This window comes from Mytilus galloprovincialis, chromosome 1 (assembly GCF_965363235.1).
Source record: "Mytilus galloprovincialis chromosome 1, xbMytGall1.hap1.1, whole genome shotgun sequence".
NCBI lineage: Eukaryota > Metazoa > Mollusca > Bivalvia > Mytilida > Mytilidae > Mytilus > Mytilus galloprovincialis.
In genome coordinates, this window is record NC_134838.1 from 35994984 (window position 1) to 36116879 (window position 121896).

Genomic DNA, 121896 nt, shown 5'->3' on the forward strand with positions numbered 1-121896 from the left:
GTAACCCGTGAGAATACTTTCTATACAATAGATATTTGTGAATAAAGAGAATTTTCTTTATTTTTAAATATCGGTTAAACGATTATGTCAGTTCTGGACATATTCTCATAAGTCAAACAAGCATCGTAGGTGTTTAAGACCTTTGATAGGTTATGTCACGGAAATTCAACTTCCCAACCCGTGTCAAATTATATGTATGACATGGTAAATGCAAAGGGACACAACGCTCATAGAATTTAAAGAAGGCATAAGACTGTACTTTGACCTATAATGGCTTGTCTTTTACAAGTTGTGACTTGGATGGAGAGTTGTCTCATTGGCACTCATACCACATCTTCTTATATCTATAAAATCTGACACCGATTGTAAAGATTGAAGCGAAAATCAAAATGTTTCCCGATTCATTCTTAAACAAAACTCAAATGAATGATAGTAACAAAGGATAACAACCTTTAAAGTTCTTCAATAAGAAATATGTTTTTTATGATTTTATAAATTTTAGTATTCATTATCAATTCTTTTTCATAAAACTAGCGTTGATGTTTTATGTTCGCCTACATCCATCCTTTATCCATCTTTCATATTCTTTTGGTTTTCCTCATTCCTCTAAATAGTTATCTTAATGGCCCTTTCTCATCAAATTGATTAGGTTTCATTGATCTAGATTGCGTTCATATTGTCGTAAAAAGAGACGTTTAACCTTAGATTTAATAACAGTATCAACATTATTTATGTATATACAGTAACTAAGTTTTAACAATTACGTCCTGAAGAAAACTGATTTGATGTATGATAACAATGACAGCAACACGTTATTGCATAACATTGCTACTAGCAAACAAACCCGCTTTACAGACAGACAAAAATTAAAACAATTGAAGATTAGATGTAATGTATAACAAATCTTACAAAAAAAACCAACATCATCTGAATTATTTCAGTTTGATTTAGTGTTTGTTTATAGTAACGATAAGTATATCTACACGTCCTAGTATATATCTACAAAACACTGTGTTTCAGTCAAAATAAACAAACTATTATATAATTGCACGCATTGTAGTATTGTCTTCTTGTATTAATCGGTATGAATCAGTTTAAAGCTATCTAGTGCACCGTTTTTTTTCTGCGTAGTACTGATCTACCGAAAAGAAGGAACTCTATCAAAATTTTGGCAGCTAAAAGTATCAATAAACTAGACGCTTTCATGAATTTAGCATTGTACAATGTAGTTAAGTTTCGACTAATGGATTTGAATGGCCCGTTTGGTATCGTTTGCCTTTCTTTATTTGTAATATCAGCTAACAAATAATTCGGATTTCAAATTCATGCCACTGAGATATGGTGGCACAAAATCACCTTACACTGTCTGCAGCGCTAAACCACTCTTTCTTCTTTAATCTTTAATTCAATCAGTGTATTCTTATCTCCGAAGATGGGTTATAGTTTAAGCATACACAATGTTATAAAGAATAATATAAAAGTTGTAACGTATGCTTTTATCATCATTAGCTTTTTAACAATAATCTAGAAGAACAGATGGTTCACATATTGTTTAATAAGTTAGAACGTGAAACATTTCCAGGCAAATGTTTGCTTCAAAACTATTATTGCCTAAACAATCATGATAAATCGCCCTGCCTTTATCTTTTGGTGACCTGTTTCTCAAAAGAAATGTATAGTGTTTAAATCATCCATGACAGTAAAAGTACTTCTAAGATGATTATGTATATTCGGTCAATGTATACTGACAACAATTATCGAAAAAGTTTTGTATATTGAATGCTAACCATTCATGGTACACTTCCAGCAAATGAGGTTTTGGACTTCAAATATTCGGATTTGAGTGTTTCTAGTGAAGGTAAATCAATAAAAGCGTGTCTCCTGCATGACATTTATATCGTGGTGCGTTCAATTTTTACATTCAATATAAAAAAAGATGTGGTATGATTACCAATGAGACAACTGTCAACAAGAGACAAAAATGACACAGAAATTAACAACTACAGATTACCGTGCGGCCTTCAACAATGAGCAAAACCAGTCCGCATAGTCAGCTATAAAGGCCCCAAAATGACAATGTAAAACAATTCAAACGAGAAAACTAACGGCTTATTTATGTACAAAAAAATGAACGAAAAGCAAATATGTAATACATAAACCATCGACAACCACCGAATTACAGGCTTCTGACTTGGAACAGAACAATTAGTGTTTTTTAGTATTTTTGTATATTGTATCAGCAATTTCCTTTTGAAATAATTTTCTTTTTTATTGTATCAATACAGTTCTTCCTTGCGAAACGAGTGTAAAACATTCAGTTTTTCTTGCAGTTACGACATAGCCGGAAATAGATTATATACTTGTTAAAATGAGAATGAATTGTTATCAAGTCGAAGAATTAGTTTGTTGTGAGTTTTCTTTTACTTCTCCTCAAAATTTTGAAAATTGAGTCTTTGGTTTAAGAAACATATGTTTTGAAGGCTTTTTGTGTTCATTAATTATACATTTGCTCCTATGAGATGAAATGCGCAAAATTGCATGAAAATGTTTAGGGAAATAATTAACGCTTAATGAGTAACTTTATTCTTATCATAGCTCTACTTAAGTTCTTACTTTGCAACTAATTTGATTTGATTCTGAATTTTGTCTTTAAATTCCTTAGAGTGTCCTGCAAATGTGACAAAAACTTCACAGTTACAGATCTAATTATTCATCTTACTGTGTTCCAGATTTTCCTTGAAAACAACAGCTTATTGCAATTGATATGTTAAAAATCCTTGAAGATAGACTGCCTTTTGGGTTGACATGTGTGACCAATATATATATATATTTTTTTTTTCAAAGTAAACTTCAAAATAATTAAGTTTATTTCTAAGCAGTGTTTGTTAATCCAGTGTTGTTACCTGCATTTGGTTTTGTTGGTTATGTATTAATTTTGTTAATTGTTTTGTTGGTTATATATTAATTTTGCTAATTGTTTTGTAGATATGGATTAAATTTAAAAAATAACAGACACCTACAAAAAAAATAACGATATATTGAGAAACACCTTGAAAGAAATGTGAAAGATATCGAGAGGACATACAAGCAAAGAAATGTGAAAGATATCGAGAGGACATAGAAGCAAAGAAATGTGAAAGATATCGAGAGGACATACAAGCAAAGAAATGTGAAAGATATCGAGAGGACATACAAGCAAAGAAATGTGAAAGATATCGAGAGGCCATACAAGCTTATAAATGAAAAACAAACTGACAGTACCATGAAAAAAAACAACAAACAGAACTTTGAGATCATCCCTAGTTTTTGGTGGAGTTCGTGTTGTTTATTCTTTAGTTTGTTTTCTATGTTGTCTCATGTGTAATATTGTTTGTCCGTTTGTCTTTTTTTTCATTTTTAGCCATGGCGTTGTAAGTTTATTTTATATTTATGAGTTTGACTGTCCCTGGTATCTTTCGTCCCTCTTTTGGATACAAATGACAACTTGTGAAGCCTTTATAAACAAATGTTCTAGTTGCAGACCTTACCAGTTTGAATGTTTCCTCACGTAATTTATTTACAAGCCAACCATGTTTCATGCACTAGGGACATATGTTAGATTTTACTTTAATGAAACATCGTATTTAAATAAATACACGTTTGAGCTTCCTAAAAAGCTTAGGACTGCTTCGCTCTATCCTAATTTAAGGTAATATGTGTTTGTTGATTTAGTATTGCAAATGTGGTATTATAAGTTATTGATTGATATTGATCGAATTTACTAAAAAGTGTGCGTTAAACATACATGCTTTTAAAAAAATTGTTCACTTTACTCGTTTAAAAGTAAAAAAATTACAAATAGTCACGAATCTGGAGGTGTGCTTCTCTTGAGGTGTGCCTAGATTTGCAGAAGAAATCAAATACAGATATTGCATTTTTGTAAACAATGTTTAGTAAAACAAATGTTGAATATTTCAGATTACCAAAACAAATAAACACGTATTAATAATGTATTTTTCAATATTGAATTTCAGTGTGCAATTTATGCATTGTAAAATGAACATGAATTAATGACAGTTGATCGGAACTGTAATACACATCATTAATTTCCCGACATTTAATGTCTTATCCTGAGATGTTTTAGTCTGTAATTCTTTATCTCAGTTAAGCCAAAAGCCTTTGTCTCAGCATTTTCTGTACATAAATAAGGCCGTTAGTTTTCTTGCTTGAATTGTTTTACATTGTCATTTCGGGGCCTTTTATAGCTGACTGTGCGGTATGGGCTTTGCTCATTGTTGAAGGCCGTACGGTGACCTGTAGTTGTTAATTTCTGTGTCCTTTTGGTCTCTTGTTGAGAGTTGTCTCATTGGCAATCATACCACATTATCTTTTTTTTATTTATAAGAAGGTGTACAATTTCCAGGGTAATATTGCTTCAGAACCTTTATTGCCTAAACAATCTTAAATCGTCTTGACTTTAACTTTTTTGAGACTTGCTTTCCAAAAGAAACTTATAGTGTTTTAAATCACACATGAAAAAAAGGAAGAATACTCTTAGATAATTATGTATATTTGGTCTATGTAATGACAATAGTTACAGAAAAAAAACAAGTTTTACAAACGCATGTTTACCATTCATGGTATAATTCCACCAGATGAGATTTTTTTACCTACCTTCTGGTAATTATCACTTTGAAATATTTGGCTGTGAGCATATTGATAAAGATAAATCAAACTAAGCGCATCGGATTCAAGCCATGTGATCAACAGTGTGTTAAGCATATTGTGTTGGATTTTCCCCCTCTTTTATTTTGACTGTCCTCATATACTTCGAACAGCGGGATTTCCTTCTAAAAGATTTGGTTTGTAAAAAAAAAATGTTTGAATAAATGACACTATTAATTTGATGTTGATTTCAGACCTTTGGTATTCTATTAAATCGAAACTTTATATCGTCGCAGTGTCGAACTCACCGCTATCTTGGTATGTATTAAAGGAGATACGGGTATACAAGCAATTTTCTACGAAATATAATTAAGACAGTTAAGTTCAACATAAGGTTTTCAATACTAGACAGAATAAATTGATGTCCATACAATATGTCAATTTCATTTTCTCTCCTGAGTGTTTGAAAGTTCTTAATATATTTTTCAGAGACTGTCCTTCACGAAACCTATTTTCCCTAAAGGACAAAGAGAAATAAAAATACGACAAATGGCAATCAATGTCGAGACTGGTTCAGGGTAATGATCTTTATATGTATGAATAGATATAGGAAGATGTGGTGTGAGTGCCAATGAGACAACTCTCCATTCAAATAACAATTTTAAAAAAAGTAAACCATTATAGGTCAATGTACGGCCTTCAACACGGAGCCTTGGCTCACACCGAACAACAAGCTATAAAGGGCCCCAAAATTACTTGTGTAAAACCATTTAAACGGGAAAACCAACGGTCTAATCTATATAAAATAAAAAAACGAGAAACGAGAAACACGTATAAATTACATAAACAAACGACAACTACTGTACATCAGATTCCTGACTTAGGACAGGTGCAAACATATGCAGCGGGATTAAACGTTTTAATGGATCCAAACCGTCTCCCTTTTTCTGAAACAATAGCATAACATCACAACATAGAAAAACATACATTAAAATATCAATTGGCAGGCTTAACTCAATCAAAAAACGTACATTAATACACTATAAACGAATAAATTCGATCTGCGATATCTGAATTTAAATGCACAGTTAAGAAAATATTAGGGAAAAATATTCAAGGCCAAAAAGCAAACAAACAAGTCCAAACAAAGCCATGGCAAGTCGAAGTCTATCTTTGGACTAAATTCAAGTACAACAGAATCCGATAGATAGCATGTGCACGTGGGTGTTTAATTTATTTAGATACGATGTTTCATAAGTAAAATATAACATACATCCCTAGTGCATGAAACATGGCCGACTTGTAAATAGATTTCTAAGAGAAACATTCATTCTGGTAAAGTCTACAGCTAGATCTTTTGTTTATAAAGGCGTGACATGCTGTCATTTGCATCCAAATGAACAATGCTCTTTTTGTTGGTTTTCGTGTTTTGCCATAGTTCTATCAGTTTGTTTTCAATTCTCGATATCTTTCGCATCTTTTTCACGGTGTTTCTCAAGAAAACTTTTGTTCTTTTTGTATGTTTCTGTTATTATTTTTGGATGGCGATTACACATACATACTGATTATTCATATCTTATCATGAGGAAGTAAGATGTAAAACTAAATGAATTCAACATGATATACACAGACTATTTTCTCACATGAATTTCACGTGAAAAATTCCATGTCAGATTCACCTCAAACAAGCTTATGCATGAAATTTGGTTGAAATGGTCATGTGAATTTTACGCGAATTTGATTCACGTGGATTTCACGTTAGCTTAACAAACAAACATAAATGTTATTTTTCATGACTATAATTAAATTTGAAAATTAAGAAGATATTTGAATTACTCTATTTAAAAAATTCACGCGAATTTTACGTGAGTTTCACGTATAAGCTCGTTTGAGGTGAAATTCACTTGAAATTGATGTGAGTAAAATTTGTCTGTGTATACTTAACTACAGAAGTATAGGACAGGTTCATTTCCTTCTCATCTTCCATCAACAAAGATTTGTAAGTGGTCATTCATCATATTGAGTATAAACATTTAACACATATAAAAACAAACGGACAAGAAGGCCATTTTAATCACCTGTCTTGTGAGGGCATATAAAACGACACTAAATCTATAGATTTTTACCCAAAAATTAGTTCTGTTTAAGTATTTAAAGGGATAACTCACGAGTTTTCACTTTTCATCTTATTATGTTCATAATACCATAAAAACATATTCACCAAGTTTTATTTTGATATGTAAACCAATAAAGAAGAAAATTGGGAGTTATTTATTTTATTTCTTCAAACTTCCTGACTTATGTGACGTAATTTAAGTCTTTTTGCATGCCGGGAGTAAAATTAATCTCATTTAAGTCTTGTTCGTTAACCATTTAATAACGCGATTTAAAGCCCATCGACGACTTTTGTTGTAGCTATTAACCAACAAAAAATAAGTGATAGCCATGCAACTTTTAAAATTAGATTGTAAGATTTATGTGTGGATTTTTTATACGAATTTTAGTAATAAAAGTAAATCATACAATAGAACATTTTTATGATTTTTTGTCTACAAATACTTTAAACAAACATATGAAACTGACATGATCGATAGTGTATAAAAATACATGTTTGTATTCTGACCTTTTTGCTTCAGTCCAGCAAACATTTTCTGCTTGTACTGTGGAAATAAAATGTGTATGGTTTTGTGACACTTAGTGAATGTTGAATGCGTAGTTAAACTCAAGGTAATTGAAAGATTAGCATTATGTAATTCTAATCTTTTGATCTTCATTCAGTGAAATTAAGGAGTCCCGGTTCACCGTTTCAGGTGTGAACAACATTTCGTATGAATGATAAACGGGAGTCCGTGATAGTTTTAGACACAGAAATGTAAAAAAAGAATTTAAAATTATTTACGGGAGTAATAAGGTCGCACAATAACTGGATAGCTGTTGTATATTTTTATATTTTGCATAAGCTCACTTTTAAATAAATTATGACTTCTGATTACTTTTGTAACGATAAAATACTGAATTATTTTAATTGAATAAATTTATAAATTTGTACTATTTTGAATTAGAATCGGCAACCTTTTTTATTTCAAACGGAGCACTTAACAATTGCAATTATATAATTTAGTCCATCCAAAGCGATCTTTAGTTACGTATTTAGGAATGAATGTTCTCATAAAAAAAATTAAATCTCACAACGCATGAATACTTCAGCTATTTGAAAAAAAGATGTTTAAAAAATAGACAGGAAATTTAAGGATCTTCTTCGAATGGAATCGAAAAATTACTAACAGATATTTTTTTCAAGTGTGAAAAACATCAACAAAATTTATACATAATCGGGAATGTCCGCATTAAATAATCTTCGTCTCACAAAGTATAAAATTTTAGCTATTTGACCAACGATGTTTAAAAAAAAATACAGAACGAATTTAATTTCATCTTTCCCTATTTTTGAATGTATTTATAAGTCTGTTTTAACTGTCAAGAATACCCCTAAAGCGGACAATCAGTTTATTCTTTAAATTGCTGTCTTTAAATATCAAGAAAGAAGATAAATCCCGAAATTGTCACATCCCTTGGGGATTATTAGTGTACGTCCTCCAATTGCATATATATTACATGCATGTCGGAACAATTGTGATGATGACGAATTTCTTCCTTTATTTGAGAACAATCTAATTGATATATAAATCTGCGTTTTTACTAAGTCCATAACTTCGATAAACCAAAGCAAGTTATATATCGACCTGTATTTAAATCAAATTGGTTCTCTTTTTCTTCTTCTTCTTTTGGTATACAATAGTCTATCGACATTCGATGATTACATACTGTTGGCATACGTGGACTAGTCTTTTTACAAAACTTTTACCCCAATTTATACAAAATGTATGTTTCATTCTTATGTTCATATATGTATATATTTTAAATTGCGCTATAGTTCCGTAACTTTCTATCAAGGCGTATAAACGAATGGTCGACAAGTGCGTACATTTTTTTAAATTAATATTTCTGGTATGTTCCAATCTGTCCGTCACTATTTTCCCAAATTTACTCTTGGAAAAAATATGTAAATAGATTTTTATTTCATCAAATCTTTTTTTTTTTTTTTTGGTATTATTTAATTTTTTATAAATAATATTCTTGACACCAGAAATGTTATTTATAAACAAGCGCATGCGTTTAGTAATGACTAGTATATTATATCACTTTCGGACACGCAAGACAGAGATATTATACACCTGATAGTTAAAAATGGAAAGTTAAAAGTAATCGGCCGTGTACACTGATCAATACCCTCAGAAGTGAAACGATGCATGAACTTGCAAGCCCGACAGGAAATCGCTTGAATACCTGGACGTGTTATCTCACACCCCTCACAATACCTTTGAGAGTAATACCTTTAGCCGTGCTGGTGATCAGATAAGGGAAGATCCAAATATATTGAAATAAAGTTTATTACATAAAAGAATTATGAACAAATTAGATTTTCGAAAACAATTTTCACGTAACACTTATTTCTGATTTATACTTTGACCTTTTAACTATTTCCAATATTAACAGTTTAAAATAACAGACCATGGTTATTTGAAAAAAATAAGAACATTTTTCGTATCAGTTAGTTAGTCGGATAAAACAACCGAACGATTCACAAGATATCGACACACAGTTACGACTAGATCAGGTTATTGTAGTTTTTGCCCTTTGTGGGTTATAGACATATCACGGTTTCTAACCGGAGAATATGACAAAATGGTCGAACGCAGAGAATTGATACTCTAAATTTAAAATCGATGGTGATCTCTTACCTAGCAGAATAAAACTTTAATATCTATGGATCTGAGCATTTTCATACAGTCATAATATTAAGTCTTGATTTTTTTTTGCGAAGTTTCCCTTTTAAGATGGGTTACTTTACGTCACAGTGTCCAAATAGCACCGACTACCCAAATTGCACCTGTTGAACAAATATAGCTGCGGAAATCTTAAGAGTTTTATTTGAGACTAAAATATTTGTCTGAATGAATTTACATTATACACTTATTTAAGCATACATGTAAGTAAATTTATTTAAATATGAACAAAACGTTCACAGTTTATCTTAACAGATAAAGTATTTACTGTAAAGTAAAATCTAATGAAACGTTGTCATGCGACGTTCAGAAAAAATTTACAAATAAAACATGTTACAAACATCCATTTCTTAAAAAAGAAAAAATAGTTTGCATGGACTAATGTTAAATTGTTCTAAGTATTTGAAGAATAAGAACAAAACATCTGTTATTCGATTTTCAAGGATGTGAATTTAAGCATGGATGCAATTTTGGTACTCCCCATTACAGAATCATGGATCGTTTTGAGGTCAATTTAGACCCATTTTTGTATGATTCAATATGGATTCAAAATTAAATCGGTGTAATTATATATTAAATTAGGATACACCTCTACAAAATAAACCCAGAATGGGAACTTTTGTTTGGAGCACAAAAAACGTCTGTGAAAAAACTGTCAACATAGTTGAATTTGAATACCCTCAAGTTATACATCTTTAATGAATTGAATTCAAATCTGCAAAACAAGGCCAAGTACTGAAAAGTATATTCATAAAAATCCTGAACTCCGAAGAAAATTCAAAACGGAAAATCCCTTATCACATGTAACGCAAAAACAACAAATTCATTAATCAACGTTAAACTAACAAACACGAGATAAACTAAATGATTTTGTAGCTTACTTTGCTGGAAATATGATAGTATTGATATAAAAGGCATAAAAGACAAATCTTTAAATTAATCAAAGTTCCATTTATGTTCAAGGATTTTTAACATATCGATTGCAATTAGCTGTTGTTGGTTTTGTTTAGGCAAATCTGGAACATAGAAAGATGAATAATTCGAACTGTTACTGTGAAGACATTGTCACGTTAACAGGACACTCTGGGGACTTTTAAACAGCAAATTTAGAAAACTTATCAAATCAGTTGCAAAGTAAGAATTTAAGTAGAGAGCTATTATGAGAATAAGTTTAATCAAAACCGTTAATTATTCCCCTCAACATGTTCATGCAATTTGTGGATTACATCTCATAGGAGCAAAATGTATAAACACTAAAAGCCTTAAAAACATATGTTTCTAAAAACAAAAAATCAGTTCTCCAAATTTGCAGTTAAAGTAAAAAACATATCACCCAAAAAAAAATCGATTTTGAGACAATTCATTAATTTTAAGAAGTAAATATTCCAGCAATGTCTTAAACTGCCATAATACTTAATGTTTTGCGCTTTTCGTTGAGGATAATTGGACGTATGAATAATCCACTAATAAGAAGAAAAAAATAATTTTACAATAAAACTGCTGATACATTATACCAAATACTATAAATACTATAATTGTTTATTTTTTTTAAATATGGGCCTTTAAAATAAATAGCATAACACGCCAATGATGTAAAAGAAATAAAGAAAAATAGTGACATATCGGCAATATAGATAACATAGATCTGGGTTTTAAAAAGTAATCAGATTCAAGCATCACTGAAGATTCATTAATTGCCAAATGCACGTCTGGTGCATAAACTAATGTAATCGTTTATGTTATTTCTGTATAGTATCTGCATTTTCTCATTTATTAATCTGATATTTATAATTGATAAGGAACTACATTATAACAAATTCAGATAAATTTAACTCATTATTAAGATCAATTTTGTTAATCTGGTGATCTGTCTATTTGGCAATCGTCAATGTCAGTCAACAGAGTTTTATGTTTTCGATTGAGACTTGTTCATATTTTTCATTTGGTCTTGTATTATATTTGCCTTCGGGTTTATATGATCTGTTCATACTATTTCGACTCAAATTCAAGAGTCTATCCTTAATTGAGGTAAATAATATGGCCTTCCAAATACCGTTTCGATTCCTAACATCATTGAAGAGTCATTAATTGTCGAAATCTGGATTTGGTGTACAATTTTTGCACCTCACAATTGCGGTATACCATCTGCTTTGGTAATTAATCAATATTAAGATTCATTTTGTTACATCTTGTGATCCGTTTGTTTGTCAATCGCCAGTAGTGTTTCACAACATCAGTTCGACCTGCTAGTCAATTGCTTTTTGTTAAAATACTGCGGATTCATTATTATTCGTCGGATACCAATTTTCGTGGTTTTCGTGTGAACCATGAATTAAAATGTTCAACGAATTACAGTTTTTTTTTAAAGGCTTTGTGTGGAGAGATTGTCAAAATCACGAAATTAAATACCCCCAAATTTGAAAGACTTGTTCAATCCGCGAAAATTGAAATCCACGAAAATAAGTGAATCCACAGTATACTTTTAACTTTTTTGGTCTTTTTGAAAATGTTGTTTGTTCTATATTTAGACTTCTCAACTAAGACATTTGTTTTGCATGCACACGTATAAAAAAAAAGCGGTTTTTATCCGACACATCAAAGGTTTAGACGTTTTGGCAAATTTAGACCTGTTTATATTTATTTCGTTTGGGCTTGTATTATATTTTCCATCTGGTTTATATAATCCGTTCATCCTATTTCGAATCTTTAAATTCAAGAATATATCCTAAATTGAGGTAAATTATATGTCCTTCCAAATACTGTTTACATCCCTAACATCAGAAAAGAGACATTGATTGTCGAAATTGTCGATTGTAAAAAAAAATAGCACCTCATGTTTGTGGTTTAACATTTTCGCCGCAAGTTTATTGTTTTTGTTTGGTATCCCTTTGTTTAATTTTGAGATCAATTTATTCGGCAATCGTCAAAGGCTCTCAGAAGAGTTTAAGAACATCAGTTGTTCCATCTGTTAGGCAAATGCGATTCGTTAGATTATACTTTTTCACGTTTTGGGTCTTTTGGAAAATGTGGTTTGTGTTGTATTTAGAACCTTCTTCAACGGAATTTGTTTTACAGGCATACGTATAAAAATTGTGGTTTTTATCCAGCGTCATCATAGGTTTGAACGTAGTTTTCAATTTAGACTTGTTTATATACATAGATAGGATTATTTTTAAAGTTTTATGTTAGTAAAATTCTTCCTTAATCCATCTGTAGTGTTGCTTTTGATTTGCCTCATTCATCTAAAAGAATGATTTTAATACCCCCTTTTCATCAATTTGATTAGGTTTCATAGATCTGTCAGTAAGATTGTTTGTCTTTTAAATCTTGTTGATGTTGTCATAAAAAGAGACATTTAACCGTAGATTTAATAAATGTATCTACATTATTTATGTAAACACAGTAAATCAGTTTTAACAGTTGCGTCCTGAATAAAACTGATTTCATGCATTATCATGATGATATCAATGAAAGTAACACGTAATTACATAACGTAGCTACTTGGAAGCAAACCCGCCGCAAAAACATAAAATAAACCAGTTAAAGATTATATGTAAATTATCACAAATCTTCAAGAAGTATAACATCATTTGATTTTTTTCAATTTGATTTAGTGTTAAATTATATCTACACTTCCTGTTATTTAGCCACAAAATAAAAAGACGTCAGAGGCTATATGAGCGTATTTCAAACTAACTGTGAACTGTAAAATCTGAAATTATTGCGATGTTTTTATTATTGCGAAAAATGCTACAGGGTTATTATCGCAATAATTTAAATAAACTCATCATAGATACGAGGATTGAAATTTTATATTCACGTCAGACGCGCGTTTCGTCTACAAAAGACTCATCAGTGATGATCGAATCAAAAAAATGTTAAAATTCCAAACAAAGTACGAAGTTAGAGAGCATTGAGGACCAAAAATTCCTAGAGGTTTTGCCAAATACAGCTAAGGTGATCTATTACTGAGGTAGAAAAGCCTTAGTATTTCAAAAATTCAAAAATTTTGTTAACAGCTAATTTATAATTATGAACATATCAATAATTACTCAAGTCAACACAGAAGTGTTGAAATAAATGAATAAAACAGGATTTTCCTCAATATTGCAAAAATTAAAATTGCATTTTAGTCTGAAATGACAAAATAGCAATATTTAAGGCAAGCAATAATTTCTGAATGTACATATATAATTGTGTTGCCGTTTTGAAATTGATTTGGATGGAGAGTTGTGTCTTTGGCACTCATACCACATCTTATTATTTCTATAAAATCATCTGGTCTTTATCTTTATGGGACTCTCTTCAAGTTCTAGTGTTTTAAATCACCAATGACAGTTCACAGAAGAGTTAAGGTAGCACAATACAACGATTTTTTTTAACTCTGATCTCCAATCTTTAAAATGCTGTTACTTTCATATGATTGAATGTAAATTAATAAAAGAGGTACATGTATATATAGATAGACAAAAAATTAATCTTTTAAATAAATGCAGTATTTTTTTTTTGTTATGTAATTAATAATAATAAATTATTATGCAATTAAATGGCAAAGTCTTGATCAGATCACTCGAATGAATTTAGCTCTATCACCTCTATAACTTTACCAAAAATCTTAATCAACACAGCTGGAGCTACAAAAATCTGTAATTAGTTTAAACATCCTTTTCACATAGAAGTAGATAAGTGTTAAATTTGATCTATACATTCTATCCGAAATCTGAGACATCCTTAAGTAGATAATGGCTCTAGGAACAACATATGATAAAATAAACCTTCTCGGGGTTTCCATGAAGAAGACAATTTTAATTGAAAGTGCAAATTTTGTAGACACAGTTAACATTATAATTGATTACATAATTGTTGTATAATACTAACATTGTATTTTTTTTGAAAGAGTAATCTGTTAGCTATCCATAAATACCACTTTCATAAATTTTCAAGCATTGTAAAGAAAGTTACAGCATTTAAAAACTGGGGATTTGGAGGTATAAAATCTTTGTATTGTGCTACCTTAAGAGTGACCATAAAAATTATATATATATTCACATATATATAAACACACATAAAATATAAAACATACAACATAATAAAAATATGCAATTTCAGAATTTATATGGGATTACAAGACAAATATCCAATCAAAATTCCTTTTGATTTCAAGGATTTTTAACATATCAATTGCAATTAGCTGTTGTTGTTTTTTCAGGCAAATCTGGAACATAGTTAGATGAATAATTAGAACTGTGTCTGTGAAGTCATTGTCACGTTAACATGTCACTGTAAGGAATTGAAAAAGAAAATTCGGAAAACAAATCAAATTAGTTACAAAGTAAGAATTTGAGAAGAGCTATAATAAGAACAAAGTTACTCATTTAACGTTAATTATTTCCCTAAACACTTTCATGCAATTTGTGGATTTCATCTCATAGGAACAAAGTGTTTAGTTAATGAACACTAAAAGCCTTCGTAACATATGTTTCTAAAACCAAAGACTCAATTTTTCAAATTCGCAGTTAAAATAAAATAAAATTCACTAATTTTAAAAGGAACTTATTGATACAATATACTAAACAGTTTAAGACTGAAACATTAATTTGGTACCTTTGATAACTATTAAGATATGAGAAATGCGAAGTTGACAATGTTATAGCTGCAACTATCAGATTTATCATTTCTTGTAATTCAAGTCGTCTCTTATTGAGCCAAAATCAAGAAGGGGTTTCAAGTATGATGCTTCACTTTTAGATTCAGTGGTTTTCAAGCTCACTTAAATATATAAAATGCAAACTGTCATTGGAACGCGGGTTATTAAGTGACATGTCATCATAAATGTAAAATGAAATTAAAGATGCGATTTTTTATTTTTGTTGTTTGGGGAGGGTTATTTGTTGTTGTTTTCTCTTAGATTTTAATTAAGTGCGGTGGCTACTATTATCTAAGCAGTACTGCTTTTAAATAAAAACAAAACCCCTACACAAAACACAAAAATACAAACAATCGTCCATAAAAAAAATAACGTAGGAAACTACAGATTGTGCTAGTCGAACTGCACCAAAAAACTAGGGTTTAAAGTTGTGTTTCCGAGTGGTAGGCAGACCATGATGGCGTCCAAAATTATCCAACGTTTACATTACGAAATTGTGTTTAGATAGGCAAAGGATGAGGCTCGTGCGAAAATAAAACTTGTTTCACTTCATCGTTTGCACGACTGTTTCGATAACAACAACCGAAATGGTGCGTTATTAAAATATTTAGAAGTCTATTTGATAAGATAAATTGTTTTCGTAAGGCAACAACAGTGAAGGGGAAGTAACTACAAGAATGTTTGCAAATCGTTTGTTTGTTAATATTGTTACCATTGTTAATGGTGCTGAAGTGTGGGGTTACAAAAACAATGAATTATTGAATCTTTGCATATAGAATTTTGCAGGTATATTTTGAAGATTAAAAAATGTACACCAAATTGTATTGTTTATGGAGAGCTTGGTAGAGTATCTATGTCTATTTATATTAAAGCCAGCAACGTATTTTATATGATATGTTATATAGACTTGACGAAGGTGATGTTTATCACTCTAAATGGTTATCGTGTATGGAAGATTTGAAATTTTACTTGAATGTGGTTATAATCATTGTGTGGAAGACACAAGTTGCCAATTGAGGCTGGTAGATTTTTTTCTATTTTTATAGATCTGAAAGAATTTGTGATATTTGTGATAAGGAACAACTAGGTGATGAGTTTCATTACATATTTAATTGTAACTTTTTTATTGCTGGAAGACATAAATTTCAACCTGTTCATATATATAGCAACAATAACAGTGTTAGTCTGTCTGTGTTAATAAATATTCATGATAAATATACACTTATAGGCTTGGCAAAATTTAGCAAACTTGTTATTTCTGTATTCTAATAATCTTATTTGTAATGTTCAACTTCCAGTTGCAATTACATCAACTTCATATGTATATATGTTTGTTCGTGTATTAATTATGTTTGTTGTTAAATTTACTGTACTAGAATGCCTCAGGTGAGGTTGACTGTCCCTTTGGTATCTTTCGTCCCTCTTTTAGTGAAATAAAAAGTTTCAAGTTTCAAAGTTTCAAAGTAAAATCTGCACTATTTCATGCGTATTGACTTCACAAAAGAATAATTATGTATGATAATCTAAATGTCATTTATATTATGTACTTCCAACACATTTAACCATATATATCAAATGAGAGACGAAAGATTACCAAACCGATATTCAAACTCCTACAACCAAGATAAATTGCCAATGCCATGACAAAAAACGAAAAACGACGAAATACAAGATATAGCATATCATTATGTTAAGGTACGGTGATGTTGTTTATCGAATCTTTTTGAGTCAATAATGAATCATAGAAAAATGTGTTTTAACACACCTCCAAACCATCCAGAATTGCTTATTCTGTAAAGAGTAGTACATAAATTGAATCAATTCACATCCTTGAAAATCGAATAAAAGATGTTTTGTTTAGTTTTTCAAATATTTGAACAATTTTAGATAAGTCCATGCTTACTAATATTTTTTTAAGAAATGTATGCTTGTGACATATTTTATTTGCTCATTTTTAAAAGATGACTTTTTGTGAACGTAAATAAAGGCAACAGTAGTATACCGCTGTTCAAAACTCGTAAATCTATGGACAAAAAACAAAATCGGGGTAACAAACTAAAACTGAGGGAAACGCATTAAATATAAGAGAACAACGACACAACATTAAAATGTAACACACACAGCAACGGACTAAGCATTAGACAAAATCCGATGAGAATAACCAATATAACATCAAAACCAAATACATGAATTTGGGATAGAAAAGTACCGTGACACGTCTTATAGTAATGTGAATTCACACTCAAATATAGGAGAAAACAAACGACACAACGGAAACACAACGGAAAAATGTTACACACATCGTTGAATGTCGATGTTCTGTAGATTTTACTGTTTCTGTTGATATATACTGTAAACGTTTTGTGTATATGCTACCTAGTTGAAAGACGTGTATAATGTCAAATCATAATGATACCAATTGTTAAGTCTTAAAAACATTTGTTGATTTCCGATGCTTTTATCGATGAATAGGTCTAATTTGGGTACTCTTGATGTAATAGACTTAGACTTAGGCTTGTCATGTTTATGTATTTTTAACTCTCGTAACAACTGCCTGAACATGTTTCCTTATGTCACTGTGTACAATATGTTATTATTTTAAAGTCGATTTGAAAAATATGTAGAGCGAATGATTGTATATTGAAGTATATGACACCAATAAATGCTTTGTCTCTATCTAGAAGTTGATTTTGCTATCTGATTTCAGTGTTGTAACAAAACTGAGGTGTTAAGTTCTAATCTTGCACTCGACTAAAATAAAATTGACTATAATATAGGGTTGTAAGTTTTCCTAGCAAAGGTCGGTTGTGATCTCCTAGCATTCAGGCTCTCTCCACAAATAAACACTGACCACCACTAAATAGCACAATAGTGTTGAAAGAGGGTGAAACACTAATCAATTAATCAATAAATGTAACAAATCTGCGCCCCATCCTGATACTTGTAGATTTTGCTAAAATGGATTTCTTTATAAAATATATCTATTAAGGATAAGCAATCTTTTTCATTTCATATATCAACTTAAGCCACTTCTTTGTAAGACTTAAGAAAGAAAAGAAATGCCTTTAAATTACATTGGCGTTTTACAATTTTGCAATAATTTGTTAACTACTAATCGATTTTGTAATAAAGTCATTGCATGGCATAAATATATTACCATTCATCCTTTTCCTGGTGTTAATTAAATTTATTTTAATGAGAACCCACATATATATGACAAATAATGAATGAAATATTCAGTTTTTGCAACAAATTAAAGCTTCTGCAAGATAATTTACGTATAACTGATTAAATATTTTTTTAGGTGTTAAAAGAAAAAATCTTGTTTTGCTTTTAGATGTGTTTCTAGCGACTTAATCAAATCCATCTCAAATTTTACAAATTGTTATCCATAAAAAATAATGTAATTACAGTAGTATGATGAAATGAATGTCTCAAAATATTACTATTTGATATATGAAGGCAACAGACGAATGTTTTATATATGAAAATAATATGTGGTATTATTGCCAATGCCAATGACACTAAAGATCAAACGATATGTATTTTAACTACAAACATCAATAATGTTTTTCGTCAAGACTATATGGGTAGTATCTTTATCCAACACATGGTTTTATAATAAATGTGTTTGTTATACAGTTTGTAAATTGTTAGTAGTGAATACAGATTAATTGTATATGTAATATGGTCATAGACAGTTAATAGTGCTCTTTCAGCTATCCGTGATGATATCGATAACCGTCACGGTTACAAAGGCTTTATGACACCTTTAATCTGAATGACGTCATGTCATTGATGTCAGTCACTGTTACAAAGGCTTTATCAAACCACTAATCTGTATCACTATGACGTAATGCCACATAATGTATATGATATGACTTTTTCAATATCTCACAGAGTGTCAACCCTCAGTCAATATAATCAGTCGAGTAGAGCTCTTGGGATTATATTGGTGTCTCGGGTAGATACGAATGTGATTTTGAAAAACCATATGACATTCTCTATTTATTTCCGATGCAAAGAACACTACCAAAATATGCTATCTTTAATGACCTGACAACTGTATCGTTAAACTATATCCTTTTTGAAAAGAGGGGAATGCCAACATGTTTGTGCTTTTTAAAGAATATTACCATAAAGGATCTGTTGACTGTTCATAAAACCTAAAGAAGTAAAGTAAAGAATGAAATCGACTTATGTAAAACAAAAATGACAGCCTCTTGCTTGACCAAGTTTTTGACAACAATATATTTAAGAGAGGGACGAAAGATACCAAAGGGACAGTCAAACTCATAAATCTAAAACAACTGACAACGCCATGGCTAAAAATGAAAAAGACAAACAACAGCACACACAACACAACATAGAAAACTAAAGAATAAACAACACGAACCCCACCAAAAAACTAGGGGTGATCTCAGGTGCTCCGGAAGGGTAAGCAGATCCTGCTCCACATGTGGCACCCGTCGTGTTGTTTATGTGATAACAAATCCGGTAAATAGTCTTATTCGGTAGGTCACATTCATGAAAGGGAAGGGGATTGTAGTTACGACGTAAGGAACATATCAGATATCATTTGTGAAATAAGGCTCAACCAACGCCCTTGAGGCACTGACCCGACCTTGTGAGGACTTTATTACCGGTCAATATAAAAAAGAAGATGTGGTATGATTGCCAATGACACAACTATCCACAAAAGACCAAAATGACACAGACATCAACAACTATAGGTTACCGTACGGCCTTCAACAATGAGCAAAGCCCATACCGCATAGTCAGCTATTAAAGGCCCCGATGAAACAATGTAAAACAATTCTAACGAGAAGAGAAAACTAACGGCCTTATTTATGTAAAAAAAAATGAACGAAAAACAAAGATGTAACACATAGACAAACGACAATCACTGAATTACAGGCTCCTGACTTGGGACAGGCACATACATAAATAATGTTGCGGGGTTAAACGTGTTAGTGGGATCCCAACCCTCCTCCTGACCTGGGACAGTGGTATAACAGTACAACATAAGAACGAACAATAAAAATCAATTGAGAAAGGCTTAACTCATCAGATGGACAAAAATACAAGTGGACGTGGCCCGGTAGTTATACATCCCGACACAAAAAGTTGTTTAACACTATCGTACTACTTGATTTATTTCACTTGACTGGGCGGGGTTTAACCGTTTCGCTTATTTAAGACCAGTCCATCTATAGACAGGTGTTTTGGGATAAAGTCATCAATGAAGTGTTCAGTTATTCGTCCCTTATTATACACTCAGTTCATTTGTATATCAGTTTGGTGACACTGATAGGTGATTAGAAATCAATTATAATTATAACAGCCATCATCCTTATTACACATATCTTCAAATAGACTGTGCTTATGCAAATTAAAACGAAACTCCGCCTAATCAATTGAAATAACATTGGTAATAGTAGTAGTACACATAAGTCAATATGACTATAATCGCTAAACAACTCGTTACAGTCTTAGAATAATAACCTTTTTAAATAACGATTTCACCAAATGTTGGGTTTTATGCTATTATCGTGAAAGCTTTGAAAAATAGAGAGTAATTTTTGAAAGCCAAATTATCAAAAAGGAAAAATCTTAAATTAAACAGTCAATTTGCCACAATTGTTAAAAATGGCTATCAACTTAAAAACTATAATAGATAGAAATTTACAATAAAAGCAATAATGATCCGCAAAAGTACTGGAAGACGACTCTTTATAGGAGTTATCACTTTTAATTGACATTTTTAATAAATGGTTTACGTTTTTTTTTTTTTTTTTTTCTATTATCTTTAAGAGAACTATAGTATCAACTATCAATAAGACAAGATCTACAAGTAAGTCAGTTTAATGAATTTAATTCCCTGAAACTGCGATGTTTACTCTTTTTTGTTTTGGTTATACTATTGAGAGTATTATTTGTAGTCTTTTTGAAGAACTATTGACCTTCTATGACAATTTTTACCAATACATTTACAAGTTTATATGTAATGACCCCATTACGATCGTAAAACGTTTCCTTCTGCATGAATCCGTTTTTCTTATATTCCTATGAAAGAATAATTTTCATAACAGCGTGGACAACCGCATTACGTGTGTTGGTAATAATACTGAACAACTTGTTTGTCACCGGCTAGCGATAACAGTGGTTTTACGCTCACACAGTCTATCAGAGGCTTTCCAATGGGGGTTCAAATAGAATAAAAGTGTAAAGTACATGCAGGTGCACGATGAGAAAAAGAGAAAGTTTAAGTATTCAACATTTAAATCAACACACAAGGTTTAGTCATCTGCTATTTATTCGTATTATTAGATTGCGGCGTTTACAATCTTTGGCGACCCAACTGTTTAAATGTTTGTAACACGTACGATATGACAAGCAGGATTCACAGACATCTGAACCAGTCAATTGATAAACTTAGCGCGCTAAGAAATGGTCTTGTCCATACTGTTATGAAAAATGATTCTATTATAAACTTAATTTTGAAATGATTTTTTTTTTTTATTGTATGTTTTTCCATTTGTACTTTTTTACCACAACAATGCGACTTAAAAATATTTCAAAAGAATGACAGGATTTGGCCTTCAAGTTTCATAGAGGTTATAAACCAGGGACCGTGTCAACGAAGCTGTCCTAGGACTAGGACATGTCTTAGGATGGTCTTAGGATACGTCTTAGTCCTAAGTCAGGTTAACGAAAGTGTCCTAAAATAAGATATGTCCTAAATTTGGTCCTAAAGTTAGGATATACAAATAGGTGTCTTATGATAGTCCTAAAAGTTACAATGTCCTAAAAGGTAATAAAAACAAAATATATGGCATAAACTCAAATACTAAAAATACTAATACTATATTAAACTATCATACTGTTATTAGAATTAGATTAATAAAACAAAATATTTTTCTATTTTGTTAAAGATTCAATTCTATTACATTAAATTATTTCGTGCTGCCTTTTTTTAAGCCTACAAAATACTACATGTATCATCATAAGCAATATTTTTTGCGAATAACCAAAATGGTGCAATATTAATTTAAATATGGGAAAATATTACCTCTTTTTTTTAACTAATCCTGATTCGATATATGTAATGAAATCGAGAGGACCTAACGACAAAACTAGTTCATGTACTAAAATTGCAGCACGGATATTGCATTTAACAATGTTTTGTGACTATTTACTTTTGTTTTCGTATTAGATTCTTTTATATCTTTTATCATAGTCAATAACGTATTTATTAGTATTACTTTAAATCTTTTAATTTTATTTTGCGTCAATTGTTTTCCATATAAGAGGCGTCCTCTCTCTCTTTACATATAGATACTAAAATACAATAAAATCTATGTCATAGAAATCTCTACCTTTTTTCCAATTGAATTAATGTGTTAGGATGGTCCTAGGACCATCATAATTAGGAATGTCCTATACACTATAAGACAGCTTTGTTTTACATCCTAAGAAATGTCTGAACCACGTCCTAAGACAATCCTAAATAATGTCCTAAGACATGTCTTAGGACATATCCTACGATACTTTTATTGACACGGCCCCAGATTGTAAATAAGTCTAATCAATGTTGATATACATATGAAATTGATGACCTATTCAGCTTTTCTCTAACTGGATGTTTTTATTGCATTATATATCATATAAAATATAAATGTGTGGTATGATTGCTAATGAAAAAAAAATTGTAAGGGTTCCGCGGAACCCAGTGTCTCGCCTACTTTTGCTGTAAATCGCAGGCTTAACAAAAATGAGGGGAAAAAATCAATAAAAACATTCCTCTTGATGCTATCTTTAGATTGTAAGAAGCTTCTTTCCAAGTTTGGTAAAAGTCCAGGATAGTTTATGAATCTAATAAATGTTTTAAAAACTTTAACTGCAGACTGTATGTTATGTTAACTGGAAGAAAAACTAAGTCCATTTATAAGTAAAATACAGATACACAGGTACAAAATATTAACAAAATTTCCTTCTAGATACTAGCTTTTGATCTTAAACAAGCTTCTGTCCAAGTTTGGTACACATTTAAAATAGTATAAGAAATTAAGTTATTATTATTTTTTTTAATTTAACCACAGAGTCCATGAATGTGTTGTTTCCTGGCAAAAAATCTAAGTCCATATAAAAGTAAAATACGGAAAAAATGGCTTTATTTTTTTACAAAATTTACTTCTGGATACTATCTTATGATCATAAACAAGCTTCTGTCCAAGTTTGGATAGTTTGAGAAAGTTATTAAAATTTAAAAAACTTTAACCACAGAGTGAATGTACTGTTTCCCCGCAGAAAAAAATAAGTCCATTTATAAGTAAAATACAGAAAAAAGGAATTTTAGTTTTGCAAACTTTACTTCTGGATACTATCTTATGATCATAAACAAACATCTGTCCAAGTTTGGTAGAAATCCAGTATAGTTTAAGAAAGTTGTTAAAATTTCAAAACCTTTAACCACAGAGTGAATATTTGTGGACACCGACGATGACGGAATGTAGGATCGCTTAGTCTCGCTTTTTCGACTTAAGTCGAAGGTTTGACAAAAACACTCCACCTGAGATCAAATGACGTGAAAATAATCAACTGACCATTAATCCGACGAAGCGGAATATATTCCGACATCTTGAATATATATTACGTACCTCTCACCTTAAACAATGATAAAAACCTGTCCCGAGTAGAATTTTATATTGCACGAGCTTGAGAGTGCAATATATGTTCTACGAGGGACAATATTCCCCAATATTCATGCAATAACGATCCCTGCCAAGTGTTTGAATTTTATTTAAAAAATACCGAGCACGCAAAATAAGACTTTGAAAATCACGATGCACGTAAAATTAAATAAGCAGAACACGTTGAACGAGGCACGACTGAACGTGAAATAAAAAAGTAAAAACACGTTGAACGTGAAATAAAAAGCGGCGATCACGTTGCACGAAAATAACCCTTTACCACATCTTCAAGTCACTCTGATCTGTGCCGATTACCAGCGTATAAACATATGTGCAGTTACCCCAACGTATAAACAAATTACTTCCGAGACCGATTCTTTGTACTTTAAACAGTTTTGTAGAATTATTATGGTGAATAGAAATTCTTGCAAGCATTTATGTTGGTCAGCTAGTTAACCCAACTCAATCACTCTCAGACTCCGACCATCACGACATGCCAAGTTACTGTCATTTTCATGGGAGGGAAGCACTGTTTAACTGTTACAAGATATTTCATTTTACATACTTCAATTTTTTTTACATTTTGGTGAGATGCATTCAATTCTCTTCCACCAAACTGACCATTAATCCGACGAAGCGGAATATATTCCGGCATCTTGAATATATATTTTCTGGTGTACGGGAGATAACTCCCATAGCAACAAACGTCGATTTTCCCGTTTTCCGCTAGAAGCGTTCATTTACGTACCTCTTACCTTAAACAATGATAAAAACCTTTATTTCTTATGCAGCAAAAATACTGCAATCTGATTGGTTAATTACCCCGGTGTAAATAACACCCCACCCTGGTTCACCCCGGGATAAATAAAATTTTGCCAAAAATTTCAGAATTTTTTACTTTTTTTGCCAAGAAAAATTTTTTTTTAAAAAATAAAAAAAAAAAAAAAATAATAATCAAAATAAAATGTTAAAAATTTAAAAAAAAAAAAAAAAAAAAAATTCAAAAAATTTTAAATAAAAAATATTTAAAAAAAAATTTTTTCCGGAAAACTCAAAGAACACAAAATTTTTCTGATTTTTTCCAAAAATTAAGTAAAAAATATTTTACAATGCGCAGCAACATAGACATTGAAAAAAATGTTACACTGTAAATTTTTCATTACCATTTTTTCAATTTTACATCCTGGTTTCAAAATGAGTTAAGGAAATGTTCATAAGAAATAAATTCGTTATCTTGGTGTAATCAGGGGTGTACGGAATTTTACACCGTTGTTGAAAATTCATACACCCATTCGGCTGCGCCTCAGGGTGTATGAATTTTCAACAACGGTGTAAAATTCTGTACACCCCTGATTACACCAAGATAACTAATAGTCCCGAGTAGAATTTTATATTGCACCAGCTTGAGAGTGCAATATATGTTCTACGAGGGACAATATTCCCCAATATTCATGCAATAACCCTTTTATTGTATAGCAATATAATATTTAAAAGTAAAAATTGGTTTAAACTAAGATTTTATCGTTGATGACGTCATGAAGTTTGAAGATTTATTGCACTAGTGCAATATTAGAATTTATTGCACGCTAACTTTTGGTTACTTTCTGTGGGAAATATTATATTGCTATACAATAAAAACCAATATTACATAGTATTACAAGCATGTAGAACCCCGAAATGACTAATGTAAAACTATTTTTTTAAAATAAATCGGTCTTTGGCTAGAAAATGAGTAAATTTAAGAAAATAGCATAATGGAATACGCATATATTAACAAAACAGGAGGATGATATATATTAATGCGTTTCATTATTTATTTGTTTCATTTTGCGGTATGATTGCCAAATCAAATAAGAATAGTGTCTTTGATTCATGAGCACGTATAGATACCTGTTCACTTAGAGTCTCTGATTAAAGTGCTGAGGACTTCAAAAGTCTTTGAAATACATTATTGATTCGTTAGAAGATACCAATTGAAGAAATAGATAACATCAAAAAAATTTAGCATAAGTAAACTTGTACCAATATCTAGAACAAAGACGAAAAAGAAGGTTCGGTTTAATTTTTGTGAATAGTGTATACGTTTTTTTCCTTCTAAGTGAATCGATTCAGAGTTTGATAACTGTTTCCAGCATGGAAAGATGAAAGTTACTGATTGACTTCCTTGATACGATCTGGTATCCTAGTACTTTTACCTTTATAAAAAGTAAGCCTTAAGGCAAAAAGGTAGATCGCTTCATGAATTGTTGAAAAGCAAATGTTTGCATTATAAATCAATCATTGAGTTGCATTTGTCATCATGCATCGATTTAATGGTAAAGGTAATCTAAAAAGATTGCAGTGACTATATAGCCGTTGGTACTGTTTTATGTAGTTATTATTAGGTTTCAAAAGCTTTTTAATGCCACAAAATATAACGGCAGCATGCAGTTTTGTATATCTCCAACTGACAGATGTTAAAAATACAAATTGTAATCAAAACTTAACATTCTGAAATATACTTGTAATCAATGGTTTTTAATTGGATCTTTTTTTCCAAAGAACATAAAATTTTCGTGTCATTGCATTTTCTTTGAAAAATTACACTGTACAACTCTCGATGATTTTGATCAATCAAGTACAGAAAATTAGATAGCTGGTTCATCATTGATTTACCTGTTACAAATATATACGTAGTCGATCAATTAAAACTAGACTAGACATTCAATAGGTTTTTCTGCCCAAAGAAAAAAAAATTGGGGATTAAAGATAGAATTATTACAACCGTTCAGTTTTATCTAGAATTCCTGTGGTTTAAAAATGTTTCATAAAAGATGAAGCGAAATGACGATAATACATGTGACTGTGTGATAATATTACAGTTTTTCATTCTAGATGTTAATGATAAGATTATATACCTCGTTCTTATTGCAATGTAGGCGTTTGTCATGAAAGCTGGTATTTCTGTACACAAATAAATAAAAGTAAACTATGTTAGCACATGATATCCTATGCCATCTCAAACGTAGAAACAGTAATGGATGAATTACTATGGATATATCTTAAAATCTCAAAATATGTTTTACCATATGAAGGCTAGAGCAAAAAATAAATATCATTACACGAAAAAAAATCCAAAGTAAACGACGACTTTAAGATATTTTTTTTTAGAGATTAATAGAATTGTTTCATATTTTCAAGTGGGGACGTTTGTTAGCCGACCATACCAACACAGTATGGTTTTGTTTTTTTTTTTTTTTTTTTTATCATTGTTAAGGCTTGATGGTTACCTATTATTGCTAACATCCAATTCATTTGAACTTTGGGTGATTGTTGTCTCATTGGCAATCATACAACTTTTCCTTATTTTTATACTGTTGACAATTATTTGTTCCTAATTTTCGGGAGAGCAGTACTCCCGTTTATAAACAGCTTTGTAAAATGAAATGACGCAAATGACGAGAGATATAGCGATATATAATCAGGGTTTGTTATCGGTTAGTCAACACGTTTCTTAATTTTCTTACTTTATTCTATATTTTAATTCTTTTAATCTGAGATCAGAGCAACTGAGACCAACTCCAGTTTTTGGTGGAGTTCGTGTTGCTGAGTCTTTATAGTTTTCGATGCTGTGTCTTGTGTACTATAGTTTGTGTTTGTCTTTTTCTTTTTCAGCCATGGCGTTGTGAATTTATTTTCGACCTATGAGTTTGACTGTCCTTTGGTATCTTTCGCCCCTTTGTTGTAGACATCATGTAACAGGCTTTTGACGTAGTGTATGAAATGACGTTCTTTTTCTTTATAGGAGACATGATTTATAAATATGGAATGATATATTTTTTCATGATTGGTATGCGGTAGAGGTCAGGCAACACCATTAGAGAATGACACCTGCTAATAACCTCTATAAAAGTTCCTTAACTTCTAATTAGTATCCCCTCTGCGCCTTCAGAAATAATCACTCAATATTGTTAATGTCTGCTTATTCTGGTGAAACAAATCACTTTCTGATATCATTTCTACCCCGATATTATGGCATCAATATCAATAGAAAATCAATAAATTTTACCTTATGTAAAACAAATCTCCGTTCCCATTACTTAGAAATCACATAAACAGGTGCAAGACTTCATTTTAATGTGTTCAAACGATGGAAAAAAATTAATAGGAAATTTACGTATAATGTGAAATAATTATGATATAGGTTTGATTTGGATGAATTATTTAAACATCCGAGGACAGACACCCGAGAACAGACAGTCTTTTCCAACCAGATTGATATTGATGTCTTCATAATATATAAGTACTGAGAAATATGAAATGTGAATGACGTTAATTTCTCTTCAAGGATTTTGGAAATGTATTTTAAGGTTTACATGGAAAGGAAGTTTAGGGTATGTACTGATAAGTCGATTTGTTTTTCTAAAGCAGACAGCTAAATCAATGTTTACACACTGAATTAGTATTAATTCAATCATTCTTTTACAAATCCAGATACATATTGAACAAGGAAGCTTATTTATATTTATTGAAGTAGAAAATATAATAATATTCTGTCCAGTCTTTGTAACCTCCCATTTGAAAGGAGGGACTGATATACTACAATAAACTATTATAAGTATTTAACAAAGTTGCGTTATGATTACGCAGCATACGATATTGAGTGTGTATTCGTTAAAAAACGAAACGACTCCATCATTTAGTCTACTTGTATAACAGGGGAACAGAATATTTCTTTTATTTATCATTTAACTCCTTTTTTTTACGTTAAATTCAAACTTCAACAAAGTAAAATAAGCCCATCAAATAATTATGATAATTATGGTCATAGCGAAATGTGTTAGTGGTGCGGGGTTCAAATTGTCTTATAACCAAAAAGCTCTGGGTGAGTAAATCTTTCTTTTTTATTCGTCATATTGACAAAACATATACAATAATAGATAAAACGAGGTAACCAGCATGCACATAAATTGAACTCATTTGATTCATGTGGATTCATTTATTTTCGTGGGTACCAATTTTCGTGGATTGAGCAAAATTTGCATGTTCGTGGATATCTAATTTCGTGGTTTTACCGAATTCTACATACAAGCATATATGGAAAATTTATTATTCGTTGGACATTTAAATTCGTGGTTCACCTGTACCCACGAAATCCACGTAAATTGGTATTGAACGAATAATAATAAATCCGTAGTATTTAAAAAACGGCAAAACAATACTCTAGACAATAGTCTGGCATATATATATTTGTATATTGCTAACCCTAAAAGCATATATATACGAAGCACTTAGACATATATAACAAAAGAATAATTATAAAAATTTGCAGCTATAAAATTTCAGTAAATGATTTCAAGGAAATGAAAATTTAAACTGGAATATAAGCTTTTTACTTAGCATAAAGATGCATGAAAAAGGTATCCAAGATTACCTGCAGATCGATCCACTTAAAAACTAAACAAGACCTCAAAAAAAGGGTATTTCCAAATTGTGACTTTATCTTAAAGAATATTTAGTGCGTTTAATGTACTTTCTTAAAAACTTGTGGACATTATAATACATGGGGAAACATAAAACACCAGAACAGAGAGACAACTCTATTTGATTAGGACACAAAAACAGAGGAATCGTCGACCATGTTTCTCCTTCTTTGGTTTGGATCAAACGTAGCACGCCCGAAAACTTTGATTAAAAAAAATGTTATTATTTGGTACATAAGGGAGAAAGGTCAATTGAACCTAATGGTAAAATCCCACTGCGTATAGCATTGCCAAAATTAGATTATGACAAATGATAGTAATTGGTGGAAGTGATTTTATTCTTAGGAATGTAGATGGCAGCTAAGGCGACTTCCATTTGATTTTCTTGTTGCTACCAAGGCAGGAGAATTTTGAAAATGTGTATCGTCGCCAACATTAACAGGGGGATGCGTATCAACAGATGAAAATGATAATAAAATCTGCAAAATCATTCTTACCCTCCGAGAACATCAAATCATTGTCCGTGACATTAATGTGTTGTAAGAAGGCCCAATTCTTTTTACAATCTCTACATCTGAATGGGTGCTTCAACCATGAGGCAAACACATTTGAATAATTTCATAAATAGTTATCAAAGGTACAAGGATTATAATTTTGTACGCCAGACGCGCGTTTCGTCTTCATAAGACTCATCAGTGACGCTCATATCAAAATATTTATAAAGCCAAACAAGTACAAAGTTGCAGATCAAAAACACAGTTAATGCTATGTTTTATGCTCTAAAACTTTTTTGAGAATGCAATCTCGTTGAAAAAAATATCTTTATCCTTTGTATAACTATTTCTATTTTTGTCTATTTTCATGTTGAACTACTTTTTCTTTAATAATTTAATTTTCGTTCTAGAAAACATTGATAAAAGTGTCTGGTTTCATGTTCTTTAAACAAGGACTGTTTGTATTCGGAAGTTGATTATTAAAATCATTGCTTAATATTTGTACATTGTGCGTTCTTTGGATTTTGTTTGAGTTATCTCAGTTCCTTGACATATATCTTATTACATGGGTACGTTTAATAATATTGGGAGGGGTGCAAAATTATTGAATATGAGCATTAAAACCAGGAATAAAAGAAATATTCGTTTTAACGACAGATTTTTAAGTTACTGAAAGGTTAGGGGGTTTAGAACATTTCTATTCTGACTTCTTACATAAGTAATTATGATTAGATATGTTGATTTGTAAATTAACTAGAATTGAAGTCGTACCAATTCTATTATGTACTATAATATTATATGCGAATTTAAATCAGACTATAGTAGAAACACCGGTTCCTAAGGTGGTACCTAACACTACAGGGAGATAACTCTGTAAAATCAGCTTAACGTTTTAATTACGTTGTGTTGTTAAGGGAATATTAAGCTTCTCAATGATCAAAATAAGTGTTTGTCAAACTGCTATATAACCAGTATAATTTTTCTGATAAAACGGTTGGTTCAAATTTTTTGAAATTTTTATATTTTTGTAAAGGGGTTAAAGTAAATACTTTGTCAAATATTAAGAAAATTAAACGAGCCAAATTAATTTTAGTTAAAGTGTTGGGTACCACCTTAACTGAAGGTTTGGGAGGTCATTGTCCAAATGTTCTAGTGGAAGCGACTATATATATCAAAATTAAATATTTGTATACAGGTTGGGTTTTTTTTTCCAAGTCGATATATGAAAAGCATTTGTCACCTACATACATGTAATAATGAAAGGACATATTGCATACAAATCTGACCAACAAAAGAACTTTATTATTTGATATCATAATAGGAAAGAGTCTGAATGGAAACGGGAAATGTAGACAACAACCCGAATAAAGTGCAGAAAGGTAAAACGGTTTATATATTGAATAATGTTGAATATAACGCGGTAGGCATATTTGAATTTTTTCCATCTGTTTCTATGGCCATTTAAAATGTATTAATGCAGCTGTAAAAATACATTGTTGAACATAATTAACTTATTTAAACGCAAATTACAATATACAGCTAGATTTTTAAATAGGGTAAAAAAAAACATAAAAACAAGTGAATTCAGTAGGTGCAAATCATTTTAGATCTTGAAGTTGCATGTTCATAGATTCCAATGAAGAATATTCATGGAATGATAGATATCAGGCATTGATGTGTCTCTCTATCTACCCAACAGAAATCCTGAAAATAATCTTATTTGATTTTGCTATTATATTTTTGTCCCTATTTGGTAATATATAACTCTGCGACTGTTTTGCTTCTTATACATCCTTGACTTTTTAAATATTTGGCGTTGAGCGTTCTGGATGAAGGTAAATCGAGAAAAGCGTTTCGGACGCATGCATTTTTGGGAGCGAAATTGATAATGTCGCTTTATAAACAAACTATTTTATATACCTTAACGCCTAATGATAATATAATGGTAATTAGAATTCGCATTACTAGTAAACAAAATATATGGACAAAATGAAATGTCTTGAATTAAGACATCAAGTGTTCTCTGAGTGACAGCCATTAAAATTTCCACCTAAACCCGTGGCGACAGATTTTTTTATTTTTATCTTAAAACCGCACAAGTTTTAAAAAAAAATCAAGTAGGGATCGTAAAAGATCCAATGTGAATTAAATTAACGGGTATCAGAACTACCATGACAGTAAGTCGTTTCTTCAATGGTCTCGCTGTTCTCAACTGCAAAAATAAATAATGGGCAATACATTTACACGTAATACGGAGATAATTCTGACGACGTAGACTAGACATCGGCCTGTTACAACTAAAATAAATAAATAAATAATCTTTATTTCAAGAGGATGATCCCATTAGTTAAAACTAATCTTCCTGAGGGTCCTCAAAATAATAATAACATATTTATAAGTACATAGAGTATTATAAAGTTATATTATACACAAGATACAATTGTATTTAAATAATAATGAAAAAGCATATTAATTTGCACAATTGATTAAAAATTTGTAACATTTTGTTTTAAAAGATACAAGTGTATTACTCATTTTTATTTCATTTGGTAAACTGTTCCATATTTGAGAACCTGAATATGTAAATGTTTTCTTTAAAAAATTTGTTTTTGGTTTTGGAAGATTTAATAGTTTTTCATCAGCTGAACGTAAGTTATAATTTTGATTATCAGTAAAATGAAAATTTTCTTGTAAATAGTTAGGAACCATACCATTTAATGATTTAAATACAAGTATTGCCTTTTGGTATTGAATGCGTTTTTCTACATTTAGCCAGTGTAAACTGTTAAACAATAAACTGGATGATGTCATTATGTCAGCTTCTACTATAACCCTAGCAGATTTCTTTAATGACTTATTAAGTTTATTTATTCCACTTTCACAACAGTTTCCCCATATATTGCAACAATAATCAAATAATGGCAGAATATAAGCATTAAAATAGATAATACGTATATGCATAGGTAAATATTTTCTTATCTTTCGTAATAAATTGATTCTGTTTGATATAGTACATGACATTTTATCTATCTGCTGATTCCAATTTAGGTTTTAGGTTTTTACAACTGAAGGACTATAGGAAAATTTTAATATATATAACGTTAGAAGAGGGTGGTAAAGAATTATTTTCGTGCAACTTGTTTTGTCATTTATATTTCACGTGCAGCCGTGAAAAGGGTTCGTTATTCACCGTGTTTTGTGAAATCGGCAAAAATATCAACGTGCAAGACATTTTTAATTGTTCGTTCATCGTGAAATGGTCATTTTATTTCGCGTTCTTCCTTACAGATCCCCCCTTTAAGCCCCTATCAGAAGCATAGAAAATTCTCTTGTATTCAAACAAATACACTGATATACAGAAATGTATGTATCTTTGAGATGACCCACCTTAAACCAATGAGTGCGTTTTAACGGCATCAAACTGTAGGCTTCATATCTTAAACGGACTTTTTCAATCGCAAGTATTCGGGTCGTTTATGTACATGACAAAAACACTACACTACAAAAGAATCATCGAACAATACTAAATCCAGTACGGAGACTAAATGGTCCAGAAGATTTAGCATCACTGGATCATATTTGGCACTTTATAAACAAAACAGTAAAAAACAAGAATGTGTCCATAGTACACGGATGCCCCACTCGCACTATCATTTTCCATGTTCAGTGGACCGTTAAATTGGGATCAAAACTTTTAATTTGGCATTGAAATTAGAAAGAGCATAGCATAGGTCACATGTGTACTAAGTTTCAAGTTGATTGGACTTCAACTTCATCAAAAACTACCGTGACCAAAAATTGTAACCAAAAAATTTAACCAAAACTTTGCACTATCATTTCCTGTGTTCAGTGGACCGTGAAATTGGGGTAAAATCTTTAATTTGGCATTAAAATTAAAAAGTTCATATCATGGGGAACATATGTACTTGAGTCAAGTTGATTTGACTTCAACTTCATCAAAAACTACCTTGACCAAAAACTTTAACCTAAAACAGGACAGACGTACGAACGGATGCACAGACCAGAAAACATAATGCCCCTCTTCTATCGTAGGTGGGGCATAAAAAATAAGGAGCTCAACAATTAAAATTGTAAGTATGTCAGCGAAAATCTTATTGATTAATGAACTGCTTAGATTTGTACCAAACTCAAGCTGGCAGTCTTTTCAGAATGGAGTAGACGACAACACACCAAGTCATTTTCTCAATCTTGAAAGGATAGATTATTCTGCTGATCAAAAGCAAACGTTCTTTTGTTGCTGGAATGAAATAAGCACTAATTGCTCCCACTTAATTATAAGTCAATAGCAGACGTGTTCTTGTATCATTCATTATTAATCAAAGTCTATTGCTTAACTCAGTAAGGATCCGTCAAAATTCGATTCAGTAGAGAAATATAACACTTACGATGACCATGATGGGATTTTTGCTTTAATTAATCAAGAATTCCCTTTTTGATAAAGCTAATATTATAATAAACAACCATCACTGACCATCTTTGTCATTTGATCTCTAGTGGAGACTTGTCATACCACATCTTTATAATTTTATATTTTCTATATTTTGATATTTATTAGTTCACACAAGAGACTGCATTTTAAAAAAAATTATATCATAGATGATTTTTCGTTTCGTTCCGTTTCGTTTCGTTTCGTATTTTGATTTTTTTTTTTTTTAAGACGGCGATCTTTCTTTGGTTCTTTCTTATTGTATGTGGACATGTATATTTTAAGAATTTTAAGTGACAATTAGGTATATATATATATGTTTCTCTTCATTACATGTTTTTCTTGATACAACTTTCCGATATCTTTTCTGCATTGAAAAGCCAATGCAATTAAGGGTTACACTATATTAATTTATATATTTTACGTCTTGATCTAAGCCCAACAAAATTTGCATACATACACGTAGAAAGTACAGATAATGCAACAATTACACATCACTTCAAAGGCGATGATGGAAGTATTTAACGAGCTTGACTGGCTATACAACCTTAGCTAGGTCGAAGGTGTTGGATCATACATGTATTTATTCTTCCTTGATTTTGAATTTATGCATCCCATGTGTGTTGTTAGGAGAAAGTACATGCCAACTTGTATCTATAAAGATGTGGGATGTGTAAATGTGCAGGATGAATAAATATACAGACACGAGACGTTTACACTAGTTATATAGAGCTGTAATAACTTTGGTATTATATAATATAAAGTTGAAATTAAAGATCTCTTCTACTTCAAGACTAAGATAATCTATTGCCAATTAATCCAATGTAAATATTTTAGAGTGATTTTCTAGAGGGTGCAACAGTTCATGTATGTGGTCTGGACATTTCCTTTTTTGGAGGGTATTTTTGTGCATAGTTGATAGATTGTATTCTATTGATTTATTCTCTAAGAAGGTTAAGCCTTTTCTCCTTAGTTTTATTGGTATTAAATTTGTATGACTTAAGATTACAGAAAGAGAAGTGATCGATGTTTGCTTTATATTAATATGACGGTTCAAGATTTGTCATTTTACATCGGACATTTGATATTTAAGAAGTATGTTTCGTAAAGTTTTAATCATTTTATCATATACCTAAGCGATCCAAGTTGTCCAGTCGATCAACATGGAAATTTATAATTTATTTAAATATCTTTAATGAAGTTTGTTTCTGAATTATTTTTAACTTTTTTTTTCTTATTTAGGAAGAACAAAAGCCAATGTAAATTTAAAGCTAAATTACAAAACGGAAAATAATTGTTTCACATAAGGTACCGTGCACGAACTTTGTAGCATTTTTCAATATAATAAGTTGTCGTGTCTGAACTTTTGGACACCGTAAATAGTTAAATGATGGATAAACAGTTTCATTACACTAATCAAAGAAACCGTCATTGTCTTTTATAGAATTGATCTTTCTGGAATTTGACATTTAAATCCTATTTTACTGAGGAAATAGTGTACTTATCTTTTCAATGGATCAAATTCTAAGATTTTTTTCGTTTAAAGAATTGATACTAGGAATTTAAAACTTTGTCTACAAAAAATCTTTCAATTCTTTATGTTTGCATGAGAAAATGTAACAAAAAGCGAAATTTTTATCAATGATGCCATAACGTCAATGACATAATTTGGCATTTGATATTTTAATCCGAATTCGTAGATTTATTGTGGTAGGAAAAAATGATTGCTAATTATTTGTACAATTTCTTAAACATCATTGACATCATTTGACAAGGATAATTATTTTTTTTCATTTATCGACAAGAAAGGATATAGCAAAGACCTGATTAAATTTTCCCCAGTCAAATTAAGTTTCGTGGTTACTGACACATGAAAACATACTACCATTCAGTTCTGAATAACTTTTATAACGTTAATTAAGACATTTCTGTTATCAAACCATCTATCGTTATTTCCGTCTAACAAAATGGTCAACTAGTATAAAAGCGGAGGTTCTAACATTACCTGTTTCATCCATAATAGATAAACGTAGTTTTGCTTCAAACCGATCAGAAGAAATCGTTACTTCGTATATTTATTTAGTAACTTCTAATTGATATTTTGTTAGCAACAGCTGATATCGGTTTGTCTTAATAGATAATAACGACAAGTTAATGAGTCATTATTGTTAATCAATAATAAACAATCACGTCAAGTAGAACAGGTATACGGGTTTCTTGGCATTTTTTTTTTTAAGAAGTCAAGGAGACACTGCATGACATTGGGTCTTTAAGTATGAACTATTTTGTATGTGTCAGTAAAATTGTCCTTTTTAAAGAGTATGTGTAGTGTACTTTTAATATGGCCCCGCAACGAGGTTGTCGGTGCCATATAGTTTAACCCTTGTCCGTAATTCCGTAATTCCGTCATTCAGTCATTCTGTCATTCCGTCATTCCGCAACAAACCATTATACGGAGGTTTTTTTCTAAACGCCTTCAGATATTGGGTTGATTTTCGGTATGTGAGTTAACCATGATGAGTTACAGATCAAGTTTAAGTTTCGTTCCTCTCCGCTAATTTTTGCCGAAATTACCGGCTTTTGACTTTTTTAAATTGTTGGAAATCACATTTATACAGACTTTTTTTCTAAACGCTTTCAGATATTGGGATAAATTTTGGCATGTGAGATAACCAATATGAGTTACAGATCAATTTAAAGTTTTGTTCTGCTTGGCTAATTTTTGTCGAAATTACGGACTATGGACATCAACTTGAAACTTAGTACACATGTTCCCTATAATATGATATTTTTAATTTTAATTCCAAATTAAAGTTTAGACCCCAATTTCACGGTCCACTGAACATAGAAAATGAAAGTGCGAGTGGGCATCCGTGTACTATGGACACATTCTTGTTTCTAAATGCTTTCAGATATTGGGCTGATTTTTGGTATGTGAGTTACTCATGATGAGTTACAGATCAAGTTTAAGTTTCGTTCCGCTCTGCTAATTTATGCTGTAATTAAGGGCTTTGGACTTGGATACATGTTTGAAAATCACGGTTATACAAACCTTTTTTCTAAATGCTTTCAGATATTGGGCTGATTTTTGGTATGTGAGCTAACCATGATAAATTACACAGATCAAGTTTAAGTTTCGTTCGACTCGGCTAATTTTTGCTGTAATTTAGGGCTTTGGACTTGGATAATTTTGTGAAAATCACGGTTATACAAACTTTTTTATACGCCTCCAGATTTTGAGCTGATTTTTGATAGGTGAGACTACCATCATGTTTGTTTCCACATGTGTTATTGAAATTGCAGATTTTTCTACTTTTTGAGACGGGGCCATGCGTGTCGCTTTGACACATCTAGTTTTTAAATGTTATCGTGTGACTGTGAATGTCGTCGATACTTGGAACGTCAGTCTGGTCTTCTTTCAAGATTCGTAACGGGTATCGATAATAGAGCAAGACCTGTCGACCCTTCCAGAGCACAGAGTTCATCCCCGATTTTTGCTCGGGTTCGTTTGGATCAATGTTTGGTTTTCTGATCGTCTTTTTCCTTTGGTCTTGGTCCTTTTAACAGCCCCTTTGAAATATCCCCCTTTTTTTATTTACAGTGATTTACTCTCTTTCAGATCGATAACTCACATTATCCTGACCAAATATAAAACCTAATTATATCAGTTGAAATTTATTTATGAACTGAAAGAAGGTATCTTCGAAAGAGAAAAGACGTAGGATAAAATTTACTCTTCAAAGATAACGTGACTGTACACAAGTACAGCACAGACTGCGAATATATAAGAGTATAGAACAAATGATTTAATCATAAAAATATCACTAATAAGTGAGAAATGATATATTGTGTCAATTATATATACATTGTATCACTCGTCATTTGTAAATCAATTTCAATGACATGATAGAATTTCAGGCTTAGTGTGATTGTAAATTCTATATATTAGTAATTCTCAACGATATACATGCATATTATCTTTTATTGATTTAAAGTTTTTTTGTGTTTAACTAGTATGTTACTTTTGTTTTCATCGCCACGGCAAAAATACTGAATTTAGATCTAATCATATAGGCTTTTTAGAAGAAAATCATCTTGGGCATTGCTACCTCAATATACTTGTAATTGAAATACGGAGAATTTACAAGACACAAGACTGACTTAGCCACTTGCAGACTTTTACTAAAAATGTAGCAAATGCGTCCTTGTGTTAGATACTTTTACGCTAAGTTTCTGCTTCTTATACGTGCCATTGGAAGTCAGAATCTTCATCAACTTCTACATGTTCACTCACTTCACAGACTGATTGATTGTTAACTTGCACTTCACCCGTCATGCATGCATGCAATATGTATTTACAGGCTTTAAATTAGCAACAATCAATACACTTTACTGAAGTATTACATAATCTAAGTTATACTACATATATTTCTCAATACATAAAATGAAATTACACAACCCGACGTCATCATATAATCTACTGTCTCCGAGTGAGTACTTGTGAGGTACACGCCTTACTTGGAGGACTTATTCATCAAATGTTACTCCCACTTTAAATAGAATATAACATTTCACTTGACAGTTGGATCAGTAATCAATCAATCAATCAATCAAAACTTGAAATACATGTTTTCTCTTATCTAAATTATGTATACCAACTGTCTCGTTGGTCTATATTCCACTGTCTCATTTGTGGTTTATACTACACTGTCTCATACTCTTCTATCCCATTAGTCTAGACTCCACTGTCCTAGGGGTCCAACTGCACTGTCTCATTGGTCTATACTTCACTGTCATATTTGGTTTATTCTCCACTGTCTCATTGGTCTATACTCCCCTGTCTCATTGGCCTATACTTCACTTTCTCATTTGGTTTATTCTCCACTATTTCATTGGTTTATACTTTACTGTCTCATTGGTCTATACTCCACTGTCTCATTGGTCTATTCTCCACTGTCTCATTGGTCTATACTCCACTGTCTCATTGGTATATACTCCACTGTCTCATTGGTCTATATTCCACTGTCTCATTGGTCTATACTCCACTGTCTCATTGGTTATTACTCCACTGTCTCCGTGGTTTATTCTCCACTGTCTCATTGATCTATACTTCACTGTCTCATTGGTCTATACTTCACTATCTCATTTGGTTTATTCTCCACTGTCTCATTGGTCTATACTTCACTGTCTCATTAGTCTTTACTTCACGATCTCATTGGTCTATACTCCAGTCTCATTGGTTCATTCTCCGCTGTCTCATTGGTTTATTCTCCCCTGTCTCATTGCTTAATTCTCCACTGTCTCATTGGTCTATACTCCACTGTCTCGTTGGTCTATACTCCACTGTTTCATTGGTCTATACTCAACTGTCTCATTGGTCTATACTCCACTGTCTCATTGGTTAATTTTTTACTGTCTCATTGGTCTATACTCCACTGTCTCATTGCTTAATTCTCCACTGTCTCATTGGTCTATACTCCACTGTGTCATTAGTCTATACTCCACTGTCTCATTGGTCTATATTCCAATGCCTCATTGGTCTATACTCCACTGTCTCATTGGTCTATACTCCAGTCTCATTGGTTCATTCTCCGCTGTCTCATTGGTTTATACTCCCCTGTCTCATTGCTTTTTAAAATTCTCCACTGTCTCACTGGTCTATACTCCACTGTCTCATTGGTCTATACTCCACTGTCTCATCGTTAATTCTCCACTGTCTAATTGGTCTATACTCCACTGTCTCATTGGTCTATACTCTACTGTCTCATCGGTTAATTCTCCACTGTCTCATTGGTCTATACTTCACTGTCTCATTGGTCTATACTCCACTGTCTCATTGGTTAATTTTTTACTGTCTCATTGGTCTATACTCCACTGTCTCATTGGTTAATTCTCCACTGTCTCATTGGTCTATACTCCACTGTCTCATTGGTCTATACTCCACTCACTGTCTCATTGGTTTACACTCCATGGTCTCGTGGGTATATATTCCACTGTCTCATTTGTCTATACTCCCTGGTCTCAGTGGTCTATACTCCAATCTCTTGTTAGTATTTACTCTACGGTCTCAGTGGTCTATACTCCAATCTCTTATTAGTATATACTCTACGGTCTCATCGGGTTTTACTCTGATGTCCAATTGATGCATATCTTTCATCTCCTTGTGTTTATATTTTACTATATTAAGATTAAATGTGGCATTTAGACGAAAGTGAAACCTTTACTATCGATTTAAATGAACCGGTGAAAAGGTCGCAAACGTGTTAGTTTTCCAATCTCCACACGCATAGATGTTAAAGACTAATTATTTGATGATGTTATTGATGTTCGATTTCTCAATCACGACTATCGGAAACAGGTACATCCGGTGTTTTCATTTCTGTGACAGTGGACAGGCAGGTGTATTGAAAATGAAATGAGAACATTCAATATTGACTTTAATAATATATTTGTTAAGACGTTTGTTTTTCTTCAAGGATTTTTTATTCTGTTAGAGGATATCATGTTCAGTAGAAAGTTGTTCGATTGAAGAAACAGCATTGTCAAATTGATTAACTTAAAGAACAATTTTTTTCAAATAGAAATAGGTTTTAAATGTCAAATGATTTTTTTTTTTACTTTTATCACCTTGATATCCAGGGTATATCACATAGTCATGCGCATTAGAAAACTTCCAGAATATATCAAACTAGGATATAGAATATTAGTGCATGTGTTACTGAACTGAAATCTGATGAGGAAAAGGGAGACAAAAAAAAGTTCATATAAGGGACCAACCATTTAACTTCAAAGGCGCATTATAAGGTATGGGGGGAAATCTTTATAATTCTTTTGTCATCTGCCTTGCTACAATATTTTTTTCTTCATATAGAGGATCAAAATATTTTTTTATGACCCCCCCCCCCCCTTTACAAACTTTTCTTTTAAAGTTAAAGTTAAATGGTCGTTCCCTATTGCTACTTTCAAAATAGAAAAACTCCTTGCATGCTCTAACTTTATAAATAAAATTGATAAATAAAATAAAAAATAACATAGCTTTTATCGAAATTATTCATCTTAATTTTACAGTGATGCCTACAACATGAACCAAACGTATACAATTTGCTGTAAGTTCTAAAGATCTCTAAAGCGATAAACGAAAAATTCGACTTTTTATATCTCAATAATTATGAGTTTTATATCTCTATAACGATGAATTAGGTCTTCATAATGATGAATAAAACTTTCCTTGTTGTAAACTGTCTGGCGTACTAAATTATAATCCTGGTACCTTTGATAACTATTTCTTTAAAGTTGACAATTATCGGTTTGCATCTTCTTTTTGGTGTTTAAGTTTGTTTTATTTTTTGGTTGGCTTCGACCGTTTTGAATTTACATTAATATAATATCTTCATTATTCTGAAAATAATGAATGAAAGATTTTTATTATTAAAAAAAAAAAAAAATGGTAACTTGTTTTGGTAGATAATAAATATGTTTTTTTAATAAAGAAGTTTGATTACACATTAGGGATGTAAATATAATGTAGCCGTATTATATATGGAGGTTACAAATCAAAATCAAAAGATTTTTATGCATCGTACTATTAAAAAAAACATGATAATAAAAAAAAAAAAACATTTTTTTTTTAATGTACAGTATAGTTATTATGGTTATACCATGACGTGCAAATCTTAATATCAGATGGGGAAATATTTTAAGAGCTTATTAAGGCTTTACACTTATTATAAATTTGTCTTGGCTTTTTTCTCAGATTTTTATTGCAACATTGTAAATGTAAATAGTTATCAAAGGTATCAGGCTTATAATTTGATACGCCAGACGCGCGTTTCGTCTACATAGGACTCATCAGTGACGCTCAGATCAAGATAATAAGAAAGTCAAATAAGCGTGTTGTTCACATTTTAATGCTGGTATTCCGTCTACAAATGGCTTATAACATCTATACTTATAGGTAAAAAGGTCGAAATCAACCAATAGGAAGTAATATTTTGCTATTTTTTGGTCTTCTATAATACAAACGTCAAACATAAGTCAATTTGTCAATTGAAATAGTATATCCCTACAATTCAAAGAGTTAATGAATATATATCCAAAAATAACTCCGGAATCTCGTCAGCGCTTTTTGTTTGTCTATTGAGCTTTTTTTTATAACTGACTAAATTAAAAAAAAACATTTAAACAACTTCAATCAAAACAGATATTTCATTTAGCAGACGGATTTTGATTTGATTTGATTTGATTATATTGTCCAAAGGAGAAAACTATGTAATGAATCGTCAATGCTTTTAAAATACAAATTTGATTCGATTTTTTTCTCAGAAAAACGGACCATATTTTGCTTTTCTTGTCTTAGGTAATAAAGCATTTTATCAATACTGCCGTTAAATTTTCAATCAATAGGCCTAATTATGATCTTTCCCAAGGATGCATTGGAAATCATTTTATATTATCAGATAAATCAAATCGTACCAACAAAGAGCACTTCGAGGGATTTGAAAATAATTAATAATTTGAGGATATACCAAGTGAACTATTAACAATACAATGTAGCCAGCGATATACTTTTTTTTCAAAAACAAAGCCATTTAGGAAACGATTATTTTTAACAAAAAAACTAACTCAGCACGCCATTATGTTTCCAGTTAAAGACAACCGGTGAATAAAAATTAAATAATAGCAAGACAGTCAATCAATGTGTACTAACGGATATGTGTTTCTACGTTGGCTACTTCTTCATGGCAATAATATAATTTTTCTTCCGGATATGGGAGTAGACTCTTAGGTATGAGTGTAAAACTTCCCGTCTAACTGAGCACGTTTGACAGTTCATTTTCTCATTCAACTGTTGAAGTAAATGTGAGCGCCGCTGGTCGGTCTAATGTGTCTACGTAATAGTCGAAGGGTCGTCCTTGTGTCTGTACATTATCAGTTATATGGTTCGATCATGATCCTTTACGGATCCATAGAGGGTGAATGAAATCCATAGGGGATTCGGCCGGCACACTGTTTAATCAGGTTAAATCCACCATTTTCTACATAAGGAAAATTAATGCATGTACCAAGTCGAAAATATGACAATTGTTTTCAATACGTTCGGGTCGTTTTAGCATTGATTTTCGTGATTTGTTAGGGGACTTCCCGTTTTTAATTTTCAATAGAGTTCAGTATTTTTTTTATTTTACTTTTTAAATTATACCTAAATATAGAAAATCCACATTAAATGTAATAATATAAAAGTTCCAATTAAAGTGCACCTGAAGCTCTTTTCGACTATTAATGTATTTTTAGTGATGCTCTAAATCAAAATATTTTAATATTAAAATCTGATACAAATGGTATAGAGATGATAAAACTAGATAAAACTTATAGTATAGGCAAATCTGGACTAGGAATTAGAGCTTTGTAACAGAGAGATATATTCCTTAATTTAAAATCATTTCCAAAATTTTAACCAAACAACATCTGCATTTTTATGCAAGAAGCATTAAATAAAAGTTGAAGATCTGATCAAACAATAGAAGATTCAGAAGTAAAGGCAAATCCGGGAAATGAATCAAAGGATTTGCATGAAGGAGATAAATTCCATATATATAACGATTTCCAAAATTCTGTTAAAGCAAATTTCAATAAGACAATATCTGGCTCTTTGTACCAGTGCCATAGCAGATTCTGCAGAGTAAATGATATCAATGGGGACTAGCTACCAACCAACAGAGGTGTGGACCCATTGGTAGTAATGACATTATCGTCTCGTGTAATACTGAACAAGGCAATTAATGACTCTTCATTTTAGGAATTTTTGGTCCTCAATTCGTTTCAACTTCGTACTTTCTTTGGCCTTTTTAACTTGTTTTTTATTCGAGCATCACTGATGGGTCTTTTTAACGTTCAACGAACGTCTGGCGTAAAAACAAAATTTCAACTCTGTTATCTTTGATGAGTTTATTCAGTGATGCTAGAAGCAAACATTTCGAAAATTCTAAAGCTATTATACAGGTTAAAGAAATGATAAAACCAAAATGAACCTAGAGTATAGCCTGATCCGGACAAGGAATTTGAGTAATGCACGAGGGAGATTTCCTTATTCTAAATTGAGTTTCAGAATCTTACATAAAGATGTAGTGTTGGTTGAAATCGTTAGAAAATAAAAGTTCACCAAAAAGTAGGCATTTAAGGTTTTGCCATTCTATCGTCGCTGATCTGTTAAACTACTGATTTGCTCATTAAAACCATCTATTACGTTATAGGGTTCAACAACTATTGTGAGCAAACGGTTAATGCCAGTTTGAACGGAATTTTAACATTTTGATATAGATCATAACTTTATACTGAAGTGCTTATCTTAATATCCTATGAATAATCGAACAAAATTGTCATGACAAAGAGTCATTAATCTTGTTGGTTTAAAGTACTCAAATCAAATTGTGAAGACAATTGTTTACATATTACCTTGAACCTCTACAGATGCTTAGTTGTCTCTTTTTATTTTCTTGGTATGCTAAAATAAATGGAGAGAAGTTTTAAAGTTCTTGACATTGAAATTTCGAAATAAAACCTGGTGCATTTAAAGCACGCAAAAAGTTCATAAAATAATGCGACAAATTCATTGGAAATAATATTAATTAGTGAAAAAAGATAGATGGTATTTTTATCGATCAGACACAACAACGATATGATGATTATATTAGTCGTTTTTATTTTGTAAAATATACAATTGTATTGGCATTAATTGTACTATCTACAGACACTCTAACGAAATGATAAATACTTTTAGACTGCATTTGTGTGAAATACACTTTGCAATTTTTTGTATATGTTCTCCATTCACATTAAACTTATACCTAATATAATGAGGATTTATAAGCCAAAGATTCTGATAAGCCTGTTTGCTTAACTAGCATATTTAAATTCGGCACAATCTGAGTAGGCAATGCAGTGTTAAAATGAGTTCATCAAAGACGAACAATCTTTAATATGTTGAAACATGTCTTACTTGTGATCATTCAACTTAATCTTGTATTGACCCGAAACGCCTGCTTTTTCAAAAAAAAAAATGAAAGTATTAGTTTATGGAAGAAAAGTTATTTTCCAATTTATTGCCTTTCATTCCTAAACAATTTATGTTCATATATATTTCATGATATCCACGCTTTTTTAAACATTTGTCTACAAACAACCAACAACTGTTTTAATTCTGGTAACAGAACAAAGCTTTTCTCTATTACCTCCTATACATTTCTAAGAACATCAAGAGCTAATATGTACCACATTAGGTCCCTAGCACACTGTGTACAAATAGTCACCACATAGTAACATCGTTCTTACAATAAAGACAAAAATACAAGGATGTCACAACGTGACAAAATTATAACATGTTTCTGAACATGTTTAAACCTTTAGCTCAAAAGTGCTATTTTGAAAAAAATGGAGTAATGAAAATAAAGAGGGCATTTAAACCAAACCCCAAATTCTGTTTAAAGTAGAAGTCATGAATGATCCCTAAACATTTCGATGTCAGATCAAATTTTCTTCAACAGCATTTTTTTTTATTTATAGATATATCAGAGACATATATACGTCTCTGGATATATGTATAAAAAATGTTCAAAATTTTGCAAAAGTATATTATTATACTTTGATATCTTTCAAGCTTACTAGGTTTGCGAAACTTTGGTATTTTGATCCTTAGAAAAGGAGCAAATTCAGAAGAAATAACTATCAGCCATTGTTCTTAATCATGGTGTCATTTTAACATTCCACTCTACCCCCTTCAAACACATCACGCCAATCTATCCACACACATACTAGTGATATTGAATATTGGTTTAATTCATTAAAAACCTTTCATTATGTTTCCAAGCACTCCAATATGTATATTTCATATCAATAAAATAGTAATATCATATTTATAAGGTTAAAATAATAAAATACATTATTACATTTTTTCAATGCGTACATTTATATCTGCAAGGGAGTTAATACAGTCATCATGATGGTACAGACAATAATCATTTTGCAATTGTTTTAATGACCATTGATCACGCTATTCTCTACCAAAATAGATGATTAAGAAACTCCTTGTTTTATCCCTTATCGATAAGACTGATCTATGTATAATTTAAAACCTAAAAACGTAGTATGACGTAAAACAGGTTCTAAAACATTCGATAACTTCCAGGAACATTTGGTGTAAAAAAAAAACCAACGTTATATCCTAAATGAAAACATAGCAGGAATTAAGGGAGTTCGCTTCTCAGTTTCAAAGTAATTAACTTTTCAAAACACTAGTTTATATTGATAAGGAATTAATAAAGGAATCCAAAGAGCAAAAAAAATATATAGATCACCCTGCTTGTTTTCAATATATGAGCCATTGAAATTTTGGCGGGAAAATATTCTCTCTTGACTTTTCATTGCTTTATCATTGACAAGTTAAAGTTCTCAAAAACTGTTAAAAAGTAATTAAAATTTTATAAGACTTTTACAGATGGCTTATCATTATACATGTTAAAGAATTTCAAAAAGAAAAATGGGGGTCACCGGACAAAATTTGTCAAGGCATTCAAATGGATAAAACCAGAGGATTCCGAAAATCTGACAAAAAATTTAAAACATGACAAGCCAGCTTCCTTAAGCTACCGAATCGAGAGAAGAAAGATACCAAAGGGACATTCAAACGCTTAAGTCGAAAATAAACTGACAACGCCATGGCAAAAAAAAGATCTATATACAAACAACAGCACATCAAACGCAACAGAAAAACAAGAACCCCACAAAAAACAGTTATGTTCTAAGGTGTTCCGAGTGCGTCATCGACTGCTCTATACTTATGGGTTAACTAGCGCTTTCTATATTGTTAAGACATCTGTCTGTTATTGAAGGTTTTTTCTTTCGTTATGTATGTTGTTTAAAAATGATAAAAGCAATGAGAGAGATTTATGACCTAACAAAAACATACACATACGAAGTGAACTTATGAACATTAGGAATGTAGAAGCTTTATGGTCAATAAACACATACGTATACAATTAGCAAGCATATAAACTAAAGCAATAAAATAGAAATTAATGGACAAACAAAAACATATGTAAACGATTAGCGAACAAAAACATATTCTAAAAAATAATTAAAGTTAGGGCATCCAAGGTTTACATAATGTTCAGACTGAGTTTTAGCATGGCCAGTACGGGTCTCCAGATTGAGAATAAAGAAGCTTAAGAAATAGTCTTCAATGAAATGGACTCTGATGGTCGTCGTTTGTTCTGAATATATTCAGCTTATAATCAAAGATCTGCAGGATCTGTCGAAGTAATAAACGGCAGACATCTTGGCAATTTGTGTGTAAAGACGAATTCCTTTCTTTCTTTGTCGTTACATAAATGATCCACCGCCATTGGTGTGTATACTAGTAATTAATATGTGAATCAATTATTTTTAGTGTCGTTATTTTAACTTTCCCAAGTAATTGGTGTAAAAAGATGAATCCCTTGTTTTATTTGTCGTATCTTAATTTTGCATGGTAATTGGTGTGAATAGATGAATCCCTTCTTTTATTTGTCGTATCTTAATTTTGCATGGTAATTTGTGTGAAAAGATGAATCCCTTGGGTTTTTTTTGTCGTATCTTAATGTTGCATGGTAATTGGTGTGAATAGATGAATCCCTTGTTTTATTTGTCGTATCTTAATACATGGTAATTGGTGTGAATAGATGAATCCCTTGTTTTATTTGTCGTATCTTTATTTTGCATGGTAATTGGTGTGTATGGATAAATCCCTTGCCTTCTTTGTCGTATCTTAATGTTGCATGGTAATTGGTGTGAAAAGATGAATCCCTTGTTTTATTTGCCGTATCTTAATTTTCCATGGTAATTGGTGTGTATAGATGAATCCCTTGCTTTCTTTTTCGTTATCTTAATGTTTCTTGAATTGGTAATTAATCCATATATTTCTTTGTCGTTATCTGACTGTTCCTTGAATTAGGGTTTATAGATTAAATCCCTTTCTGTCTTTGTCGTTATCTTAATCCTCCTTGGTAATTTGTGTGTTTAAATAAATCCCTCTCTCTTTTTTGTTTATCTTAATGATCCAGAGTTAACGTTATTGGTGTTTATAGATAAATTTCTTTCTTTTTTTGTTGTATCTTAATTTTCCATGGTAATTGATGTTTCCTTTTTTTCTGTGTCATTATCTTACTTTCCCTTGAATTGGTGGTGTTTAGATAATCCCCTTTCTTTCTTTGTCGTTATCTTAATGTTCATTAAGTTGGTTATCGTGTCTGTAGATGAATCCCTTTCTTTCTCTGTCGGTATGTTAATTTTTCTTAGTAATTGATGTGTCTAAACTAAATAATGACATCTATGTCGTCTGTCTGCTAAATACGCAATGTGTTCTATTCCCGTTACTGTTATACCGACAGTAAATTTACATTGCTATACGACGTGTCTCGATATTTTGTGCATCCAACAGTCATGTATTTGTTTCTGATGGGGTTGTGTTTATGGTTTCGGTTGAATAATGTGTTACGTCGTATCGTTTGTTGTCCAAATAATTATAGAATTGCCTTTCAATACCATCATTGTCATATTCCCGAATATAACTATAATAATGAATGTGGATTGGCATTGCTGTATGACGTGTCTCGGTGTTTCTTTACTTCCAACATTCATGGATTCATTTTTGATATTTCTGTCTGTTATGGTTTCGGTTGGCTAATCTGTAATGTTTTTCAAGTTCAAATTATTATAACATTGCCTTTCCATTCAATCATTGTCATGAAAATTGTTCGGACGAATGTTGTGAAAATAATCTGTATATAACGTTTAAGATTGCAAGTTACCTAAGTGCGTAACTGTTTTGATATCCTGTTGTGTTTGTCGTTGACGGAATATGTTCGTTGTTGTTCTGTAGTTTGCATATTGTGTCGACTATTATATTATTTGTTTTTGCGTTTCTCTGTTAGGAATTATATTCTTTTGTATATTTGTACTGTATTTCTGCACGTAGTGTTTTAGCGATATGTTTTAACATTTTCACAAAGCTAGAGGTTTGACATACCACAAAACCAGGTTCAACCCATCATTTTTTTCTTGAAATGTCCTGTTCAAAGTCAGGAATATGGCAGTTGTTATCAACAGTTCCGTTTCTATGTGTGTTAGCGTTTGTTTTTCAAGTGTTGCATTTCGGTGTTCCTATTGTTCCTGGTTTTTTTCCTTTTAAAGATGATGTGTTTCCCTCGCTTTTTGTTTGTAACCCGGATTTGTTTTCTCTCAAACGATTTATGACTTTTGAACGCCAGTATACTACTGTTGCCTTTATTGAGATGAATCCCATTTCTTTCATTGCTTTTAAAAACAATAACTTGGTTCTTGGTCTGAATCCTCTTTTTTTCTTTTTTTTTTTAAATTGGTAAGTTTGTATACATGAACCCCTTTTTCTTTGTGGTTATCTTAATGTTAATTGGTAATAATTGATGTGAATGAAGTCCGTCCAAAATCCCTTTCTTTCTTATGTATAAAGAAACATAAACTAAATCGTTGTGTTAGGATTGTATGACAAGATAAAGGAATAGTCTTGATATATTTATGAATCTATTTAACAGAACATTAATAAAATTGATTTTGAAAATCACAGTTAAATATCAATCAAAGGTAATCTTCAGATCGCTTAGCCGTATGAGAGATAACTAAATGGATGAAACTGATAGATGAAAATGAATTGATTTTGCGTGTGGAATGTATATTTCCCTTACAGATCATTTTTAATTATCTATTTACATTGATTTTAATTCCTTTTAAGTATACTTTTATCCTACCATATAATTAATCGAAGAAATCATATAGTTTTAGTGATGGGCAAATTAGATTTAACTCTTTTATAAAAATTTGAACATTATGCGTAATAACATGGAGCATTTTTGAAGCATTGGTTACTCCTTGAATTGCTCGAAGTGTTCTCACGAACGCCGTTATTGTGAAGGGCCGTTTGAGTCATAATTAATTTTGTTACACGTACACTGATGTGGTCGTTTATGTACCCTAGAGGTTCACGTACGCTAGAGGTACGAGTAACAGGTTGTTCACGTACCCTAGATATACACGTTACATTTCGATCACGTATCCTAGAGGTGCGCGTAACTATTGGTTACGTACCCTGGAGGTACGCGTAACTCTTTGTTTGTGCAGCTCACCTGAAGAAAACATGTAATCCCTTTCCCTGCATAATGGATTATCTGTGTCTGCATCATTTCGATATCCAATCAAATTCCGCCTAAAATTCATGAAACGCTGACACTTATTTAATCACATAATTTCAAGAATGTGTATCGAATAAGGGAGGTTACTCTGGAAAAGTGCTTGAAATTTATCAACAATTCGAAAAATACTGTTTTTCATGAACACAATATGTTGCAAACATTAATGTTTAATATAAAATATAAGTTTAAATATTAAACTAATAATTTTAACCAAATTTTAAACGTAGGAATGAATCATATTTCCTAAGATTATGAAAATAGAACTACATGTATTACTTCCAATTTATGTGTTTGAAAATCTTGGAACCAAGTAGGAGTTATTGATAAAAAATAAAAAGGGGTAAACACTTATTTAAATTATTGCCTATAAAAATTCTCAAATGGTTTTCAGACAGTTTTTTTCTTCGATAAAAAAAGGCTTGATTTAGTTTGGTCAATTTTTTCTCTCCGCCGGACGAGTTCATTGTGCCCAGGTTATAAAGGTTATTACGCATACGTGAACAAACAGTTATGTGTAATTCCAAGGTACGTGAACAAATAGTTACGTGTACCTCTAAGTTACGTGAACAAAGTGTTACGTGTACCTCTAGGGTACATGCACAAAGTGTTACGTGAAAAATAGTTACGTGAACAAAGTGTTACGTGTACCTCTAGGGTGCGTGAACGACCTGTTACGCATACATCTATGGAACGTGTAACGAAATGAATTATGACCCGAACGGCCCTTCCTACGTTACAACCATTTGTACATTGTACCTCATCGAAATATCAACTGATCGCATATATCATTTGACGCGGGTTTATGTTTAGATATAGGGTCTTAATCGTTTATAAGATCTTTTGCATATTGAATAAGCACAATCTAACATATGATTGAATGCATTGTATATGTAATTAAACCCCTTCTTTCTTTACAATGCTGAAACATATGCACAATCCTTCAGTTGATAGTCATGTAACTTAAATTTAAAAATTTGGGAAAGTATACGTCTTCTACTGTGCTATACTATACAAATATAGCCTTTGTAAGAGGTTGATACACAAATATATTGACTTCAAAGAAGTATATTGACTGAGGACGAAGTCCTAGGTCGATATATCCTGTATTGAAATACATAAGATGTAAACATAAACAAAAAAACACATAAAAAAAATTGAAATAACAGCTTATATATTTTGGTAATGTCAAAGTGACAATGTTATATCCATAAAGTTCCAACAAAATTGAATTATCGAAAAAAGGGGAATATAACGCAATGACGATTTTGGTACAAAATTGGTCAGAAATTGATAATATAACAATTATAGCCTTTGTATGAGGTGAATACAGGATATATCGACCTGTATCTAGTAAATAAAACATGCTGATGAATATGGTTGATCAGCTTATAAAAAAATGAGAATGGAAATGGGGAATGTGTCGAAGAGACAACAACCCGACGATAGAACAGACAACAGCAGAAGGTCAACCCTAGGTCTTGAATGCAACGAGAAACTACCGTATCCGGAGGCGTCCTTCAGCTGGCCCCTAAACAAATATATGTTTCTGATATAATTGTTGAATTACAGTAATTCCTATAGCATCTATAGTGCTATAGTTTCCTCATTAAGAAGTGTTTATTTTACCATTATACGTCATGACTCTTGGTAATACATATATCAATATTAACAAGGACATTAAGACCAAATATTAGTAGATAATTATTGATCTCTAATTACACAATGTGTCAGTGATTATGTTGCTGAAGCAATGATTACAACTGCACATAATTAATGGCATCTGTTTGCAGATTGCTAATTATTATTATATTGTTGTCCAATCTCCCCAGATGAAACAGTAAATCAAAGTCCTTGATTAGTTTGTCTTTAACTCTTTAAGGACAGTAATTGTTACTGACTATATGTGATGTTGAAATTTATGTTAGCTTAGTATGAAAAATTCATTACATTTTGATTGAAGTAAAAGGAAAAGTTTATCTAAATTCATTTCAGTAGTCAATGACTGATGCCAAACCATAATGTGATTACAGTACTCATCCTATGGGGAACATGGATTACAGTGCATGGTAAGAGTTTGTCAAATATTCCCGCGTTTTCTACATTTTTTTGCCGAACCAATCCATATTAATACATGTTTGTCTATTTAACATTTATCCTGCATTCAGTCAACTATTGTACAAATAACAGATATACAAATGAAAATTTGCTTTATTTCTGCATGTACATGTACAAAGAAAGTCTCCTGCTACTCGCTTCTATGTTGAACAAGCGGTAAATCTTTCTGGGTTTCCTCTTCGCGGTCCACGTTCTAACTATGTCGATTTCTTTGAAAAATCAAAGACAATGATTTGGATTTAAACAACTAACGTTCAAGTGCCGGGGGGTAAATTGCAGGATAAAAACAATACAAATACCGGATATATGAAATGTATTTGTACTTGCTACGAAACAGAGGGAAAGCTCTGCGAGCCTCGCTTTTCGTCCTGTTTCTAAAGCTCGTACGAATAATTTATATATTTTCCAGCTATGTGCATTGTATAAAATTATGAACATACATATGGTAAGTAATGTTTTTTTTCTAAGTAAAATTATCTGTTTTGTTCAGGAAATGAAATAATTACACGAATTTCCTGGTCTTTTTACGCTGATGACAGGCACAGCGTCGACAATTGAGTTAATGGAAATATTTTATACATTAATATTAAATGTGTCATATAAATACTTTTCGATGGATTTCACGATAATTAAAGATCCTCTCTGTTCGGTGATAGATTCGAAATTTTAGAATATTACAATTATCCACATAACTATTATTGAAACACAGCATTCCAGATGATATATCAGAAAAACAGCCGAAAAAGATGCAGGAATATTTTGCATTTCCACGCAAATAAATAAAATCGTCAATACTATCAGATTCATTTTGAAATTCTTAATCTTGCATGCATGTAATAAGCCTTTTCACGGTTAAAGCAGCCATGTTTAATAGGGGCATGCATATTTTTGTAATGTTTGTAAAAATGGTTTAGAAAAATGGGAAAACATCACTCAAAACTGAACAGTTGCTTGAATAACATGCAAACAATTTCCCGTACTTTCAAACGTTTTCCTCTTCTATCCAACAAAAATCTGTCCTTATTCAATATGTCTGAAATAACGGTGAAGTGGCCTACACAGTTACTTTTTCGTGTCAGAGTTACAGTTGAATATATATATATCCATCATTTTGACAAGGTATAGAAGTAGTTGAAGAAATACACAGTTATTCACACTTTATATTTATTGTTATATAGTAATAATTCATCTGATGTAGATTTAAGCTTAACCCAGTCACGTGTTCATATGCCTGTCCCAAGTCTGGATCCTCTCTTGTGGATGTCCTTTGTCATTATATAAATAACACACTAAATTATAAACGTTTCTTTTGCTTGATCAATATGTTGACCATCAGATTGCGCATGACTATATATTTCCATCCTGTGCTGTCAAACACATAGCTGAGAGGGTGATAGAGCAGATTGTTACCCCCAGAAAACATTGTCAACCGCTGCGAAGCCAAGGTTGACAATGCTTTTTCGCCAGGTACCAATCTGATGGTCAACATATTGATCAAGCAAAAGAAAAGTTTATAATCTAGTAAAGCTATAAATAAACTCATCATAGATACCAGGACTAAATTTACAATATCATAGTCTAGTAACGCAGTGAAATGATAAAACAGGGACTAAAAATGACTCTTTAATGGAAAAAAAATCAATAAAAAGTACCTTTTTTAGACAACCACTTACTTGGACTTACGACAATCATGTGAACGTATGGCTAGGTCAAACTAGTTTTGTAGTAAACATTCATCCTCCATTTCATCAAGATCATTGGACTTACAAAGGTTTACAGATAAAGGTACAATACAAATCTATTCAGAAAAAAAAATGGATTATTTAATATCAATATTACGATAAAAACACATGTAAAATTAAAAAAGAACAAATAAGAAATTCAATTTTATTTGTTTTCAACTTTGCTCCCCAAACTATAACACAACTGCCGTGTTCATTTTTTTCATTCTATGTGAAACCCTTACTTACACTTTAGTATATTGAAGATGTGGTTAGTGAGATGTCTTTTATTGGAAATATAATATGACAACAATATAAGCAACAGGTGCACAATGGTGTAGGTAAGAAAAACTCCATGGCACTGCAAATTTAGTAAAAATAAGTGGACAAATAAGTAAAGGATACAAAGACAGCACCTCTTTTCAGAAAAGAAAGAAATGAAAAACCAGCAAATACAAATATCAGATAGTAATTGAGTGCTTTGGTAAAGTCAGCAAAGCTTTATGAGAGCAACATTAACAACTTCTTTTAAAATACTGTATGTGAAAAAATTACTTAAGTCCGTTTCGTATCATAATTCCATATTCCAAAAAAAAAGTCATATTTCTTAGATTTACCCTACCGTTTTATGAAATTTGCATCAAACTCAATTTTAATAGGAAAATTATGAAACAAATGAAAATATAATTTTTCATTCATTATTGTAAGTATTTTATGTTTTCTAATTGCTGTCCATAAATTTACTGTTTGTATAAAGTTTATCAAAATAAATGCAATTAATTTTGATCTCCAGCACTTTTTCTTTTTACCCCCAAGTATGATGTTGCTATGTTCTTTCAGCCACGACTGACTATTCAGAGCAGCCTGAAAACCAAACTCTGATCGGAAAAATATCTGGACGTACATGTCATTCTGGATGGACTGGGCATAATTGCACTAAAGGTTTGTACTTATGCACAGCTGGCCCCTAAACAAATATATATACTAGTTCAGTGATATGGACGTCATACTAAACTCCAAATTATACACAAGAATCTAAAATTAAAAATCATACAAGACTAACAAAGGCCAGAGGCTCATATACATATATATGATCTTTAAAGGAGAATGTTTATCTGGGTGACCCAGTGACCCTTAAATAATAAATAGTTTGTAATTTTATTCTACAACCCATACTATCTACCATTTGAAATCATATATAGCTTCTGTTGTTTTTTCTTATCATGTTTGCCCAAAAAGTGTAGGAGTAGGACCAATTTCCACTTTATTTTTTTCACTCATAGGAACACAAAAAAGGTGTAAAATCTTATTGGCACATTGGGCTGCGCTACTTTAATTTAAGTCAAAATTGAGCCTCGACTTTTTGAAAATTACTCTGGTGTGAAAAAAATCTAGGAAATTGGCCCTACCTCATTTTTGAAATTTTCAAAAGTTTGGAGCTTTTTTCAGCACCTCTTTATACGGAGTTGTTTAAATATCACCCTTACCCCTAAAGTTTTATATATTATATTTCCTATTTAAATACTCATTATAAACGATTCTCAATTGTTTTAAAAATTATTGTGTTCAACGGTACGAAAAAAAGAAGATGTGGTATGATTGCTAATGAGTTACAGTTATTCACCATAGTCATTTTGAGGTTTTGATTCCTTTCTAATCAAACAACACGTTTTATTTCATGCGTCTGAAGCGCTTTTCTGGATTAACTTTCGTCACAGACGAATATTTGAAAGGAAAGGATGTATAATAACAAAAAAAAATAAAGATCTTGAGACCAACAGGTTTAAGGACATAACAAAATAACAAAATCCATCTAAGTTTAACTTTTGTCTGAGATAGTTGAAATCTTAGTTTTTTCATAATTTCAAAAATTTATAAACGGAAATTTTATTTGTTTGATATAAATCACGGGAGTACCAAAGTACTGACTGCTGCGCTGATGATACCCTCGGGGACTGGTATAATATTTTAGAAGGAAGATTAAAACAATCTTTTAAAAGGATATATAATTTACAAAATACCGTTTTCAACAAATCGAGCTAATAATCGAATGCACCCAATGAATTAATCTAGAATAACAATAATTTTTATACTCAATATGGTTTTATTTGTATGTCTACCGAAATATACAACTTAACATCCTGATTATCTATGATTTTAACTAAATTAAAAGCAAAAACAAACAGACTTTGTAATTTTTTTCGAGTCGTTAAATGTATAATGGTTATTTTCTATTTAAGAATGTCCAGAAGGGTCGTATGGAATGAACTGTGCCTTTAATTGTAGTATTCATTGTGTATATAAAATGTGTAATCCAAAGTTTGGTAATTGTACCTATGGATGTGAATATGGATGGAGTGGAGTGTTTTGTGACGACGATATTCGTAAGTACCCCTTTACTGATAAGTGAACTCCACGCGTTACAATTAAGGTGTAATTCGTTAGTTGTTATTTTTTTTTTTTTGTGCTTTGTGTTGCCGATCTGATATAAGTCATTTCCAACATGTTTCCACATTTTGTGCCTGTGTATTCCTGTTACACCAGGGAAGGGTGAAGCTCTTACATGTTCAACCCTTCCTCATAATATGTGTACCTGTCCGAGGTCAGAAGAATGTAATGAGGGGGGACCTTTATTGGGACTCCGGGATCGTGTGTCTCGGGATTTCGGGATTGATCCGAAATTTTTTTTTTTTTTTCACATTTTGGGATGGCGGGATTTAAATTTCTGTAAATTCGGAATTTCACGTTTTTAAGTCCGGGATTTCGGAATCAGGACCCCTTTCGCCAGTAAACAAACTTGGCCGCCATGCATGCATGTCTAGAAATGGAACAGAAACGTAAAATACATTATTTGTCATATCTTGAAAGCCATAATAAGTAGCCAGAAAGCGGACGGAGCAAATTGCTAAAGAATATCAAGGCAATACAATATATCTACAAAAATGCAAATTTGACCGAAACTATTGGATGATTGCTTAAGGGTTATTACCCATACATTACTAGTACTGACTATTTGTTTGTGGTTTTTGCCACGTATGTCTAGAAAACTATAACATAAATATATAAATTGTAGCCAGCAGACAATGTCATACATACTGCTTTAACCATTAGATGACTCCTTTTGCAGTTATTTTGGACAAACATGCAATATTACCAATTTTAGCTCCTGTGAACCTTTTGTTTTCGTTTGAATTGTTTCACATTTTGTCATGTCGCGGCATTTTACAGCTTAATATACGATATGAGTTTTGCTTATTGTTGAGGGCTTGAAGATGACATATAGATACTTCAATCAACATCGTTTCAGTAATTGTTGCATTTGTAAGAATTCAACATCTACTTATATAATACTTTTTTCATTTATAAAATTCGTGTAGGTGGAATCATACTTACGTAATAAATTTCTATATTTGTGATAAAATTTAGCTTTACTAATTGATACTCATTTACCTTCTGCAAAAGTCTTCTTAGAAATAGAAATATTACATAAAAACTATATAGAAATTTGAGACGGTACTGCAATCCCGCATATATCAAACCAAGCGATAACTGTATAATCCATAATAAGGAACCTATGGAACATCACCATCAAAGAATGGGGAAAAGGACCATTAACAACAGGAAATGAACGTCATCTCTTTCTCATTACTTTTACATGAACAATACCATGAGACTTTCTAAAATCAAGGTCCGTAAAAAGGAAATTGGTCCCAATTGATGTTTGATTATGTAAGAATGAACGTCTACGTAGACTTGAAAAATTGGAAAGTTGGAAATTTTATTTTTTATTTTTCTGGAGGGAATAGCTTTGACGTCTAGTATAAACACCCACACACCTGATGTGAAACATATGTATGTTACAACAGATAAATTGTTTATGGTTACATTCAAAGAAAAAAAAGTATTATCAAAGCAAATTAATCATTAATTATTGCTTTTTTTTTTCTATTTTTCAGTTACGCCAGAAGAATTAAAAGAACAAGCTATTATTATGTTTTTCGAATTTATTGGTGGAATAATGGGGTTCTACCTTCTACAAATTGGTATAATAAAGTATGTTTTATCAGCCTTTAACGCAAACAGGTTTTATGGCTATATATTTTATTTTCTTGTGCATGTCCTGTTTTTGTGTCATGGGTAGATACCATATATCCTTTGTTTTCAGGGCCGTAGCGTAATGGAGGCAAATGAGGCAAATGCCTCACTTTTGAAACAACGACCAAACTTTCGAAGTGACTTTTTTTTTAATCTTGTATTTTACATTATCAAAATACGAGTTTCGAGTTTCAAATTATCTACCGGCACACTGCATACAGTGTGTCCACTCTGCAGCAACGATTGCAGCTTTTACCATAGCGGTGACGGTAAAAAAAATAAGTGTTCCGAATACAAATCAAAATAAAAAATTGAAACAAATCTTAATGTCGTTACAAAACTGGTTGAAGACGGGTTCTTTAAAGAGGAAAAAAGAGGAAAAAGGTAACTCATGAGTATAAACACCCCCTATAAGTATGCTGGATTATTACTTTCCTTGGTTTATTTTTGAATCGATAAAGCTATATATATTTATACCAATGTTTACACTATCAACTCACTGAACAACAAATGCTAATCAATAAAATAATTCATTGACCAAAAATAATAATTATTCATAATTGATTTAAACAAAACCATGAAGCGCCTTTTCTATGGAAGTCTTTGATGTATAAGGCAATCCATGATTTTTACTTATCTTTAATAAAGGTATACAATATATTTTTGGTATTGAAAATATTTTTTTCGTGTTTCTTTTCCTGATTATGATCAGCATTGTCTGGTTGTATGCTAACGTGTTCCGTTGATTCTAGTGCGGTAGGTCGTGGGTTCGAACCCCGGTATGTCAAACCAATGACTTAAAAATTGGTAGAATAATGTGTCCAGGTAGGATGACATGTCTTCCAGCGGAATGGTTACAGATTTTGTCCAGTAGCAAGTTATAAGCTTCTAGAAGACGAGAACATGTTAAAAGGATTTTAATGTCACAAGTGATCAAACGTTAACATGTTCTCGTCTTCTAGAAGCTTATAACTTGCTACTGGACATAATTATATATACATGTTTATACATAAGAACGTGTGTTGAAGCTTTTCGATAGTACAGGTCACAGGAGAATCGGAAAGTTTTGGTTGACCAACAGAGATTAATTTTAATAATCACTTATAGGCTAGCTAATAAAAATAACGCATTTCTGTTATATTTTTGGGTTTTTTTTTGGTTATAAATAGTAATGCTGAAATAAGCTAGCTTCTCCCGTTTCAGGCACCCGAACCCCCCTAAAAAAAGGGTCAGAATTTTTTCTCACTTTAAAGGAACATGCGCTACGGCCTTAAATTTTTCTACTATATATAAATAGTACACTAGAAGATGCCTGCGAAATCGCGGTACAATTGGGCAAGTATTGAAATAAAAGAGTTTTAAAATTTCGAGGGCAGAATGTTGACTGACCATGTCCGAAAGCTTATAAGACACGGGTCGACAACGACCTACGACATTTGAATATTTCTCAAAAGTTGGTGTTTTCTTTAAAAAAGATTCTTTCAAAGATAAATTTAGGCAGTACAAAACATTACATTTTACGTCGTATCACAAATATTTCTGACTTTGAATGGATTCAGAGAAGTTGTGGCTCAATGCAATCGGCATCTTCCTTAAGTAGTATAGATGATACTGCTGGGTGAGGCGAAAGATAATACCAAAGGAATTTTCAAACTCGTAAGTCGAATATAACTGGAAATGACATGACAAAAAGACAAACAACCGTGCACAAACACAACACAGAGAACTAAAGACTTAACACACAAACCCCACCAAAATTTCAAAAATGGGCTGATTTCATGTGCTCTGGAAGGGTAGTTATTTGCAACTACACATCCAATCATCACAAAACAGGTAAATTATGTCACTTACAGAAGGAGGGCTGCCGCAGAAATTACACTTTCTCTCAAAGTTTAAACAAAAAATGACTGTGTTTCGTCAAAACTTTAAGAGAACCATCCAGACGTGGCCAGTGTATAATCTGGATGTAACTTTGTGCTGAATTTGTGGCATTGGATGCTGAACATTATCACATATGTCACGTGAAGAAATCATGGATGTAGTAACCCTTAGTTACCACTAACATCATACAAGGTTAAGATGGATGTTTGTGTTTTGTGTTGTTCTATATAAAACATATCCTTTTTGGGGTCTTCTCAATTGTGGTGTGTGATTTTGTACTCTTCTAGATATTTGCCTAGACACTATATACTATGTTTTATATATAAATAATCGTGCCCGACTACAACATATTGTAAGGCCAATCATTGTTTATAAAGTACAAAAGATATAGCATTGATTATCAGTGGGGTGGGCGGTAGGGTCTCGTGTCACCTATACTCAAAGGTCTGTGCAAGACATTTTTGTGTTTTGAACCCCCGTTTTGTTATAGAGCTGGGGTAGCCTGTATGTTATTGCCCCTTGATACACTTTATCAAAACTTCTCATAATCTTAAAAACAAATAAGAAAATGTGGTATGTAAGCAATTATATCCGAGCGTTTGCCCTTCAACAATGAGAAGAACCCATACTGTATAGTCGGTTTTAAAATGCCACGACATGAAAAATACGATGCAAATTAATTGAGAAAACTAACGACGAAATTACAAAACAATTTACGAAAAACAAATATGACAGACATGATCCATTGACAACTACAGGCTCGTGACTTCGGACATACACATAAGAATGTTGCGGGGTTAAACAAGTTTGTGTGTGCATTTAATCAATATATTCCATTATGATTCTCATTTTGTAATTTGCTTTTGATCAGAAGCATTTTGGGGGATTTCTAATTGAAATGCATATCTCATTTTAAATCAAAAGGAAATACGAGGCCAAATAGAATGAAATTCAAAACAGTGTGGCTGTGGCCATTGATTGACACGTTAATTTCATCCATTGACTTGGACAATTTAGGTGAACGTTTGTATGTAACGACCACTGCTCACTATGTACTTTTTAAAGACACTTAAACTATTGGGTCACCAAAGGTTCTCAACACCTTAATAAAGTAATTCGAAAAATTAATCAGAAATAACACGATGTTTTGATTTATATCAATTATATAAATCAAAACATAAAGGTTATTCCTGATTAATTTTTCGAATTATTTTATAATTAAAGGCGTTAAGAAACCTTTGGTGACCCCACAGTTTAAATGTCTATCGTAGGTACGTCGTGAACAGTGGTTGTTACAGACAAACGTTCACGTAAATTGTCCCAGTCAATGGATGAATTTAATGTGTCAATCAATGGCCACAGCCACACTGTTTTGAATTTCATTCTATTTGGATGACCATTCGTTGAACATTTAATTTCGTGGTTTACCTGTACCTACGAAATCCACGGAAATTGGTATCCAACGAATAATAATGAATCAATATATCTGTATACATATTGTTTTGCTACATCCCAGTTATAGTCACGTGAACCAATTATGTCTGTTCATGTTCCTCAACCACTTTTGTACTTTAACGGGACTGAATACAACTGTCGTATAAGTGGGAGGGTTAGGTAGCTTACAAACCAGGTACAACTCAACATTTTCTTTGGAAAATGCCTGTACCAAGTCAGGAATATAACAGTTGTTTTCTTTTCGTTCCGTTGGTGGGTATGGTCGAGCGATTGAATTTTTTTGTTAAGTTGCATCGACTTCCCATTACTGAATATATACCTGCGAGTTTGGTATATTTGAATTTACAAAAAAGAAGATGTGGTATGATTGCCAATGAGACAACTATCCACAAAAGACCAAAATGACACAGACATTAACAACTATAGGTCACCGTACGGCCTTCAACAATAAGCAAAGCCCATACCGCATAGTGAGCTATAAATGGCCCCGATAAGACAATGTAAAACAATTCAAACGAGATTACTAACGGCCTTATTTATATAAAAAAAATTAATGAAAAACAAATATGTAACAAATAAACAACCGACAACCACTGAATTACAGGCTCCTGACTTGGGACAGGCACACACTTAAATAATGTGGCGGGGTTAAACATGTTAGCGGGATCCCAACACTTCCCCTAACCTGGGACAGTGATATAACAGTACAACATAAGAACGAACTATAAAAATCAGTTACATTTTTTATATGCATATTTGTATTGAAAATGCTGTCAAAATATTTACACTCTTAATACTTTATAATTTCAGATACCGTTCATTACACTTAGGGTGTTGTTGTTGCTGTATATACTGTCCATGCAATCGAGATAAGCTGGAACGGAAGAGAAGGTTAATGAGAAAGTTAAAGGAACAACAAGGTATCCATTAGATATAATTTGTCTATCTTAACCAACCTTGGCGAAGGCGAAAGCAGGTCTTATAACCGCGCTTATGTCCTTTCGGAAACCCATTGATAGGAAACCTATGTCAAAGTTTTTATGACTTTATGAGGATGGTGTAATATTTGGTCTGTATCCTTATAATGTTGAGTTGTAGTGAGCAAGCAATTCTTACATCACCCATTTGCCACTTCAAGTTTGCCGATAGTTTGAAATTTTATTGAAAGCTCATTGTACAAAGAAAATTTAAGGAAAATACCGGTATTTTTTACCATATATTTATCTGATATAAAAAAAAAAGATATCAGTGATTTTTCCAAAAAGATGGAACAAATAATTTTCATACATTTAAGAGGCTAGAGCGTCAAGTGGAAATTGTAAAAAAATAAAAAATCATCAAACATTGCTTAAAATAAACATCTTAGTCTTTAAAGATCATACGACAAACAATAACTATCATTTGAGAGGAAAAACACCATTTTGGATAGTTAAAAAATGGTTACCATAGAAGCTAGTGAAACTGGGGTAAAAAAAAAAAACAGGATATTCCGACATGAAATACAATATCAGAATAAAGAATAGTGGTCATTGCAAGTAAATATTTTAATTATATAACCTTAAAATTATAAGCTTAAAAATTTTTTTCTGAAAAAAATGTTTATTTATGGTTGCTATGGTAACAGGAAATCAAAGGGTTCAAGTTTATAAATTTTACACAAAAAAAGGCAATATTTGGGTCAAAATTGTAAAAAATCCAGATGTATATAATACAAAATATGGTACTGAATAAAATGAGTGACTATCATATGATTCAAAGAAAAAAAAATTGGGTAGACTATTGAATTTTTATTGGTGGCAGCTACCCAACATTATGCTATTTCGGAAGCAATTTTGTACAAAAACTACAAATTTTGTCACCTAATAAGGGTCACTATCATAAAAAAAATACACATAAGATTTAATTTGTACTGACAAAATAAGTATCACACAAAAGTGTATTCAATTGAGTAGCAAAATATGCATAAAATCTCCGTAGCAACCACCTGTTTTGCATAGCAACCTACTGAGGCTGAAAATATACAATGTTGATTTTTATCAAAAATGCGCAAAATAAGTCACTTGAAGCCTGCTGGTGATAAAATAAAACACAATAACAGTCAAATTGTGCGTTAAGATATGCGAAACTCTCCTTAGCAACACTAATTCATGACATAAGTGCCTAGTTACAAACTGATACTTGAAAATACCCACGCTCAATCCCTGGATAACAAGCACAATTTAAAAGTATAAATACCTGATAAAAACTTATTAACATAAAAAGATCAATTATGCATTATGTGCATAACGATCTTTTATTTAAAAATATCTTATGTAACACTACTTATTGCATAGCAACCAGCATATGTGGTGTGAAAGAGGGACGAAAGATACCAGAGGGACATTCAAACTCATAATCAAAAATAAACTAACGATGCCATGGCTTTAAAAGAAAATGACAAACATGTAATAGTTTACAAAACACAATACAGAAAACTAAAGATAAAGATACCCAACCCCACAAAAAACTTTAGGGTGATCTCAGGTGCTCCAGAAGAGAATGTTAATCCTGCTCCACATGTGGCACCTGTAATTAAATTATATTATTTCATGATAATTCAAAAAGAATCGACTTTGTTCGATGATTTTATGCATTCAATCTTTCTTTGAAACAGCAATAAGCGAATAATTGCATAGGCTCTTGTTGGAAGTTGTGACTGGAACAAGGTCCAAGTTTAAGGGCATACGATATAGTTACAGGGGAGGTAACATTTTTTTTGACGCTGCTAACGTAAAATATTGTTTTCGCGACGTCAAACTGGGACATATCGGGAAAAGATGTATAATTCGACTGATTTTTATCATTAAAACTGATTTAATTTGAAAACAAGTTCATGGACATATTTTTATTATACGACCGCAAAAATTGAAATTTTTTTGGTCGTATGTTGGTTTCACGTTGGCGTCCTCGTCATCGTCGTCCGTCGTCGTCGTCCAAAGACATTTGGTTTTCGCACTCTAACTTTAGTAAAAGTAAATAGAAATCTATGAAATTTAAACACAAGGTTAATGACTATAAAAGAAAGTTAGGGATTGATTTTGGGTGTTTTGGTCCCATCAGTTTAGAAATTAGGGACCCAAAAGATCCCAAATAAGCATTTTCTTGGTTTTCGCACAATAACTTTAAATAGTATAAGTGAACAGAAATCTATGAAATTTTAACATAAGGTCTATGACTACAAAAGGAAGGTTGGGATTGATTTTGGGAGTTTTAGTCTTAACAGTTTAGGAATTAGGGGCTAAAAAACAGGTCCCAAATTATCATTTGTCTTGGTTTTTGCACAATAACGTTAGTATTAGTTTATAGAAATCTATGAAATTTCAACACAAGGTTTATGACCACAAAAGGAAGCTTTGGATTGAATTAGGGAGTTTTGGTCCCAACGAATTAGGGGCCAAAAGGGTCCAAAATTAAACTTTGTTTGATTTTATCAAAAAATGAATTATTGGGGTTCTTTGATATGCTGAATCTAATGCCCGCGTCACACTGTCCCGATTTTTATATACGATGGACACCCGAATGCGAAAATTGTATGTTCGTACGAAGTTGGTCCCGATGTCGTTAAAATACCAAAAAGTGACCAAAGCAAGTACGATGAATAACGAAGTCTATACGATGGTGCCGAAATTATATACGATAGCAAAAGATGGACATACGAAGGTTAATCGAAGACGGGTATTTAAGCTTCATATCTCAGCCGAACCCTACACGATGGATCACGAAGGCTGCACGATGGATTACGAAGGCCACACGATGGATTACGATGATGGCGCGATGGCCATACGATGTCTAAAAGACGTCGTGTACAGCTTACAATGTATTTAAATTATATGCCGAAGGCATCACGCGTTTTAAATTGTTTGATCAATATTGGATATATATTATATTGTACATTTCATTTCTGGTTTAATCATAAGACGGAAGACCGTTGGCTTGAAGGATAAAACTTGACTCTGAGTCTCTGCATATAATGCCATCTGTACAAGTCTGCCATACATGGCGGGAAATCGATCTTTTTGTCTAATTCTTATAAAAGTTAGTTTATTATCCCCTCGCCTACTACATGTAAGTTGCGTGTAGATAACCAAAATGCTCAAAACTTGGTATGGTGTTACTCGTTAAGAATATCTTAAGCACTATTGACTTTAAAATTCAAAGGTCAAGGTCACAGTGGCAGTTGTAATACAAGGCAATATCACCCTTGTGGACACTCTAAAACCACTATGCTTCAAAAGATTTTAACCACATTTGGTATATTGTTCCTCCTTGTAATAATCTGACGTTTTTTACGTTGAAGGCCGAAGGTCAAGGTCATGCAGATGGACTTATTTTTTCTCCTTCAAATAGCATAATACACAGGCAATTGGTTGCTCATTGTTTTACCTGCTGGTTCTAAAGACAATATTAAAGGTATTTCTAGTTACTGAATGTTTTGGTCGATTTCTAAAAAACTAGTTTATGTATCAAATATGCATATTCAATTTACCATTTTCTGCATGTGTCATATACAAATATATAGTGTCCATATTTGTCCCCAATATGTTACATACGAGGGGATGCCACGCTCGCATTGCCTTGTTTGAACTGTAAAATGTGTGCACTAGTCTGAATAATCACCCATAATTATGCCCATGTTTACTGATCTATCTTAAAGGTAAGGTAATGGGTTCGTTGATCCTTTTTATTCATAAAGAGCTCTTTTCAGAAGAATATCATAATAATATAGACAAAAGGAAGGATGTGGGGAAAGCAACAAATGCGGCAAAATATGACATATAGAAAACAAAATGGCTATGGAGTAAACATTCGTGTGACAACAACTCAGACGATACATAAAAAATCAGAATAATGAAGAAAAGTTGGTTTCCCTATATAGGTGTACCTGCAGTGTTTGTGTACGAGGCGCGTTTATGATTTTCATTATGTTACTTGATATGAAAAATTGACACAAAATAATATTTTACTTGTAAAAGTAAATCCTGAGCCTGTAATAGCTGCTCTTCTTGTTCCATTTGAATTAATAGAAACAACGCTGTCGCCTTTCTTGTTCTCATAGAATCATATGAAATGAGCTCAATGTTTTGTGAACGTCTTTCTTAACTGTCGTATTACACTGACCAGTGCATATCGCGCATGCCACTTTAAATGTATTTTAGCGCGAAAATTAACTTACATTTAGCTGGATTTATTGCCGTCGTAGTTCCATCTTGTCGCCTTCGTACTTTTATTCGATGGCAACACGACGGGATTACGAGGTCTTCACGAAGTCGTGTTGCCATCGTCAGACCTTCGGGTAGCTTCGCGATTCATTCGTGTAGACATCGTAATGTCAAAGCTGCCCGATGGAAACGATGGAAACACGAATGCAATACGATGTTCAAAGATGCATTCCCGGTGACATTACGATGGTGAGGATGGTGATACGAGCTCAATACGAACCCTCAACATCGGACGCACCTTCGGGGATTTTTTAACATGTTAAAAAATTTAGAACCCTTCCCGAAGTTGTCCCCGAAGGCTAGAAAAAGTGGCCGATGGTTAAAGATGGTTAAAGATGGCACTACGAATTGCCCGATCTGGATACGATCAGTCCCGATTTTGAAAATTTCCATAATCGTGTTGCCATCGGCGTAAAAATCGGGACAGTGTGACGCGGGCATTAACATGTACTTAGATTTTTGATTATGGGCCCAGTTTTCAAGTTTAGGGTCCAACATTATTATATTAAGTTTTGTGCAAAAGCAAGAAATTTTCAACTGCACAATATTGCGCAATAGCAAGAAATCTTCAATTGCACAGTATTGTGCAATAGCAAGAAATCTTCAATTGCACTGTATTGCGCAATAGCAAGAAATATGTTATTGCACAATATTGCGTAATAGCAAAAAATTTTCAAATGCACAGTTTTTATGAAATATTCTTTGAAAAATTGAGTTATCTTTCTTTGTCCAGAATAGTAATTGAATCAACTTCATCATTGTTTTATATAATATACAATGTATATTCACTTTTACTACCAACTAATAAATTAAAACAATCTTTACCATTCAGGGATTACAAGCACTTTTTTTACATTTTAATATTTTATGATGTATTTAAATGAGTAGTTATTGTTGCAAACCCCATTAGAAATTTGAATTGAGATCAGTTTTGGAATAAGGGAAAGGGGAATATGAGAAAAAAAATGGGGGGGGGGTTCAATTTTTCTCATTTCAGATTTCATAAATAAAAAGAAAATTTCTTCAAACATTTTTTCAGAGCATTAATATTCAACAGCATAGTGAATTGCTCAAAGGCAAACATTTTTTTTAAGTTCATTAGACCACATTCATTCTGTGTCAGAAACCTATGCTGTGTCAACTATTTAATCACAATCCAAATTTATAGCTGAATCCAGCTTGAATGTTGTGTCCATACTTGCCCCAACTGATCAGGGTTCAACCTCTGCGGTCGTATAAAGCTGCACCCTGCGGAGCATCTGGTTTTAAATTACTTTTGGTTTTTTTATGTACGAAGATTATTTAAATTTGTATCAAGTTTCAAGAAAGTGTCAATAATGCATTTTTAAAATTTAATTAATAAACAGCAAAAAATACGTTTTTTCTATATTCCTGAATATTAATCTTGATAAATATGAGTTATTTAAAATAAAATGCATGATTTTAAAGATTTTGTTTATAAAAGAGAAATATTACAGATAATTTAATGAAAAACAACTTGTGTTTATCTTTTAAAATAAAATAAAGTTATGTATTTCTTTAAATGGAAAATTAAGTCCACAAATCCAAATTTTGTGCAAATATCTGAAATTTTGACCTCATTTTACTCATATTTATAACATATTTGATTTAATCAGGACTGGTATTAATAAATACCTTATATGCAAATTTTCATCAAAATTTCAATATGGGATCAAAACTGTATCGTATGCCCTAAAACGCTACTATTTGATTTTTCAATACTAAAGGAGAGGGTGACCATAAATATTTTCGGCCCTCTGCATTCGAAAATAAAGTCATTATACAAGTAAGATTTAAAAATACTTAGTAAGTCAACATGACCAAAATTGACCAAGGAGATATGGCCTTTCAAATTACATAGACAAACTGTTGAGTTACTGCCGCTCAATTTACTAACATTATCAGTCATGGGCGTTACTTAAGGGCATACGATACAGTTTTGAACCTGTATTTACAAGTTGATGAAAATTTGCATATAGGCTATTTTTTACCTGATTAAATCAAATATGTCATAAAAAATATACCTTCATGTACTACTTTTTGAGTAAAATGAGGTCGAAATTTCGTATATTTGCTCAAAATTTAGATTTGTGTCCGTATTTTCTTTCTCGAAAGAACGACGTAACTTTTTTGCTTTAAAAGATAAACACAAATTGTTTTTTGTTAAATAATCGGTAATTTCTGTATTTTATAAGTATCATTGAAAATTATGCAATTTTTATTCCGAAATAACTCTATATTTATCAAATGTTCATGAATAGAGGAAAAAACGTCATTTTTTGCTGCATGTTAATCAAAATTAAAAAAAATGCGCTATTTACAGTTTTATAAAATTTGGGTCACATAATCTCCTTGCAAAATGAAACAAATTGCTGTTTTAAAAAATAGGGGTCCATGCACTCGTTTTCAAATTAAATCAGTTTGAATGATAAAAATCAGTCGAAAAATGCATCTTTTCCCGATATGTCATAGTTTGACGTCGCAAAAATAACATTTTACGTTAGCAACGTCATTACCTTCCCTGTAACTGTATCGTATGCCCTTAAACAAATATATTTTTTAGCTCACCTGGCCCGAAGGGGTAAAATACAGTTTTTGGCTTATAACTCAAAAACCAAGGCATTTAGAGGAAATCTGACTTGGGGTAAAATTGTTTATCAGGTCAAGATCTATCTGCCCTGAAATTTTCAGATGAATCAGACAACCTGTTGTTGGGTTGCTGCCCCTGAATCGGTAGTTTAAGGAAATTTTGCTGTTTTTATACGACTGCAAAAATTAAAAATTATATTGGTATGATGTTGGCGTCGTCGTCTGCGTCGTCGTCGTCGTCCGAATACTTTTAGTTTTCGCACTCTAACTTTAGTAAAAGTGAATAGAAATCTATGAAATTTTAACACAAGGTTTATGACCACAAAAGGAAGGTTGGGATTGATTTTGGGAGTTTTGGTTTCAACAGTTTAGGAATTAGGGGCCAAAAAAGGGCCCAAATAAGCATTATTCTTGATTTTCGCACAATAACTTTAGTATAAGTAAATAGAAATCAATGAAACTTACGCACAAGGTTTATGACCACAAAAGGAAGGTTGGAATTGATTTTGGGAGTTGAGGTGTGAACAGTTTAGGAATTAGGGGCCAAAAAGGGGCCCAAGTAAGCATTATTCTTGGTTTTCGCACCATAACTTTTGTATAAGTAAATAGAAATCTATGAAATTTAAACACAAGGTTTATGACCACTTAAGGAAGGTTTTGTTTGATTTTGGGAGTTTTGGTCCCAACAGTTTAGGAATAAGGGGCCCAAAGGGTCCAAAATTGAACTTTGTTTGATTTCATCAAAAATTGAACAATTGGGGTTCTTTGATATGCCGAATTTAACTGTGTATGTAGATTCTTAATTTTTGGTCCTGTTTTCAAATTGGTCTACATTAAGGTCCAAAGGGTCCAAAATTAAACTTAGTTTGATTTTAACAAAAATTGAATCCTTGGGGTTCTTTGATATGCTGAATCAAAAAATGTACTTAGATTTTTGATTATGGGCCCAGTTTTCAAGTTGGTCCAAATCGGGGTCCAAAATTAAACTTTGTTTGATTTCATCAAAAATTGAATAATTGGGGTTCTTTGATATGCCAAATCTAACTGTGTATGTAGATTCTTAATGTTTAGTCCCGTTTTCAAATTGGTCTACATTAAAGTCCAAATGGTCCAAAATTAAACTAAGTTTGATTTTAACAAAAATTGAATTCTTGGGCTTTTTTGATATGCTGAATCTAAACATGTACTTAGATTTTTGATTATGAGCCCAGTTTTCAAGTTGGTTCAAATCAGGATCCAAAATTATTACATAAAGTATTGTGAAATAGCAAGAAATTTTCAATTGCACAGTATTCAGCAATAGCAAGAAATCTTTAATTGCACAGTATTGTGCAATAGCAAGAAATTTTCAATTGCACAGTATTGCGCAATAGCAAGAAAGCTTCAATTGCACAGTATTGTGCAATAGCAAATATTTTCAATTGCACAGTATTGCGCAATAGACAAATATAGAAATTTTCAATTGATTGGAGTTATCTTTCTTTGTCCAGAATAGTAGTTGAATCAACTTCTTAAATCATTGTTTTATACAATATACAATGTATATTCACATTTACTACCAACTGATAAATTAAAACAATTTTTACCATTCAGTGATAACAAGCACCTTTTGTTACATTTTAATATTTTATGATGTATTTAAATGAGTAGTTATTGTTGCAAACTCCATTAGAAATTTGAATTGAGATCAGTTTTGGAAAAAGGGAAAGGGGAATGTGAAAAAAAAATGGGGGTGGTATATTTTTCTCATTTCAGATTTCATAAATAAAAAGAAAATTTCTTCAAACATTTTTTTGAGAGGATTAATATTCAACAGCATAGTGAATTGCTCAAAGGCAAAAAAAAAAGTTTTTAAGTTTGAGTTTTAAGTTCATTAGACCACATTCATTCTGTGTCCGAAACCTATGCTGTGTCAACTATTTAATCACAATCCAAATTTAGAGCTGAATCCAGCTTGAATGTTGTGTCCATACTTGCCCCAACCGTTCAGGGTTCAACCTCTGCGGTTATTATCTTGAATATTATTATAGATAGAGATAAACTGTAAACAGCAATAATGTTCAGCAAAGTAAGATTTACAAATAAGTCAACATGACCGAAATGGTCAATTGACCCCTAAGGAGTTATTGTCCTTTATAGTCAATTTTTAACAATTTTCATAAAATTTGTAAATTTTTATTAACATTTTCCACTGAAACTACTGGGCCAAGTTCATTATAGATGGAGATAATTGTAAGCAGCAAGACTGTTTAGTAAAGTAAGATGTACAAACACATCACCATCACCAAAACACAATTTTGTCATAAATCCATCTGCTTCCTTTGTTTAATATTCACATAGACCAAGGTGAGCGACACAGGCTCTTTAGAGCCTCTAGTTTAGTTACTTATATAGGTAATTTGTTACTTATATAGGTAATTTAAATTTCAATAGAAGCAGGAATTAAATGTAGTTTTCATGAATTTTTACATCATTTTATATCATAAATTTAAGAATTTGTAAGATTTGAGAGGAGAATAGACATAAAGGAGTTTAATTTAAAAATAATGACAAAAATGTTACTTGAATAAGTTATTTTGTACATCTTTGAAAGAATTAGTAATAACACTTATTTAAGGAACATATGCAATTGTTTTGGATTACAACTTATAAATAACTGCAAGTTTTAATTAATTCATAAGTTTCTATCTATTTATATCTGTCTACCTTCAAGATTTTAAAGGAAAACGATATTTTAATAGTCCCAAGAGACCAATATTTGACCAAGAAGTGTCGATATCAAAGATAAGTGCGTCAGAAAAGCAATATTAGTGTTTCAGAAGGATTAGATTTTATATTTCATGGGGAAAATAACCAGATGACTGTAAAAATTTGTTTAAACTAGTAAAATTTGTATAATTGGTCACCAATAAAAATAATATTTAGAAAAGTTACTTATATAAGTAATTTTTAAAATAGCCTCGTTTTCAACATAACTTACTAGTATATAGGTAATTTTAAAAATACTTGTTTAAGTAATGCCCCTGACTGATTATTATTGATAAATAAAAACCAAAAACGGCAAAATATGAAGCAAGGTAGTATCTACAAATAAGTCAGCATGATCAAACCATAAAGAGTTATTGGCCTTTGCAGAAAGTTCTTCAACATTTTTAGTTAATTTTGTAGTTTTTTTACAAAAAATAGCTCCTGCAAAACAACTGGGCCTAATAAAACCAAACTTGGTCTAAAATCATTCAATGTCTAATAACCTGTTGATTTATCAATAAAGTTATTATACTTTTGATAGAATTGAATAATTTTACTTTTTTGTTTTTCTGCAATTTCACGGTTCAAGTAATGGCTTGTATCATACCTCCCTCTTTGTCCGATAAGATTGTCAACAAAAATACTCAATTGACTTTATTGTAGGGTTGTCATATCAAATAGAAATTAAAGTGAATACCAAAAAGGGCGAATAAGAATTTTTTTGCAGTTTCCTGACAATTACTTTTATTTAAGTTATTGGATTGGTTATTCTAGCACGAGGTACCATACTATAAATGGAAAGTTTGGGGGTAATAACTCCAAAAAGAGTTCAAACATTTTTAAAAGGGGGGGGGGGGGGGTATCATATATTTTTTTGTTTTTTCCCATTGATCATTTCTGATTTGTATATATAAAAGTATTAAGTTTTGCGCAACAATCAGAAATCTTCAATTGCATAGTATTGCGCAATATTGAGAAATAATTCAATTACAAAGTATTGCGCAATAGCAAGAAATCTTCAATTGGAGTTTTGCGCAATAGCAATAAAAATCTTCAATTTTACAGTATTGCACAATAGCAATAAATCTTCAATTGCACATAACTGCGTCATAGTAATATTGCCAAATAACAGAAAATCTTCCATTGCACAAGTTGTCGCATTAGCAAGAACTGTTCAATTCCACAATATTGTACAATAAGCAAAAAAATATCTGATCGCAAAGTATTTTGCAATAGCGAAAATTTTAATTGAAAATTAAACAAAATAGTTGTTATAAAAGTAAAAAAAGAAGATGTGGTATGAAAGCCAATGAGACAGCTCTCCACAAGAGACCCAAATGACACAGAAATTAACAAATATAGGTCAATGTACGACCTTCAACAATGAGCAAACCCCATACTGCATAGTCAGCTATAAAAGGCCCTGAAATGACATTGTAAAACAATTCAAAACAGATAACTAACAGCCTCATTTATGTACAAAAAAGAACGAAATACAAATATGTAACACATTAACAAACGACAACCACTGAATTATAGGCTCCTGACTTGGGACAGGCACATACATACATAATTTGTCGAGGTTAAACATGTTAGCGGGATTTTGCCCATTTCAAATTTTCAAGATCTTTCGCCAAATTCATTATGTGTCAGAAACCTATAGTATGTCAAAAACTTGATTACAATCCATTCAAACAGTATCAAACTTCAATAGTGTGTCCAAAATACACAAACAGTTCATTGTTTTACCTCTGCGGTCGTATCAGGCTGCGATCGGCGAAGCATTTATTTAAATTGTGCAAGAGTATAGATTCGGCACGATTTGCAAACTGGTCTGCATCACATCAAATCTCTGGCAAAAGAAAATATCTATTTTAATTTACATAGCACTTAAGGGACTCCATAAATGTTTGACAATCTTTTCATATTTGTAATTTATTTGGTGATCAATCTCTGCATCACCTTGTCCCGCAAAATTAATCAATGTTCTTTCAAATAGCAAGCCAAGAGTCATTTTAAAAAGTGGGTTCATGTACTCGTTTTCAAGCTCACTCGAAAAGGTATATTTTCCCCGATATGTCACAGTTTAACGTCGCGAAAAATAATATTTTACGTCAGCAACGTGTTTACCTCTCCTGTAACTATATTGTTTGCCTTTAAACACCAGCCAATCAATCAACTAGACAAAATATTGAAAAAAAACACAGATTTTTAATCACTTTTCATGTGTTTTGAATTTTTCTCTTTTCAGAATCAACGTTTATAGTGGAGATGGAACCACTTAAGGTTCAATGTAATAACAAGTGCTCCTCATCAAGTCAACGCATTGTACATGTTGTATGATAAATGTCCGTGTTCTTGTTAAGTGTACTTATGTTTCTATGCAATATTATATGTTATTTATAAAATACTCATTTTATTTCATAATAAAACATGTTTTTGTTATTGTTTTCATTGAAATAAAGAATAAGGAAACTATAGATTAGAAAATAGAAACAGGAATGTGTCAAAAAGAAATCATATGCATTAGAGTCTGCACTGTGTCAAGAGCCAGTTATTGTGATAGGAGCCTACACTGAGTCAAGTACCAGTCATTGAGATAAGAGCCTACACTGTGTCAAGAACCAGTTATTGAGATAAGAGCCTACACTGAGTCAAGTACCAGTCATTGAGATAAGAGCCTACACTGTGTCAAGAACCAGTTATTGAGATAAGAGCCTACACTGAGTCAAGTACCAGTTATTGAGATAAGAGCCTACACTGAGTCAAGTACCAGTCATTGAGATAAGAGCCTACACTGTGTCAAGAACCAGTTATTGAGATAAGAGCCTACACTGAGTCAAGTACCAGTCATTGAGATAAGAGCCTACACTGTGTCAAGAACCAGTTATTGAGATAAGAGCCTACACTGAGTCAAGTACCAGTTATTGAGATAAGAGCCTACACTGAGTCAAGTACCAGTCATTGAGATAAGAGCCTACACTGTGTCAAGAACCAGTTATTGAGATAAGAGCCTACACTGTGTCAAGAACCAGTTATTGAGATAAGAGCCTACACTGTGTCAAGAACCAGTTATTGCGACAAGAGCCAACACTGTGTCAAGAACCAGTTTTTGCGATAAGAGCCTAAACTGTGTCAAGAACCAGTTATTGAGATAAGAGTCTACACTGTGTCAAGCGCTTGCATTGTGTCATGTCAAGAGTCTGCACTGAATTAAGAGCCTGCACTGTGTCAAGAGCTTGCATTGTTTCAATAGTCTGCACTGAATTAAGAGCCTGCACTGTGTCAAGAGCTTGCATTGTTTCAAGAGTCTGCACTGAATTAAGAGCCTGCACTGTGTCAAGAGCTTGCATTGTTTCAAGAGTCTGCACTGTGATAAAAGCCTGCACTTTGTCAAGTTACTGCACTATGCCAAGAGCCTTCCTCGGTGTACATGCGTAAAATTCATCATATAGATGAATGACGTATTTGAAGAAATAACCCGTGTTCTCAGATATTACTGAATGTTTATTTTACTACTTTATATATATTTCTTACAACAAAACATTTGATTTAGGTTCTTGTTGCTCAGTATTTGGTTTTCTATGTTGTGTTTTGTGTAATGGTGTTTGTGTGTTTTGATGTTAGCCATTGCGTTTGTGTGTTTGTCTGTTTTGATGTTAGCCATTGTGTTTGTGTGTTTGTCTGTTTTGATGTTAGCCATTGTGTTTGTATGTTTGTCTGTTTTGATGTTAGCCATTGCGTTTGTGTGTTTGTCTGTTTTGATGTTAGCCATTGCGTTTGTGTGTTTGTCTGTTTTGATGTTAGCCATTGTGTTTGTATGTTTGTCTGTTTTGATGTTAGCCATTGCGTTTGTGTGTTTGTCTGTTTTGATGTTAGCCATTGGGTTTGTATGTTTGTCTGTTTTGATGTTAGCCATTGCGTTTGTATGTTTGTCTGTTTTGATGTTAGCCATTGTGTTTGTATGTTTGTCTGTTTTGATGTTAGCCATTGTGTTTGTGTGTTTGTCTGTTTAAATGTTAGCCATTGTGTTTGTATGTTTGTCTGTTTTGATGTTAGCCATTGATTGCGTTGTCCGTTTAATTTGGATATCCCTCCGGTATCTTTCGTCTCTCTTTTACTAATTAGTGAAAAATCACACAACAAACGTTTTAGCAATATCTGAAACAGTAAAATGAGATCAAGTGCAACAGACATATTCCAGAATTTTCAGAATATGAGGCATCTGTTAAACAGATATGAAGTATCTGGGTCTTCTTCCGTCTGAAATAAAATGCTTTATACAAAAAGTTAACTTTATCTCAAGATTAACATTTCTATGTCTGTGATAATGTAGTGCAGTAACCGTCTTATTGCATGGTACCAGTATAAAGGCCTACTGTACATTTACAAAGGGGACCAAGCTGTTGATAACCAAGGGACACTTTTAACATAACACCAAAGAGGTATTGGTTTTGTATAAAACTTTGTACGAAAACCCTATAGGGTTCCAAAGGGTTAAACATAACACTAAAGAGGTATTGGTTCATAAAATATGGTACGGAAAAGCCATAGGATTCCAAATGGTAACATTACACCACAGAGTTATTGGTTCATAAAGCTTTGTATGGAAAACCCATAGGGTTCCAAAGGGTTAAACATAACATCAAGGAGGTATTGGTTCATAAAAATTGTACGGAAAAGTCATTCGGTTCCAGAGGGGTAAACATAACACCAAGCAGGTATTGGTTCAAAAAGCTTTATACGGAAAACCCTTAGGGTTCACAAGGGTTAAACATAACACAAAGGAGGTATTGGTTCATAAACCTTTGTATGAAAAACCCATAGTATTCCAAAGAGTTAAACATGAAACGAAGCAATATTGGTTCATAAAGCTTTGTACGGAAAACTCATAGTGTTCAAAAGGGTTAAACATAACACCGAGGACGTATTGGTTCGGAAATCTTTGTGTGGAAAACCCATTGGGTTTAAAAGGGTAAGACATAACACAAAAGAGGTATTGGTTAATAAAACTTTGTACGGAAAACCCATAGGGTTCCAAAGGGTTAAAGATAACACCAAGGAGTTATTGGTTCATAAACTTTGTACAGAAAACCCATAGGGTTCCAAAGGGTAAAACATAACACCAAAGAGGTATTGGTTCATAAAACTTTGTACGGGAAAACCATAGGGTTCCAAAGGGTTTAACAATACACCAAGGAGGTATTGGTTCATTAAACTTTGTATGGAAAACACTTAAGGTTCCAAAGGGTTAAACAAAACACAAAAGAGGTATTGGTTTATAAAACTTTGTATGGAAAACCATAAGGTACCAAAGGGGTAAACATAACACCAAGGAGGTATTGGTTCATAAAACTTTGTACGGAAAAACCATAGGGTTCCAAAGGGTTTAACATAGTACCAAGGAGGTATTGGTTCATAAAACTTCGTACGGAAATTCCATAGGGTTCCAAAGGGTTAAACATAACACCAAGGAGGTATTGGTTTATTAAACTTTGTATGGAAAACCATAGGGTACCAAAGAGTTAAACATAACACCAAAGAGGTATTGGTTCATAAAACTTCTTACGGAAAAAACATAGGGTTCTAAAGGATTAAACTTGGCACCAAGGAGGTATTGGTTCATTAAACTTTGTACGGAAAGCCAATAGTGTTCTAAAGGGTTAAACATAGCGCCAAGGAGGTATTGGTTCATAAAACTTTTTACGGAAAACCCATAGCGTTCCAAAGGGTAAGACATTTCACCAAGGAGGAATTGGTTCAAAAAACTTTGTACGGAAAACCCATAGCGTTCCAAAGGGTTAAACATAACACCAAGGAGAAATTGGTACATCAAGCTTTGTACGAAAAACCCATAGGGTTCCAAAGGGTCAAACATAACACCAGAGAGTTATGGTTCATAAAACTCCGTACGAAAAATCCATAGTGTTCTAAAGGGTTAAACATAGCACCAAGGAGGTATTGGTTCATTAAACTTTGTACGGAAAACCCATAGGGTTCCAAAGGGTAAAACATAACACCAAGAAGGTATTGGTTCATAAAAATTTGTACGGAAAATCCATAGTGTTCCAAAAGGTTACACATAACACCAAGGAGGTATTGGTTCATTAAACTTTGTATGGAAAACACATAGGGTGACAAAGGGTTAAACATAACACCAAACAGGTATTGGTTCATAAAACTGTGTACGGGAAAACCATAGGGTTCCAAAGGGTTTAACAATACACCAAGGAGGTATTGGTTCATTAAACTTTGTATGGAAAACACTTAAAGTTCCAAAGGGTTAAACAAAACACAAAAGAGGTATGGTTTATAAAACTTTGTATGGAAAACCATAGGGTACCAAAGGGGTAAACATAACACCAAGGAGGTATTGGTTCATAAAACTTTGTACGGAAAAACCATAGGGTTCTAAAGGGTTAAACATAGCACCAAGGAGGTATTGGTTCATAAAACTTTGTACGAAAAACCCATAGGGTTCCAAAGGGTTAAACATAACACCAAAGAGGTATTGGTTCATAAAACTTTGTACGGAATATCCATAGGTTTCCAAAGGGTTAAACATAACACCAAAGAGGAATTGGTACATAAAGCTTTGTACGGAAAACCCATAGGGTTCAAAAGGGTTTGACATAGTACCAAAGAGGTATTGGTTCATAAAACTTCGTACGGAAATTCCATAGGGTTCGAAAGGGTTAAACATAACACCAAGGAGGTATTGGTTAATTAAACTTTGTATGGAAAACCATAGGGTACCAAAGAGTTAAACATAACACCAAAGAGGTATTGGTTCATAAAACTTCTTACGGAAAAAACATAGGGTTCTAAAGGATTAAACTTGGCACCAAGGAGGTATTGGTTCATTAAACTTTGTACGGAAAACCAATGGTGTTCTAAAGGGTTAAACATAGCGCCAAGGAGGTATTGGTTCATAAAACTTTTTACGGAAAACCCATAGCGTTCCAAAAGGTAAGACATTTCACCAAGGAGGAATTGGTTCAAAAAACTTTGTACAGAAAACCCATAGCGTTCCAAAGGGTTAAACATAACACCAAGGAGAAATTGGTACATCAAGCTTTGTACGAAAAACCCATAGGGTTCCAAAGGGTCAAACATAACACCAGAGAGGTATAGTTCATAAAACTCCGTACGAAAAATCCATAGTGTTCTAAAGGGTTAAACATATCACCAAGGAGGTATTGGTTCATTAAACTTTGTACGGAAAACCCATAGGGTTCCAAAGGGTAAAACATAACACCAAGGAGGTATTGGTTCATAAAAATTTGTATGGAAAACCATAGGGTACCAAAGGGGTAAACATAACACCAAGGAGGTATTGGTTCATAAAACTTTGTACGGAAAAACCATAGGGTTCTAAGGGGTTAAACATAGCACCAAGGAGGTATTTGTTCATAAAACTTTGTACGAAAAACCCATAGGGTTCCAAAGGGTTAAACATAACACCAAAGAGGTATTGGTTCATAAAACTTTGTACGGAATATCCATAGGTTTCCAAAGGGTTAAACATAACACCAAAGAGGAATTGGTACATAAAGCTTTGTACGGAAAACCCATAGGGTTCAAAAGGGTTTAACATAGTACCAAGGAGGTATTGGTTCATAAAACTTCGTACGGAAATTCCATAGGGTTCGAAAGGGTTAAACATAACACCAAGGAGGTATTGGTTTATTAAACTTTGTATGGAAAACCATAGGGTACCAAAGAGTTAAACATAACACCAAAGAGGTATTGGTTCATAAAACTTCGTACGGAAATTCCATAGGGTTCCAAAGGGTTAAACATAACACCAAGGAGGTATTGGTTTATTAAACTTTGTATGGAAAACCATAGGGTACCAAAGAGTTAAACATAACACCAAAGAGGTATTGGTTCATAAAACTTCGTACGGAAATTCCATAGGGTTCCAAAGGGTTAAACATAACACCAAGGAGGTATTGGTTTATTAAACTTTGTATGGAAAACCATAGGGTACCAAAGAGTTAAACATAACACCAAAGAGGTATTGGTTCATAAAACTTCTTACGGAAAAAACATAGGGTTCTAAAGGATTAAACTTGGCACCAAGGAGGTATTGGTTCATTAAACTTTGTACGGAAAACCAATGGTGTTCTAAAGGGTTAAACATAGCGCCAAAGAGGAATTGGTACATAAAGCTTTGTACGGAAAACCCATAGGGTTCAAAAGGGTTTAACATAGTACCAAGGAGGTATTGGTTCATAAAACTTCGTACGGAAATTCCATAGGGTTCGAAAGGGTTAAACATAACACCAAGGAGGTATTGGTTCATAAAACTTCTTACGGAAAAAACATAGGGTTCTAAAGGATTAAACTTGGCACCAAGGAGGTATTGGTTCATTAAACTTTGTACGGAAAACCAATGGTGTTCTAAAGGGTTAAACATAGCGCCAAGGAGGTATTGGTTCATAAAACTTTTTACGGAAAACCCATAGCGTGCCAAAAGGTAAGACATTTCACCAAGGAGGAATTGGTTCAAAAAACTTTGTACGGAAAACCCATAGCGTTCCAAAGGGTTAAACATAACACCAAGGAGAAATTGGTACATCAAGCTTTGTACGAAAAACCCATAGGGTTCCAAAGGGTCAAACATTACACCAGAGAGGTATGGTTCATAAAACTCCGTACGAAAAATCCATAGTGTTCTAAAGGGTTAAACATATCACCAAGGAGGTATTGGTTCATTAAACTTTGTACGGAAAACCCATAGGGTTCCAAAGGGTAAAACATAACACCAAGGAGGTATTGGTTCATAAAAATTTGTACGGAAAATCCATAGTGTTCCAAAAGGTTACACATAACACCAAGGAGGTATTGGTTCATTAAACTTTGTATGGAAAACACATAGGGTGCCAAAGGGTTAAACATAACACCAAAGAGGTATTGGTTCATAAAACTTTGTACGGGAAAACCATAGGGTACCAAAGGGGTAAACATAACATCAAGGAGGTATTGGTTCATTGATCTTTGTACGGAAAAAACATAGGGTTCTAAAGGATTAAACTTGGCACCAAGGAGGTATTGGTTCATTGATCTTTGTACGGAAAAACCATAGGGTTCTAAAGGGTTAAACATAGCTCCAATGAGGTATTGGTTCATAAAACTGTGTACGGAATATCCATAGGTTTCCAAAGGGTTAAACATAACACCAAAGAGGTATTGGTTCATAAAACTTTGTACGGAAAACCCATAGCGTTCCAAAGGGTAAACATAACACCAAGGAGGAATCGGTTCATAAAACTTTGTACGGAAAACCCATAGCGTTCCAAAGGGTTAAACATAACACCAAGTAGGAATTGGTACATAAAGCTTTTTATCGCACCGCGGGTAAAATATCACGTTGTGATTGGTTTAACGCCGTCACGTGGTGATCCCCTATGAGACCGTATGGGGTTAGTAGATTTCATAGGGGGTTCATGACGCGTTAATGGTGACGTCATATATCGATGTTGTTGTGTTTCATTGTTTATTTTTCAACAAAACGCAGCAGAAAAAGTCCAGCGTGCGATAAATTCGTTATACGGTTAACTACTGACCTCCTACGGACCATAGAGGGTGAATAAAATCATTAGGGATTCGACCTCCGGCCTCACCCCCTATGAATTTTACTAACCCTACAATGGATCCGTATGGGGTCAGTAGCGAACCATACAACTTATAGTACGGAAAACCCATAGGGTTCCAAAGGGTTAAACATTACGCCAAGGAGGTATTTGTTAATAAAACTTTGTACGGAAAATCCATAGTGTTCTAAAGGGTTATAGTACCAAGGAGGTATTGGTTCATAAAATTTTGTACGAAAAACCCATAGGGTTCCAAAGGGTTAAACATAACACCAAAGAGGTATTGGTTCATAAAACTTTGTACGTAAAACCCATAGCGTTCCAAAGGGTTGAATATAACACCAAGGAGGAATTGGTTCATAAAACTTTGTACGGAAAACCCATAGAGTTACAAAGTGTTAAACATAACACCATGGAGAAATTGGTACATTAAGCTTTGTACAGAAAACATATAGGATTCCAAAAGGGTAAAGTCATTGCCTTTATTGGCATCATGTGAACACATTTTTGACTGACATTAAATAGGGTGCCCAAGTTATTCATTTGTTAGTATTTTTAAGATTTAGTAAAAAGTTTCATTCTCAACGTGTTTCATGATCTTGAAAAAAGTATACATTAGCTTGATTTATTTTTTTAAATTATTTTAATTTGATAGAACACTCCTCAAATGCAATAATTAAGAACAATTATCTGTAACCACCAAACATTTCAAAAAGGTGGTCGGCAAGCAGTCATCGATTTTCCTGCAACTTAGTCTGACCATATAATAAGGTTAAAAGTAAAAAAAAATGTCTTCTAAGGTATTGATAGGTCACTGTTGTCATAGTGACCAAGTTAATTTGTTTTCCAGTACATTTTGGGGGATTTTGCTTTGAAATAACAAATATTTCATAGGAATTCGGAAGCAACACCCGATTTTATTTAGTGATATTTTTTAATACTTTAAAGAAAATAATACTTAACAAACATAACAGCAATGTCATATATAAATAATAATGTTGCGGAATATTCACTCAATTATATTGTTACAACTGCAGTTTAATTAAATAGAGAGTGTAAAACAGAAATTTGCGACCGTCAAATCAACAAATCAAACACACCTTTTTACCTGCATGCTTTATAGATACCGTAATAAAATCATTCATACCCGTATTCCTGTATTCAGTCGTTTGAACATGTGAATGGTTTGCACCATTAGCTATATATTTATAGGATTGTCTTTTCTATTTCTTAGTTTTAAGGTAAATATTTTCGATTCTTATAATCTTTGAATACATTTTTTAAATAGTATATTTATACTATTTGTAACTATCATTGTATTTACAGAATAAATATCAGAGGGCTTTTCTGAAGTTATATTGCTATATGGGAAAAATACCCGGAAAAAGTAGGCAATTGAGCTTGAGGATATAACCTTAGGCTGTTGTTTGAAATAAATGAGTGGGTGGCTCGTTTTCTAAATCACTGTTATGTTGAAACTCTCCCTTTTATTTCAGTACTAAGAACAGACTGGGTTTTTTTTCACTTCCCTTCTGTATAAAATACGAATAAAAAATTGTAACCCCCCTAAAAAAACACCATTATAAATATTCAAATCATGAAGGAGGAATGGTCAGTGCATAATCATGGTAAAACATTTTACTGTTTTAGGGGGATCAGGGGTAAAGGTAGTTTGTTATCCTACATTGAACTTTTGGTGTCGTTTCTTAGCAGATTACGATAGTTATTGGGGTTTTTATAGGGGCGTGCGCCTATTAGGCCCTCTGACACCTGGATCCGCCGATATCATAATTCTAATCGTAACTTAAATTTTACCATAAAGTAAATATATTTGGTCATATAACATAATGAAATAAATGTGATTTATTTGATTTGAAGTGTTTTAAAATGGTTTGTCAATATATATATTTTTTTTTATCTCTGTCTGTCTGATTTAACAAATATGGCTGATCATTAAATGTCGTGTTTTGAAGCCGAAGTTTACCGATTGTCACCTTATAGTAAACAAATAACAAAAAGCATGGGTATTGAGCACGTGTTTAACATGTACAATCAGATAATTGTTTATTTTAATGACAGATTCATGCGTATTGCGATCACCGGATTTTTACGAGGAGGGCTACGCTCAGGTCACTATGCATACGGAAAATATATCGGCGAATTGCTTCCTGGAAGCAAACAATTAAAAATAAGTAAACTTCTAAATGTGGACAAATTAAAGAACTTTCCTCAGAAAAAAAGTATATGTACATAAGTTGTATAATGCAAACTATCCATTTAGTTATAATTACATTAGATGTATGTTTCAGTATGATACTTTATTCTGATTGGCTAACTGCACATCACGTGATATTCCGTAAGAAATTGCATTGCTCAATAAAAATTTTCATTCATGATAACACGTGGTCCCACAATAAAGTGCACAGGTGAATTAAATAAAACAATAATAAAATTCGTGTTTTCATGATCATTGCTAAAAAAATGTAATTATAAGTATTGAATGCTTCTTTTTGTAACTTCATAGGGTTGTAAAAGCGTTGACCGTGCGCACATTTTTAGTATGAAGCCTTCCGCGCTTCATACAAAATGTACTTCGGCCAACGCTTTTACACCCCAGTGAAGTTACAAAAAGAAGCATTCAATTCTTAAATAAAAAACATATGCATATTATTTTTTTTTAATTTGAGGTTTCTTATGACTTTACGCCCACAAAACTTACGTGGTACATGTATGCACAAAACTCCTTATACTAAGGAAACGCCTAAGATAACACTTAATTCTAAGGTACCTATAGAGCTTCCTTACATTTTCAAAAATAGTTAAAAATCAATCGAAAGTATGCGTTTTTTGCAGAACATTGATAGGTTATCTACAATTAAATTGATTAATAACTATATCAGTAATAAAATACTAATTATTCGTTTATTTATTGCTAAATATTTTAACGATCATTGTAATTTTCTTCAAATCACGTATAATCAACAAATCAAGTGATATATAACAGTGGGTAGTTATATCCCATATCTCGTGTGTATACCGAAAAGTACTGTTTTTATACTCATGTAATTCATGGTTCTATTTTTCTTTTGTTTACTCTGTACGTGAACGTTTTATAACTTTTTAAAATACACTGCTTGGGTTATCACTTGTAACCGTAGGTTAAAACAGAATTTATGAATGAAGAGAGGGCATGCAAAGCCACATTTTTTATATCATGTGTGTGAGTTGTTGTTTTTTTATTATTATTTTTTTTTTGAATTTGAATTTTCGTTTAGTTTTATTTTAAAGATGGAGGGCATTATCCTACATTTTTTTCACTTACAGGAACAAAATCAGAAAGTTTTAAGACCTACCCAGAGGTGGATTTCTTTCATAAAAGGGGATGGGTGTGGACATGGACCTCAAAGTTGATTGTTTATGGAATCACTGTTACGGCAGTCAGAAGTCCCCACTGCTACACCCCATGGAATTCGAAATTTATATATGATCATGCATATAAGGTATTTATGATACCTTACTCGTATCAAATTATTTTTTTATATTTCCTTATATATTCAATGAGATAATGCGGTTTCAAAAATATTGCTAAGTACGTTAAGATGTTGAGAATATACTTACTGTACTAATTTTGTTTTAGTAAAGATTGTAGGACTTTTAAAAAATACCCTAGTTTGTATATGGATTCCTGGGGAACAAATCTACCCTCCCCTTTTTTGTTGTTGTAAAAGGGAAGTGATAAAATTGTTAATTTCACATCAAAATATTTTTTTTCAAACCATAAGCAAATGTAAGCAAGGGGTCTGGAAAGGTAGATGTCAGCGCATAAGCTGAACTATTATTAAACATTTTATTAAAAAAAGTGTTTTGTAAAATGATTTGCTTACAATGCTACCCTTAGTCTGCTACGCCACTGAAACCTTGATCATGTTTTGTTAGAGTTTAAAACATATTGTTGCATCCAGAAAATATTACACCCATTAAAAAATGATTGAAGATTAAGTAGAGGAAATTCTTGGATTACCGAAATATTTTTCTTCCAATCCGTCAAATCATCAACCTTAAAAAGCGTTGTCTTATATGCGCCAATTGTTCATCATTGTACTACATGTTACGTTCTATTGAATTGTTTTACATGTATACCAATACCAATTTAACCCCAGCTCTTTAAAATAAAAGCATGCAATGATCAATAAATTTAAACATTCATAACAAACTTTTAAACGGATGAGTACATGTGACGAGCTAGTATATATCATACAGTAATTAGAGAAAGGTTCCGATTTAAGTATTCCTTAGCTAAGTGAAGACTTAAGTAATTTTATGCATACCACTTAAGAATTTTACTTAACTAAAGAAGTTCTTAGTAAAATCTAAGTTTAAGGAATACTTAAGTTAAGATGTTTTATGCATACGGCCCAGAGTCTAATCATGTAAATTTTGCCATTTCAATATGACAGTATTTCGTTGGTATTCATATGTTTTTGTGCATTTTACACGGAACTTGTAAAATAAATACATGTATTTGAAATAAAAAACTTTTGAAAAAGAAAATATAAACATGATTTTTTTCCTATTTTGATTGACAAAACGATATGCTGTTTTCTAAATGGAGAAATCCGAAAGAAAACAGAACAAAATTTTGTTTTTCAAAAAGGAAAAACAGGTCATTTCACATAAATGGTCATCGCCTTGACTGAATACTTCCTCATTTCGGGAAAAAAATCCCTCGAGCAATAAACATATGTAGTCCGAACGTGCAAAGAAAATGATCATCTCTTCTGTAATATGAATGAGTGTAGTATTGTGGTCACTACTTTCTAATTACACATGGATAAATATTAACTACACGTTTTGACAATAATAGTACACAAGTGTAAGTTTTTTTAATGTTAGACAATTTGAAGTATTTTCTTAACACTTTATATTTTAATTCAAAATGTGATCGAATAATTGTATGACTTTTCTGAATGGAGTGCCTGTTTACTAAGCAGTTAACATCTCCAGATTAAAGTCATAAGAAACCTCAAACTAAAAAAAATAATGCGTTTTTTATAACTCAATGGTTAGTTTTCATTATAAAACTTATGTACATAAACTTTTTTTCTGAAGAAAATTCTTTAATTTATTCATATTTAGAAGAAGTTTACTATATTTTAATTGCCTCCTTACAGGAAGCAATTTCCCCGTCATATTTTCCGTATGCAAAGTGACCTCAGTGTGACCCATCTCGTAAAAATCCGGTGATCGCAATACGCATGGATGTCCTTTAAATAAACTATTATCTGAATTTATATGTTAAACGCGTGCTTAATTTCCATGCTTTTTTGTTGATTTTTTGTCGATTGTTGACAAACAGGTGACAATCGTTAAACTTCGGCTTCAAAACACGAACTTTAATTACCTGCCATATTTTCACAACAACAATGACCGATTGAAAAAAAAATTGACGATTATACGAAATTTATGGAAAAAATAAAAAATTCTTGAACAGAAGACTAAGTTTATGATGTTTGTATGCATTGGTTCAAGAATTGGAAGAACATTATTATTCACCGGTCACTCGTTTCTTATGACTTTAATTTTAAAAACATAGTAAGGGAACGACCATTAATTTCAAGTGTTGGGGAGGGGGTATGCCTTTTTTTTTCTAAAATCATATTGTGATCCCCAATTTGATGAAAGAAAGTATTCTGGTCAAGCAGATAACAAAAATAATATTCTGAATCCAGATTTTCCTAATACCTTATAGTGTTAAATATTAAAAAAAATGATTGATATCGTAGAAAAACTATAAAAAAAAATCTGACTATGACAAAAACTAATACACACCCCTTGTCTGAAGTTAAATGTAGTTTCCTTAATAGTAAGTATTACCAAATATACCAATTTCCAGGGGAAAGTAAAAGAAAGGGAAGTCCATAAAAATTGACAAAAACGATAGATATTATAAACAAATTGAGCAAATGGAAAACTGCCGTTATATTCCCGACTCTGTTGTACAGGTATTTTTAATCAAATAGATGCAATGCAAGTACACGAATTCGCACTTTTTGGAAATAGAGAATAACATAAAAAGCACTTATTGCGACAAAAAACATTGAATAATGTGTAAATATTTATGATTATATTGTCATTTCATGTGTATTGTCCATCAAAGGTTGTACAATCACAAGCTAAAGGCGATATTTAGTTCCTTATCAATCAAGGCGATCATTGTTTTGTCACATTTATTTCGTATGTTCACAAAGTATATATATATTATATGAATATCATTTTTGGAGGTCAGTTTATTATTTAATTTTACTATTTAGTTTTCATTCGACAATTCGTTGAAATTTTGATTTTTAAATGGTTTGTTATATATGCCATTTGGTGCTTCTTTGTTACAATATTTGTTTGTTTTTATAGTGATTAGCGTTATAACATAATATTGACTGCTGTACCCCTATTTTTGACATTTTTTACCTATTATGTCTGTTTATTTTGTTTACACATCGTTCTCAGTATAATGGAATTGGATGCGACTGTCATACAAGTGAGAGCTTTAGCTAGCTTTAAAACCAGGTTTAATGTATCAAGGCAGGAATATGACAGTTGTTATCCATTTGTTTTGATGTGTTTGAGCTTTAAAATTTGCCATTTGATTAAGGACTTTCCTTTTTGAATTTTCCTCGGAGTTCAGTATTTTTGTGATTTTACTTTTTGTTAATTGAGTCAGATTTTTCAGATGTTTGATTGCGTAAACCCCTGAGCGTTTACGCAGTATATGGCCCAAGACCACAATTAATGACCCCGCTTTTCGTTGCGTTGTTCACGAATATAGTTCCCTTTAATTATAGTGTATTTTTTCTTTATTTTTTTCCCTTTCTCATTCATTTCTTAGCTTTTCTGGGGTGGAAATGAAAGAAGAGAGCTGAAATAAACTTTTGGATGTTTTATTTTAACTGATTTTAATAAGGAAAGAGTGATTAGGCCAGGTGCAAAAAGGTAATATTTACACTTTTCGGAATATCTCTTGACTTGCCTATAGGGGTATGGATATGTATTGGCCAAATTTGTATGATGTAAAGATGCAATTTTCAGAATTGCATACATTTTTGGACTTGTACTGTACATGTAGAATACACACACAAAAAAAAGACAAAAAGAATAGGCAAAATTTTGTTAATGCGACAAGAAATGATAGAGGAATTAATAATGGTCTCGGGCCATATATTGGACAATGTCCGTAGTCTTTCGGAACACCGGATGTTATTCGGAATACATCTGTTCTTTCCATGGTCACCTTGCATACGCATGCGCAATAACTTATTAATTGACCTGTTGAATTAAAGTTGCTATAGAGATATGTTACATAAGATGCATTATTTATTATGACGCAAGCTACATTAATTATTATTTGAATACTTCCCATATCCAACTATAGCAGTCATCACGTGACTTTGACGACGTCACACATCACCCGTATTAAGCCCAAGTAAAATGTATAGAAATGCACAGGGGCTTTCAAGAATCGATAAAATAATTACTTTAAGTTCATGATACAAAAAGTGTGGGAATATATAGTAATTCCTCATATATTAAGAAATATATTTATGCCTTTTGAAAAAGTTTAAATTTTGGTCTTCTCCCTTCCAAATGCTTTTGAAAATTTGTCTTGTTGCCTCGATAAGTTCACACTGTTAATCATCCAACTCCGATAAATATTGGATTTTCTGTCGTGTTAAACCTAAAATTGCGATTTAAGGGCATACGATATGTAGTTTTGATCCCGTATTTACAGTTTAATGAAAATTTCTATATAAGCTAATTTTTGCCTGATTAAATCAAATATGTAATAAAAAATATACCTTCATGTGCTACTTTTTGAGTTAAATGAGGTCGAAATTTTGTATATTTGCTAAAAATTCGGATTTCTGGCCGCATTTTCCCTTTCGAAAGAGATCCATAACTTTTTTGTTTTAAAAGATAAACACAAATTGTTTTTTGTTAAATAATTTGTAATTTCTGTATTTTATAAGTATCCTAAAAAATTATGTCTTTTTTACTAAAAAATAAGTCATATTTATCAAATTGTCATGAATTGAGAAAAAAACGTAATTTTTTGCCGTATATTTATCAAAATTAAAAAAATTGCACTATTTACAGTTTTATAAAATTTGGTCCACATAATCTCCCTGCAAAATGAAACAAAACGTCTTTTAAAAAAAGAGGGGTCCATGAACTCGTTTTCAAGTCAAATCAGTATGAATGATAAAAATCAGTCGAAAACTGCATCTTTTCCCGATAAGTCACCGTTTGACGACGCGAAAATAACATTTTACGTTAGCAACGTCATTACCTTCCCTGTAACTGTATCGTATGCCCTTAAACAAAACAGATGGAATAATTGTGGGAATATGTGCTTATTACTATATTCATAAATATTTATATATGCAATAGTTTAATTTTTTATTATGTCCCTTCCAAATTGATATGAAAATCAGTAATTTTCAGAAAATCTTGTATTATTTTTCAAGATGGCGACCTCATTGACAGCGTGCGACGACTTGGTAAAAACATATTTTGTCAGATTGTTACATTGAAAATCAAATAACCGTTGGATGCTCGCGTTTTCAGTCATTGTCTTACCTTAAAGCAGCATAAAATCAAACATTGGTTCCTTTTGATAAAGCTGTTACATGCTGTTTATTTTATAAAATTTTGAAAAAAAATGGCGACCAAATAATTTTCAAACGTGGACGATGTTCGACACTTATTTTGTACATGCACATAAATCCAATTTAAATTCACTGTTTCCCTTGCAATTTAATATGACATGTTATAGTCACTATAATGATAGCCAAGGGCATAGCTAGATAAAGGAGATACTAATTAAGTCATAACATCAACGTGATCAAATATCGAAAATAAACATGGCACCTAATCACGATGTAAGTTTTGACAATAACTAAATAATAAATAATAATAATACCAATGTAGATGAATTAGTGTTCTCGATGCAATTTATTACGATATTATTTTATATTTATAAAAAAAAAAACCTCGAATGGATATTAATTAAATAACCAATAGTTAAATTTTCTCTAAATCATTTATCGGGTAACCAGTAAATTTTACATAATCCTAATTAAACCAGTAAAATGCAGAGTTATCGAACGTAATTATGATTGGAATAGTGGCATATGTTGCACGCAAGCTGCTAATATGTACTGTCAATATATATGCCTAGTTGTTTTAATTAGAGTAACACATTGAAACCAGCTGTGTTTAGATATATGAGATATTTATTTATTTAAAGGAATGACTGTAATATTTTTTCTGTCTATGAAGAAATAACATAAAAAAATTGTAGCGAGTTATTTAACAGTGTGCAGCACATTTTTTATGTTATTTCGAATAGACAGAAAATATATTACAGTTATTTCTTATGATTTAATTCTAAATTCCATTTGAAACCGTAGAAAACCACGAAAAAACGTTGATGACGCCACAAACACATGACTAAATTTTTCTATGGGCTCATAACAAAATAACGTCAGCCAATCAGAAGATGCGTTACATCCAAAATTGAATTATATACATATATATACTACTTATAGGAATAAAAAAGAAGTTTGGTGACCCTAATATAAGTTATCTACGTTCATATTCGTAGATATGGATATTTTAACACCCTGAAGTAACCAAGTACACCATGAGGCGTATCTTTCATATAATTTTATTCATTCTTCACCTTCCTGGTAGGAAAAAAGTACAAAAAGGTTAATCTGTTAGTTTGCAATTAGAACATTAATAATAATAAAAAAAAGTTGATCGTTACAATGAATGATAGGATATCAGAACTGAAAGGGATTCAAAATTGTAATACCTATATCTCTAGGATTTGTTTGTTTTTTGTTGTTGTTGTTTTTTCATGTTTTTTTTTTTGTTTTTTTTGTTTTTTTTTTTTTTTTGTTTTTTTTTGGCTGTCTGAAAAGTGATAAAATACACTGGATAATGAGGGTATATTAGATAAGGACAACCATGCAACAGGCCACATACGGATGCATGGTTTCTTGACGTGCAGAGAAGGTGGCACTCTCTTTATTTGAGGCATTGGATTAAACGTCCTATTCTGACCGGACATGACTATCTACTTGTAAGTTGAAATCATCCCTTCGTAAATTTTAAGGATGCCATCGCGAGTTGTTGACCGTTATGGAATAACCGTTTCATAGATCATATGATATCGGATATTTAGACAATATACGTATAGTGTCTTGAAATATGAAATTTATTTGTATGAGGCTTAGAAACGGGAAAATGCGAGGTTCTACCGAGCATTTTCCCGTTTCGTGCCGAATACAAATAAATTTCATATTTCAAGACACTATACGTATATTGTTTTTATACTGAAATCGATAAAAAAAAATAAAAAAATAAAAAAAATGTTGTTCAGATGAAGTTTACTGATTGTGTTTTTTCTTCAGTTCCCGGCAAGTGACAGAAAGTTCAAACCAAATTAATCAGTTTTAACTTTTCCACATATCATGGTTCCTTTCAGTAAATGACAGGACAATTATTATAATAAATTTCTTCTTTAATTTATCATCACACTTTTATTTTTTTAACAATTTTTTTATCCCGAAATTCCATGAAAAATCCCGAATATTTAATTTGGGGTTGCCGTACGGCCAACAGGCGGCTCTGTCCATTTCCTTGCGATAACATATAATATATCAACCTTTTTGAATGTGAATTAATTGTTACTTATGACAAAATGAAGAACAACTTTCATACTGACGATTTTCATTTTCTCTCATTTTTTTTAAAGTTCTTGTTAATACTTCAACGCGGCCGTAAGTCTTTTTTTTTTTTCTTAAGCAGCGAATGATAAGTCTGAAATTGTTTTTCACTTAAAGTCTTTTATTAGTGTATTCAATTTAACGTTGTAATTTAATGCAATTTAACACATTTTTCTTTCTTTCAAATTAAAGAAACACATACCCGCTATTAACATATGGAAAAAGTAAAATCACAAAAATACTGAACTTAGAGGAAGATCAGTTGGGAAAGTCCATAATCACATGGCAAAATCAAATAACAAAACGCATCAAAAACGAATGGACAAAAACTGTCATATTCCTGACTTGATACAGGCATTTTCAAATGTAGAAAATGGTGCCGTGGTGGATTAAACCTGGTTCTATAGCGCTAACCCTCTCACTTTAATGACAGTCTCATCAATTTCCGATATTTTTACATTGATGCGTTAAATAAACAGACACAATGAATATAATAGTCAAAATATGGGTACATCAGTCATCATCGTTTAACAATTTTAAAAGGAACAATTTAACAGAACACAAAAACATCTACTATCTACGAACACATTTATTGAGTGTCTGACGTCAGAAAATTTTATACGTCACATAAATTTGTCGTTCAATGTGCGTACAATTTCATTTTCCAAGTCCAGTTTCCAAAATCGTATCAGGGCCAGACCATCTCCGTTAACATTCGGATTGAAAAATTGTTAAAAAATAAAAAATAAAAGTGTAATGATTAGTTGATGAAGAGATTTCATATTGTCCCGTCATTGACTGAAAATTTACGAAGAAACGGAATACTCGTTCGAGTTATATTAGATTCTATTTTTTTAGTCCTAGAAGATATGGCCAACTATGAAAACATTCCTTTACAGGTGTGAATGTTTTTTTTACCCGCAGAAAACGTTCATACATCCGAGTTAATGCAGTAAGTTCTTTAATTATGAAATCATAGGAAAATAAAAATTCTTTTTGTTTTGGTAACTACAAAGTATGTGACATTTTTAACTGTTAATTTCCCTAGATGCAGAGAGCCGACAGATTTGTTGCAAAACGTAACGGTTATTTGACATTGATTGCTTTATCGTTTTCCCCGGAATATTCTGTTCATTGTTGACCTTCAAAAATATCATTTTTAAATATTCCATTGATACCTAAGCATCTGCAAGATACATGTATATATCTTCTTATGCATTACGGACTGAGTTTTAACACTTTATTTTTATTCTAGCAATAACTTCTCATTTATAATGCACGCCGTATCCCTATGAAATTTTGTTTTGGAAGTAGGAATTTAATTTATAGAAATTCACATAGGCGGATCCAGGGGGGGGGGCTGGGGGGCCCGGCCCCCCCCCCTTTTGTGGGAAAAATTTGGTTGATTATATAGGGAATCATTGAAGCATGACTGGAGCGGGCCCCCTCTTAGGTCACTCAGCGGGCCCCCCCTTAGTAAAAGTTCTGGATCCGCCACTGATTCAGGTTGATGTATGAAAATCCGGGAATTGTAACCCTATTAATGCAATTTCGTTAATCCCATCCGTTTGAATATGATCACAAAAAACACCAATAGAAAAATAAAAAAACGAAATTTATTGGACTGAAAGAATACGGATTGAATTAGGAAAAAGCAAAACACCAGCAGACGTTGAAACTCATGATCATACAAAAATTAGTTTGTTAGCATGGAATGAGAAAAAAAAATGGTTATTGTTCGAATAACTTTCCCTGTATTCCAAGTAAAAACAGTCTCTGAAATTCATTGTTCTGTACAGAAGAAATCCGATATAGAACCGATATGGTATCTGGATTTTTTTTTAGTGTTGGTGTTTCTTTGCGTGAATAAATGGAGATATGGGATATCCAATAAGATAGCAAAGGCTATGCAATTTTAAATGACATCAAAACCATAGACATTTTTCAGTTTCCTAGTACATATTTGTTTAAGTCGTTAAACTTCTAATTGAACTTCTGGAGAAAAATCAAACCATAATGAAATCAGGAGATGTGGTATAGTTGACAATGAAACAATTTTCCACCAAAGACCAACTGACGTACATGATAGATTGCTAACATTGGTAGATAACACCAGTTTACCATTTCACTACACTGCATATTCACTGATACATGAATTGTCACCACATTCCTTATAAAATAGCTCCATCATATTGCTTTAACCGTTCGGCAGTCCAATTTGCACTGGATATATATAGGTTTCATATATACGGCTTATCTATTAGGACGGCAGTCTTTTTTTAAAATTGCATACCTGCTTGCATGCTTATACTAAAGCTGCGTATATCGTCAGTTTTTTTGGGAGGAAATGACAGGTTGCGGGATTTGGCATTATGATATATGATATAAAATAACACGCAGAAAACAGACTCCGGCTTACATGTCGTACATGCACAATTTCAAACTGGAATTTTTGCGGGGAGTGTTTTACTTATATAGAGGGTGCATATGTTAGCGTAATTTCATTCCACCGTGTATTTATTCCGGGTATCTGTTTTTCACTAGAGAATATTGGAAGTAAAAAGTGTCACGAACGTCGATCTTGGTATCGTTGTTTTGTTTATATTGACCGGTTTATTGTTTACATATACATTTATGGGTTGAAATTAGAATAATTTTCAGGGAACCAGTTTAATAGTCCTTCATTACTGAGTGGAAACATAAATTTTTCGCCAATAGACAAGTTACTGCTTCATTATACAATATATTTCGAAGGTCTGCATATAAAGCACATAAAGTAACTACATGTTTCTTATCTTCAATTTCGTTTTTACACATAAAACAACATCTTTCATTTATTGCCTTTTTTCTCATATCGTCCTGTTTCAATTTTAAGTGGCGCAACGCCACATCTAAATTTTGCATAAGCACTTCTAAATTTAATAGATATACTTTGTTTTAAATATAACTCTGTACAATATTGTGATTTATATCGCTTATAAGTACGAAGCTTGTTACCATTACTCTGTGACAAAATTTTCGTTTGCCATTCTGCAATATATTTATTAAATAAAACATTTTCAATCTGTAGAACAATTTTCTTTATGCAGCATACTATTAATACTAGTATACAATCAAAGTTACAATCTTTAAGTTTTTTTCATGACTCTATTACACCAGTTTTTCTTATTATTTACAGCATTTTTATGTGACCATTTGAAAACTTTATAATTTATTCTGTCATTGGTCATGGCACTACATCTTGCACAATGCCTAAATACACATGTCCATTGTTTTACAGTAGGAGGTCTCCAGCCCATTCATGTCCCCGTTAATTTCATCATTTGGCGTATACTTGCCAACACCCATAAAAAACCTAATAGCTCTGTTCTGGACAGCGTTGATACAAGAAAAAGAACGAGCGGCCCAAATGGATGCACCGTAGCTTATTACTGACCAGACCAGAGTATCAAATAATGTTTTAAAAGTACTGTGCTAGAAACCACAATGTGCTTTACATTTAACAATTAATAAACTTAGAGCTCGACTGGCAGACCTTGTTACAGCTTTAGCCATTATATTTTGATGAGTGGTGGATATTTGGAACTGGATCCGGATTAACCAACCTTTTAAATTCTGTTGATGGATAAAAAGCAATATGTGAATTTGTCGCAAAAATTGACGTTTTCCTATTAAATTACAAGACCAAAAATGGTGACCCAAGTTTTTTTGCATACAATGACTTATACTGATGTAACTCGATTAAAAATACAAGTGTGCCAAAAAGTTTAGAAATCGGGAGATATGCCATTCGGTATCGTGTTACGAGTTTAAACGTTGAAAATCTGTATCGATACATTGAATTCGTTTCGTCTAACGTTATAGCGTAGAAACGTCACGTTCCGTAATATAGCGTTACTGATGTAAACAAGATGTCCACAGCTCCGACTGCAAGGGATTTCCTTCTGTTAAGAGGAGTTCCCATATAGTGTACAAGCATTTCAGGTATGCAACTTGTTTATTTTATCAAGTTTTACCATTTGTGATACATTTTTCGTACTTGAGCGCTCTGGCATTGTCTCTATCGTCCCCAGGTAATCTACCCGGGAGCTTGCACCATTGAAGGTAATGGAGGGCGAGCTGGACTCAGTGACAACAAAAAAAAAAATAAAAAAAAATGAGTCACTGAGGCCAGGGCTGGACTATTTACCGGGTTTGTAATAACATGAGCAACACGACGGGTGCCACATGTGGATCCAAACTCCATACAGCGTTATCGTTCGGGTCATACTTCCCTTTCTCTACAAAAGCGTAGCCAGATGTCACCACTGTTTCGGAGTTTGATGTGGATCAGGATCTGCTTACCCTTCTGGAGCACCTTGGATCATCCCCAGTTTTTGGTGGAGTTCGTGTTACTCAGTCTTTATAGTATGGTGACCAGACCCATTTTTTTTTTAATTTAATCGTCAATCATACTATATGCTACATTATATATCATTGGATTCGGTAACTTGAGTTCTTTTGAAAAATCGATGTCGTCAAAAAGAAATGTGGTAACAGTTTTGCATAAATTAAGGTCAAAGATCAACATACTGTTTTCTTTGTTTCGTTCTATATTTTCAAATTTGAAAGAAATAGGCAGAATTTTGTGTGAAATTTCAGATACAGATCCTTTTTTCAAATTAATTGACAATGAATTAACTCGAAATGTATTTAAAAAAGGGCGCTTATTAATTAGTAATCGATTAATTCTGAAAATTGGTGTTTTTCAAACACTTGTTCTATTATACAAGATCAATAAAAAATTGGGCCGTAAGGTCAAAGATCAACATACTGTTTTCTTTGTTTCGTTCTATATTTTCAAATTTGAAAGAAATAGGCAGAATTTTGTGTGAAATTTCAGATACAGATCCTTTTTTCAAATTAATTGACAATGAATTAACTCGAAATGTATTTAAAAAAGGGCGCTTATTAATTAGTAATCGATTAATTCTGAAAATTGGTGTTTTTCAAACACTTGTTCTATTATACAAGATCAATAAAAAATTGGGCCGTAAGGTCAAAGATCAACATACTGTTTTCTTTGTTTCGTTCTATATTTTCAAATTTGAAAGAAATAGGCAGAATTTTGTGTGAAATTTCAGATACAGATCCTTTTTTCAAATTAATTGACAATGAATTAACTCGAAATGTATTTAAAAAAGGGCACTTATTAATTAGTAATCGATTAATTCTGAAAATTGGCGTTTTTCAAACACTTGTTCTATTATACAAGATCAATAAAAAATTCGGTTAAAGTTACAGTAGTAACCTTGCCGGGTGATATTGATTCAACCCCAGCAATTAATAATAAAATGTTGTTTTCAATTAAAGACTACTATCCCTCGTTTATTTTGCAAAAGCTCATGCATGTAATTCATTACAACCAAAAAACCACTTATTACCTCGAAAACAGTTAAAAAAAAATCCAATCAAAATGATCCACAAAAGAGATTTCATCCAGGAGTATCTTCTGATTCATCTGTCAAGAATTTCTACATAATTCTGACCCTTGACAGTAGCAAAAGCTCTGTACAGGTTTTGATGTGATCAAACATGAACACATAAGATCCTGCAAGAATTCTGCTGACATATTCCCTTTAAAATACACTGGGTGTAATGAATTATATTTAATTTTCGCCAACCGTATTCTAAAGTTGACGGAATAGGGGGTTTAGCAATGTGTGATGCGGCCCAAATTGCTGCTTCACAGGGAGGTAACCCAACTAAACCTACATATTTGCTGGTGGCAAGCTTGACGCGCATTTTATTCATATCATGATGAAATTATTTGAAGAGATACTTTAGATCATACATTTTGAAACTAATTTTCTTGCACAAACAAGGGGTTCATCTTCGTCAGTACTCCCGACCCTTTGCAACTAAAATAGTCATGTGTGTTCTTCAAAGTCTTATAGACTATGTTCTCACCTACTCCAAACAGAGACTAATTTGTGTCGCATCCGGTAAGAGTATGTACAGCAGGCAGCAGTTTACAAATTGTTGGGGAAAAGCAAGCACATAATTGGTAAAATTTTTCACCCATTCTTTATATTGCTAATGTTCCCAATCTGCATCCACAACTCGCATGCGTGTGTCATCTGTTTGTAGTAGAGAACTCACAAAACAATAACACCCGTATCAGAGGTCCGTCTGATTATTCTGCCGCTATTTTCCATTTCTCTAAACTTCATGTCAAAATATAAGGCATTAATGATCATACGAGTATTGGCCCTTGTTGAGTGTTAAACAAGTTACGACAGTCATTAACATTATTGTCTGAAATAACTTTGACAATTTCGGGATTTACAAACGTTCCGGCTAAGTAAAGCTCACTATAAGGTCGAATCATAGGGAATTTGTCATAGTTTTGAAGAAAAAAACTACCAAAGAAATTAGGGAGAACCTGTTGGTTCTCTTTAACAGAAAGAAACTTCCTCCAGTCAGGTATCCTTCACCCTTCAATAATTTTATACACTTTGTTGAAAGATGCAGTCTTTGTGCGGCGTTCCTTTTCAGCAGACGATTTTATTGAGTTTTTGGAAAGATTAGAATTTGTTCTAAATCTTTACTTAGGCACCGGCTTCCCTAACAACAGGACAGGTTAGCTACTGTTACTAAATGTATTCACACTGAAATATAGTTCCCTATGGTTCTCATGTATGTGCATATAATACACATATAAACTGAAAAAAACTGGGTATATTATTGGAGCAGTTCATTCAAGAATGTATGTCATTTAGGTGTGTTGATGTGCAGGCTTTTTAAAAAATATGTTGATTAGGTAACTGGGTATTGATTCAACTAGTATGATTGACAACTGTCATTATCACTAAACAATCAGAGACATTTTAGGTGGACCTTTAATTACAATGCCCCACCTCCTAAACTGCCAATCAAATTGACCACATTACCTATCAACCTCAGTCTTACATAACTATACAGACCACTCAGTATACATATAATTCTTAATACACAAGTATTTGACCTCATAATTGAATACACGAATGTGTATATTAGATGTTTGATATTTATAAGGATGATATATTTATTTATTGCCAACTACTTTTGATCTACATTGAATAAAGTGATTCTGTAAATTATATCTGAAAGATAAATGATTAATAGATTAACAAGATCTTAAAAAAAATGAAATATAAATATAAATATGAATAAATAAAAGGTATTTAAGTAAGGCCTATAATTTACTTGATAAATTTCCAATAATCATCTGTAATTAATCAACAATTAAATTAGTACACTTTTTTTATCAGAAATTGGCTTGAAACAGCCAAAAAAAACTTTTAATTATAACAAACCATTGTTTATTAGTTTATTTCCCATCCATCATTATTTCTATTTTAGTCATTTGAATTTTTATTAGAAGTGAATATATATTTTTGCAACTAGAAAGAATCCACATTTCAATAAGATAAGTTTTTTAATTGGTTTACATTGAAAATGTACATTTTCAATACCCTGTGTTGAAAAATACTTTAAAAATTGATCAAAAGGCACTCTAAAACTTTTAATCTTCAATGCCATATAACTCTGTTTCAACTTACAAAATGCCCCAAAACAACATTTTTCAATTTTTTTTGTTGACACTTTAAAGTTTTAAGCTGTTGGTCCAGATTTATGTCTTACAAGGATAGTTGGTAACATTTACTAGAATTTTTTTTGCATTTTTTTGTTTTTTTGAAACATGTTCAGAACCGGCAACATAATTTCGATAAGATATAAACTGCAGTTTAAATAGAATTGTGCAAATTAAGAGACCCATATTATTTAATTTGAGTTCATTTTATTCTCATACTGGAAAAGCAAGTTTCCTTCTAAAGACCTGCTGTAAATGCAATTTTCAGCAATAGTGCTTTATAAATGTTCATTTTCCCCCACCATACCTTAATATGAAATAATTCAAACTACTCTTCTAATCTTTCCATGAGTGATTTCCATCACTTTGATTCATGTAGTAGCTGTCAAAAACGTCTGCTACTGTGTGTGCTGGAGAAAAGCATTGGGTCATGTTTTTATAATTGTCAGCTGCCAGGTCACCAAATGTTTTACTTTTCTTATCATCAATACATTAAACCAATACCATACCTTCTCTCAAGCAAGCTGATGTAAGTTGTGAGTGATGGGCCAAAGGAAGGTAGGGAAAGTGCACAAAAGACTAAAAATTGCTTCACCAAATCAGGTATTTCAACAAACAACCCATGGTCTTCAACAAATTGCTGACAGATTAAAGCATTACGTCTTTCAACTAAACTAAAGAAGCAACGTTCACTCTTAACAGTAAAGGAAGTGACTGATTCAGTACTTCTGCTCTGGCAGACGATACACTTTTCATAATTAAAACACATGTTTGGCCTTTTTGATCTACTAGGATCTAATCGTAAACGACTTTCTAATTGAAAAATTTTTCAGACAATTACAGGTCCAAATTCAGATTTGGTTTTGAATTTTTGAAATACAAAAAAAAAAATAAAACAAAATAAAACATTTCAAATAAACATACGAAAATAAGAAATCTTTTAAAAATACCTAAAAAAAAACACGATAACCAACACGAAATGATAACATGAATAAACAAAATAGATCGATTGAACAAATTTTAGCAATGAAAAATCGTTGTGATACGAAATATCATTTATAGATTAAAATAATAGTATCGGTCCGGTTCAGTATTTTTGTACAAGTCGAATTTCCGGAGGAAAACCTGTAGCTTTGATTTTGTAGTGTATATTTTGCTACAATGCACAAGTCGAAATAGTGCTTCAAAGATAAATGTTTTTGATATTGTTGTTTGAAATATCATATAAATGTTGATTATTTTACATTTTGCGTAAAAAAAAGGATGAAAATGAATTGAAATGTACTCTAAAATGCAAAATATTCGTAGTGTTCAATTTTTACAAAAAACTCTTCAATAACGGATTAATTTTGCCAAACTTTGTTTAAAATTGTTTAAATAAGGTATACCAACAATGTATATAATAACAGAAATCATATCACGAATGTTCTTTTAGAATGTAGAACTAAACACTTTTGAAAGTCAATTTTTCTTTAACGTTAGGGAACGAACTTCAAAGCCCGTTTTACAAAAATTGCACCGTACGATTTTTGACGACAAGTCAAAATGTGAAGGGTAACCTTTGAACAACCAATATTATTATACTTCATGTCAAAATGCCAGATTTTGGTTGGCTAATACGAGGGTGTCAATTTACTCTATGACCCTTCTTTGAGACGCTTGATTAAGTGTGCGCTTTATTGAATACGACTCTATCCTATGACATATACTCTATCACCCTTCACAGAGACGCTTGATCAAGTGTGCGCTTTATTGAATACGACTCTATCCTATGACATATACTCTATCACCCTTCACAGAGACGCTTGATCAAGTGTGCGCTTTATTGAATACGACTCTATCCTATGACATATACTCTATCACCCTTCACAGAGACGCTTGATCAAGTGTGCGCTTTATTAAATACGAATCTATCCTTTGGCAAATACCCTATTACCCTTCACGGAGACGTTGATCAAGTGTGCGCTTTATTAAATACGGAAGGTTATGTACAAGATGTCATAGTTTATATTACTTTGAATTTAAAATTTAATCGACAGTAATAACAGAACATTCAGTATAATAAATTAAATAACACATCTGAGAGGGTGATAGAGCAGATTGTTACCCCTCGAAAAGACATTGTCAACCTTGGCTTCGCCGCGGTTGACAATGTTTTCTTGGGGTAACAATCTGCTCTATCACCCTCTCAGCTATGTGTTATCTATATACTGTGATTTATAGCCGTATAGTCCGAATGACGATTAAGCTCCTTAAATAAGCTACTTTTCCTTACTTGGTCACCGTACTATTAGTTTTCTATGTTGTTTCTCGTGTGCTATTATTTGTCTGTTTGTCTTTTTCAGTTTGAGCCATTGCTCTGTCAGTTTATTTTTGAATTTTGAGTTTGACTGTTCTTCTGGTATCTTTCGCCCCTTTTGTGTACAGTTTGCATAGCCAAACTGACGCCGCACTTTGGTTAGGGTTTTACTGTCGGTGGAGGTAAACGAAATATATCATTTAAATCCTTCCAAAAATAAGATAGTCCACCAACAGCGATACAGACCCAATGATATTAAATACAAATGATATGATCATTTTCTTTGTAGTAGCATGTCAAATCGTGTCAAAATATATGGCAATGTTGTCATGTTGAGAAAAAAACATTGCAAAGTATATTTATTGGTCAGTAAACCTGAATTGTTTTACAATGAATCAGCAGTATTGCTTAACTATTAGATTTCATCTTTCTAAAAAAAGAAATTTGTTTTCAAAGGATAGCGTTTACTTAACACAGAAAGTACATATTAAAAATAGTGAGACGAGAAATAACATAAGAGAAGTAATCATTGAATTACAGAAATGCATTACAAATTCTGTCAACAGGTCAAATTAACGCTAAAGTGCGATTTGAGAGTACTTGCAGTTACTGGAAGATATTTCAAAGCCAAAAACAATTACATGTAACAATAAAAAAAATTATGCATATGTATTAGAGTTAAGTATGACATCCATTTTCTCTGAACTAGTACACATTTTTGTTTAGGGGCCAGCTGAAGCCCGCCCGGTGTCGGGTTTGGGATTTTCTGGCTGTGTTGAAGACCCATTGGTGGCCTTCGGCTGTTTTCTGCTCTTTGGTCAAGTTGTGGTCTCTTTAGCACATTTTCCCATTTCTATTATCAATTTTATGAGAGACTAAAATAAATTTAAACACATGCCAGTGTTTTGGTGTTTTAACACCACGGACAGCAAAAGAAGGCATGACTTGTGCAATCACTACAAATGTCCAAAAGTCCAAAAAGAACCAATGTTTGTTTCAATTTCCATGAACAATTACTCGACATTCTCCAAAGTTATGACTTGTGTCTTAATATTTCTAGACAATTTCTGATATATATATTGAATTTGTATGAAATTTACTCGGCAAATTCTCGCTGTTCTAAAAATTATTCAAAATTCTTTTTATTTTTAAAAATAATTTGGACCTTTTCAAGTTTCAGGGAAAACTGACTGTACTTTCTGACACACAACAAACTTGGTTTCAAATTTATGCTGATTTATTGAAGTATGACCATTATTAATTGTTAATGTCTGTGTCATTGTTGTCTCTTGTGGACAGTTGTCTCATTGGCAATCATACCACATCTTCTTTTTTTTATAATTATAGATTCAAAATGTGTTTTCCTCTACTGCTTGGCATAGGACTTTTGTTTTGTCTCAAAATATTGCATCTTTTCTTTAAATAAGTGCACAATATCATTGAGGAAAAATAAGACAGTTTGATACAAACATCCCATCCGATCGCCATACTTGAACATCGCAACTTATTTTCACGGTCGTTTTCCTCAATATGCAGTCGATAGTCCGAATGACAGCCGTGATAAATATGCAATATATGTACATTGTCGGAAAATATAAAATTTATTTGTATGAGCTGTAGAAACAGGACGAAAAGCGAAAACATTTATGTTTTCCGACAATGTTCATACATAGTTTTTATCTGAAATTTACTCCCAACACTTGAAGCTTTAGTTATTAAAATCTAAATTATTCTCTATAATTTTCAAAAGAAATTGACAAAGGACAAAACGGACCGCGAAGAGGGCCCCAAAATAAACTGGTATGAAAAAAGAAACATCCACATTACCGCTTGCTCAACATGGAAGTGGGATCTGATTGCAGGATAAGAGATGATTAGCATTAGTACAACTTGACAGGGCATACATTTTACCTGTTTACCTTTATATGATTTTACTTTAAAGTCATATAAAATCTCAAATTAAAAAAAAAATTATGCATATGTTTTATAACTAAATGGATAGTTTTCATTACACAACTTACGTTCATATACTTTTTTTCTGAGAAAAATTCTTTAATTTGTCCACATTTAGAAGAAGTTTGCTTATTTTTAAAAAAATTGCTTGCTTCCAGGAAGCAATTCGCCGACATATTTTCCGTATGCATAGTGACCTGACCGTGACCCTCCTCGTAAAAATCCGGTGATCGCAATACGCATGGATCTGTCATTAAAATAAACAATAATCTGATTATACATGTTAAACACGTGCTCAATACCCATGCTTTTTGTTATTTGTTTACTATAAGGTGACAATCGGTAAACTTCGGCTTCAAAACACGGCATTTAATGAGCTGCCATATTTTTTAAATCATAACAGACAAAGAGAAAAAAAATTGACGATTATACGATGCAATGGCGTAAAAAAAAAGGATAAAATGGTGCACAGAGGACTAAGTTTATGATATATGCATGCATTGGTTCAAAAATTGGATAAACATTATTTTCACCTCTCACTCGTTTCTTATGACTTTAACAATTATAACTATATTAACAAGGTATATTTTGTTTTAAATAAACGCATATATTTTAAATGCGGTGACGCTGCAAATAGGGTTGATATCCAATAGAAGAAGAAAGTAGCGATACACACAAATCGGCATTTAACACGCTTTCTTCTGTACTTGAAATACAATACATTTTTTCCTTTTCTTTTATTTTAGTTAAATAAAGAAAGCAAGCTGTTGTTAGATATGCTACTGATTGTTATAAAGACAATACCAAAATAATCAATATGATGTAAAAAAAAAATATCTAAAACATCTGAACCTAAATTAAGATAGTTGATAATATTTTGCTACAACGTTTAAGGTAGGCATTCTTTTCGTCATCTTTTTAAAACTTTATATAGTAGAACATTTTAAATTCAAAACACATTGAAAACTTGTTTTCAATAGGCAGAATGAACTAATTTCCTCTTCAAACCCGTGTAGGGGGGTATTTAAATGTGTGATTAAAGAGTGTCCCCCATGAAATGATGTCCCATGAACAAAATTTCACGGATATGACCTGTAAAATTTTGTCCAGGACATAATTTTATTATAAAATATTGTCCACTTCTGTGTAAAAGTGTCCCTTGAAAAGATATTCTATTTTTACCTTTGTTGGATATTTTTCTTAGTGAATCATTTTGATGCTGACATTCATCACAAACTGATATATATTTCTTGACAATGTCTGTGATTCTTTGGAGGTAATATTTTCCATATATCTTATTACAGGTCTTATTAACCCCAAGATGGCATCCATAGATACAACACCTGTTTCAGTTTGTCCTTATAAATAACAAGTTTTAATTTGTTCGCCTGTGTTTTTTGTCAACATGTGTATAAAACATTTCATTGTTTTTAATTTCAAATTGCTTGGCCTTCCTTCTAAACGATCGTCTTTCATTATTATCAACCTCTGGAGGGTATTGACCACAACACAAAAAGTCATATAGCTGTTTATATTCACCACTTTCTATTTTTGCTTACATCTGTGTTGTCTTTTATGACCCCTTCTGTGGCCTGTGAATTATGAACTTTTCAAACTGCAATGGGCCATTTTGTACATATACCAAGTAGAAACTTAGTGCAAAGCATAATTATTTACAGTTTCATTGCTTTCATGTTTGAATAGAAAAAGGGAAATTGGTGAAAATAAAAGAATTTTGTAGAAAATCCACAGACTTTAATACAGAGGTTTATGTTATAAAATTTTAAACAAAAATTACTCACTGGTTTTTCTATGATTTACTAGCGTTTATTTTGTTTTCAAAAAGTCCTAAACAACCTGTAAATTCCAGAAAACCTCCTGCTGGATCACTAAAATCGAGTGCACCTTAGAGGCAGACTTGGGGTCAATTACATTGGAATGTAATTAATTAAATTACACATTACATTGCAAAAATTGCAAAAATGATCAATTACACTAATTACACATTACAGTTTTGGAAATGTAATTAATTAAATTACAATTACTTTACTAAAGTAATTAACTAAATTACACATTACATTTTATCATGATATTTTTTAACAATATTATATATAGATTATTACATTGATACAAGTGGATTATCGGATTTATCCAATCGAGATAGTTATATTATTAATTTTAAAGTCCGAGCCTCGGCGAGAACTTGAAAATTTAGAGTTTAACTATCGAGATTGGATAAATCCGATAATCCACGCGTTACTATGTAATAGTATGTTTCTCTAATGATTAAAAGATAAATTTTCCTTTATTCTAAAACAAAATCCCCTTCGAGTACCTTCCACTTTCCACGTTTCTTATATTGGGAAATATTGTTCCTCGTAGAACATATATTGCTATCGCAAGCTCGTGCAATATAATATTTCCCACAGAAAGTAACCAAAAGTTAGCGTGCAATAAATTCTAATATTGCACTAGTGCAATAAATCGTCAAAATTCATGACGTCATCAATAACAAAATCTTAGTTTAAACCAATTTTTACTTTCAAATATTATATTGCTATACAATAAAAGGGTTATTGCATGAATATTGGGGAATATTGTCCCTCGTAGAACATATATTGCACTCGCAAGCTCGTGCAATATAAAATTCTACTCGGGACAATATTCCCCAATATTCATGCAATAACCCTATACTACTCGGGACAATATTCTCCAATATTCATGCAATAACCCTCTATTATAAACTTGTTTTAATGAAATCATTGCTAGCACTGCATGCAATAACCCTCTATCTATCAAGTATCGAATAGCCAAACACGAGAGTACAAGGGTAAAGGCTTTGGATTTTCTATAAAATTTCCATATGTGTATCATTGAATCAACACAAGGGTACATAATCCTTCAAACATTTCAATGATTGCTAAATTATTTCCCTTCTTTAGGGATAGAAAAAAATAGCTACACTATGAAAAATTGTCCTTTTATAAAATTATGTTTAAGTACTAGGGACAATTTTTTACTAAGGGAGACACTATGTTATAGCTTACAAATGTGATATTCTGTCCCGTGAACGAAATTTCACAGATGAACTGTGAAATATTGTTCAAGAAGATACAATTTGATGGGACACTTTTTTGTCCTACATGTGCACCTCATATTTGAGGTTACTTTTAAAAGACAGAAACAAATGTTAGCCATTCCTTATAATTTAATTCTATATTCCATTTTTAAGGAGTAAATCATAAAAAAAATGTCTATGAGCTGAAAGACAAAAAACTATCAGGCATTCTGAATACCATCTTCGCTAGCCAAGGCTTACGATCTGGAGAGTATGAGACAGGAGCCTAACCATTGGTTAGCGAAGATGTCTGAATACGTGTTACATCAAAAATTAAATTATTAAATTTTAAACTCTTTTTATTGATCTTGGATATGTTTTTATATGAGCAAAAACATTGCTTGGCGCAATCGTCACCTCTTGTCATTTCTAGGTTTTCTGACACCTAGCTGTCATTTTTTGTAATGTGTACGTTTTTGATAATATCAATATATTGCCCTAAGTAATGGAGCGAAAGTACAGACCGAACCCTCTACCAGTAAAAAAATGTTTTAAACAAAGATTTAAGAAGTTTGTAGTAAAGGCGTTTTTTCCAACAACGACTAGTTATACCTCCAAGAAGTCTAGATTTTGTTTAGGGGTATTAGCTGCGAGATATAAAAACAAGTTAAAAGCTTTAAATCATATTTCTTACTTAAGGATGTATTTAGGTGAAATTAAAAAAATCTGGAATCTAAAACTGATACTTTAAGTTGGAAGATAATAAGCTAAATATGTTGAAAGGTTTTGAAGCTGCTTTTCAAGATATTTTTTAAATTATCTAATAATGGCGGGAAAAGGCTGACTCGGACTTTTGCCATTTATTCTTTAGTATTAGTTTGGTCACAAATCGAAAGAGAGGAAATCTAGAATCTGCATCAATTCTGTATAAGATTTCACTTCTATGTTTGCAAAATTCGACGGAACGTTCATAGTTAACGGTGTTTTTTAAAACAATGACACGATATAATGTATACCTACAGAGGTCTGGATTTTTTTTATTATCTATGAGTTACTTTTATAAAAACAAATGTGTTTGGTTTTTTGGTTTCAACCATTAATGAAAGTGAAAAAAGTGAATTAATAATTCGCTTTAGCAGCCAATTTGGGTAAATTCTGTCAAAATATACTAAGAAAAATCGATGATGAATAAATCACTTGCAAGTTAATAATACGACCTCATTAAATTCGTATACATGTGACCTTCAATTTTACCCCTTAGCTTGAAATGATTTATGCATAAATTAAGCGTGTTCAGATATTAAAAGGGAAAGATAACAACATTGAAACATTGGTAAACCGTTTGGTTGACTGATTCGATCCACAAACACTAATTATTATACCTTATACATGTAAAAACGACGATTAACACGTTTGTCTAGCCTATGATATGATATCAAACAGACCTAGAAAAATCCTATAGCACGTGTTTGCATCTATTTATATCTATGTTAAGGTTTGTATCGTTAAATGACCATCGGCAGTCTTCTGATGTCTCTTCAATGTTAATTAGATGGCGCCTATATTAAAAATACACACAAGTACTGATTCATATTATCCAGCCCATGTATCGTAAAATTTTTATTTTAGACTTTATTTCAATTTGGATAAACATTTTAGTATGTTTGAGAATTTGAGCCAAATCAGTGAGTCATAAGTTTGACAGCTCCTTTTAAGTTTCAGTAAGACATCAAAATCTGACCGTACAATGGGTAACATTTTTGGAATAATACGGTTGCAAAGTTAAATGGAAAGCAGTCAATTTCTTTACACACACTTGTGTGGTTTTGACAGTGTTTGGAATTATATATCAATCGAATCATCCAGATATCTATAAAGGCTACAATTAATTATAACTCAACGTAGTGAAAGTAACACTCGCCTTTGAATTGAAAGTTTTTGATATTATTTTTTCATAGCAGGACTTTAATGGAAGACAATTTCTAAAGCATAAAAGGCAACAAATAGTCCTTTGAGAGTCATAAGATAAAGAAAAACACGGTTTAATGCTTCTGAAGCGCTTTTCTGGATTTACCTTCATCAGGAACGCACAAAGCCGAATATCTGAAAAGCAAGGATGTATAAAAACCGAAACAGCTGTATGACATAAAATTAAAAGTACCTAAAAAATCCTCCCACAAAAAAAAACCAAATGAAAAAACATTTTTTTTATTTTGTATACATATATATATTTGAATGCCTTGAAAATCTATCTATTATCTTGAACAGTGAAAAAACGGTCTTTGCACCATCTAACTATGCACTATTTTAATCTGCCAAAAAGTGTTATATGAATGTTATTGTTTTTTTCAGACATGCTTTGAAAACCATTCAGAACATCTCCACGATAACATGACACTATCTATGCGAATGCAGTATCATTGGAATCCAATTGCGGTGAAACTATTTAGGCAATTAAAAAATCTGTACAGTACCATAGTGATATTTCTTATAGCGTGTATACTAGTTACTTTGACTTTGGATTCCTTAAACAGACAAAAAATGTTCTTAGATTTCAACGCGTCTTCCAATATTCATTCAAGCAGATCAAATGAATCTCACTTATGGATAGATCATCAGGAAAAATACTGCCAAAACAAAAGACAAAATACAAAGGTCGAAGACATTCTTTGCATGGTTTGTATTTAATAGTAACCTTGGATATATTAGTCTCACCCTTTAAAGGGGCACTAGCTACGAGATATATTAAAAATCTAGAATAGGATTTATTTTGTTCAATTTAAAGTCATAAGAAACCTCAAATTAAAAAAAATATAATACATATGTTTTTTATAACTCAATGGATAGTTTTCATTATAAAACTTATGTACATATACTTTTTTCTGAAGAAAATTCTTTAATTTGTTCATATTAAGAAGAAGTTTACTTTATTTGAATTGCTTCCTTCCAGGCTTCCAGGAAGCAATTCCCCGACATATTTTCGGTATGCAAAGTGACCTCAGTGTGACCTATCTCGTAAAAGTCCGGTGATCGCAATACGCATGGATGTCCTTAAAATAAACTATTATCTGATTGTACATGTTAAACACGTGCTCAATATCCATGCTTTTTTGTTGTTTGTTGACAAACAGGTGACAATCGTTAAACTTCGGCTTAAAAACCACGAACTTTAATTACCTGCCATATTTTCACAACAACACAGACCGATTGAAAAAAAATTGACGATTATACGAAATTTATGCGAAAAAAATGATAAAATCGTGCACAGAAGACTAAGTTTATGATGTTTGTATGCATTGGTTCAATAATTTGGATAACATTATTTTTCACCGATCACTCGTTTATTATGACTTTAATGAAAGTGAAATAGTGAAATAATAATTCGCTTTTAGCAACCAAAATGGTTCAATTTTGACAAAACATGCAAAGAAACATTGAATATTTATTATTCACTTGCATGTGAATAATTCGACCTCATTGAATCCATATTCATGTGAACTTCAATTTAACCCCTTAGCTAGATATGGATAATACATTAATCGTGCGTGATCATTAAGGAAATTAAAGAATGTCAACATTGAAAGTCAAACAAAAGTTAATCATTTGATTGACTGATTCGATCGACAAAAATCATTCTTATACAAGACAAGACAAGACAAGACAAGACAAATACTTTATTAAAGTCTCACCACTTGTTACATATAAAATATACAGCTTTTTAAAACACAAATTAACAACAAGAGCCACTCTATAAAGAGTTATGAGAGACTAAAATAATTTTTCTTAAATTATAATACAAATACAACTTAAGTCAACTATCATGAATATAAAATACATTTTCGCTTTATTAAAATTTCATAGCAGATTTTGGCAGTATAAAATACCATATTTTCATTTGTAAAAAGAAATATAAATTTCTCATTATCAGACATATGTAAAAACTTCTCATCAACAATATTAGCATGATTAAAAATAACATTACGAATATCTGAATATACAGGACAGTTTAACAGAACATGTTTTTCATCTTCAACGTCATCAGTACAGTTAAAACAATCTATTTTCTATATCAATATTCTCATAACGACCAGTTTCAATTCTGATGGGTGCTACACCACATCTAAATTTTGCTAAAGCACTCCTGTATCTACCTGGTATATTAAAAATTAAATAATTTTCTACGCCATATACATTTTTGAACATTCTATATGTACGTAATTTATTTTTATCATCTGACATAATCTTGTCATACCATTCTTCCTTAAATTTTGCAAAACATACATTTTCAATATTCTTAACTAAATCCTTGTTCAAAATAGCACCATTGCACAAATATTCCATATCAAGTTCTTTAAACTTATTTTTTTACTCTAAAATGCCATTTTTTTTACTTTTTTTACATGTGTTACCCCATATAAACACTTTTTTATTTACTCTATCATCATTTATTTTATTAAAACGTGTCCAGTTTCTAAAAACACTAGTCCACTGTTTGATTTTACAAGGCATCCAGCCCATGTCACCATACAAAGACATATTAGGCGTGTATTTTCCTACACCCATGAAAAAACGCATGGCTCTATTTTTAATACTATTTATACATGAAAAATCACGGCTCTATTTTTAATACTATTTATACATGAAAAATCACGTGTTCCCCATATAGAGGCACCATAATCTATTACAGACCACACAAGTGTATCAAATAATTTTGTAAATGTACAATATTGAAATCCACCCTTAGCTTTACATTTAGATATTAACAGACCCAACGATCTACTGGCGGCTTTAGCAACTGCTTTTGCCATATTATCATAGCTTAAATGCTCAGTAAACAATAAACCTAAATATGTGTATTGGGAAACAATATCAATATTGTGACCATTAAACAAAAATAAAAAATTTGATCTAGATACAGACTGTGTTCTAAAATGTACTATTTTAGATTTTTCTAAGTTAACAGTAAGGTCATTAGTACAACACCATATATTCAAAACATCTAATATTTTTTGTAAATCAATCTCATTCTCCGTGTACAGGTTAAAACGCTGATCAACATATATTTTTTATTTATTAAATGAAATTAGATAGACCTAGAAAAATCAAAGTGCATGATTTTGCTTAATCTATTTATATCTATATGTATGTTTATATACCTTATATGGGCATCGGCGGTTTTACGAGGTCAACTCGATATTTAATTAGATGGCGTTTTGGCTAAAATAAAAAACCACACGAAACGAAGCTACATATTATTGATCCCATGATCGGTTAATTGTTTATTTTATACTTTTAATCAATTGTATAAATGTTGTACATTCTTATAAATCAAATATGAGAATTTCAGCCAAATCGGTGAACATGAATTTGACAGCTAGTGCCCCTTAAACCTAAGTGTTAACCGTGTTGAACACAAATCTTCCATGCAGGGTGTTTAATAATGGAAGATATTTTTTACTGTAAAAAAACAAACTTAGCGATGTAGTATAAACGCTTGCCAAACTTTCTAGACAACTATCTGTTGTTGAAGATAATATGCTTTTTAATTATTTGTGTCGTTGAGTTGCTGTCTTATTGGCGTATTACCCGTCTCTCCCTTTTTATTCTTCATAATAATACGCTTTGTAAGATCACCATGCCTTTTTTAAGAGTTTAATTGAGAGAAAAACAAACATTTAACCAATTTCTTCACATATAAATCAGATCAAAATGTTATTCAGTGATAAATTTTGCATCAAAGAAAATTGTTCCCCAACAAGAATTAAATTGAATGTCTCAAAGACCATACAATACATATCTTGATTTTCGAGAATTGTACGTAATTGGGCGCTATTTGGATTTTTATGGAATTTTGTAAGCATTTAGAACTTATTGATTTGATATATGAAGATGTGATATGAGGGCCAATGAAACAACTCTCCATCCAAGTCACAATGTGTAAAAGTAAAACACTCATGAACCACATCAACAGCCGACAACAACTGAACAACAGGTACCTGACATAGGACAGGTGTAAACAAAAGCAGCAGGTTTAAACGATTTAACAGGCGCCAACCTTCACCCTTACCTGAAATAACATTTAACATAAAAAGACACACTATAAAATATCAATTGAAATGGCGTAACTCGATCAAAAGACGTATTAACAGAAACAAATTTTAAACATACACTGAACGAATGAATTTGATCTATAATAACTCAAGGTAAATACAAAATTAATTAAAAAGAACGGGTGGGATCTTTATATCGAAAAAAATATATATATCTGGGACTGGACAACGCCGTTTTTTCGTTATTTTCTAATTATCGTTCCTTGTGTGAAATTGAAAGCAAAGCCAAATCTAGAAAATGAGTATTATTGCTGTTTATATAAGAATAATTCAAAGTAAGCTCCGGTTGGTAATTTTCCGCAGTAGAGTAAAGAAATTATAGCACAATCCTATCATGGTAACGGCAAGTGTTATTAAATTTTCTATGAAATGAAATTAAGACGAATCTTAACTGAGTTTGGCCATAAACACTGAGATTGATAACAATACAGGAACAATATGCAATTGAAGGGGTACAGTTGGTGCCTATAGTAATCCCTATAGTATAGTCCGCTATAATAAACCCTGACACGACAGAAGTTGAGAACGTTAAACAATTCAGACGAAAAAACCATACGGCTGATTTATGACAAAAAAGAAAAAGAAATCATAGGGCTGATTTATGACAAAATACCGGATAATAAACGAAAAAACAATAGTAACAGCGAAAAACAACTTCCACTGAATTAATGGCTTTTAACTTGTAACAGGCACATAAACAATAAGGCTGGGCTAGACATGATTGCGAACGGTCAACCCTCCCAATCATCAATTTCTCTGTTCTATAAGTATTAATAAATCTGCAAAATACAGCAGTTTGTTTAGGAACTCTTTAAAAAACATTTTTTTTTCAGAAACCATTTCAGTATTTGCCAAACTTTAAGAACCCTTGCTGGAAAGATGTGAACCATGTCATTAAATGTCTTCCATATTTTATGTTAATTGGGATGGACAAATCTGGATCATCAGATCTTTTCGATCGATTGATAAAACATCCTGAAATTAAGGGGAACATTGGGTCACGAGGAAAAGAAACAATGTGGTGGAGCTGGAAAAGATATGGTTAGTATACAAAATTCTCTCATGATCTTTATTTATAAATTTGTTCAGTTTTTCATTGAATTCCTTGAAGGAAAAACAACATGTACGTAATGACATATCTAATTTTATTATTACCGATCCGCTATTGTGTGATGTTAACCACCGGGTGTAACTAATCAACGTATTGTATAAGCGTAACACGACGAGTGCCACGTGTGGAGCAGGATCAAACATACATGTAATGTATTTATTTCACATTAACAATTGCTCAAATGTTTGAATTCACCTCTGCAAATTGGTCAAGTTGTAATGCTTTTAAGCTCATTTACTTCAGTGAAAGTTAAGTATGAAGCAATTGCAGTGTAAAAAAAATAGTTTTTGAATTTATTTAAACTATTAAAATAGTTGATTATTTAGTCCCTTTTATTTTTTAGGTTTATGGTTAACACGGACAATAAAACGACAAAACTTTAATGATTACACATCCTACTTTGCCGTATCAGCAGCACAAATAAGCAACACTACAAATGATCAAGGATATCATAACTTGATAACAGGTTAGTTATCTTGCAATTATTCATAAGCTGAAGTATGGTTAATTCAGTGGTTGTCGTTTGTTTATGTGTTACATATTCGTTTTTCGTTCATTTTTTTTATATAAATAGTTAGTTTTCTCGTTTGAGTTGTTTTACATTGTCATTTCCGGGGCCTTTTATAGCTGACTATGCGATATGGGCTTTGCTCATTGTTGAAGGCCATACGGTGACCTGTGTCATTTTGGTCTCTTGTGGACAGTTGTCTCATTGGCAATCATACCACATCTTCTTTTTTATAATAACGAAGTGCTGTGTCGATTAGCGAATATTTTGTATACATTAATGCATATTTATAAATGTTTATCATTTTTTAAGTATTTGATTAACCCTGCCCAAATTGCTAAAAGTGTGTTTATTTTCAGGTGATGGCACCCCAATGGATATGTGGGATTTTAGAGGATGGCCACAGATACCACAAAACATGAATAAATCTGAACCTGAAATTCTTACGCCACATCTTATTAGACATCTTTATCCAGAAATGAAATTTATAATTACTTTACGAAATCCAATAGACAGGTACTTGAATGTTTAGAATTAGGACCATTTGATATTTAACAACAAAAAAATGAAATCTATTGATAACTATGTGGATTTTGCACAACTAACACTTCCTTCTGAACCAGTTGATATGTACTGAGTTCTCCTTTATTTTCATATTCATGGTTCTAACATTGGTTAACGTTTTTGTGATAATTTCAGTTTTTTTTAAATGTCAGCTTGAGCACTATTGTTTATACACGTAACGGTTTTTGCACCATAAGTGTAAACAGTACAGACTTCTAGTTCTAGAAATATATTTCAACTATATTAGTTCTGCGAACCCAAAGGGTTGACTATGGCGTCCCCTCGGACTTCTCTCGTTCCGGCAGTAAAACCCTTGCTAAAGTGAGGTTTTCATTTTACTGAGCCGAGTGAATTAATACACATACACACGTATGTACGTGTACGCTAAATCCAACCGATCATGTACTACATGTAGAGTGGGTAACGCCTCTGCACGTTGAAGAACATTTGTCAAACCTCGGATAGGTCCGTAGGTGCCCTGTTACCAGGGGAAAAAATCCATCCATATCCAACATGCCCTCATTTTTTCAGAGTCAGTCCAAATTGCCCGTTCTTCGATTCACGCTATTTTTCACCTACCTTGTTGTACCTACCTATAATATAAAATGTTAATTGTTCTCGTCCTAAACGTATATGAAAGATATTCCACTAGTAGTATCCCAAGAATAACAATCAATCAATCAATCTAGGTCTACGCTTTAAAAATAGAACACAAGTGATCGTACCGATATAAGTACGTCTGAACCAGTGACGACTCTAAAGCAGATTATCCATCGGTTCACCAGCAGTGATGGTGATAAAAGGTTGACAATACATTCTGTATATATAATTCCGTCTAACATCAGCCCAACAATGTTATATCTAAGCAATAATCTTGGGTTTGTTGTACAATTGGTTTTGGTATATAATTTCCATTTCATTCATTTCTCTCGGAATATGGAATAAAACAATTACTGTCTTTTGTTTCGGTTAAAATGTGCTTTAATTGACTATTGACAAACTGATATTGATGTGTACATCATCACCGTAGGACTTTGGTATATGATGAAATATTGTCTCATTGTCAATCAAACCACATCTCACCTATTTCATTTGGGTTTATATATTCATAGCTGGAACAAAATGAAGAGAGAAAACAAGTTGATGACTTTTTATTTTCTTATGCATAACAAAATGTTGTTATAAATTGTAGGTTATACTCGGATTACTTTTTTCTAAAACTTGGTAGACCAACAAGTGCTGCTTTTGATGTTGCTGTCAATTCCTCTCTGCAGATCCTTAATGAATGCAATCGTGTAAACAGTCTCCGGAAATGCTTGTATGATGCGAAACAACATTATAAATGGGATATAAAGGTACTTCTTGGAATATTTAATACATTTTATTGTGTTTTTTTGCTTGAACAAGTGTGGACACAGATCAGTGTGGATTTTATGTTTATATGTTTGAAAGTGTTTTCTAACAAAAAAGTTTTCTACGTTTTTTTTCCAGTGTTCCACAGTGACAGCTATCCTCAATATCATTATAACATGGTGACAGCATATTTTTAAAATCATTTGCAAAAGAAATAGATTTCTTCCTCATAATCATTTGGTGTTTTTAACTGTTCATTTTAGCATTTCCTTTGCAATGCATTTATTTGTTTTTATGCTGTAAATAATTCTCTTCGACCTAGTTTAAAGTAAACCATTCTTTTTATATTGTAATTATTTTTTTCAGGCTCGAATACATTTGGGATTTTATTATGTTTATTTGTTAGAATGGTTTAAAGTTTTCCCTAGAGACCAGTTCATTATTTTAAGGACAGAAGATTATTCTACAGATGTGTTCCATCATATGTCGGAACTGCATAAATTTCTTGGAGCAGGTAAGATAACACCTTCGGGAAAACATGTAATTACTTATTATATATATATACAGTGCAGGCGATTTTGTACTGGTCACGATATCTCAGTAGTATGAGTTCGAATCCCGGCGAAGGAAGAACAAAATAAAATAGCAAAATCAAATGTACAGATCTTACATTGTTGGTCTGATGTTTTAAAAAACGAATTATATGTTACGGTATATAGATAAAGATGTATATGTATGCAGGTTAAATTTAAATCTGCATTGTAGAGTTGGAGAGAGTTGTCTGAGAAAATAAATTCAAGCATGCATGCTTCATACTATATTATATGTGCCTTGAGAATACTTTAAATACTATTCTCGTTCCAACAGTTCAAAATCGGATGTTAAAATAAGAAGATGTGGTATTGGTGCTAATGAGACAACCGATATGACAATTGTAAAACAATTTAAACGAGAAAACTGAAAGCCTGCTTTATCTACAAAACTATAAACGATAAACAAGTATGATAAAGAGGAACAAATTAAACGACAAACATACAATTACAGACTTCTTACTTGAGACATGCACATGCAGACTTCCACATTCTGTATTCTCTTTGAAACACATTTCAGTATTTGCTGTACTCAGACTTTCGTATGTCAAAATTATTAATGTTCATAATAACTTGCATCCTTCTAGATCGGATATGCTTTAATTAAATCGTATATCGAAAATATTCTTTAAATTTGTTTGCTGTTTGCATTTTCAGTATCGTCACTTTTTTTCAACTATCTTACCAAATGATACTTGTCACTTTAAATATTCACCAAATCAGGAATGAATATGTTCAGAATCAAAAGTTAAAAAAACAGTTATGTGTGGTGTTAAGTACTTTGTTATTCTGTTTTAAGAATTGAAGCTAAATAGTATCATGACCAAATTCCAACGGAGCTTGTTTATGTTATCGATGCCCACCGTCATTTTACACCAGAATTATGAAAATTTGGAAGTCTTTTCGAATAATTCTCTAGAAAATATTTCGATAGGTTTCAAAATTTATACTGTAAATATACACACTGCAGCTATTCATAGATAAATCAAAAATATATATTGTACCCTTACATCCAATCACATCGCTCCTAATTTGACTTCCTTCACCTGCCTTGGGTACAAAAAAAAGTCAACCTAATGCTGGGAAAATGTAATAGTACTATTTTCCCTGTTGTTTTAGTCTATTGATTTGACGGTCTTTAATAAGTTTTATCTTTTAGGTGATCTAAGTATGAAGCAAATGAACGATTTGGGAATTCTTTCAAAGGAACACGTATATGAAACAAAAGCAAAACAGAAAGTTGCACCAATGTCAAATGTAACCAGAGAGAAATTATTGAACTTATATACGCCATTCAACAATGAACTAGCAGTATTGCTTAATGATTCACGTTTTCGGTGGTAACACTATTTACAGAAAAGGATGGTGCATTGTGGTTACCAAAGATGTCGTTTATTTCATAGCGAGGTGGCATGATTTATGATATTACCAAGCTGAGTTAGTGGAAATGCTACAACTTACAAGGTTGTTTTTGTGTTGTGATTTTTGCGCTTTCTGTAGAAAGACATGGGAACTGTACTTAATTATTGTATGCCATTATGTTTTTTAGTTATGAATTATTTGCTTGTTATAGAGCCTTATAACTTTTTTTTTATTATTTACGTTTTTTATTGTTTATTCTGTTTTTTATTGTTATATAATTTATTACATGTTTATCTTTGTCCTGCACACTATGGTTTTTCTGAGAACTCCTATAATTTCTGTATTTTTACTGTTTGTGTTACTTATACCATGGAAGTAATATCTAAATATTACTTCCATGCTTATACTAAACCACTTGTTGTCTACATTTTCCGTCTACCAATGATACTAATGTTACGGCCAGAAATCGCCTTTAAATTGTAGCCAACAAAAGACACAAATCAATAATAAAATTTAACAATATTTATTATACAAAAGTTTACAAGAAGTATTTTACAAATATTACTGATAACTTAACTGTCAAAATATGAGTCCAATCTGTTATCTTTATCTGTATCCGGAAATCTTTCGGAATCCAATTTGAATATTACGTTCACTACTAATGTCACAATCCAGTATGATGTTGGTTGTAGAATAAAAGTGTCAATCCAAATGCCGTGAATACTAATGTCTATCAATGTCTAAGTCCAAGTTTAATTATGAGAGTTTAACTTTAGTGTCTGTATATATAGTGTTGTCAATGGAAAATTCTAGAACACTCTATAATGGAACATTGTGGAAAATCCTGGAAAGTTACAACGGAAGTTTCTGGAATAACGTAGAAGTTTAAATTACGCATCTTTTATAAGGATCATTCTAGAAAGTTCCAATCATTCTGTGATTGTTCCAGTGATTCCTAAACTGCACAATTATAAGATTATTTGGTAAACAACTATCAGGCCATACAACACAAATTAGGCCAACATAAATAAACATAATAATTACAATATCATAACACCTCCCCCCTTAAAAGAAGTTTTAGTGTAACAAAAACTTATCATGAATAATATGAACAAAAATACATAATATATACAAAGTGATTTAATAAGCTCTAGATAAAGCATCAGCTATTACATTATCTTTACCCTTAATATGTTTTACAATTACATCATATTCCTGTAACAATAAACTCCACCTAGTCAACCTCTGATTCTTGTTTCTCATTTTATGCATGAAGGTGAGAGGATTATGATCAGTATAAACAAGAATAGGATATACAGTGGGATTCAAATATACATCAAAATGTTGAAGTGCTGACAACATTGCAAAACACTCTTTTTCAATAGTTGAATAATTTTTCTGATGTTTATCTAATTTCTTAGAAAAATATGATATAGGTTTTTCAACATTATCATCTGTCTCTTGATATAAAACAGCTCCTATTCCTACATCGCTTGCATCAACAGCAAGTTTAAATTGTTTTTCAAAGTCTGGAGTAATCAGAACTGGACTATTAATTAAAAGTGATTTGCTATTTTCAAAAGCTTTTTGACAATTTTCACTCCAGATAAATTTAGAATCTTTTCGTAAAAGATGAGTCAATGGTTGAACAACAGTAGCAAAATTTGAACAGAATTTCCTGTAAAATCCTATCATGCCTAAATATCTTATAAGTTGTTTTCTATTTGTAGGAGGTGGAAATTTGGAAATAGCTTCCACTTTAGCCATAATAGGTTTTACTTGACCTTGGCCAACTGTATGCCCTAAATAATCAACAGTGGCCTGACAAAATTCACTTTTACCAAGATTAACAGTCAAATTTGATTGTGACAATCTATCAAAAGTATCATACAAATGTGTTAAATGCTGTTCCCAGCTATCACTACATACAATTAGATCATCAATATAAGCATAACAACAGTTTAAATCTTTTATAACATTATTGATCATTCTTTGAAATGTAGCTGGTGCACTTTTCATGCCAAATGGCATTACAGTATATTGAAATAAGCCATCTGGTGTAACAAAAGCTGATATTTCACGAGCTCTCTGTGTCAATGGAACTTGCCAATAACCTTTCAATAAATCAAATTTGCTCACAAATTTTGCTTGACCAATATTGTCAATACAATCGTCTATCCTTGGAATCGGATAGGAATCAGATTTTGAGACTGAATTTACTTTTCTGAAATCAGTCACGAAACGAAAAGTTTTATCTGGTTTTGGCACAAGGAGACAAGGAGAGCTCCATTCACTGTGACTCGGTTCAATAATATCATTGTCAAGCATATATTTAATTTCTTTTCTCATAACTTCAAGTTTGAGTGGATTGAGCCGATAAGGATGTTGCTTAATTGGAGAAGCATCTCCTACATCAACATCATGACAAACAGCAGTGGTTTTGTTTGGCACATCTGGAAAAAGATTTTTAAAAGAAAATACCAAAGTTTTTATTTCTTCTCTACGATCAAAAGACAGATGTGCAAGTTTTGAATCTAAATTTGACAAAATTTCTGAATTTTTCAATCTAACTGTCTCTTCCATAGTTTTACAACTAAAAGTTGGTTCAATTACA

At 32.0% G+C, this 121896-nt stretch overlaps 2 protein-coding genes across 5 annotated transcripts; both read left to right on the forward strand.

The window, feature by feature from the left end:
* Positions 1 to 27922: 27922 nt before the first annotated feature.
* On the forward strand, positions 27923 to 74818 carry LOC143072974 (uncharacterized). Of its 2 annotated transcripts, XM_076248177.1 has the most exons (7): positions 27923 to 28204; positions 52483 to 52556; positions 55167 to 55268; positions 56567 to 56710; positions 58283 to 58379; positions 62568 to 62677; positions 74625 to 74818. In XM_076248177.1, exons 2-7 carry the CDS (start codon positions 52496 to 52498, stop codon positions 74714 to 74716), a joined length of 606 nt encoding a protein of 201 aa, XP_076104292.1. In that variant the 5' UTR covers positions 27923 to 28204; positions 52483 to 52495; the 3' UTR covers positions 74717 to 74818. The 2 variants fall into 2 exon arrangements, with proteins under 2 accessions (XP_076104292.1, XP_076104282.1); XM_076248167.1 differs by lacking the exon at positions 27923 to 28204 and having other exon boundaries at positions 52304 to 52556.
* Positions 74819 to 86737: 11919 nt separating this feature from the next.
* LOC143072983 (carbohydrate sulfotransferase 15-like) lies at positions 86738 to 119533 on the forward strand. 3 transcript variants are annotated; one of them, XM_076248189.1, is made up of 8 exons: positions 86738 to 86845; positions 110037 to 110360; positions 114628 to 114835; positions 115249 to 115371; positions 115773 to 115929; positions 117170 to 117332; positions 117697 to 117844; positions 119080 to 119533. In XM_076248189.1, exons 2-8 carry the CDS (start codon positions 110076 to 110078, stop codon positions 119262 to 119264), a joined length of 1269 nt encoding a protein of 422 aa, XP_076104304.1. In that variant the 5' UTR covers positions 86738 to 86845; positions 110037 to 110075; the 3' UTR covers positions 119265 to 119533. The 3 variants fall into 3 exon arrangements, with proteins under 3 accessions (XP_076104304.1, XP_076104318.1, XP_076104311.1); XM_076248196.1 differs by lacking the exon at positions 86738 to 86845 and adding an exon at positions 105440 to 105520; XM_076248203.1 differs by lacking the exon at positions 110037 to 110360 and having other exon boundaries at positions 86741 to 86845.
* The last annotated feature ends 2363 nt before the right edge of the window (positions 119534 to 121896 follow it).

Coding starts and splice junctions, on each gene's coding strand:
- LOC143072974 (XM_076248177.1), top strand. CDS start 52,496: ATGCCAAACCATAATGTGATTACAGTACTCATCCTATGGGGAACATGG. Junction 52,557..55,166: donor AACATGGATTACAGTGCATG/GTAAGAGTTTGT, acceptor ATGTTCTTTCAG/CCACGACTGACTATTCAGAG. Junction 58,380..62,567: donor CTACAAATTGGTATAATAAA/GTATGTTTTATC, acceptor TTATAATTTCAG/ATACCGTTCATTACACTTAG.
- LOC143072983 (XM_076248189.1), top strand. CDS start 110,076: ATGACACTATCTATGCGAATGCAGTATCATTGGAATCCAATTGCGGTG. Junction 115,372..115,772: donor ATATCATAACTTGATAACAG/GTTAGTTATCTT, acceptor GTTTATTTTCAG/GTGATGGCACCCCAATGGAT. Junction 117,333..117,696: donor ATTATAAATGGGATATAAAG/GTACTTCTTGGA, acceptor TATTTTTTTCAG/GCTCGAATACATTTGGGATT.